At 41.6% G+C, this 144179-nt stretch overlaps 5 protein-coding genes across 11 annotated transcripts; 3 read left to right on the top strand and 2 right to left on the bottom strand.

The window, feature by feature from the left end:
• Positions 1 to 7610: 7610 nt before the first annotated feature.
• Positions 7611 to 10809, bottom strand: LOC101089503 (putative olfactory receptor 2B8). The gene has a single exon (XM_023249594.2). It carries the CDS (start codon positions 8866 to 8868, stop codon positions 7936 to 7938), a length of 933 nt encoding a protein of 310 aa, XP_023105362.2. The 5' UTR covers positions 8869 to 10809; the 3' UTR covers positions 7611 to 7935.
• A 12808-nt stretch (positions 10810 to 23617) lies between these two features.
• Positions 23618 to 31898, bottom strand: LOC123385639 (putative olfactory receptor 2B8). The gene has a single exon (XM_045058465.1). It carries the CDS (start codon positions 25662 to 25664, stop codon positions 24732 to 24734), a length of 933 nt encoding a protein of 310 aa, XP_044914400.1. The 5' UTR covers positions 25665 to 31898; the 3' UTR covers positions 23618 to 24731.
• Positions 31899 to 72651: 40753 nt separating this feature from the next.
• On the top strand, positions 72652 to 73590 carry LOC101092110 (olfactory receptor 1F12). Its single transcript, XM_003985673.4, has one exon. It carries the CDS (start codon positions 72652 to 72654, stop codon positions 73588 to 73590), a length of 939 nt encoding a protein of 312 aa, XP_003985722.2.
• Positions 73591 to 91323: 17733 nt separating this feature from the next.
• ZNF165 (zinc finger protein 165) lies at positions 91324 to 98116 on the top strand. 3 transcript variants are annotated; one of them, XM_006931355.5, is made up of 4 exons: positions 91324 to 91451; positions 94399 to 94878; positions 95164 to 95299; positions 97136 to 98116. In XM_006931355.5, exons 2-4 carry the CDS (start codon positions 94468 to 94470, stop codon positions 98038 to 98040), a joined length of 1452 nt encoding a protein of 483 aa, XP_006931417.2. In that variant the 5' UTR covers positions 91324 to 91451; positions 94399 to 94467; the 3' UTR covers positions 98041 to 98116. The 3 variants fall into 3 exon arrangements, with proteins under 3 accessions (XP_006931417.2, XP_006931416.2, XP_003985709.2); XM_006931354.4 differs by lacking the exon at positions 91324 to 91451 and adding an exon at positions 91735 to 92180; XM_003985660.5 differs by lacking the exon at positions 91324 to 91451 and adding an exon at positions 91735 to 92272.
• Positions 98117 to 100866: 2750 nt separating this feature from the next.
• Positions 100867 to 142778, top strand: ZSCAN16 (zinc finger and SCAN domain containing 16). 5 transcript variants are annotated; one of them, XM_006931350.5, is made up of 6 exons: positions 100867 to 101004; positions 101704 to 101822; positions 114189 to 114643; positions 114772 to 114919; positions 123126 to 124062; positions 140482 to 142778. In XM_006931350.5, the coding sequence occupies exons 3-6, from the start codon at positions 114245 to 114247 to the stop codon at positions 140825 to 140827; spliced, it is 1830 nt and encodes a 609-aa protein (XP_006931412.2). In that variant the 5' UTR covers positions 100867 to 101004; positions 101704 to 101822; positions 114189 to 114244; the 3' UTR covers positions 140828 to 142778. The 5 variants fall into 5 exon arrangements, with proteins under 5 accessions (XP_006931412.2, XP_006931411.1, XP_044914391.1 ...); XM_006931349.3 differs by lacking the exons at positions 100867 to 101004; positions 101704 to 101822; positions 114189 to 114643; positions 114772 to 114919; positions 123126 to 124062 and adding exons at positions 130929 to 131050; positions 131221 to 131852; positions 133104 to 133242 and having other exon boundaries at positions 140307 to 142778; XM_045058456.1 differs by lacking the exons at positions 100867 to 101004; positions 101704 to 101822; positions 114189 to 114643; ... (1 more) ...; positions 123126 to 124062; positions 140482 to 142778 and adding exons at positions 131057 to 131852; positions 133104 to 133242; positions 138115 to 138506.
• Positions 142779 to 144179: the final 1401 nt, after the last annotated feature.

Here is a 144179-nt window from a genome sequence, read left to right as displayed (position 1 = left end):
AAAAGAAACAAACCACAAGAGGCTAAAGGAGAACAAACTAAAGGTTGATGGGGTGGAGGCAGATGGGGGATGGGCATTAAGGAGGGTACTTGTGATGAGCACTGGGTGTTATATGTAAGTAATCAACCACTGGATTCTACTTCTGAAACAGGGGTGCCTGCATGGCACAGTCAGTTAAGTGGCCAACATCCACTCAGCTCATGGTTCCAGGTCCAAATCAGGCTCTCTGCTCTTGGCAAAGAGCCTCCTTCAGATCTTCCATCCCTCTCTCTTTCTGCCTCTCTCTCACGCACACTCTCTCTCTTTCAAAATAAACACTTAAGGGCACATGAATGGCACAGTGGGTTAAGTGACCAACTCTTGATTTCAGCTCAGGTCATGATCTCACAGATCATGAGTTCAAGTCCCACATTGGGCTCCACAGCTCACAGTGCGGAGCCTGCTTGAGACTCTCTCTCTCCCTCTCTATCTGCCTCCTCTATGCATGTTGTTTCTCTCTCTCTCTCTCTCTCTCTCTCTCTCTCTCTCTCTCTCTCTCTCTTTCTCTCTCTCTCTCTCTCTCTCAAAATAAATAAATAAATTTTAAAGAAAAATGAACATTTCAAAACATTCTACTACTGGGGCTTCTGGGTGGCTCGGTCAGTTGAGCGTCCGACTTCGGCTCAGGCCATGATCTCCCAGTCTGTGGGTTCGAGCTCCACGTCAGACTCTGTGCTGACAGCTCAGAGCCAGGAGTCTACTTCCCATTCTGTGTCTCCCCCTCTCCCTGCCCCTCCACCACTTGTGCTCCATCTGTCTCTTAAAAACTAAATAAACATTTAAAAAAATTTTAACAAACAAAATTCTAATGAAATAAATCAAAAATAAATCAAAAATTTAAAAAAATATGGAGGAGCCAAGATTGCAACAGGACAGAAGCCTTTTTTTTTTTTTTTTGCATCTCTCATCCCTGATATGCAGCCAGATAAACACTAATCCATCTTGCACATCTAGAAAACTTATTTGAGGATTAACACAACAGTATGCAAATCCTAAACCACAAACTAAACAGGCACGCAGAGCAGAGAGGTGAACTGGAGGAGAGAGAAGCTACAGAGGGCAGGGAGCTGTTTTTGCTTGTAGGGAAAGGACAGGGGGCAGGGAGAGTACAGGAAAAGCACCCACACACACAATTTGAAGCAGCTGGGCTGGAGAGAAAGTGTAAGTGTGGAAACAGGCATAAGGGACTGAACAAAAAAGGGAAAAAGGAGAAAGAAGAGGGGTTAAATTCCATTAAGAATTTATAAACAAGGGAACGCAGAGTTTGAAACTCCACAGCTCAATACCTGGCTGTGCTCTGGTGGGAAGAGTGACCCCAGGAGCAGAAAGCGAGTCCAAGGGGTCCTCTGGTCACATGGGGAGAGGCGGTTCCCCTGCTGGGAGGACATGGGGTACAGGCTGCATGGCCACCTGACTGCAAAGGTCCCATCGGACCCTGGAGAACAACCACATTTGCTGGTGCTGGAACAAGGTCATTAAGGATGAAGCCTGGCACCAAATGTGTGTTGTGATTTTCCATAATCCCTGAAACGTTGCTGCTACAAGATCATGTAAACTTTTTCTGGGGTGGGTAGGCACCCAGATGGTCTCCAGGCATCAGCAACAGCACGGTCTCACAAACATTCCAGGGAGCCGGCCGGCAATTGCTTGGTGAGACCTTCCCCCAGAGGGTTGGAATAGGTGACAGCTGCAGTCCCTCAAAAGTGAGGGTTTGGGAAACACAGCCACATCCGAGATAAAACTCAGGGGGAGGTGCCACCTGGCAGCCTGACAACTTGGTCATGGACAGTGTAGAAGCAGGGAGTGGGCAGAAGCTGGAGACAAGGAGGAGACTTGATTGCTGGTCAGGGAGAGTACAGATTCTGATACTAAAGACTGGGTAGTTGGGTGACATCATTTTCACCTCTCCTGCGCATAAACCTCCACACCTACAGGCACCAAAGCAATCCACCCAGTAAGCTAAGCAGTGCCATCTAGTGGAGAACAATGTCATTACACTAAACCGTGACCAACTGGGCCAACCTCACTCTTCAGGAACACCACCAATATCTCTACTTGCTTAGTTTATGACCTATAAACTGCTTCATAATTTAATTTATAGGGGAAAGTGGATGTAATTTCAATCGTATTTAATTCTGTTCACTGGTCCATCTATTCCATTTATTTCCTTTTCTTTTCAAATTCTTGAATAAAGGAGAAAAAATTTATTTTTATTTTACATTTTTATTAGAAAGATTTTTCTTTATTTTTTTCTACATTAGTTTTTACTTTGGAAAATTTTTTCGATTCCATTTTACTTTATTTCATTTTATTCTATATCATTGTATTCATTTCTTGAAATTGTCAAACTTTTTTTTTCCTTTTTTTTTCTTTTCCTCTCTTTCCCTGTTTTCACTAATCTATCAAGCTTCTTTCAACACCTGACCAAAACACACTTAGGATATAGCATCTTTTATTTGAATTTATTTTGTGTTTTTTATTTTTATTTTTATTTTTTTACATCATTAATTCCGTTTCTTCCTTCAAAAAGATGAAATGAAGGAATTCACCCCAGAAGAAAGAACAGGAAGAATGACAGCCAGGAACTTAATCAACACAGATACAAGCAAGATGTCTGAACCAGAATTTAGAGGCATGATACAAAGCATACTAGCTGGGGGTGAAAATGGATTAGAATCCCTTTTGTGGAGATAAAAGAAGTAAAACCTAGTCAGGATGAAACAAAACATGATATAAATGAGCTGCACTCTTGAATGGAAGCCATGGCAACAAGCATAGATGAATCAGAGCAGCGAATCGCTGATATAGGGGACAAGCTTATTAAGAAAAATGAAGGAAAAAGAGAGAGAGTCTAAGGCAAAAGAGAACGAAGTAAGATTTAGAGACCCAGTGACTCATTGAAAAGGAATAACATCAGAATAATAGCAGTCCCAGATGATGAAGAGAGAGAAAAAGGGATAGGAAGTTATGTGAGCAAATCATAGAAGAAAACTTTCCCAACCTGGGGAAAGACAAAGACATCAAAATCCAGGAAGCACAGAGAACTCCCATTAGATTCAACAAAAACTGACCATCAACAATGTATATCAATTCAAAAATACAAAATACTCAGGCAAAGAAAGATTCATGAAAGCATAAAGGAAAAAAAGTCATTAACCTACAAGGGAAGACAAATCATGTCATAGCAGACCTATCCACAGAAACTTGGTGGCCAGCAGGAGTGCCAGGATATATTCAACGTGATGAATCAGAAAAATATGCAGCCAAGAAGTTTCCCTGCCAAACAAACAAAGGAGTTTGTGACCACTAAACCAGCCCTGCAAGAAATTTTCAGGGCGACGCTCTAAGAGAAGAAAAGAGCAAACAAACAAACAAAACAAAACAAAAGAAAACAAAACAAAAACCAAGAAGACCAAAGGCAACAAAGACTAAAAGGAACAGAGAACACCACCAGAAACTCCAACTCCACAGGCACCATAATGGCAATAAATTCATAACTTTCAGGACTCACTATAAACGTCACTGGACTAAACATTCCAATCAAAAGACATAGGGTAACAGAATGGATAAGAGAAGAAGATCCATTTATATATATTTACAAAAGACCCATTTTAGACCTAAAGTCACCTTAATATTGAAAGTAAGGGGATGGAGAAGCATCTGTCATACTAATGGTCACAAAAAGAAAGCCAGAGTAGCCATACTTGTATTAGACAATCTAGATTTTAAACTAAAGACTGTAACAAGAGATGAAGAAGGGCATTATGTCATAATTAAGGGATCTATCCACCAAGAAGGTCTCACAACTGTAAGCATTTATGCTCCAAATGTGAAAGCACTCAAATATATAAAGCAATTAATCACAACACAAAAAAACTCATTTTAATAACACCATAATAGTAAGGGACTTCAGCACCCCAATGACAGCAATGCACACATCATCTAGACAGAAAATCAACAAGGAAACAATGGTTATAAATGACACACTACACCGGATGGACTTAACAGATATATTCAGAATATTTCATCCTAACGTACCAGAATACACATTCTTCTCAAGTGCACATGAAACATTCTCCAGAATAGATCACACAACGGGACACAAATCAGCCCTCAAAAACTACAAAAAGATCAAGATGATACCGTGCATGTGTTCAGACCACCACACTATGAAACTCAAATCAACCACAAGAAAAAATGTGGAAACATAACAAACAGTTGGACAGTAAAGAACATTCTACTAAAGAATGAATGGGCTAACCAAGAAGTTAAAGAGGAAGTTGAAAAGCACATGGAAGCCAATGAAAATGATAACACCACAGCCCAGAACCTCTGGGATGCAGCAAAAATATTCATAAGAGGAAACTATATACCAATGCAAACCTTCCCAAAGAAGGAAGAAAGGTCTCAGATACACACCTAACCTGACACCTTAAAGAGCTGGAAAAAGAAGAGCAAATAAAACCAAAAAACAGCAGATAATAGGAAATACTAAAAACAAGAGCACAAATCAATGCTATCAAAAACAAAAAAAAAAAAAACAAAAAAAAATTCAGTAGAATAGATCGATGAAACCAGAAGATGGTTCTTTGACAGAATTAACAAAACTGATAAACCCATATCCAGTTTGATGAAAAAGTAAAGGACCCAAATAAATAAAATCAAGAATCACAGAGGACAGATCACAACCAACACAGCAGAAATACAATCAATAATAAGAGAATATTATGAGCAATTTTACACCAATGAAATCGGCAATCTGGAAGAAAAGGACAAATTCCCAGAAACATATAAACTATCAAAACTGGAAAAGGAAGAAACAGAAAATTTGAACACACCCACAACCAGTAAAGACAACGAATTAGTAATCAAAAGTCTCCCCAAAAAAACAAGAGTCCAGGGCCGGTTGGCTTTAGGGGAATTCTACTAGATATTTAAAGAAGAGTTAACACCTATTCTTTTGAAGCCATACCAAAAATAGAAATGGAAGGAAACCTTACAAACTGATTCTGTGCAGCCAGCATTACCTTGATTCTAAAACCAGACAAAGAGCCCACACAAAAGGAGAATTACAGAACAATTTCCCTGATAAATATGGATGCAAAAGTCCTCCACAAGATACCAGCCAACCAAATCAGACAATGCATTAAATGAATTATTCACCACACCAAGTGGGATTTATACCTGGGATGCAAGGCTGTTTCAACAGCCACAAATCAATCAATGTTATACGTGAAATCAATAAAAGAAAGGACAAGAACCACATGATCGTCTCGAAAGACACAGAGAACCCATTTGACAAAATACGGCACACTTTCTTGATAAAAACCCTCAAGAAAGTAGGGATAGAAAGTTCATACCTCAAGGTTCAAAAAGCCATATATGAAAGACTCACTGCTAATATCTTTCTCAATGGGGAACAAGAAAGACCTTTCCCCCTAAGTTCAGGAACACGACAGGGATGTCCACTCTCACCACTGTTATTCAACATGCCATTGGAAGTTTTGGCCTCAGCAATCAGAAGCCACAAGGGAATAAAACGCATCCAAAATGGCCAGGAGGAAGTCAAACTTTCACTCTTAGCAATGACATAATACTCTATGTGGAAAACACAACATATTCTACTGAAAAACTGCTAGAACTGATCCATGAATTCAGCAAAGTCACAGGATATAAAATCACTGCACAGAAATCGGTTGCATTCCTATACACCGATAATGAAGCAACAGTAAGAGAAATCAGGAATCGATCCCATTGACAAGTGCACAAAAAACGATTAAATACCTAGAAATGCACCTAACCATGAGGTGAAAAAAATATACACTGAAAACTATACAAAGCTTAAGAAATTGAAGAACAAAGAAATGGAACAATATTCCATGCTCCTGGAATGGAAAAACAAAGACTGTTAAAACATCAATACTCCCCAAAGCAATCTACATATGCAAGGAAATCCCTCTCAAAACAACACCAGGATTCTTCACAGAGCTAGAACAAACAATCCTAAAATTTGTATGGAACCAGGAAACACCCCAAATTCCGAAAACAATCTTGAAAAAGAAAACCGAAGCTGGAGGCATCACAATCCAGGATTTCAAAATGGATTACAGCGTAACTGAATGAGCCACCCAGGTGCCTGGGTACAATATGATTTTTGATAAAAGGATTATAATAGAGATCTTCAATGAAGATAACAAAGCTCAGAGAAATTTAGTGAAAACAAGTAGTCAAAGACAAGACAAATGCAGAATTCCAAACTGGCTTAGAATGTGGGATTTGACTCCTCCCTTACCATTTCTCTACGTGCTCCAACATCCTACTTGTTACAAAGCCAAAAGAGCAATCATCCCCTAATTAATGGCACCTGCATCACAGGCTTATTTTGGGGAATGAATAAACCATGCAAAGCATTTCTGGAAAAAAAATAAGATGTATTACAAAACTGTAATCATCAAGATGGTATGGTACTGACACAAAAACAGACATTCAGATCAATGGAACAGAATGGAACCCAGAAAGGGACCCACAATTATATGGCCACCGAACCTTTGACGAAGCAGGAAAAGATATCCAGTGGAATAAAGACAGTCTCTTCAGGAGATGGTGCTGTGACAACTGGACAGCGACATGCAGAAGAATGAACCTGGGCCACTTTCTTACACCATACACAAAAACAAACTCAAAATAGATGAAGGACCTAACTGTAAGACAGGAAGCCATCAAAATCCTAGAGGAGAAAGCAGATAAAAACCTCTTTGATTAGGCAGCAGCAACTTCTCACTCAATACATCTCCAGAGGCAAGGGAAACACAAGCGAAAAAGAACTATCAAGAACTCATCAAAATAAAAATCTTCTGGTATTTATCCAAGGGATACAGGTGTGTTTTTTCGAAGGGATACATGCACCCCCATGTTTATAGCAGCACTATCAACAATAGCCAAAGGATGGAAAGAGCCCAAATGTCCACTGATGGATGAATGGATAAAGAAGATGTGGTGTGTGTATATATATATATATATATATATATATATATATATATATATATACACACACATATATATATATGTGTGTGTGTGTGTGTGTGTGTGTGTGTGTGTGTGATGGAGTATTACTCGGCAATCAAAAAGAATGAAATCTTGCCATTTGCAACTACGTGGATGTAATTGGAGGGTATTATGCTAAGCAAAATCAGTCAGTCAGAGAATGACAATTATCATATGACTTCACTCATATGAGGACTTTAAGAGACAAAACAGATGAACATAAGGGAAAGGAAACAAAAATAATATAAAAACAGGGAGGGAGACATATAAGAAACTCATAAATATGGAGGACAGAGGGTTACTGGAGGGGGTGTGGGAGAGAGAATGGGCTAAATGGTAAGAAATCTACTCCTGAAATCATTGTTGCACTATACGCTAACTAATTTGAATGTGAATTTTAAAAAATAAAAAATAAAATTTAAAAAAGAAATGTATAAAGGTGTTATACATTCAAAATACAAATAATCTAATTAAAAAATGGACAGAATACATGAATAGGTATTCTCCAAAAAGACATCCAGATGGCAAAAAAACACTTCAAAAGATGCTCAACATCACTGATTATCAGTTAAATACAAATCAAAAACACAATGATATATCACTTCATCCATGTCAGAAAGGCTAAAATCAACAACACACGAACAACAGGTGTTGTCAAGGATATATAGAAATGGGAACTCTCTTGCACTGTTGAATCCATGAATTCAGAGTTTGAACACCCAGTTGCTTAAAACAAAGAGGTAAGGTAATTCTCTTGAGAGTCGTCAGGGGATATGTTGGAGGAAATGTGGAGGACACAAACTCTTCAAGCCTCTGACATTCAAGGTCTTCCATGAAGGCTCTTCCCCCCAGTCATATGGAGCCCCTACAGAAAACCTTCTTCATTGCTCCCATCACATCCTTGTTCCGCAGTGTATATATGAAGGGGTTGACCATGGGGGTGACGATGGTGTAGAAGAGAGAAACGAACTTGCCCTGATCCTGGGAGTGGTTGTTGCTGGGCTGCAGGTAAGCATAGATGGCCGTGCCATAGAACAGGGAGACCACCGTGAGGTGAGACCCACATGTCCCAAACACTTTCCTCTGTCCTGCGGCTGACTTTATTCTTAACACTGCCCTGACTATCCGACCATAGGAGAATGTGATTAATGCCACAGGTATGAAAAGAAAGACCATACTGAAAAATAAGATCTCAGACTCATACACAGTGGTGTCAACACAGGCAAGCTTGAGCAATGGGGGAACCTCACAAAAGAAGTGGTCTATTTTATTCTTCCCACAAAGCGGTACAAGAAAAATGAGCACCGTCTCCAATGAGGAGTTGGCAAAACCAGTGAACCACGATGCAGAAGCCATCAGGGCACAGAGACGGGGGTGCATGATCACTGTGTAGTGCAGGGGCCTGCAGACGGCTGCGTAGCGGTCAAATGCCATCACCCCTAACAGAATGCACTCTGTGCCTCCCAACCCTAGAACAACGAATAACTGAGCTACACAGCCACCGAAGGAGATAGACTTGTCTGCTCCCCTGAGATGAACCAGCAGCTGAGGAACAGTGCTGGTCGTGTAACACAGGTCCAGAAAGCTTAGGTTGGACAGGAAAAAGTACATGGGAGTCTGCAGGTGTGGGTCCAGGCGGGACAACGCAATGATGCTTGTGTTTCCCAGCAGGGTGAGCAGATAGAAGATCAGAAGAACCACAAAGAGGACTCGCTCCAGCTGAGGCCGGTCAGAGAAACCCAGCAGGATAAAGCCAGTGAAAGAACTTCCATTTTTCGGGTCCATTCTTTCTTACCACATGCTTCCTGTCAAGACCAAGTATTTAGCAATTTTTAAAAGAAATCTTCAAAAAAAAAAGTAGGCAGGAAGTGGATTTATCATGTTATAAGACAGGACATGACATTTTATAAGTAACTATTTGAATAAATGAGGTACTCATGAAATTGATCAATTAGTTCCAATTTAGTTCCACATTACCACAAAAAGTAAATCATTAACATTTAATGTAAGATAAATCACATAATGGGCCTGTGTCTGCATCAGTCATAGTTACAAAAGGTCTTTTGTAGGCTTAAAGTGCTACAAATATATGTGTGCATTTCAGAGAAAATGGGGATGAGGGAAAAGACGAAGGAAAATCAGAGAGAATAGGAAAGAGATGCAGACAGAGGGAGATTCAGCATCTTTAAAAGTCTTTTTCTGATGTTTATTTATCTTTGAGAGGGAGATAAAGACAGAGTCCAGGCAGAGGAGGAGAAGAGACAAAAGAAGACACAGACTCTGAGGCCGGCTCCAGGTTTCCAGCTGTCATCACAGAGTCAGACATGGAGCTTGAACAGCGAGATCTTGACCAGAGCCGAAGTCAGACCCTTGACCGACTGAGCAACCCAGGTACTCCAGATTCATTATCTTTCATATGTGTCTCATAATTCCACACACCTGGAATGCACACCACACATGTCACAGATTATGATACAACATGATCTCTAAAATAAATTCAGCTATAGGAATCTATGCCCTGGAATTTATTTCTACAAAGAATTCAGTTACATTCAACACCTCGCTACTAGTTCTGCATACAAACATATATCAGGTTTCTTTTTGTGTGTATGGTAGTCAAACAATTAAATACTCAATCAGAGAGAACCTGACAACACCACCATTCAAACAGTTTTTAACTTTTGCAAGATGCTTAAAATTACCATACCAGTTTAACAGGAACTCTGAAAATTCATTGGCTAAGCAGAGTCCTTTGGAATCGGAATTCTAAAATACAGTGGTTAGCACTTTCCTCTTCCTTCTGCCGATTTCTGTTTCACACATTACTCCATTTCGCATTCAAAAAATTCCTGAAAGAGGTAGGATTACTCCTTATCACCATTCTAATCAGAACATTTTAAATCATTATCCAAATGTGTAATCTATGTACAAAGTGTAATGCTTTGCATCATTTCCAATGATAAAATCATTACTTGGGTAAATATATAAAGACAGATACATTCTCAAAGCAATGGCAGCTCAAAGAGCTATAATGCAAAACTTATCATAGTACAAGGAAAGGCATAAAGGAAAGGATATATTGGTATTATACAAACTCTCCGACACCCATGTATATTATATGAAAGATCACCATTCTGGAATCTAGCCTGCAGAGATAGTCACACTAGATCAGACTTAAAGCTATGCCAGCTCTAAGGCTCTAAGGCTCGTCTGATGACCTTTTCCACCCAACTGCGCAGTACTGAATGAGCATAGTAACATACGAACGAAAGGGCATCAGGGCACGAGTATTTCAGTTCTCTCATATTCAGAAGGGTAGGCATCCAGTACATTTCTGACTCTTCCAAGAGTTTTAAAATATGAAGGCAAGTTTCTTTCAAACCAATGTGTGAGAGAAACGGGTACAAAACTGGCATAAAATAAATGGTCATAGAAATGGAATAAAGGATGCGGCAATTCACACTGTTTTATACCTCCTTTGATTTCCTATAAAGATGTGACCAGGGTATCCACAAAACAAAATCTATGTGCCAACAGTTTCTTAATAGAATTAATTACAAAGGTATCGGGGACAGTCTAAATGTGCAACAACAGGGAATATCCCCACACTCACACCTTCTCAGAAGAGCAAATAAAAACAAACCGTGGTTCGTTCTCATGCACACGTGCACAAATATACATACATACATCTGAAACACATTGCTGACAAATTTTTATTTCTTTAATTTTTAAGTATATTTATTATTATTATTTTGTGAGAGAGAGACAGAGAGTGAGAGAGAGAGAGAGAGAGAGAGAGAGAGAGAGAGAGAGAGAGAGAGAACAAGCAGGGGAGGGACAGAGTGAGACGGAGAGGGAGAGATGTAGAGACAGAGAGAGAGAATCCCAAGCCAGCTCCTCACTATCAGCACAGAGCCTGACCTCACACCTCTGAGACCATGACCTGAGCTGAAATCAAGAGTCAGAGGCCTAACAAACTGAACCACCAAGAGCCTCCACTGACACTCTTTAATGTGCCTGATAAAGGAAACACTCACCAAAGTGAAGGAGGGCAAACATAAAATGCTAACTCATCCAAACAAAACACCAATATAGTGTTGCACCATCAGAATAAAAAATGATATATTTTAACACTGTCATTTCGATAAGGACTAGGAAGACAGTTGAGAAAAGATAAAGAGTTGGTGAAATGAACTTGTACAAATTTCTTGCTGCTTTACAGGGGTTAATGTGTGGGTTTTAATATATGTGTGTGTGTGTGTGTGTGTGTGTGTGTGTGTATACACACACATACATATAATATGTATAATTAATATAAACATATGAATGCAGACTGCAGCTGTCATGAAATGATATCATACAGGAAAATCCATTTCTAAAAATTACACATAAATTATTACTTTGCATACAAAAAATAAATACTAGAAAAGGACATGTGTTATGTATAGAAAGAGAAAAAACTATTAGTTAAAAACAGATTCTACAAAACAAAACAAGTGGTATTCTATGTAATAATTACCATCAAAAAAAGTATATGATTGAAATGACACCTCACAAGAACTCAATTTACAATAACAAGAAAACAGGCATCAAATGAAAGACGTTAAATGCTTACTACTGACAGACATAAGGTAATAGAGCAATTACCCTAAGTGTGCAATGCTACATGTAACTCTAAACGTTTCGGTGGAAGAATATATATGTCCACAAAACCAGATGCTCAGTATGCATACTACACAGTTTAAAGACAAAAGACTTCAATATCATATCTCCATTTAAGATATTTCAAATATATAACATTCACTGATATATTTGGCATACACATGCTGCCCTATCTGGTTCCTGAATGAATCCTGAAAAAGTGGGGGCAAGATTTCCGCAGCCTCAGTGCTACGACTGAATCGCTGTTGCTTGCTTGATGCTTCTGTCTCATGGGTCTGAGCTGACCTCAGACATATGAGAACAGGCCCTCGACGATGAGGGAGGATGAGAAAATGAGGGGAATGCAGTCATCACTACATAGGAAATGACAGATGTGATGAACACTGACAGGGCTGTAGGGCAGGTTCTGTGGAAGAAGACAATGAAGTAGGATTTCCAGGGCGTGTTGTTTATTCAGGGAATGCTCTCGGGTTAAACGGGGTGAGGGAAGGAAAACAGCAGAGGATGTTGTTAAGCAAGGATGTGGTCTCCAGTGGAACAGAGCAGGAGCCTGATCCCATGAGAAGCTGGCCAGAACTCTCCAGCAGAACCATCCATCTGTGATGGTAGAAATACTCTGTCCTCACTGTCCAATACTATGCCCATTCTCCACCTGTCATGCCTGAGCATTTAAAATGCTCTAGCTATGAATCTCAGGGCGCCTGGGTAGCTCAGTCAGTTAAGCATCCAACTTAGGCTCAGGTCATGATCTCATGGTTCGTGGGTTCGAGCCCTACATCAGGTTCAGTTCTGATAGCTCAGAGCCTGGAACGCGCTTTGGATTTCATGTCTCCCTCTCTCTCTCTCTGTCCCTCCCCTGCGCGCGCACTCTCTCTCTCTCTCTCTCTCTCTCTCTCTCAAGAATAAACATGACAAACATTTAAATATAAATAAATAAATAAATAAATAAATAAACCCTAGCTAAGAAACTGAACTTTATGTTTTATTTAATTTTAATAAATTTGAATTGAAATAGCTTCCTGTGGAGACTTATTACTGTATTGAACAGAACGGCTCTGTAGCATGGATTGCATCAGATTTAGTCCTGCCTTGGCACCTTCTGTACATCCCATAAGTCTGTCACTAGCTGTGAGCTGCCCCCACCATGTTCTCCAGATCACCTGGCACCATAGCTCCTGTTCAGCTGAGGGCAATTCTGTCACGAAGGGAATGGCTGTGAACCTTGGAGCCCACACTCATACCAACTAGGGTTTGGATTGGAGCCCCAGCAGGTAAAGAGCGTCTGGGCAGGTCACCAACAGCGTTCATACAAGAGTCTGTTCATGATCGTGTGCAAGGATAGAAGGATGGAACCTACTGTACTTTACACATCACCTTAGGGTAATTACACACACACACACACACACACACAAAAAAAAAAAACCACATACACACACACACATACAGACATACACACACACACAACACGCTGTGTCATTTCCCTAATTCATCACTCAAGTAAAACATTCAGGTTTTTCACTACTGTTCTCTTCATCATTTTGCTATTTGTATGCAGTGGAAGGATCGGCTTTCTTGTTAACAATAAAGTCAAAATAAAGATGCATGGACAGAATATACACCAAATGGAACTTCTCTGATGTAATTTTCAACATACCATTTAAAAACTCCATACATATTTTAGATATTTTGGTAACTGGTAAGGGAGAAAACAAATATTTAAGACAATAAATGCTGACAATAATTTTTCAGCATAGAGAGGAAGTATTATCTAATTTCACAGACAACATGGAACAAAGGGAAAGCATGGAGGCATACAGTCTGATACTTTTACACATATGCATTCTCTATCAACCTATTACTGAAGGCAAATGTTATTCCCACTAAACATGCATATTTCATGATTTTCCACATGTGCATGGTGTGGTGTGATGCATGTACTACAAAAGAATCAAATGTCTACGAATGACTAGAGGCATCCGTCATGAACAATTACATTTAGTTCTTAAATTTTGTGAACTTCCACAGTCTGTTGCATTAGACAATTGGCCACATCCAAACCATTTAGCTTTTTGTTTGTTTGTTTCTTTTGAGAACAATTACAACTGGAAATAAACTAACTTGCCGATTCCTAGAGCAACACAGAGACCAACTTATATTTCACTCATCTTTATTCACCTTCCCTGTAGATTCAAAGTTATTTCCTTACCTCCATTCCAAGTCACTGCCTAAATACAACTTTGGGGACAGGAACACGGACATGTAGAATCAGTGTCTGCAGTAGATGCAAAGGTTGACTATACCAACACTAGGTCATCCGTAGCTTTTTCGTAAGGAAAAGGACACCTTCTCCGAATGACTTCATAGGTCTTCATGTGGCACCAGAGATCTACACTTTGCCTTTCGGAGGTAGAAGATGAAGGCAGTCACAGACCCTCCGTATGGTGTCCCAAGGACAATGACCTGCCTGTGTGACAGTAAGACCCTTACAAGCAGGCCAGAGGGTGCCATGACTCTGAGCTGTGGCTGGGCTGGCACAGAGAAACAAATCCCTTCCCCTGTTGATGTCTCTGGGGAATGGATGCCCCACACTCTTAATGAGCCCATGTCACTGAGGTGCCCAGACATGGCAATCCTCAGGGACAATGACTATGGAGGACAATGCCAGAGGAGACCTAATCTTTCTCTTCTATTAGTTCACATGTCTGACAGAGGACAATAACTCCCTAGACCTCCCCAGCTACCTTAGCTCCCACTTGTGAATGACCCAGATGTTTTATAAACCTTTAAGATTTTTTTCCTCACAATTGCCCAATATATTTACATATAAACATGTAAGGAAGAATCCATTCCCTTGCTTAATTTCAAATGTAAATATGTAAATATATTCTTCATTTAATTTCATTTATGACCAATTATACAGAATCACACAGCTAATAATTAGGCACATTCTAATCTTTAACATGAATATAAAGGAAGGCCACCAAATTCTACCTATCTTCTAATGTGGCTAGGGGGAAAAGACTCAAATCCTCTAAAACATTTTACAGTTGATAGCCATTGGATTTAATGGTGTCCTCATAATTTAAAAAATTACCTGTGTTGTTAATATGTATGCATGGTTTATTTAAATTCAGGTAGTCTTGGGCATCCGGGTGGCTCAGTCAGTTAAGCGTCTGACTTCGGTCATGATCTCGCTGTCTGTGAGTTCAAGCCCCGCGTCAGGTTCTGTGCTGACAGCTCAGAGCCTGGAGCCTGTTTCAGATTCTGTGTCTCCCTCTCTCTCTGACACTCCCTCATTCATGCTCTGTCTCTCTCTGTCTCAAAGATAAATAAACGTTTAAAAAAAACTTAAATTCATCTAGTCTTTGGATTTAAGCTCATATTCATTTTGAGTTTATCAGGAGACTTACAAGGAATCAATAAGAAAAATGTAAGAAAATTGATGGGTACTTTGTGGCTATTTCTCAAAGATCCATAATTTCCAGTTTCGTTTATCACGTTCTGCCTAAGGAGATAAACTGCCTCCTGCTAGAAATATTCTTAGACTTGGATTTTCTCAGGTATTCACATACCAGGTAGATGCCCTCCTGATAGTTATATGGAGAACTGACACTCTGGGTGTCCCGAAGAGGGAGGGAATTACAGACCTGCTATTCTGCTTTTCTCCTCAGGCCTCACTCAGGAGGCAAGAAAGGTCTCAAAACACAATCTAACCTTGCCCCTAAAGAAGCTAGAAAATGAAGAACATAGGGGTGCCTGGGTGGCTCAGTCGTTAAGCATCCGCCTTCGGCTCAGGTCATGATCTCGCGGTCCGTGAGTTCGAGCCCTGCTTCGGGCTCTGTGCTGACAGCTCAGAGCCTGGAGCCTGCTTCGGATTCTGTGTCTCCCTCTCTCTCTGACCCTCCCCCGTTCATGCTCTGTCTCTGTCTCAAAAATAAATAAACATTAAAGAAATTTTTAAAAATAAAATGAAGAGCATAAAGCTTTAGGCCAGCAGAAGAAGGGAAATAATAAAGATTAGAGCAGAAATAAATGATATCGAAACAAACAAAACACAATAGACCAGTTCATTGAAACTAAGAGATGGTTCTTTGGAAGAATAAACAAAATTGATAAACCTCAAGCCAGACTTATCAAAAAGAAGACAGAGGAACCAAATAAATAAATCATGAATTAAAGATGAGAGATCACCACCAACATTGTAGAAATACAAACAATTATAAGAGAATGCGATAAAAAATGATATGCCAACAAACTGGCCATCTGGAAGATACTGACAAATTTCTAGAAACTCACAAACTACCAAACAGAAATGGGAACACATAGAAAATTTTAACAGACCATAACCAGCAAAGAAATGGAATTCGTAATCACAAATCTCCCAACAAACTAGAGTCCTGGGTCAGATGGCCTCCCAGGGGAATTCTACCAGACACTTAAGGAACAGTTAATATCTATTCTTCTCAAACTGTTGCAAAAAACAGAAATCGAAGGAGGGCTTCCAATCTCATCCCATGAAGCCAGCATTACCTTGATTCCAAAAGCAGACAAAGAACCCCCTGCCCCCTAAGAAGGAGAGTAACAGGCCAGTATCCCTGATGACCTGGATGCAAAAATTCTCAACCAGAGAGATATAGCAAACTGAATTCAACAGTAAATTAAAGGAATTATTCACCAAGATCAAGTGTGATTTATTCCTGGGCTGCAGGGCTGGTTCACTATTTGCATAGCCATCCACTATGCACATGTCAATCAACATGATATGCTACACTAATCAAAGGAAGGGTAGGAACCATATGATCCTGTCAACCGATGCAGAAAACACATTTGACAAAATACAGCATCCATCTTTTTTTGATGGGGGATGAGGAAAACTATATTTATTTTATTTACTTTTACATGTAAATTTTAATTCCAGTAATTAACATACAGTGTGATATACTTTCAGGTATACAAGATTACTATTCAACAATTCTATATGTTACTCAGTGTTCCTCATGGTAAGTGTACTCAATCCCCTTCACCTATTTCACTCTCCCCCCACCCAACTTCCCTTTGGTAACTATAAGTTTATTCTTAATATTTAAGAGTTGGGTTTCTTTTGATGTGCCTCTTTTTATTTTGTTCTTTTGTTTATTAAATTCCACATATTAGTAAACTCAAATTATATGTCTTTCTCTGACTCTATTTCATTTAGCTTTATACTTCCTACATCCACCCACTTTTTTTTTTAATTTAAATTACAGTCAGTTAACATACAGTGCAATATTGGTTTCAGGAATAGAATTTAGTGATTCATCACTTTCATACAACACCCAGTGCTCATCACAACAAGTGCCCTCCTTAGTACCCATCACCCATCTAGCCCATCTCCCACCCACCTCCCTCCATAGACCCTCAGTCTGTTCTCTTTCGCTAACAGTCTCTTGTGGTTTGTCTCTCTCCCTCTCTGCAACTATTTTTCCCCTTCCCTTCCCCCATGGTCTTCTGTTAAGTTTCTCAGCTTCCACATAGGAGTGAAAACATATGGTATCTGCCTTTCTCTGACTGACTTATTTCACTTAGCGTAATACCCTCTAGTTCCATCCACGTTGCGGCAAATGTCAGGATTTCATTCTTTCTCATTGCCAAGTAGTATTCCATTGTATATATACACCATATCTTCTTTATTCATTCCTCGGTTGATGGACATTTAGGCTCTTTCCATAGTTTACCTATTGTTGAAAGCACCAGCATCCATTCTTAATAAAAACCATCAACCACATAGGAATACATGGGACATACCTCAACATTATGAAGGCCATATATGAAAGACCCACAGCTAATATCATCCTTTATGGGGTAAAACTGAGAGCCTTTCTTCTACAGACAGGAATAAGACAAGGATACTCGGTCCCACCATTACGAGTTAACACAGGACAGGAACTTTTAGCCTCAGCAACATACAACAAAAAGAAATAAAGGGTATACACATCAGCAAGGGAGGAGTCAAACGTTCACTATTTGCAGATGACATGGTATTCTATGTAGAAACCTGAAAAACACTCCAACAAAAGCTAGTGGAACTAATCCTGAATTCAGGAAAGTCACGGCATGGAAAATCAACATACAAGAATCTGTTGCATTTCTACACACCAATAAGGAAGTAGCAGAAAAAGAAATCAAGGAATGGATCCCATTTCCAATTGCACCAAAAACCGTAAGATAACCTAGGAATAAACCTAACTAAAGACGTAAAAGATCTGTACCCTGAAAACTACAGAACACTTACGAAAGAAATGAAAGAAAGACACAAAGAAAGGGAACAACATTTCATGCTCATAGATTGGAAGAACAAATATTGTTAAATATCCACACCACCAAAAGCAACATACACATTTAATGCAACCCCTATAAATATATCACCAGCATTTTTCACAGAGCTAGAACAATCCTAAAATTGCTACGGAACCATAAAGACTCAGATGTGTCAAAGCAATCCTGAGAAAGAAAAGCAAAGCTGGAGGTATCATGATCATAGACTCAAGCTATATTACAAAGTTGTAGTCGTGAGTACAGTATGGTACTGCCATAATGAACAGAAATGTAGATCAATGGAACAAAACAGAAAACCAGAAATGGACCCATAAGTGTATGGCCAACTAATATTTGACGAAGCAGGAATGAATATCCAATGGAAAAAAGACATTCTCTTCAACAAATGGTGTTGGGAAAACTGGACAGTGACATGCAGAAGAATGACCCTGGACCACTTTCTTACACCATGCTAAAAAATAAACTCAAAATGGATGAAACACCAAAATGTAAGACAGGGACCATCAAAATCCTAGAGGGGAACACAAACAGCAACCCCTTTGAACTCAGCTGGAACAACTTCTTACTAGACACGTCTCTGGAGTCAAGGGAAACAAAAGCAAAAATGAACTATTGGGGCCTCATCAAGATAAAACACTTCTGCACAGCGAAGGAAACAATCAACAAAATTAAAAAGCTTCTGAAAACTGGAAGGGATATTTTCACATGACATATCAGATAAAGGGATAGTATACAAAATCTCTAAAGAACTTATCAAACTCAAATAGCAAATAATCCAGGAAAGAAATTGGCAGAAGACCTGAATAGACACCTTTCCAAAGAAGACAATCAGATGACTAATAGACACATGAAAAGATGCTCAACATCTCATCAAGGAAATACAAATCCAAACCACAATGAGATACCACCTCACCCCTGTCAGAATGGCTAGAATGAAAAACTCAGAAAACAACAGTTGTTGACAAGAGTGGGGAGAAAGGGAACCTGTTACACTATTGGTGGGAATACAAACTGGTGCAGCCACTCAAAAACAGTATGTAGTTTCCTCAAAAAAATTAAAAATAGACCTTACACCCCAACCATTGCATTACTAGGTATGTATCCAAAAGATACAAAAATGATGATTCTAAGAGGGCCTATGCACCCCAATGTTTATAGCAGCATTATCAACAATAGCCAAATTATGAAAAGAGCCCTAATGTCCACTGACAGATGAATGGATACAGATGTCATATATTGCTACAATGGAATACTTACTACAAGGTGATGAAAAAGAATGAAATCTTGCCATTTGCAACAACCTGAATGGAACTAAAGTGTATTATGCTAAGCAAAGTAGGTCATGCAGAGAAGGACAAATATCATGTGATTACACTCATGTATGGAATTTAAGAAATGCAACAAATGAAAATAGGGGAAGGAAAGGAAAAATAAAACCAGAGAGAGAGGCAAACTGTAAGAGGCTCTTAAATACAGAGTTAAAACGGAGAGTTATTGGAGGAGAGGAAGGTGGGGGGGTAGGCTCAATGGGTGATGGGCAGAATGAGGGCACTTGTGATGAGCACTGGGTGTCAAATGTAAGTGATGAATTACTGGGTTCTACTCCTGAAATCAATAATACACCAGATGTTAACAAATGTGAATTTAAATAATAAATTTAAAAAAGACGTGGCATACATATCAAATGATTATTATTCAGCCATGAGAAAGAAGGAAATTCTGCCTTTTGCAACAACATGGATGGACCTTGTGTGCATTATGCTAAATGAAAGAAGTCAGAAGAGAAAGACAACGACTATGTGATTTCACATATTTGTGGAACCCAGAAAAGGTGTATAGATTCAGACAGTAGAAAGGTGGTTACAAGGGGTAAAGGGAAAAAAAAGGGGGCTAAGGGATAGGAGAAGTGGGAGATATTGGGCAAAGAGATCAAACTTCCAGTTTGAAGAGGAATACTTCCTGAGCATCTAACGTACAGCATGGTGATTACAGTTAATATTATTATATTCTCAACTTGAAGGTGGCCTAGAGAGTATATCTCAAATGTTCTCACCGTGAAGAAGAAATGGTAATTATGTGATGTGATGCAGATGTTAGCTGACACAATGGTGGCAATAATTTCATTATGTATATTTTCACATTTGTACTTCTTAAGTTTGCTGAATGTTATGCATCTGTCATATCTTAGTATATATAAGAAAAAATAAACACCAGAGATATCATTCTTTTATCATTTCTATATTTCTTTCTTTTAAACTTACTCTCCTAAGTTCACATTTTTATTGCTGCTTAATAAAAAATCTCCCTGCAAAGTTACTAAATAGAGTGTTCTTTCATTATACCAACTACAAACACAACCCTCTCATTGTGATCCATATTTCAATGCAGAGACTGAAAGAAGGCATTTCTAAATGTTTACTTTGTGTGTCTCTCTAATAACATTAAAATAGGGTCTAGTTTGTTCCACGGGGCTGAGTGGGGCAAGATTCCTTCAGGTACTACAACTCTGGATTTTTTTTTTCCTCCTGTTACTCTGTCTTGTCACTTTAATTCCAAACAGCTGGGAGAACCCTGGGGAAAGAAGGGAATGTCTCCTCCCTTAAGCCAGTGTCCTGTCTTTAAGGCCACCTCAGGGACCCCTTCCTCTGAACCCTCTGATCTCCAGTCATTCACCCTCTCCTTTCCACTTTTACACCCAGCCCCTCCTTCCCAGGAAACCACGGGTCCACACACGGTGTTCCCACTCTGCACCATCAGGGCTCAAACATGCCACAACACCACTGCGGTGCAAGAAGGCTCTCACCCATATCACAAAACAAGCATCCAAAAAGCAGTCACCTGTGAAGGGTGGAGTTGGCAGGGGTGTGTGACCTGTTCCTGCCTCCTCCGTGAGCCTGGTCAGAGCAGGACTCTGGCAAACAGTAGCTGCGACATGTGCAGACTAGGAGGTACAGGAGAGTCTCACAGGGGTGACTGCGCTCTGATGACTGATCCAGGAGTGAGTTTAGCAGGATGCAGAGGGCGTGTTCAGAGTGCAGTCACCCTACACTGCACACCCTGCCATTATGCTAACGTGTGACAGTCCTAAGGCCAGGACAGGGTTATGAAGGTAGGGACCCATGAACTGAGGAACCCCATAACTTCTCTGTGCTGACTTGGACCACACAATAGAGCCCCACATATGACAAAACAAAACGTTGTCCATTGCAGTGAGGGGGACCCCAAAGCTATGTCTGGCCGGTCTAGGGCTTCCGGGATACTGCATGAGCCTTCATTATTTTGTATATTTGCTAATTAGTAGTAAATCTTCTGGCTAAGAAGTATATCCCAGGTGCACCCGGTTGGCTCAGTTGGGTAAGCGTCTGACTCGAGATTTTTGGCTCAGGTAACGATCTCATGTCGTGAGATGGAGTCCCATGTGGCCTCTGCCCTGACAGCACATATCCTGCTTGGGATTCTCTCTCTCCCTCTCCCTGTCTCTCTCAAAAATAAATAAACTTTAAAAAAAAAGAATTGTGTTTCATGTCAGTCGGACTGACACTTGGGTCACTTTGGGTACCTGAGCTACGGTGTGTACTGTGTTCCTCAGAGGCAAAAGACCTGGAAGAATCCATGACCTTCTCTAGAGCAAAATGATAGTTCAAAGCTCCAAGCGCCAGAGACAGATGGAATAAAATAATTTAGCCAAATCTTGGGTACAATCCCTGTAGCCATGCCAGAGTTATTGGTGAACGTTTAAAGGAAATGGTTCAGGGGCGCCTGGGTGGCTCAGTCGATTGGGCGGCCGACTTCGGCTCAGGTCATGACTCATGGTTCATGGGTTCAAGCCCCGTGTCGGGCTCTGTGCTGACAGCTCCAAGCCTGAAGCCTGCTTCGGAATCTGTGACTCCCCCCCTCTCTCTGTCCCCTTCCCAGCTCATTCTCTGTCTCTGTCTCTCAAAAAGTAAATGAAAAAAACATCAAAAAAATTTTTTTAATTTAAAAAAATAAAGGAAATGGTTCAAATAATATTGGTGGCAATTTACACAACACAGCAGCCTGTAATATACAAAGCATGGAGACCGTGGGGAGGCACATTCCCAACATTAGAAAAATGTTACAGAACAATATTCGATCTCTTTGGTCTCTTAAGTGATTCCTTCTTCATTTAGCATGGACCCTACGGATCTTTACTATCTGTAATTTATTCCTATGTAACATGAACATTCAAATACTATCAAACATTCACTTAGAGGAAATACATCTGTTTCCACAGGGTTCTGTGTCCTTAATCACTGAGAAGTAGCTGCTCAGCCAGAACATAAGGTTGTGTTGTGTGGTTTCGAGAGACCTTGAGGGTTTTTACACCACACCATGGAAAGTTCCTTTGAGGGATTTTAGAGTGACTGGTAGAACTGTCAGAATGTGGTAGAAACATAATGGATAGAAGGAAATTTGTCACCATTGGGGATAAACATTATTACAAAACTGTTTCTGTACTGGTGTTCATTCAGGATTACCACATATACGGCATCAAAATATATCCCAGGTGTTGATTTCAAACGTGAATACTGTGATGCCTTTAGGGATCCAGACAGAACCATGACCATGTGATAATCTCCACTAAGCTCTCATTTCCAACCTGCCTAATGCTGCCTATGTTGCAAGATTACCGGTCATGAGCATGAGACCCTCAGGGGGTTCAAGACCCAGGATAATGCCGGTTAGCTGCCAGAAGAGGGAACAGTGTGATTGTTATGAATATGTGTCCAAAGACACAAATACATTTTCCTGCATTGAGCTACACACTGGGAAAACCTACCAAGAAAAACATAAACATTTCTTTTACGGTGGCATAGTCAAAACTTCAACCTCCATGAGAAAAGGTACTGCTCATGACAAGAAATATATACAAAAACCCAGATCCATAACACAAAACATATTTATATGCAAACTGAACTTTAGTTAAGATCTAAATTCTACAATGTCACATTCACTTGTTATGAGATGTTGATATTATTCATCATTCAGAATTGTGTTATTTCATAATGTGATGGCTATATGTAAAACTTAGACATATTAAGATTTTTAATACTTAATATACATTTTATTCATTCCTTAAATTTTCTCCTGGTGAATCTAAACAAGCACCATAGAACATGGGATTTCCTGGAAAATGGAAGTCATTTTTCATATTTTTATAATATATCCCTGCATTCAAATTGTATGGAATCTTTGGCAGATGTGAGATACAAAAGCCTTAATCACTTCAGGCCTCTATCAAACAATTTGTAAATTGGTATGAAGAAAGGATCTAAATATATTTTACCCTTGAAACATTTGCTGCATTACTATAGGGGAAAAAAAGAATATAAAATAGGACTTGTGTCATTCAATGTCCTCAAAAGTCATTTTTTTAAATATTTATTCATCTTTGAGAGAGAGAGAGAGAGAGAGAGAGAGAGAGAGAGAGAGAGAGAGAGAGAGAGAGAGAGCAAAAGCAGGGGAGGGGCAGATTGAGAGGAAGACACAGAATCTGAAGCAGGCTATAGGCTCTGAGCTGCCAGAACAAAGCCCAACGCAGGGCTTGAACCCACGAACCATGAGATAATGACCTGAGCTGAAGTCAGACACCCGACCGACTGAGCCACTCAGGTGCCCACTCAAAAGTCATTTTTAATGAATGAGGTGGCTCATCATAAATTCAAGCGAGGTGCACACCTCACATCGCACAACATTACGCACATTACACATAAGCACCGCCTGCTGTATTGCTACCTGATGCTTCCATTGTCCCTGGGATGAGTTCATCATGCCATCGCCCCCTGTGACAGGAAGGCTACATAAAATTACTGTCACACAGGTACGGTCACACTGGGGCCTAATATCTGAATGACTGTGTCAGGATTGGTGTTCCCAGGATTTCCTCTGAGCTAAATTTCATCTATCCCATGGTTGCCCACCAATTCTGTGAAGAAGCTGTGACACAGTCAACTTACAGACCTTCTAACAGAGCCATGATCAAATGCAAGAATAAGTGATATGCCTCCGGAAATTGCTAGAAAGTGCTAAAATGTTAATATTTCTTACACTGTTTTTGTGGTTCCTATTCTTATTTTGTGCACACCTTTATCATATGTACATAAATGTCTTTTTGCAATTAGAATGGTACTCCCAAAAGAGGATGAAATAAGAAAAGGATTTTTTAAATATTAATATGATGGAGATGCACTGGGACACTAAACCAGCGTCTCCGGAGTTTGCAATGAATCCACGAGCTTGGAACATTCATTGCATAAAAGAATGAGGTATAGGGGGAGAACTGGGTTAGCTCAATTGGTTCAGCATCCAACACTTGATTTTGGCTCTGATCATGACCTCATACTTCGTGAGTTTGAGCCCTGCATCAGGTTTACTGCTAACAGTGCAGCGCCTTCTTGGAATTGTTTCTGTCTCTCTCTGCTGATTCTCTCTCTCTCTCACCCTCTCTGTCCCTCTTACTCTTGCTCTCTCTCAATAAACAAACTTTTTTTTTTAAAGTTTTTTTAAAAAATAAAATGTTACTTTAAAAAAATGAACGAGGTAAGGAAATTCCCTTGAGGGTCATCACGAGAATGTTGGACAACACATGAAGGACACAAAATCTTAAAGCCTCTGACATTTGAGCCTCCATCAAAGGCTCTTCCCCCCAGTCATATGGAGCCCCGATGGAACACCTTCTCCACTGCGCTCATCACATCCTTGTTCCGCAAGGTATATATGACAGGGTTGACCATGGGGGTGACGATGGTGTAGAAGAGAGAAATGAACTTGCCCTGATCCTGGGAATGGTTGTTGCTGGGCTGCAGGTAAGCATAGATGGCCGTGCCATAGAACAGGGAGACCACGGTGAGGTGGGACCCACATGTCCCAAACACTTTCCTCTGTCCTGCGGCTGACTTTATTCTTAACACTGCCCTGACTATCCGACCATAGGAGAATGTGATTAATGCCACAGGTATGAAAAGAAAGATCATACTGAAAAATAAGATCTCAGACTCATACACAGTGGTGTCAACACAGGCAAGCTTGAGCAATGGGGGAACCTCACAAAAGAAGTGCTCTATTTTATTTCTCCCACAAAGTGGTATGAGAAAAATGAGCACTGTCTCCAATGAGGAGTTGGCAAAACCAGTGAACCACGATGCAGAAGCCATCAGGGCACAGAGACGGGGGTGCATGATCACTGTGTAGTGCAGGGGCCTGCAGACGGCTGCGTAGCGGTCAAATGCCATCACCCCTAACAGAATGCATTCTGTGCATCCCAACCCTAGAGAGACAAACAGCTGAGCTACACAGCCAGCAAAGGAGATAGACTTGTCTGCTCCCCTGAGATGAACCAGCAGCTGAGGAACAGTGCTGGTCGTGTAACACAGGTCCAGAAAGCTTAGGTTGGACAGGAAAAAGTACATGGGAGTCTGCAAGTGTGGGTCCAGGCGGGACAACACAATGATGGTTGTGTTTCCCAGCAGGGTGAGCAGATAGAAGATCAGAAGAACCACAAAGAGGACTCGCTCCAGCTGAGGCCGGTCAGAGAAACCCAGCAGGATAAAGCCAGTGAAAGAACTTCCATTTTTCGGGTCCATCCTTTCTTACCACGTGTTTCCTGTCAAGACCAAGTATTTAGCAATTTTTAAAGAAATGTTCTAAAAAATAAAAAGGAGGCAGGGGGTGGATTTATCATGTTAAAAGACATAGCCAGAGAATTTTATCACTAACTATTTGAATAAATGGTGTACTCATTGAAATTGCCATAGCTCATACCAATTTAGTTCCACATTATCAAAAAAGTAAATCATTAATATTTCATGGATGAAAAATCAAATAATGAACCTTGTGTTTGTGTCAGTCATAGGTATAAAAGTTCTCTAAATCTGATCATAATAGGACTGAAACTACCATGAAAATGTAGCCACATTTTAGAGAAAATGGGGATCAATGAAAAAGAGAGAGAACAATCAGAAAGAATAGGAAAGAGATGCATACAGAGGGAGATTCATTATTTTAAATATGTATCTCATAATTCCACACAACTAGATTTGCACACACCTCACATGCAGTACTTTATAATACAACATAATGTCCAAATGCGTCCAGATATAGGAATTGATGACCTACAATATACTTATACAAAGAAATTCAACTACATTCAAAATACCAGTACTAGATCTGCATATAAACACACATTGGGGTTTTTTCCCCTATGGCAATAAAATAAATAACCAGAGAGAACCAGAAAATAGCACCATTCAATTACAGTGCTTAACTTTTGTCCTAAAGATGCTTAAAATTACCATACCAATTAATAAAACTCCAAAATTTCAGTGGCTGTACAGAGTCTGTTGGAATCAGAACTCCAAAATCCAGTGCCCAACATTTTCCTCTTCCTTCTTCAGATTTCTGTTTCACACATTACACCAACTAGACTCTGTAAAATTCCTGAAAGATGTAGGATTATTCAGTATCAACATTCTAATCAGAATAAACTTTTAAAAGTTATCCAACCATATAATTTTGACAGACTGTAATGCTTTACATCACTTCCTATGATAAAATAAGTAAATAGATACACACACGGATATAAGGACAGAAACATTCTCAAAAGCAATGACAGATCAAAGCACTATAATGCAACACTTAATGTATACAAGGAAAGGCATAAATGAAACGTTATTTTGGGATTATACACGATCTCAGATGTCCGTCCATATTAGGTTAATTGTCACCTTTCTGGAAGCTACCTTGCAGAATTAGTGACACTGGACCAAATACATTGCCAAATATAAGGCTAGTTGATGACCCTTTTCATCCAATGCTTACCGCCGAAGAAGACGACTAGTTATACGCTGGCCATAAGGAATCAGAAAATGAACATTTCAGTTCTATCATGTTCAAATCATTGGGAATACGGTACATTTTTTATTCTTCGAAGATGTTTTAAGTCCAAAGCATGACCGCGGGGAGGCACACTGATGGGTGAAAGAAATTGGTACAAAACTGGCATAAATGTTCATCATATGTGAAAAAGGATGTGATATTTCACCCTATTTTATACCTCCTTTTCCTATAAAGATGTGATCAGTGTTATCAGTGATATCTGTTTATCAATGATAAACAAAATCTATGCACAAAAAATTTCTTAATAGAATTAATTACACAGGTGTTTGAGACAGTCAAATCTGCAACACAAGAGAATATCACCTGACTCACACCTGCTCAGAAGACCAATAGAAACACACAGTGGTTTAGTGTCATGCAGACACGTACAAATATAGATATAGACATAGACATAGGGAGATATAGATATAGATATAGATAGATGTCTATATAGATATCAATAGATATATTTATGTGATATCAATTACAGACAAAATTTTCAATGTGCCTATTAGTGGAAGCACCCACCAAAGTGAAGGAGGGCAAACATAAAATGCTAACTCATCCAAGTAAAACAACAATATAACAATGCAATATTAGAATAAAATAATGATATATTTTAACGTTATATCAATAAAGACTAAGAAGGCAGTTGAGAAAAAATAAAACTGTGGTGTGATGAACTTGTAAAATGATTTGCTGCTTTATGGGATTATATGTGTGTATGGATTTGTGTGTGTGTGTGTGTGTGTGTGTGTACGTGTGTGTTTAATATATATATATGTATATATATATATACATATACATATACATATATAAACAAATGTGGATGCAACTATCATGATACAATATGAAACAACAATGTCTAGTTATAAAAATCACATCTAAATTTTAACTTCACATACAAAAATTAAATACTTGAAAAAAAGCACACATTATTAGGTGAAAAAAAGATTGTAAAAGAAAAGATAGCTTTATATATAATAATATACATCCAAAAAAGGATATAATGAGAAATGACATCTCACAAGAACACAATTTTACAATAAAAATTAAGAAGATAGGCATATAATGAAAGAGGTTAAATGCTTACCACTGACATACATAAGGAGATAAAGTGATTAATATAAGTGATCAATGCTGACACAAAACTAAAAATTTTAGTGCAAGGATCCATATTTCCACACAAATAGATGCTCGGTATGAACACTACACATTTTAGACACAAAAGATCTCAAGATAATGTCTCTATTTAAGACATTTCAAATATATAACATTCACTGATATATTTGACATACAGACGCTACCCTATCCAGTTTCTGAATGAATCCTGAAAAAGAGCAGGCAAGATTTCCGCAGCCTCAGCACTACGACTGAATCGCTATTGCTATCATGATGCTTCTGTCTCATGGGTCTGAGCTGACCTCAGACATACGAGAACAGGCTGCCAATGACTATGGAGGACGAGCAAATGAGGGGAATGCAGCCATCACTACATAGGAAATGACACATGTGATGAACACTGACAGGGCTGTAGGGCAGGTTCTATGGAAGAAGACAATGAAGTAGGATTTCCACTGCATGTTGTTTATTCAGGGAATGCTCTTGGGATAAATGGGGTGAGGGAAGGAAGACAGCAGAGAATGTTCCTAAGCAAGGATGTGGTCTCCAGTGGAACAGAGCAGGAGCCTGATCCCTTGAGAAGCTGGCCAGAACTCTCCAGCAGAACCATCCATCTGTGATGGTAGAAATACTCTGTCCTCATTGTCCAATATGATAGCTACTATCCACCTATCACTACATGAGCATTTAAAGTGCCCTAGCTAAGAAACCAAATTTTACATTTTATTTAATTTTAAAGAATTTAAATTTAAATAGTTTTCTGTGGGTACATCCTACTGTATTGGGCAGCACAGCTCTGGAGCATGAATTGAATCAGATTCAATCCTGCCTTGGCGTTGGCACCTATTGTACATCCCATAAGTCTGTCACCCCTACCATGCTCTCCAGATCACCTGGCGCCATAGCTCCCTTTCAGCTGAGGGCAATTCTCTCAAGAAGGGAATGGCTGTGAACCTTGGAGCCCACACTCATAACAAATAGGGTTGTGATTGGAGCCCTAGTAGGTAAAGTAAAGAGCGTCTAGCAGGTCACCAACAGCATTCATACAAGAGTCCATTCATGATTGTGTGCAAGGATAGAGGGACAGAACCTAGTGTACTTTACACATGACCTCAGTGCAATCACACACACATGCATACACACACACAACTTGTCATTGGCTTAACTCACCAATTAAGTGAACATTCAGATTTCCTACATTTGTCTTCTTCATATTGGTGTATGTATTCACATGAAAGATCATCACTTCTTGTTAACAATAAAGTTAAAAACAAGATGCACTGACACAATATTCACAAGATGGAACTTCCCTGTTGTAATTTTCAAGATAGCATTTTCAAAACTCCCAACATATTTTAGATATTTTGGCAATAATGGAGAAAATGAGCATTTACGAGTTTCTAATTACACAACAAATATTATGTCATTTCACAGCCAATAAGGAACCAAGGGATAGCATGGAAACATATAGTCTAATAGTTTCACACATATGCATAAAGAGCATATTTTATTACCACTGCACATGCATATTTAAATTAATTCCCACATGTGCCTACAGAGGTGTAATGAATGTACTACATAGAAGGAAATGTCTAGGAACGACGTATTGATGTCTATACTAAATAATTAATTTTAGTTCTTCTCTTTGGTGAATTTTCATAGTCTGTTCCTTTAAACAATTCATCACATATGCAAACCAATACATCCTTTTTATTTCAAGAACAACTGCAACGGAAAATAATTTAACTTCCCAATTCTAAAAGCAACACAGAGCCTTGTTCCTTTTCATTCACCTTATTTGACCTTCTCTGTGGGATCTAAGCTATTTCCCTGCCTCATTTCCAAGTTACTGCCTAAATATACTACTGGAAATTATAATTTGGCCATGTAGAATCAGTGTCTGCAGTAAATGCAAAGGTTGACTATACCAGCACTGGGTCATCCGTATGTTTTTCTTAAGCAAAAGGACACTTTCTCAGGATGACTTCACAGATCCCCATGTGGTACCAGAGATCTGCACTTTGCCTCAAGGAGGTAGAAGATGAAGGCAGTCACAAACTCTCAGTATGGTTTCCCAAATACAATGACCTGCCTGTGTGACACTGAGACTCTTATGAGCAGGTGAGAGGGTGCTGTGAGCCCCTCTGAGCTGGGGCTGGGCTGGCACAGAGAACCAAATCCCTTCCCCCGCTGACATCTCTGAGGAACAGGTGCCCCACACTCTTAATGAGCCCATGTCACTGAGCTGTAGAGAGATGGCAATCCTCAGGGAGAATGACTATGGAAGACAATGTCAGAGGAGACCTAATCTGTGTCTCCTATTAGTTCACATATCTGTCAGAAGACAATAATTCCCTAGACCTTCCCAGCTACCTTAGCTCCCATCTGTGAATGACCTAGATGTTTTGCAAAACACAAGATTTTTCCCTTACAACTATCCAAAATATTTACATATAAAGATGTAAGGAAGATTCCATTCAGTTACTTAATTTGAAATGTTAATATGTGAATGAATTCCTCATTAATTTCATTCATGACCAAGTTATATGGGATCACAGTGCTAATAATTAGGCACATTCTAATCTTGGGGGTTTTTTTGGCACATTCTAATCTTTAGCTTGAATATAAAGGAGAGCAACCTAATTCTACCAAACTTCTAATGTGGCTAAGGGGAAAAAACTCAAATCCTCTAAAACACTGTACAGTTTATATCCATAGGTTTTAATGATGTACTCAATTTAAAAAATTATCTCTCTTCATTAAAATGTACATGGTTTATTTAAATTCAACTAGTCTTTGCATTTAAGTTCCAAATGATTTTGGCTTTACCAGGAGAGTTAAAATAATCATTAAGAAAAATGGAAAGAAGTTGGTGGGTGGTTTGTGGCTCTTTCTCATAGATCTGTACTTTAAGTTTAATTTACCATGTTCAGCCTTAAGAGATACTCTCCCTCCTGCTAAAAAACATTCTTAGATTTCAACTTTCTCAGCTATTCCCATACCAGTTAGATCCCATCCCGAGAGTTATGGGGAAAACTGGCAAAGACACTGTACTCTGGGTGTCCCGAAGATGGAGGGAATTAAAGACCTGCTAATCACACTTTCCTTCCCTGGCCTCACTCACTGCTGCCAGTCTACATGCTCAAATCACTTTGATAATAGTGTGACATTATCTAGAGACACTGACCCACACTGACACTTCCAGATGCCACACATCTAGAGCAATGCTTGGTCACCCATCTGAAGACACACATATAAGAAAGCTCAACTGCACCACTGTTCATATTAACCGAAATCTGCAAACAATCCTAATCCCCATTATCAGCAAACTGGGCAAATAGTGTTAGGAAAAAAGAGTTCTCTAGAACAATATGAATAAAACTACAGCTAAACCTTTCTGGAGGGTGTTAAGATGGTGGGGAAGTAGGGGGACCTGGACCTTCCTCATCCCTCACACAGAGCTGAATTGATGTCTTGGAACACCCAGGAAATCGATCTGCGGAATGGCAGAAGGATCTCCGCAGCCGGAGGGAGACAACTTGGCAGGTGCGGGGCGCATGTATGTGTGTTGGGGGAAATACAATGGTGGAGCTATGAAGGAGAGGGAGCCCTTTCTATGGAGAGACAAAGGGAAAGAAAGGGAGAGGGGTTGTGAAAGTGCAGCATCAAATTAGCACAAGAGGAAAAGCTCTCTGTGCCACAGATTTTTGCAAACTGCCTTTGGAGCTTGAGGCTTTCGAAGTGGCAACTCTTGAGGCACCTGGGTGGCTCAGGTGGATAAGCGACCGACTGAGGCTCAGGTCATGATCTTGCGGTCCGCAGGTTTGAGCCCCACGTCGGGCTCTGTGCTGACAGCTCAGAGCCTGGAGCCTGCTTCGGATTCTGCGTCTCCCTCTCTCTACCCCTCCCCCATTCACACACTGTCTCTCTCTCCCTCAAAATAATAAACATGAAGTGGCAACTTCCTCTGAATTTGAGCGGTGGCATGTGCTCCTGGGGAAGACACAGCTGGCCCCAGAGTGCATAGCATGGTGTAGCTATCTCCATGGTGCACTTCTGGAAGTGGGTTTATTGCTTCCCCAAGGACAAATGACCCTACAAGTGCCATTCTAAGGCCTTTCATCAGCAGGGTGTAGAGGCTCTACTCCGGAGCAGGGAGTAGATACAGGCGGTGCTGGGGGTCCTTTAAGACATCAGGTTTTGAATCCCAGCCAAGAGCCTTGAAGAAGGTACAGGAAGACTGTGGGCAGGCCGACACATGAGGGCTATTCTGTGAGGGCTGCCTGAACAGCAAGGGTTGAGATCCCTGCTCTGGGTAAGAGAGACTAGGGTGACACGATTTTCCCCTCAACACTAGCACAGTAGGACTTCAGAGAGCAGCACAGGGGCCCCGGTGGAGGTGGGACCCTCTTACACCAAACCCCGCACCTCCGTGCCTGGTAACTGCTTATTTACTGGAGCGAGACTGACTGAGCCAATGCAGCCGACCTCTCCTCCAGACCAGCATGGCCCCAGCCCCAGACACCAACACACAACTCTTTTGCTTCTTTTGTTTCCTCCCTCTTCTTTTTTTCTTTTGGGATAAGGCTCGTGGTTTCTGATTTGTTTTTTTGCAATTCTTATCATATATATATTTTTTGAATTAGGCTTTCTTCGTCCATTCTTTTCCATCTTTCTGCTTTCTTCTTGTTTATTTATCTTTCTCTTTCTATGGAGTTAGACTTACAGCTTTTAAATTCTCTGTTTGGTTTTCCTGTCTCCCTTTTACTTTTTCTCTTTTTATGGGATCAAGCTCCACCCTGCCCTTTCTTTGTTCCAGGCTTACTTCAACAAACAAATCGAAGCACACCTAGTTAAAGGTCCCAGCACTCCCCACTGCAGCAAGGAGGAGCTCTGCAGACGACTGGAAAACAGTAGCCAAAATGCAACAAAAGAGTGTACACAACGTACACCAGAAGCACTTCCTGGAATGCTAGGCCCTGGACAGTGCATGACCCTTTTTGATGTAGTAGTACTCTCAGGTGGGGGACACAAAACAAGCTTTTAAAACATGCCAAAGACAGAAACTTAGCCAAAATGACAGAACAGAGGTACTCCCCCACCCAACAACAAAAAAAAAGATCATGAGGAAGCCACAGCAAGAGAACAGCTAGTAACAGATATAAACAATATATCTCAACAAGAATTTAGAATAAGAGTCATAAGACTAACAGCTGGGCTTTAAAAAAAGCATAGACGACACCAGAGAAACTCTTGCTTCAGAGATCAAGATATAAGAACTAGTCAGAATGAATTTTAAAATACTATAACTGAGATGCACAATAAACTAGATACAATGATGGTGAGGATTGAAGGAGCAGAGGAGAGAATAGGCAAAATAGAAGATAAACTCGTGGAAGATAATGAAGCTGAAAAAAGTGGGAAAGGGAATGACTAGACCAGGAGGGGAGAATTAGAGAACAAAGTGATTCCATGAAATGAAACAATATCATTATTATAGAGGTCCCAGAAGAAGACAGCAAGAAAAAGGGGCAGAAGGTTTATTTGAACAAACTGTAGTTGAGAACTTCCCTAATCTTGGGAAGGAAACAGGCATCCAAGTCCAAGAGGCACAGAGAATTCCCTTCAAAATCAACAAAAACAGGTCAAAACCATGACATAGCATAGTAAAACTGGCAAAATACAACAATAAAGAGAGAATTCTGTAAGCAGCTAGGGACAAAAGGTCCTCAACTGACAAGGGTAGACACATAAGGTTAGTAGCAGACCTGTCTATGGAAACGTGGCAGGCCAGATGGGAGTGGCAGAATATATTCAATGTGCTGAATAGGAAAAATATGCAGCTCACAATCCTTTATCCAGCAAGGCTGTCATTCAGAACAGATGGAGAGATGAAGACTTTCCCAGACAAATAAAAACTAAAGGAGTTCGTGACCACCAAACCACCCCTGCAAGAGATTCTAGGGGGTATTCTGTGCATGGAAAGCAGCAAAGACTACAAAGGACCAGAGAACATCACCACAAACATGAAATCTACAGATATCACAATGGCACTAAATTCATATCTTTCAATAATCACTCTGAATGTAAATAAACTAAATGCCCCAATCAAAAGACATAGGGTATCAGAATGGATACAAAAACACAATATCCATCCATATAATCCCTACAAGAGACTAAACTTTAGACCTGAGGACACCTGCAGATTGAAAGTGAGGGGATGAAGAACCAGCTACCATGCTAATGGACATCAAAACAAAGCCAGGGTAGCCATACTTATATCAACAAACTAGATTTCAAAACAAAGACTATAGCAAGACATGAAGTAGGGCATAATATAATTAAGTGGTCTATCCATCAACAAGAGCTAACAATTGTAAATATGCCCCCAACGTGAAACACCAAATGTATAAAGCAATTCATAATAAACATACACAAATTTATTGGTAATAATGCCATAATTGTAGGTGGCTTTAATACTCCACTGACAACAACGGACAGATCATGTAAGCAGAAAACCAACAATGAAACAACCCTGAATGACACACTGGACCAGATGGACTTAACAGATATATCCAGAACATTTCATCCTAAAGCAGAAAAATACACATTCTTCTCGAGTGCACATGGAACATTCTCCAGAATATATCACGTATTGGGTCACAAATCAGACCTCAAAAGGTACAAAAAGATTAAGATGATGCCATGCATATTTTCAGATCACAATGCCATGAAACATGAAATCAACCACAACAAAAACTTTCGAAACCCTCAAATACATGGAGGTTAAAGAACATCTTACTAAAGAATGAATGGGTTAGCTAGGAAATTAAAGAAGAAATTAAAAATCCGTGGAAGCAAATGAAAATGAAAACAAAAGACCAAACCCCTTGGGATGCAGCAAAGGCAGTCCAATGAGGAAAATACATTGCAATTCAAGCTTATCTCAAGAAGCAAGAAAGGTCCCAAATACACAACCTAATATTACATGTAAAGGAGCTAGAAAAGGAGCAGCATATAAAGCTCAAGCCAGCAGAAGAAGGTAAATAATAAAGAGTAGAGCAGAAATAAATGATAAAGAATTCTTTTTAATTTTTTTTAATGTTTATTTTTGAGACAGAGAGAGACAGAGCATGAACGGGGAAGGGTCAGAGAGAGAGGGAGACACAGAATCTGAAACAGGCTCCAGGCTCTGAGCAGTCAGCCCAGAGCCCGACGCGGGGCTCGAACTCACGGGCCGCGAGATCGTGACCTGAGCTGAAGTCGGACGCTTAACCGACTGAGCCACCCAGGCGCCCCTTTCTTTTTGTCTTTTTTTTTTTATTTTTTTTAATGTTTATTTATTTTTGGATAAAGAATTTTTTAAAAAACAGTAGAACAGATCAATAAAACTAAGGGCTCATTTTTTAAAGGATAAACAAAATTAATAAACCCCTAGCCAGACTTCTCAAAAAGAAAAGAAAGGGGACCCAAATAGATAAAATCACAAATGAAAGAGGAGAGATCACACCCAACAGCACAGGAATACAAACGATTTTAGAGAATACTATGAAAAATTATATGACAACAAACTGAACAATCTGGAAGAAATAGACAAATTCCTAGATACACACTACCAAAACTCAAACAGGAATAAATAGTAAATTTGAACAAACCAATAACCAGCAAAGAAATCAAATCAGTTATTCAAAAATCTCCCAACAAATAAGAGTCCTGGGCCAGATGACTTCCCAGGGGAACTCTACCAGACATTTAAAGAAGAGATAATACTATTCTTCTCAAACTATTCCAAAAAAAAAATAGAAATGGAAGGAAAACCTCCAAACTCATTTTATGAAGCCAGCACTACCTTGATTCCAAAACCAGACAAAGACCCCACTAAAAAGGAGAATTGCAGGCCAATATCCCTGAAGAAACAGATGCAAAAATTCTCAACAAGATAGTAGCAAATCTAATCCATTAGTACATTAAAAGAATTATTCACCATGATCAAGCGGGATTGATTCCTCAGCTTCAGGGTTGGTTCAAAATTCACAGATCAATCAACATGATACTCCACATTAATAAAAGAAAGGATAATAACCACATGCTCCTTTCAATAGTTGAAGGAAAAGCATTTGACAAAATACATAATCTTTCTTGACAAAACCCTCAAGAAATTCATGGTACGAGGAACATACCGCAACATCAAAAAAGCCATATATGAAAAGGCCCACAGCTAATATCATCCTCAATGGGGACAAACTGAGAGCTTTCCCCCTAAGGTCAGGAACACCACAGGGATGCCCACTCTCACCACTGTTGTTCAACATAGTACTGGAAGTCCTAGCCTCAGCAATCACACAACAAAAAGAAAAAAAAGTATACAAATTGGCAAAGAATAAGTCAAACTGTCACTCTTCACACATGACATGATACTCTACATGGAGAACCCAAAAGACCCCACCAAAAAACTGCTAGAGCTGTACATGAGTTCAGCAAGTCTCAGGGTATAAAATCAACATACAGAAATCAGCTGCTTTTCTATACACCAATAAGGAAGCAGCAGAAAGGGAAATCAAGGAATTGATTCCATTTACAATTACATCAAAAACCATAAGAAAACAGGAATAAATGTAAACAAAGAGGTAAAATATCTGCATGCTGAAAATTATAGACTGCTTATGAATAAATTGAAGAAGACACAAAGAAATGGGAAAATAGTCTATGCTCATGGGGCACCTAGGTGGCACAGTTGGTTAAGCATCAATTCCAGCCCAGGTCATGATCTCATGGTTCGTGAGTTTGAGCCCCGCATTGGGCTCTGGGCTGACAGCCTGGAGCCTGGAGCCTGCTTCAAATTCTGTGTTTGTCTCTCTCTATGTCCCTGCCCCATTCACACTCTGTCTCTCCTCTCAGAAATAAATAAACACTTTTAAACATTTTTAAGGAAAACATTCTATGCTCATGGATTGAAAGAACAAATATGATTAAAATGTTGATACTACCCAAAGCAATCTACACATTCAGTGCAATCCCTATCAAAATAACACCAGCATTTTCCACAGGGCTAGAACAATCCATTCTAAAAATTGTATGGAATCACAAAAGACCCCAAATAGTCAGTCATGTTGAAAAAGATATCAGGGGGAGGGGCCAAGATGGCGGAACAGCATGGAAACTTTTTGTGTGTCTCGAGTCCATGAAATACAGCCAGACCAACACTAAACCATCCTACACTCCTAGAAAACTGACTGGAGGATTAACACAACAATCTGCACAACCTGAACCACAGAATTCAGCAGGTAGGCGTCACGGAGAAGTGAACTTGGGGAAAAAAAGGAGCAGGAAGGGAGGTGCTTTTGCGAGCAGAGAGAGGATGGAGACTGTGCGGGGTGGGGGCGGAGAATACGGAAAAGCACCCCTCCCCAAAAGCAGCTGGAGAGAAAGTAGAAAATTGGAAACAGCCGCGGGTACTAAACTGAAAAGGGAGAAAGGAGAAAGGAGAGGGCTTAAATTCCATTAAGACTATAAACAAGGGGAGTGCAAAGGCTGCACTTCCGCAGCTCCATACCTGGCAGTGCTCTGGTGGGAAAGGTGAATCCCCAGGAACAGAGTGGCATCCAGGAGGTTCTCGGGCCACGGGGAAAAGCGGTTCTACTGCTGGAAAGACATTTGATACAGACTGTTGAAGCCACCTGGTCCCAGCAGACCCCCGAAGGCAGTCACATTCACTGGTGCCGGGGCAAGGTTGTTGAGGGTGAAGCCTGGTGCCAGATGTGTGTTGTGATTTTCCATAATCCATGAAACACTGATGCTACACTGTCTTGTGATCTTTTTCTGGGGCGGGCTGGCACCTGGCCACAGTCTCGGGGCACCAGCAACAGCAGAGTCCAGCGGGCGTTCCTGGGTGCAGCCGACATTCGGCCATTGCTCATTCGGCCATTGCTCAGTGAGACCCTCCGGCAGAGGGGCGGAACAGGTCAAGGCCGCAGTCCTTCAGACGTAAGGGGCAGAGGAAAACAGCCGCATCTGAGACAAAACTTGGGAGGGGTACTGCCTGGGACCTGGTCACGGAGAGTGAAAACGCAGGGAGCGGATGAGAGCTGAAGACTGAGGACAGGTGCGAGATTGCTGATTCGGGAGAACAGACCGGGTGGCTGGGTAGGGCCAGTTTTCACCGCTCCGCACATGCGCATGAGCACCAACCAGGACTGCAACAATCCACCCCAGTAGGCTGGCAGCGCCATCTAGGGGAGAGCGGAGCTGTTACACCAAGCCCTGCCCAACTGGGCCAACTTCACTCTTCAAGAACACAAACCTCACCGCCAGCTTAATTCATGGACTATAAAGAGCTACATGGACTGACCTTTAGGGGAAACGAAGCAATTTCACTCCTACTTCAATCTGTGAGCAGGTTCATCATTCAATTTTTTTCTCTCTTTTTCCTTTTTCTCTTTTACAATTCTTTTCTTTTTCTTGAATACAGAAAGAAAACACTCGTTTTTATTTTCAAGTTTTATTAAAAATATCTGTCTTTAATTTTTGTTACTATACTTTTTGCTTTTTTGTAAATTTTTTCAAATTCTACTTTACTTCCATCATTTTATTTTAGTCTATTTCAGTGTCCTCACCTTTTCAAATTTTCAACCAATTTCCTTTTTTCTTTCTTTTTCTTTTTTCTTTTTCATTTCTTTACTTTTTTTCTTGAATGCAGAAAGAGAAAAACTTCATTTTCATTTCAATTTATTTTAAAAATATTTTTATTTAATTTTTATTACTATATTTTTTGCTCTTATGTAAATATTTTCCAATTCTATCGTAATCCCATCATACACTGTCTACATACACTGTCTACTACAGTGTATTCACTTTTTCAAATTTTCAAATGATTTATTTTTTTTTCTTTTTTATCTTTTTTCCCTTTTCTTTTTTTTTTAATTTTTTTTTCAACGTTTTTATTTATTTTTGGGACAGAGAGAGACAGAGCATGAACGGGGGAGGGGCAGAGAGAGAGGGAGACACAGAATCGGAAACAGGCTCCAGGCTCCGAGCCATCAGCCCAGAGCCTGACGCGGGGCTCGAACTCCCGGACCGCGAGATCGTGACCTGGCTGAAGCCGGACGCTGAACTGACTGCGCCACCCAGGCGCCCCTCTTTTTTCCCTTTTCATTTCTTTTCCTTTTTCTTACATACAGAAAATGAAAAACTTCATATTTCTCTTAAATTATTATTAAAAATATTTTTCTATACTTTTTTCTACTATATTCTCTACTTTAGTGTCTTCATTTTTTTCAAATTCTCAAACGATTTCCTTCTTTTTTCCTCTCCTACCCATTTTTTGTTTGTTTGTTTGTTTGTTTGTTTCTCTAATCTGTCAAACCACTTCTACACACAGCCCAAAACACACCTAGTGTCTAGAATCATCTATTTGATTTTTTCAGTGGGTGTGTTTTTAATTTTTACTTTTAATATTTTTTTAATTTTAATTTTTTTAATTTCAATTTTTCTACATCATTAGTTCCTTTTCTCCATCCAAAATGACAAAACAAAGGAATTCACCCCAAAAGAAAGAACACAAAGAAATGACAGTCAGGGATCTAACCAACACAAATACAAACAAGAGGTTTGAACCAGAATTTAGAATCACAATAATAAGAATGTGAGCTGTGGTCAAAAATAGACTAGAATCCCTTTTTGCAGAAATAGAAGAAGTAAAAACTAGTCAGAATGAAATGTAAAAACGCTATAACTGAGTTGCAATCATGGATGGATGCTGCGGTGGCAAGGATGGACGAGGCAGGACAGAGAATCAGCGATATAGAGGACAAACTTATAGAGAATAATGAAGCAGATAAAAAGAGGGAGATTAAGGCAAAAGAGCACACTTAAAAATTAGAGAAATCAGTGACTCATTAAAAAAAACAACATCAGAATTATAGGGGTCCCAAGGAGGAAGAGAGAGAAATAAGGGTAGAAGGGTTATGTGAGCAAATCACAGCAGAAAACTTTCCTAAACTGGGGAAAGACACAGACATCAAAATCCAGGGAGCACAGAAAACTCCCATCAGATTCAATAAAAACCGACCATCAACAAGGCATATCATAGTCAAATTCACAAAACACTCAGGCAAGGAGAGAATCATGAAAGCAGCAAGGGGAAAAAAATCCCTAACCTACATGGGAAGACAGATCAGGTTTGTAGCAGACCTAGCCACAGAAACTTGGCAGGCCGGAAAGGAGTGGTGGGATATATTCAGTGTGCTGAATCAGAAAAATATGCAGCCAAGAATTCTTTATCCAGCAAGGCTGTCATTCAGAATAGGAGAGATAAAAAGTTTCCCAGACAAACAAAAATTAAAGGACTTTGTGACCACTAAATCAGCCCTGCAAGAAAATTTAAGGGGGACTCTCTGAGGGGAGAAAAGATGAAAATATATATATATATATATATATATATATATATATATATATATATATATATATATATATATATATATATATACCAAAAGCAACAAAAGATTAGAAAGGACCAGAGAACACCACCAGAAACTCCAACTCTACAAGCATCATAATGACAATAAATCATATCTTTCAAAACTCACTCTAAACATCAATGGACTCAATGCTCCAATCAAAAGACACAGGGTAACAGAATGGATAAGAAAACAAGACCCAGCTATATCCTGCTTACAAGAGACCCACTTTAGACCTAAATACACCTTCAGATTGAAAATAAGGGGATGGAGGGGCGCCTGGGTGGCGCAGTCGGTTAAGCGTCCGACTTCAGCCAGGTCACGATCTCGCGGTCCGTGAGTTCGAGCCCCGCATCAGGCTCTGGGCTGATGGCTCAGAGCCTGGAGCCTGTTTCCAATTCTGTGTCTCCCTCTCTCTCTGCCCCTCCCCCGTTCATGCTCTGTCTCTCTCTGTCCCAAAAATAAATAAACGTTGAAAAAAAAATTTAAAAAAAAAAAAAAAAGAAAATAAGGGGATGGAGAACCATCTATCATGCTAATGGTCAACAAAAGAAAGCCAGAGTAGCCATACTTATATGTGGGGGGCCGGGCCCCGGTGCCAGGTTGAGACCGGGTCAAGCAACGTTCCCTGTTGACTCAAGCCAACCCGGTGGTTCCCCCTCCCATTCCCCCACTTTCAAGGGCATACGAAAGCCTTGTCAAGGCTGAGAAAGTTAATTACTGAACCCTATGGTCTGCAGGTGTTGGCAGTAATGCTACCTCCCTTTTTCTACCCCGAGTCAGATAGAAACAAACATGGGAACTGTGTTTTGCTAGCAATCTATCAACAAGGTCTTGTGACCCGTTCAGAAAGTTCACAAGGTATACAGAACTAAATTTTTTGGCTGGCAGTGGTCATGTGAAACCTGTTTATTCTTAGAATGACCTGATCCATAAGTGTCTTATATTATAAAAGATTGTGTACAGCAACAATAAAGTTGTCACTTGGGCCATCAGCCCAGGGGACCCTCCTGTTCCCAAACTTTCTCTTCTCTCTTTTTTTCTTGCATTCCCCTACCCTCAGGACCCTGACCTCAGTGATTGTCACGCCAGTCACGACACTTATAGCAGACAATCTAGACTTTAAAATAAAGACTGTATCAAGAGATGCAGAAGGGCATTATATCATAATCAAGGGGTCTATCGACCAAGAAGACCTAACAATTGTAAACATTTATGTGCCAAATGTGCAAGCACACAATATATAAATAAATGAATCAGAAACATAAAGAAACTCATTGATAGTAATACCATAATAGTAGACTTCAACACCCCACTCACAGCAATAGACCGATCATCTAATCAAAAAATCAACAAGGAAACAATGGCTTTGAATGACACATTGGACCAGATGGACCTAACAGATATATTCAGCACATTTCATCCTAAAGCAGCAGAGTACACATTCTTCTCCAGTGCACATGGAATGTTCTCCAGAATAGACCATATACTGGGACACAAATCAGCCCTAAGTAAGTACAAAAAGATCAAGATCATACCATGCATATTTTCAGACAAAAATGCTATGAAACTCGAAATCAACCACAAGAAAAAATTTGGAAAGGTAACAAATACTTGGAGACTGAAGAACATCCTATTAAAGAATGAATGGGCTACCTAAGCAGTTAAAGAAGAAATTAAAAAGTACATGGAAGTCAATGAAAATGATAACACCACAACCCAAAACCTCTGGGACGCAGCAAAGGCAGTCAGTCACAAGAGGAAAGATGTAGCAATCCAAGCCTTCCTAAACAAGGAAGAAAGATCTCAGAGACACAACCTAACCTTATGCCTTAAGGAGCTGGAAAAAGTACAGCAAACAAAACCCAAAACCAGCAGAAGACAGGAAATAATAAAGATTGGAGCAGAAATTAATGCTATCGAAACAAACAAACAAAAAAAAAAAAAAAACAGTAGAACAGATCAATGAAACCAGAACCTGGTTCTTTGAAAGAATTAACAAAATTGACAAACCACTAGTCAGTTTGACCAAGAAGAAAAAGGAAAGGACTCAAATAAGTAAAATCAAGAATGAAAGAGGAGAAATCACAACCAACACAGCAGAAATAAAAACAATAATAAGAGAATATTATGAGCAATTATATGCCAATAAAATGGGCAACCTGGAAAAAATGGACAAATCCCTAGAAACATATACACTGAAACTGAAACATATACACCAAAACTGAAACAAGGAGAAATAGAAAATTTGAACAGACCCATAACCAGTAAGGAAATCGAATTAGTAATCAAAAATCTGCCAAAAAGCAAGACTCCAGGGCCAGATGGCTCTCCAGGGGAATTCTATCAAACATTTAAGGAAGAGTTAACACCTATTCTCTTGAAACTGCTCCAAAAAATAAAAATGGAAGGAAAACTTCCAAACTCTTTCTATGAAGCCAGCATTACCCTGATTCTAAAACCAGACAGAGACCCCACTAAAAAGGAGAACTACAGACCAATTTCCCTGATGAACATGGATGCAAAAATCCTCAACAAGATATTAGCCAACCAGATCCAACAATACATTAAAAAAATTATCCACCACGACCAAGTGGGATTCATACCTGGGATGCAGGGCTGGTTCAATATCCTCGAAACAATCAATGTGATTCATCACATCAATAAAAGAAAGGACAAGAACCTCTCAATAGATGCAGAGAAAGCATTTGACAAAATACAACATCCTTTCTTTATAAAAACCCTCAAGGAAGTAGGGATAGAAGGATCATACCTCAAGATCATAAAAGCCATATATGAACGACCCAATGCTAATATCATCCTCAATGGGGAAAAATTGAGAGCTTTCCCTCTAAGGTCAGGAAAAAGACAGCGATGTCCACTCTCACAACTATTATTCAACATAATATTGGGAGTCTTCGCCTCTGCAATCAGACAACACAAAGAAATAAAACGCATTCAAATCAGCCAGGAAGAGGTCAAACTTTCACTCTTCGCAGATGACATGATACTCTATATGGAAAACCCTAAAGATTCCACCAAAACCTGCTAGAATTGATTCATGAATTCAGCAAAGTTGCAGGATATAAAATCAATGCACAGAAATCGGTTGCATTCCTATACACCATCAATGAAGCGACAGAGAAATCAAGGAAGCGATACCATTTACACTTGCACCAAAAACCATAAAATACCTAGGAATAAATCTAACCAAAGAGGTGAAAAATCTATACAGTGAAAAATATAGAAAGCTGATGAAAGAAATTGAAGAAGATACAAAGAAATGGAAAAAGATTCCATGCTCCTGGATAGGAAGAACAAATATCATTAAAATGTCAATACTACCCAAAGCAATCTACATATTCAATGCAATCCCGATCAAAGTAACACAAGCATTCTTCACAGAGATAGAACAAATAATCCTAAAATTTGTATGGAACCAGAAAAGACCCCGAATAGCCAAAGCGATCTTGAAAAAGAAAACCAAAGCTGGACGTATCACAATCCCAGACTTCAAGCTCTACTACAAAGCTGTAATCATCAAGACAGTATGGTACTGCACAAGAACAGACACTCAGATCAATGGAATAGAATAGAGAACCCAGAAATGGACCCACAAACCTATGGGCAAGTAATCTTTGACAAAGCAGGAAAGACTATCCAATGGAATAAAGACAGTCTCTTCAGCAAGTGGTGCTGGGAAAACTGGACAGTGACATGCAGAAGAATGAACCTGGACCACTTTCTTACACCATACACAAAAATAAACTCAAAGTGGATGAAAGACCTCAATGGAAGACAGGAAGCCATCAAAATCCTCGAGGAGAAAGCAGGCAAAAACCTCTTGGATCTTGCCCACAGCAACTTCTTACTCAACAAGTCTCTGGTGGCAAGGGAAAAAAAAGCAAAAATGAACTACTGGGACCTCATCAAAATAAAAAGCTTCTGCACAGCGAAGGAAACATTCAGCAAAACTAAGAGGCAACCGACAGAATGGGAAAAGATATTTGCAAATGACATATCAGAGAAAGGGTTAGTATCCAAAATCTACAAAGAACTTATCAAACTCAACACCCGAAAAACAAATAATCCAGTGAAGAAATGGGCAAAAGGCATGAATAGACACTTCTCCAAAGAAGACATCCAGATGGCCAACCGACACATGAAAAAATGCTCAACATCACTCATCATCAGGGAAATACAAATCAAAGCCACAATGAGATACCACCTTACACCTGTCAGAATGGCTAACATTAAAACTCAGGCAACAACAGATGTTGGCGAGGATGTGGAGAAAGAGGATCTCTTTTGCATTGTTGATGGGAATGCAAGCTGGTGCAGCCACTCTGGAAAACAGTATGGAGGTTCCTCAGAAAACTAAATAGAACTACCCTACGACCCAGCAATTGTACTACTAGGCATTTATCCAAGGGATACAGGTGTGCTGTTTCAAAGGAACACATGCACCCCCATGTTTATGGAAGTATTATCAACAATAGCCAAAGTATGGAAAGAGCCCAAATGTCCATCGATGGATGAATTGATAAAGAAAATGTGGTATATATATACAATGGAGTATTACTCAGCAATCAAAAAGAATGAAATCTTGCCATTTGCAACTACGTGGATGGAACTGGAGGGTATTATGCTAAGTGAAATTACTTAGTCCGAGAAAGACAAAAATCATATGACTTCACTCATATGAAGACTTTAAGAGACAAAACAGATGAACATAAAGGAAATGAAACAAATGAAACAAAAATATAAAAACAGGGAGGGGGACAAAACAGAAGAGACTCATAAATATGGAGAACAAACAGAGGGTTGCTGGAAGGGTTGTGGGAAGGGGGATGAGATACATGGGTAAGGGGCATTAAGGAATTTACTCCTGAAATCATTGCTTCACTATATACTAACTCATTTGGGTGTAAATCTTAAAAAATTAAGAAATAAAGTTAAATTATAAAATATGATATAATTAATATAATATAATATAATATAATATAATATAATATAATATAATATATTTGAAAATATATCCAAAGCTGGAGGCATCACAATTCCAGACTTGAGGTAGTATTACAAAGCTGTAATTATCAAGATAGTATAATACTGGCACAAAACTGACACACAGATCAATGGAACGGAATAGAGAACCCAGAAATGGATCCACAACATATGGCCAAATAATTGTCAACAAAGCAGGAAAGAGTACCCAATGGAAAAAAGACAGTCTCTTTAATGAATGGTGTTGGGAAAATTGGCATACAGAAGTGGCAGGCAGAAGAATGAGATTGGACCACTTTCTTACACCATACACAAAAAAATTCAAGATGGATGAAAGACCTAAATGTGAGACAAGAAACCATCAAAATCCTAGAGGAGAACACAGGCAACAACCTCTTTGACGTAGGCCATAGCAACCCCCTACCAGACATGTCTCCGGGGCAAGGGAAACAAAAGCAAAAATGAGGCTTAAGATAAACAGCCTCTGCACACAAAACTAAAAGGCAGCCTACAGAATGGGAGGAGATGTTTGGAAATGACTTATTAGATAAAAGGCTAGCTTCCAAAATCTAAAAAGAACTTATCAAACTCAACTCCCTAAACATAAATAATCCAGTTAGGAAATGGGCAGAAGACATGAACAGACATTTCTCCAAAAGAGACATCCAGATGACTAACAGACACATGAAAAATATGTTCAACATCACTCATCATCAGCAAAATACAAATCAAAACCACAACGAGATACCACCTCACACATGTGAGAATGGCTAAAAATAACAGCTCAGAAAACAACAGATGCTAGTGAGGATGTGGAGAAAGGGGAACCCTCTAACACTGTTGGTAGGAAAATGAACTGGTATAGCCACTCTGGAGAACAGTATGGAGATTCCTCAAAAATGTAAAAATAGAACTACCCTATGACCCAGCAATTGCACTACTAGTTATTTACCCACAGATTACAAAAATACAGATTTGAAGGGGTACATACACCTCCATGTTTATAAAAGCATTATCAACAATAGCCAAATTATGAAGAGAGCCCTTGTCCATTAACTGATGAGTGGATAAGGAAGATGTGGTATATATACATAATGGAATATTACTCGGCCATCAAAAATAATGGAATTTCCCATTTCCAACCACATGGAAGGAGCTAGAGTGTGCTAAGTGAAATAAGTCAGTCATAGAAAGACAAATATCATATGATTTCACTGATGTGTGGAATTTAAAAATCAAAACAGATGAACATATGGGAGGGGGAAAAGAGAGAGAGGTCAACAAACCATAAGAGACTTAAATATGGAAGACTGAGGGTTGCTGGAGGGGAGATGAGTGAGGGATGAGCTAGACAGGTGATGGGAATTAAAGAGGGCACTTGTGATGAGCACTGGGTGTGTATGTAAGTGAGGAATCACTGAATTCTACTCCTAAAGCCAATATTGCACTGTACGTTAACTAACTAGGATTTAAATTTAAAAATGAGTAGAAAAAAAAAGAAGATATTAGATATATATCTACAATGTTACTCAGCCATCAAAAAGAATGGTGTCTTGCCATTTGCAACCATGTGGATGGAACTAGAGTGTATTATGCTAAGCAAAATAAGTCAGAGAAAGACAAATATCATATGATTACACTCATAAGTGGAATTTAAGAAACAAAAAAGAAGAACATACAGGAGGGTGAAACCAATTAAGAAAAAAGACACATCTGAACTTGTGGGATTCAGGAGAAGATGGTGGTGTAGGAGGACACTGGGCTCACCGCATCCTGCTGATCACTTAGATTCCACCCACATCTGCCTAAATAACCCAGAAAACTGCCAGACGACTAGCGGAAAGGACTCTCAGGAGCCAAGCATAGACAAGAGGCCCACGGAAGAGGGGAGGAAGGGCGGAAAGGCAGTGTGCACTACAGGGATTGGTGGAAGGGAGCTGAGTGGTGGAGGGGCAGCCCGCTGTCAAGGCAGAGCCCCCGAAGTCTGGCTTGCAGAAGTGGAGGGGCTGGACTCAGTGAGTTCTGGCAGCCAGCGGGATTTAACTTGTGGAATGTTAAAGTTGACGGCTCTGCTCTGAGAGGGTGAGGGCGAGAGGACACTGGGAGGGAGAGGTGTTGAGCCCTGGAAGACAGAGCTCAGCTTGGTGGGGAACAAAGGCGCTGGCCAGGGCCATCTCCCTTGCCCATCCCCCAGCCAAAATCCCAAAGGGAACCAGCTCCCATCACGGAACTTGCTTGCACCACTCAAACACCCAATACTGTGCTTCTGTGGATCCATCCCTCTGACGGGTCCACCTCCCGCCCTCCTGGTGCTGCAAGGTCCCTCCCGCAGGGGACCACTGATGGCAAAGCAAGCTGAGCCTACCCCTCCTGCCCCTGTGCACCTTGCGGATCCACCCCGGCTAATACGCCAGATCCATCAAAGCAGCACCACACCACAAGCCTGGCAGTGTGCAAGTAGCCCAGACAGGGACCATACCACTCCACAGTGAGTCCTGCCCCTGGGAGAGGAGAAGATAAGGTACACACAAGTCTGACTGTGGCCCCAGCAATGGGCTGTGGGCAGACATCCAGTCTGACTGTGGCCCTGCCCACCAACACAAGTTACTCCAGACAGCACAGGGGAAGTGATGTGCCACTCCAGGAAATATGAATTTTGAATACAAAATTACAAAGGAAGAATTATCCTCAAAAGAAACTCCAGGAAGTAGCGACAGCTAGAGAATTGATCACACACTATTTAAGTAATATAACAGAACAAGAATTTAGAATAATAGTCATGAAATTAATTGCTGGTCTTGAAAAAAAGTATATAGGACGGCAGAGAATCTATTACTACAGAGATCGAGGGACTAAGAAACAATCAGGAGGAGCTAAAAAATGCTATCAATGAGGTGCAAAATAAAACGGAGGCAACCACAGCTCGGATCGAAGAGGCAGAGGAGAGAATAGGTAAATTAGAAGATAAAATTATGGAAAAAGAGGAAGCTGAGAAAAAGAGACATTAAAAAATCCAGGAGTATGAGGAGAGAATCAGAGAACTAAGTGATGCAATGAAACGGAACAATATCCATATAATAGGAATTCCAGAAGAGGAAGAGAGAGAGAAAGGGGTTAAAGGTATACTTGAACAAATCATAGCGGAGAATTTCCCTGATCTGGGGAAGGAAAAAGGCATTGAAATCCAAGAGACACAGAGAACTCCCTTCAGATATAACTTGAATCGATCTGCATGACACATCATAGTGAAACTGGCAAAATACAAGGATAAAGAGAAAATTCTGAAAGCAGCGAGGGATAAACACACCCTAACATATAAAGGGAGACCGAGAAGACTAGTAACGGATCTCTCTACTGAAACTTGGCAGGCCAGGAAGGAATGACAGGAAATCTTCAATGTGATGAACAGAAAAAATATGCAGCCGAGAATCCTTTATCCAGCAAGTCTGTCATTTAGAATAGGAGAGATAAAGGTCTTCCCAAACAAACAAAAACCGAAGGAATTCATCACCACTAAACCAGCCCTACAACAGATCCTAAGGGGGACTCTGTGAGTGAAATGTTGCAAGGACCACAAAGTATCAGAGACATTACTACAAGCATGAAACCTACAGACATCACAATGACTCTAAACCCATATCTTTCTATAATAACACTGAATGTAAATGGACTAAATGCACCAACCAAAAGACATAGGGTATGAGAATGGATTAAAAAAAAAAATGAGACCCATCTATTTGCTGTCTACAAGAGACTCATTTTAGACCTGAGGACACCTTCAGATTGAAAGTGAGGGGATGCAGAACTATCTATCATGCTACTGGAAGTCAAAAGAAAGCTAGAGTAGCCTTACTTATATCAGACAAACTAGATTTTAAATTAAAGGCTGTAACAAGAGATGAAGAAGGGCATTATATAATAATTGCAGGGCCTATCTATCAGGAAGAGCTAACAATTATAATGTCTATGTGCCGAATACAGGAGCCCCCAAATATATAAAATATTACTCATAAACATAAGCAACCTTATTGATAAGAATGTGGTAATTGCAGGGGACGTTAATACTCCTCTTACAACAATGGATAGATCATCTAGACACAGGATCAATAAAGAAACAAGGGCCCTGAAGGATACATTGGATCAGATGGACTTGACAGATATATTTAGAACTCTGCATCCCAAAGCAACAGAATATACTTTCTTTCCGAGTGCACATGGAACATTCTCCAAGATAGATCACATACTGGGTCACATAACAGCCTTTCATAAGTATACAAGAATTGAGATCATACCATGCATACTTTCAGACCACAATGCAATGAAGCTTGAAACCAACCACAGGAAAAAGTGTGGAAAACCTCCAAAAGCATGGAGGTTAAAGAACACCCTACTAAAGAATGAATGGATCAACCAGGCAATTAGAGAAGAAATTTAAAAATATATGGAAACAAATGAAAATGAAAATACAACATTCCAAACGCTTTGGGATGCAGCGAAGGCAGTCCTGAGAGGAAAATACATTGCAATCCAGGCCTATCTCAGGAATCAAGAAAAATCCCAAATACAAAATCTAACAGCACACCTAAAGGAAATAGAAGCAGAACACCAAAGACACCCCAAATCCAGCAGAAGAAGAGAAATAATAAAGATCAGAGCAGAAATAAACAACATAGAAACTAACAAAAACTGTAGAGCAGATCAATGAAATCAAGAATTGGCTTTTTGAAAAAATAAACAAAATTGATAAACCTCTAGCCAGGCTTCTCAAAAAGAAAAGGGAGAGGACCCTTTTCCCAGACAAAATCATGAATTAAAATGGAATTATTGCATCCAGTAACTCAAAAATACAAGCAATTATCAAGGAATACTATGAAAAATTATATGCTAACAAACTGGACAACCTGGAAGAAATGGACAAATTCCTAAGCACCCACACACTTCCAAAACTCAAATGGGTATAAATAGAAAACTTGAACAGACCCATAACCAGCAAAGAAATTGAATCAGTTATCAAAAATCTCCCCCAAAATAAGAGTCTAGGACCAGATGGCTTCCCTGGGGAATTCTACCAGACATTTAAAGCAGAGATAATACCTATCCTTCTCAAGCTGTTCCAAAAATAGAAAGGGAAGGAAAACTTCCAGACTCATTCTATAAAGCCAGCATTACTTTGATTCCTAAACCAGACAGAGACCCAGCAAAAAAAAAAAAAAAAAGAGAGAGAGAACTACAGGCCAATATCCCTGATGAATATGGATGCAAAATTCTCAATAAGATACTAGCAAATCAAATTCAACATCATATAATAAGAATTATACACCATGATCAAGTGGCATTCATTCCTGGGCTGCAGGGCTGGTTCCACATTCGCAAATCAATCAGTGTGATACATCACATCAATAGAAGAAAAGATAAGAACCATAGGATCCTGTCTATCGATGCAGGAAAAACATTTGACAAAATTCAGCATCCTTTCTTAACAAAAACCCTCGAATGAATATTCCTGGGCTACAGGGCTGGTTCAACATTTGCTAATCAATGTGATACATCACATTAATAAAAGAAAAGATAAGAACAATTTATCCTGTCAATCGATGCAGAAAAAGCATTTGACAAAATTCAGCATCCTTTCTTAATAAAAACACTCGAGACACTTGGGATAGAAGGAACATACTTAAACATCATAAAAGCCATTTATGAAAAGCCCACAGCAAATGTCATCCTCAATGGGGAAAAACAGAGCTTTCCCCCTGGTATCAGGAACACGACAGGGATGTCCACTCTCACCACTGTTGTTTACCATAGTGTTGGAAGTGCTAGCATCAGCAATCAGACAACAAAAGGAAATCAAAGGCATCCAAATTGGCAGTGATGAAGTCAAGCTTTCACTTTTTGCAGATGACATGACACTATACATGGAAAATCCAATAGACTCCATCAAAAGTCTGCTAGAACTGATACATGAATTCAGCAAAGTCTCAGGATACAAAATCAATGCACAGAAATCAGTTGCATTCTTATACACTAATAATGAAGCAACAGAAAGATAAATAAAGAAACTGATCCCATTCACAATTGCACCAAGAATCATAAAGTACCTAGGAATAAACCTGACCAGAGATGTAAAAGATCTGTATGCTGAAAACTATAGAAAGTTTATGAAGGAAATTGAAGAAGATATAAAGAAATGGAAAAACATTCTGCGCTCATGGATTGAAAGAATAAATATTGTTAAAATGTCAATACTACCCAAAGCTTTCTACACATTCAATGCAATCCCAATCAAAATTGCACCAGCATTCTTCTCGAAGCTAGAACAAGCAATCCTAAAATTTGTATGGAACCACAGAAGACCCCGAATAGAAAGTAATTTTAAAGAAGAGGACCAAAGTAGGATCCCAGACTTTAGCCTCGACGACAAAGCTGTAATCATCAAGACAGCATGGTGTTGGCACAAAAACAGACACATAGACCAATGGAATAGAATAGAAACCCCAGAATTAGACCCACAAAAGTATGGCCAACTAATCTTTGACAAAACAGGAAAGAATATCCAATGGAAAAAAGACAGTCTCTTTAACCAATGGTGCTGGGAGAACTGGACAGCAACATGCAGAAGGTTGAAACTAGACCACTTTCTCACACCATTCACAAAAATAAACTCAAAATGGATAAAGGACCTGAATGTGAGACAGAAAACCATCAAAACCTTAGAGAAGAAAGCAGGCAAAGACCTCTCTGACCTCAGCCGTAGCAATCTCTTACTCGACACATGCCCAAAGGCAAGGGAATTAAAAGCAAAAGTGAATTACTGGGACCTTATGAAGATAAAAAGCTTCTGCACAGCAAAGGAAACAACCAACAAAACTAAAAGGCAACCAACGGAATGGGAAAAGATATTTGCAAATGACATACCGGACAAAGGGCTAGTATCCAAAATCTATAAAGAGCTCACCAAACTCCACACCCGAAAAACAAATAACCCAGTGAAGAAATGGGCAGAAAACATGAATAGACACTTCTCTAAAGAAGACATCTGGATGGCCAACAGGCACATGAAAAGATGTTCAGCGTCGCTCCTTATCAGGGAAATACAAATCAAAACCACACTCAGATATCACTTCACGCCAGTCAGAGTGGCCAAAATGAACAAATCAGGAGACTATAGATGCTGGAGAGGATGTGGAAAAACGGGAACCCTCTTGCACTGTTGGTGGGAATGCAAATTGGTGCAGCCGCTCTGGAAAGCAGTGTGGAGGTTCCTCAGAAAATTAAAAATAGACCTACCCTATGACCCAGCAATAGCACTGCTAGGAATTTATCCAAGGGATACAGGAGTACTGATGCATAGGGGCACTTGTACCCCAATGTTTATAGCAGCACTCTCAACAATAGCCAAATTATGGAAAGAGCCTAAATATCCATCAACTGATGAATGGATAAAGAAATTGTGGTTTATATACACAATGGAATACTACGTGGCAAGGAGAAAGAATGAAATATGGCCTTTTGTAGCAACGTGGATGGAACTGGAGAGTGTTATGCCAAGTGAAGTAAATCATTGAGAGAACGACAGATACCATATGTTTTCACTCTTATGTGGATCCTGCGAAATTTAACAGAAGACCATGGGGGAGGGGAAGAAAAAAAAAGAGGTTAGAGGGAGGGAGCCAAAACATAAGAGACTCTTAAAAACTAAGAACGAAACTGAGGGTTGATGGAGGGTGGGAGGGAGGGAGGGTGCGTAATGGGTATTGAGAAGGGCATCTTTTGGGATGAGCACTGGGTGTTGTATAGAAACCAATTTGACAGTAAATTTCATATTTAAAAAATAAAATAAACTGCACTTGTAAAAAAAAAAAAGAAAAATGACAGAGAGAAACAAACCACAAGAGGCTAAAAGACAGAGAACAAAATAAGCATTGATGGAGTGGAAGCAAATGGGGGATGGGCTAGATGGGGGATGGGCATTAAAGAGGGTACTTGTGATGTGCACTGGCTGTTGTATGTAAGTGATGAATCACTGGATTCTACTCCTGAAACTGGGGCACCTGCGTGGCTCGGTCAGTTAAGTGTCCAACATCGGCCCAGGGCATGATCTCACAGCTCATGCTTACAGCCCCAAATCAGGCTCTCTGCTGTCGGCAAAGAGCCTTCCTCAGATCTTCCATCCCCCTCTCTCTCTCTGCCTCTCTCTTGCTCATGTGTGCTCTCTCTCTCTCTCTCTCTCTCTCTCTCTCTCTCTCTCTCAAAGATAAACATTTAAGAGACACCTGAGTGGCTCAGTCAGTTAAACAACCAACTCTTAGTTTGAGCTCTGGTCATGATCTCATGGCTCATGAGTTCAAGCCCCACATTGGGTTCTGCAGCTGGCAGTGCAGAGCCTGCTTGGAATTCTCTCTCTCCCTCTCTCTCTCTGCCTCCTCTAGCTCATGCTGTCTCTATCAAAACAAATAAATAAACTTCAAAGAAAAATGAACATTAAAAAATTCTACTCCTGCAACAAAAAATAAATGTAAAAATTAAATAAAATAAATTGGAATTATTAAGCCAATAGATTTAAATTATCCCAAAGTGTTTGTTGTAGGAGAAATATGACTATCTGACACAGAATACCAACAGGTGGTACTCTAGCTAAGAAACCGGAAGAAACAGAACTCTGGACTAGAATTTTCAACTAAATACCATCAGAAATAGAGGCCCAATAGGCACCCTTAGTTCACTTCTCCACCTCCATCATTAGGTCTAATGAGCTGAGAACTCTGGAAATGATTGTCCTTTTCATTTGCAGGAACTTAGCAAAGGTGCCCACCAGCCCCAGGATTGCCTTCCACCTGTGACAGCACACCTGGGCCAGAGCTGGCTACCCTCATGCATGGAGGCAAGTATCAGACAGCCCAATAGGAGAGCTTTTCAGCCCTTGTTATGGATCTTGTTTACAATGGCACAATATGTGCTTTGAAAAGGAGAGCCTTGCACACTGTATATAACACAGTCATAACAAGACTGTGAAAGAGGAGGAGACAGACAGGCTACAGGCTTCAGGACCTAAAGAACAACACTCTGGTGAGTTCCCTGAGTTTCCATCTTCCCTCTCCTCGAACAAGACTGGGTGCAGGAGAAGCTGGCATCCCCGAAACCAGTGGGCATAGTCCAAAGAAAGGCATCAAGAAAGATGTCCTGGAGCGCCTGGGTGGTTCAGTCGGTTGAGAGTCCGACTTCAGCTCAGGTCATGATCTCACACTCCGTGAGTTTGAGCCCCGCGTCAGGCTCTGTGCTGACAGCTCAGAGCCTGGAGCCTGCTTCAGATTCTGTGTCTCCCCCTCTCTCTGCCCCTTCCCTGCTCATGCTCTGTCTTTCTCTGTCTCAAAAATAAAAATATTTTTAAAAATTTAAAGAAAGATGTCCTCCCCTAGCCAAAGGACAGGAGTGGAGCAGCTTAGAAAAGCAAAAAACTTTTAGACACTAACCACTGTATTCCAGAAAGTCTGTGGCCCCTTTCCCATCCACCCTGCCATGTTCAAGCTGATGTGATTTCATGGCAGCCTGGTAGAGAAGCACAAATGTCATCTGTACCCACGAGTAATGTGGTCACACCTCCCCCCTGCCAGCAGGGAAGGCTCTGTGGGGAGGAGAGGAGGCACCCATGCCCCTCCAAGCCCGTGTGGTATTAGAACCCTGGTGGGTTTACATGCCTGGGTCCCACAGGACTGGAGCAAACAGAAGCAGTTCCCAACTGGCTATCCCCCCAAGGCAGCAAACTGAAACACCTCGTTATTCCCTGAAAGAAACCAATTTTCAGATCTTAATAGCTGCATCCTCTGGTGGGGTGGGGGATAGGATTCTAAATGAACACCCACCTAGGGGCCAACTGCAAGCTGACACGCACCATCTTCGCTGTGCACCACCCCCAGGTCACCTGTGGATCTCTTGAAAGGAGCTTGTGCACACATCTGGAACCCCAGATTTTGTGGCTCCTGCCCAGAGGACACATTCCCTCATAGCCTGGCTCTGGTGGCCAGTGGGGCTTGCGTTACTGGGCTTGTGTCAACAGGATGTAGTAGCAGAGACAATTCTTAAACAGCAACGCAGAGGGAGCAGACGGAAATGCCATCTTCCCAACCTCCCCTGAAAGAGATGTATTTTATTTTTATGTTTTATTATTTATTTTTTGAGAGAGAGAGACAGACAGAGCATGAGCAGGGGAGGGGCAGAAAGAGAGAGAGAGAGGGAGACACAGAATCCAAAGTAGGCTCCAGGCTCTGAGCTGTCAGCACAGAGCCCAATGTGGGCCTCAAACTCACAAACCGCTAGATCATGACCCAAGCCAACATCGGACACTCAACCGACTGAGCCACCCAGGCGCCCCAAAAAAGATGTATTTAACACACTTTAAAAACTCCTGCCTGATGCTTCACCTTCCAATCGGCCTGCATCTAGGTGCTGCCTGACATCTCACTTTGGTCTTCACAAATCAAATACTGGGAGCCACTTAGAACAAAATGGAGCAGAAATGTCCTGCAACTGTTGCCCACCTATGCCACTGCCTGAGAGGGAGGCTGAGAGAGAGATGGAGACAGAGGCAAAGGTGGAGGCAGCGAAATAACCTTCGTTAAGCCACTACATTGTCAGGGTCTTTTGTTTTTGCAGCTTATCCCTGAACGAGGTTTCCACTAACTTCTCTGGATTTTCCTCCCATACATGTTTAGATTCTGACCCTATCACTAAATGTTGAAGTGCCCCACACCTTGGTCTCAGGTGATCTTCTTTCTCTAAAATCTCTCCCCATGAGATCTCCATTATTATGGCTATAAGTGTCTTTGATATGCAATAACTCCAAAATTCCTATTTAAAATCAAGACCATTTTAATAGGCCCCCAGACTCTGTGTCTTAGCAGAGTCTTTCCCAGAAAACAGAACTTAAAACAAAGGTATGTACACAAATCTAGAAAAAATGGACAAGTTCTTAGAAACATGTAAGCTACAAGAACTGAAACAGGAAGAAATAGAAAATTTGAACAGACCCATGTAAAAGAAAAGAACAGACCCAGTAAAGAAATTGAATCGGTAATCAAAACTCTCCCAACAAACAAAAGCCCAGGGCCAAACAGCTTCCCAAGGGAATTCTACAAAACATTTAAAGAAGAGTTAACACCTATTCTTTTGAAGATCTTCCAAAAAAAAAAAAAATAGAAATGGAAGGAAAACTTCCAAACTCATTCTATGAGGCCAGCATTACCTTGATTCCAAAACTAGACAAAGACCCCACTCAAAAGGAAAACTACAGACCAATTTCCCTGAGGAACAGGGACTCAAAACTTTGCAACAAGATATTAGCAAACCAGATCCAACAATACATTTAAAAAAAGTATTCACCATGATTAAGTGGGATTGATTCCTGGGCTGCAGGGCTGGTTCACTATCTGTAAATCAATCAATGTGATACATCATATTAATAAAAGAAAGGATAAGAACCACATGATCCTGCGGTGCTTGGTTGGCTCAGTCAGTTGAGTGCCTGACTCTTGATTTCAGCTCAGGCCATGATCTCACAGTTTCATGAGTCCGAGCCCTGCATCGGGCTCTGCACATTGACTGTGGAAAGCCTGCTTCGGATTCATTCATTCTCTCTGTCTCTGTCTCTCTCCCTCCCCTGCTCATTCTCTCTCTCTCTCTCTCTCTCTCTCTCTCTGTCTCTCTCTCTCTCTCAAAAATAAATAAGTAAACTTAAAATTTTTTTTAAAATAACCACATGATCCTGTCAATAGATGAAGAAAAAGCACTTGCCAAATTATAGCATTGTTTCTTGATAAAAACCCTAAAGAAAGTAGGGATGGGAAGAACATACTTCAACATCACAATGGCCTTATACAAAAGACCCACAGCTAATATCATTTTCTCAAACTGAGAGTTTTCCCCCTAGGATCAAGAACACAACAGAGATGTCTACTCTCACCACTGTTGTTCAACATAGTACTGGAAGCCCTAGCCTAAGCAATCAGACAAAAAGAAATAAAAGGCATTCAAATTGGCAAAGAAGTCAAACATTCACTCTTCACATACAACATGATACTCAATACGGAAAACCCAAAAGACTCCACAAAAAAACTGCTAGATTTGACACATGACTTCAGCAAAATCGCAGGATATAAAATCAACATACAGAAATCAGTTGTATTTCTATACACCAATAAGGAAGCGGCAGAAAGGGAAATCAAGGAATCAATCTCATTTACAATTGCACCAAAAACTATAAGATACCTAGGAATAAACCTAACCAAAGAGGTAAAAGATCTGTATGCTGAAAATCATAGAAAGCTTATGAAGGAAATTGAAGAAAACACAAAGAAATGGAAAAACATTCCATGCTCATGGATTACAAGAACAAATATTGTTAAAATGTCTATACTATCCGAAGCAATCTACACATTCAATGCAATCCCTTTCAAAATAACACCAGCATTAGGGATGCCTGGGTGGTTCAGTCAGTTAAGGGTCTGACTTCAGCTCAGGTCATGATCTCGCAGTCCAAGAGTTTGGGGTCTGCGTCAGGCTCTGTGCTGACAACTCAGACCCTGGAATCTGCTTCAGATTCTATGTCTCCCTCTCTCTCTTCCCCTCCCCCACTCACGCTTTGTCTCGGACTCTGAAAAATGAATAAACCTTAAAATTTTTTAAAAATAAATAACAGCAGCATTTTTCACAGAGTGAGAACAAATAAGTCTAAAATTTGTATGGAACCACAAAAGACCCCAAATAGCCAAAGTAATGTTAAAAAAAGAAAAGCAAAGCTGGGTGCATCACAATTCCAGACTTCATGCCATACTATGAAGCTGAAGTCCTCAAGACAGCATGGTGTTGGCACAAAAACAGACACATCGACCAATGGAACAGAATAGAGAACCCAGAAATGGACCCCATATGTGTGGCCAACTAATCTTAGGCAAACCAGAAAAGAGTATTCAATGGAAAAAAGTCTCTTCAGCAAATGGTGCTGGGAAAACTGGATGGTGACAGGAAGAAGAATGAACCTGGACCACTTTCTTACACCATACACAAAAATAAACTCAAAATGGATGAAAGACCTAAATGTGAGACAGTAAACCATCAAATCCTAGAGGGAAAAACAGGCAATGTCCTCTTTCACGTTGGCCATAGCAACTTCTTACTTGACATGTCTCCAGAGGCAAGGGAAATAACAGCAAACACGAACTATTGGGACTTCATCAAGACAAAAAGCTTCTGAACAGCAAAGTAAATGATCAGCAAAACTAAAAGGCAACTGACAGAATAGGAGAAAATATTTGCAAGTGACATATCAGATAAAGGGTTAGTATTCAAAATCTACAAAGAACTTGCCAAACTCAACACCTGAAAAACTAATAATCCAGTAAAGAAATGGGTAAAGGACACGGATAGACTTTTTTCCAAAGAAGACATCCAAATGGCCAAAAGACACATGAAAAGATGCTCAACATCACTCATCATCAGGGAAATACAAATCAAAGCCACAATGAAATACCACCTTACACCTGTCAGAATGGCTAACATTAAAACTCAGGCAACAACAGATGTTGGCGAGGATGCAGAAAAAGAGGATCTCTTTTGCTTTGTTGGTGGCAATGCAAGCTGGTGCAGCCACTCTGGAAAACAGTCTGTAGGTTCCTCAGAAAACTAAAAATAGAACTACCCTACGACCCAGAAATTGCACTACTAGGCATTTATCCAAGGGATACAGGTGTGCTGTTTCAAAGGGACACATGCACCCCCATGTTTATGGCAGCACTATCAACAATAGCCAAAGTATGGAAAGAGCCCAAATGTCCATCGATGGATGAATGGATAAAGAAGATGTGGTATATCTATACAGTGGAGTATTACTCGGCGATCAAAAAGAATGAAATCTTGCCATTTGCAACTACGTGGATGGAACTGGAGGGTATTACGCTAAGTGAAATTAGTCAGAGAAAGACAAAAATCATATGATTTCACTCATATGAGGACTTCAAGAGACAAAACAGATGAACATAAGGGAAGGGAAAAAATAATATAAAAACAGGGAGGGGGACAAAACAGAAGAGACTCATAAATATGGAGAACAAACTGAGGGTTACTGGATGGGTTGTGGGAAGGAGGAGGGGCTAAATGGGGAAGGGGCACTAAGGAATCTACCTCTGAAATCATTGTTGCACTAGATGCTAACTAACTTGGATGTAAATTTTAAAAAATAAAAAATAAAATTAAAAAAAATAGAACTAGCCTATGACCCAGCAGTTGCACTAGTAAGTATTTATCCAAAGGATACAAAAATGTTTATTCCAAGGGGCGCATGCACCCCAATGTTTACAGCACTGTCAACAATCCCAAATTATGGAAAGAGCCCAAATGTCCATCGACTGATGAATGGATAAAGAAGATGTGGTGTGCGTATATATATATACATATATATATACATATATATATGTGCGTATATATATATATACATATATATGTATATATATATACATATACATATATATATACATATACATATACATATATATATACATATACATATATATATGTATGTATATATGTATGTATGTATATATATATGTATATATATACATATATACATATACATATATATATGTATGTATATATGTATATATATATATGTATATGTATATATATATGTATATGTATATGTATATATATATAATGTTTGTTTTATTTTTGAGAGACAGAGACAGAGTGCAAGCAGGGGAGGGTCAGAGAGAGACACACACACAACACAGAATCCGAAGCAGACTCCAGGCTCTGAGCTGTCAGCACAGAGCCTGATGCGGGGCTCAAACCCACAAGCTGTGAGATCATGACCTGAGCCGAAGTCAGACACTTAACCAACTGAGCCACCCAGGCACTCCTATATACAATGGAAAATTACTCAACCGTCAAAGAGAATGAAATCTTGACATTTTCAACATTGTAGGTGGAACTAGAGAGTATTATACTAAGTGAAATAAGTCACTGGGAGAAAGACAAATTTATGATTTCGCTCATACGTGGAATTTAAGATGAACATAGGGGAAGGAAGGAAAAATAAGATAAAAAGAGAGAGGGGCGCAAACCATAAGAGACTCTTAAATACAGAGAACAAAGTGAGGGTTGCTGGTGGAGGAAGGTGGGTGGGGGGATGGGCTAGATGGGGGATGGGCATTAAGGAGGGGACTTGTTGGGATGAGCACTGGGTGTTGTATGTAAGTGATGAATCACTAAATTCTACTCATGAAAACATTACTACACTGTATGTTAACTAACTTAATTCTAAACAAAATAATCATAGGAGCACCTGTGTGTCTCAGTTGGTTAAGCGTCCGACTTCAGCTCAGGTCAGGATGTCACACTTCGTGAGTTCGAGCCCCGCCTCAGGCTCTGTGCTGGCGGCTCAGAGCCTGCTTCCGATTCTGTGTCTCCTTCCCTCTCTGCCCCTCCCTGCCCTCATTCTGTCTCGCTTGCTCTCTCAAAAATAAATAAACATTAAAAAAATTAAATAAAATAATAAAATAATAAAAATAAAGGTTTATGCATAAGTACTTAGTGCAGAATGTGATACAGATACAGCATCAGTAGTAAAAGAAGGGCAACAGAAAAGGGAAGAAAAGTGGGCTTGTCATAAAGTTTGCCACCAGTGTAACTGGGTGCTCAGCCACGTATCCCCCTAAAGTACACACTAGGAGACATCCCAAGGACAAATATTTACCATCAGCTCCCCTTCCCCATTGGCCAAATTTTCCCTCCCTGGGCACTACCTGCCCCACGATCACTAAGCTGTCTCCTCATCCGCTACCAGTGACTTAGTCGGAGCATCAGAGAAGCTATAGCGCAAGCAGAGCCCAAGCTGAGGGATTGGCAGGTGGCACCGAATACAAACAGAGCTCACAGAACTAACTACTTCAGCCGTGGTTGAAATAAGAAGAACAAGAGGCCCCAGTGGTCTGAGGTGGTGCTCAAGAGATTCCTGGAACGTTAAGATCCCTTTGTGTCCAAGCAAACACAGAGTCCCCTACAGGGTGGCTGATAGCACAATCTCTATAAAATCTCAATACAAGAGATTTAGTGGGGTGCCAGGCTGGCTCGCTCGGTGTAGCATGTGACTCTTGGTCTTGGGGTTGTGGGTTTGAGCCCCATGTTGGGTGTAGAGATTACTTAAAATCTAAACCAAAAAAAAAAAAAAGAGAGAGAGAGAGAGAGATTTAATAAAACTGCTACAATCTCAATGCTGTGAGCTGTTTAGAAGCTTTTGGCCAAAAATAGATCTCCTTTCTCCTCAGCTGCCGATTTAGCTAGCCTGTGTTGTTTGCCTGGAAGGGTGGTCCAGACATTTATCCTTGAGGCATCTGCATCATTACTTGCCTCAGTCTTGTATGGTCAGGGTTGCTGTGATTGCACATTGCCCCCCGCGCACCAGACATACTCCTTCCTTCCCTTATGCTCAGCATCCACATGATCTACATCATCATCTGTGTGATAACCAAGGTCAGTCATCCTCCACCAGTACAATAATCCCTTTCTTTGTTTGCTGGCCCACTGGCATGAGGGGCCCAGAGTGGCCATGAGGTAGTCATAGCTTCGAGTGCACTGAAACCACTCCTGTGTTCCCTGATGGAAACATTCTCTTCCTTAGAATCAAATCTGGCTGACCTACAGGCCCAGGGATGAAAAAGACAAATTCCAAAAGCATATCGTTTGGAGGAATGTTAAAATATATATATATATATATATATATATATATATATATATATATATATATATATAGAGAGAGAGAGAGAGAGAGAGAGAGAGAGAGAGAGAGAGAGATACAGATATATATAGATATAGATATAGTACTTCCACTCTTGGTTGATTGCAAAACTGCCCATAGTTTTGCACTCCTCCCTGAGTGCACTGCCTTTTTGCAGTGTGGCTCTGAAGCTCCTCCACCAAGAGGGAGAGCCTTTCCCCATTCTTTGAAACTATGTTGGTCTCATGGCTTGCACTGGCCAACAGAATGCAGAAGTGACATGGTGCCACTTTAAACCTAGACTTCAGAGGCTTTTCATCGCTCTACTCTCTCCCCCACCCCTCTCTCTGCCTACACCATAGAACAACTCAAGCTATCCTTCTGGGGGATGAGAGATCACATCAAGCACATAGGAGTCATACCAGCTATGGACATTCTAGAACAGTAAGCCCTAAATGAACCCAGTAGCTAACTGCAGGGATTAGAATGAGCCTAACCAAAGCCAGAAGAACGACCCAACTGAGCCTAGCCCAAATTGCTGACCCACATAAGTGTGACACAAATAAGAAAAAGCTAACAGTTACACACCCTTTGGCATCTAGACACATAGGTTGGCACTGGGGACACACTTCCACACGTGGTCATTTTTCCATGCACATACAGCATCCTTGAGTTTAGAATCCCAAAACTTCTGGGTGGTATCCCCAAATTGACATATGAGCTGAGGCTTTAGGAGGCATTTCACTGCTGTATCAGGCTGAACACTTTGTGGGGTTAGGGTACATGACAAAATGACCATGTGCCCATTGTCTCACCTCCTTTGCCAAAAAAAAATGGACCTTCTTATCTCAGGCAACATTGATAAATCAAGCATTTGGAAACCCAGAGGTGGTGTTGTTGACAGAGTAGTACAGTCAGGGAAGACAAATCCTATATTCAGAGAATAAGTCAACTCACGCTAGAAAAGATTATTTGTTATTGGTGTAATGTTTGATATTTGATGTTTGGGGGCCTCTTGGAAGGGGGAGGAGATGCACGTTAGAACCATTCCTGGGAGCCTGTGAACAACTTCCAGATTTTTTAATTCCTTGAATCTCCCTGGAGGATTATCTGCCAGGTACATTATCCCTAGGGTTGCAATTGGGAAACCCACAAAGGGGATAAAGTAATTGTTACTCGAATTGAGAAAGCTTGGCAAGATTGGGTTCCCAGTCATGCAAAGAAGCTATAAACTCCAGTGCTGGGGAGTCCTGAGGTCATTCCAGCCCTCACTACACCAGATACACCTTCCCCAAGAAGCATCCCATCCCTCATCCTTGTACATCCCAGAGGAGGGACAGCATTCCTTTTTTTTTTTTTTTCCTTCATTTTTCCCATTACCTTTTGACTTATAAGCTAAAGTCTCTTCTCAGAAGATTCCTGATGTGAGCATCTGGTAAGTGTTGTGGAAAGTGAGCAGATCTGAGAAAAATGGAGGAAGCGTGTCTTTATTTAGATAAGTAAAACAAGTTCAGGTTCTACTCGAGGTCACCAAGCATTGTCTAACATACAGTAGTGACTAATACTATTTGTGGAATGAATGAATGAATGAATGAATGAATGAATGCCCTCCCTGTGTAGGTGTAAAATCTGAGATTTAGTAGTGGCTTAGTGAAAAGTTGACTAGATTTCAAATCAATTAACTCAGATACTGGCTCTGCTAACACTCAGTGTCTACATAATGAGGATATGTGACCATATTATAGAGGTGTTATGAGGATTAGCAAACTATGAAACATTTTGATAGTAGTAAGCCTTGTCTTCATAGTTTTTCTATTTTAATGAAAATTGTATTATTTTTACAAAATTATAGAATTTACTCAGCTGATTTCATGTACTTTTCATCGTTTTATGATGTTTCCAAGAGTGAAAACATTTGGTCCTATCAAAGCGGGGAGGGATGGGGTCTTCAACATTATCACCACTGCCCCACCTTCATGCATGGATGAAATCAATAAAATCTATGGTTATGCATCCAGAGTATATTTTCACATGCCCATAACTCCTTCTTTATGTCTCCTATATATTGTTGAAAAGCTCTTTCTGCTCCCTCCAGAATATCTATTTTCTGGAATATTCTTTTGTATATTTTCTATAAATGAATGTTTCAATATTCAGATCAGTTCTTTATCAGAATCATACAAAGAGCTTAGGATAACAGTTAACAATAGGCTTGGGTCAAAATGAAAGAATCCTAGGGGCGCCTGGGTGGCGCAGTCGGTTAAGCGTCCGACTTCAGCCAGGTCACGATCTCGCGGTCCGTGAGTTCGAGCCCCGCGTCGGGCTCTGGGCTGATGGCTCAGAGCCTGGAGCCTGTTTCCCATTCTGTGTCTCCCTCTCTCTCTGCCCCTCCCCCATTCATGCTCTGTCTCTCTCTGTACCAAAAATAAATAAAAAAACGTTGAAAAAAAATTTTAAAAAAAATAAAAAAAATTTAAAAAAAATGAAAGAATCCTAAAAAAATATGTACCTGCAAAGGGTTGGATAAATGAGGACCAAAATGCCAATGGGTATGAACTTGGCCCAAGGTAGGAACAAAAAAGCAGGAATCTGTGTCTTCAGAACTGAGTTTAGGAAGAATTGCTAGGTATGGAAGGTGCAAAGGTGAAAGGGAAAATAAATAGGGGACATCCTTTTAGATGGTAAAAGCAATTAAGAAATAAGTCAAAGTTGAAGTAAAGCAAGTACTATGTGACTCTCCCCCTTTTCCTGAAAATCTACTTTATTCTTCCCTCTCTGCAAACAGGTTTCCTTTGTTATTCAGTCCACATAGCATAAAGTAGCAATAGCCCAGTGCTAAATTTTTATATCTCCTATGTCCAAGAACTAAGTCACTTCACCTGGCCATTCCCCCACCACCTCCAAAGCTACTGAAGTGACAGGGCAGAAACTTTGATGGAAGAAGAGAAGAAATTGCAGGAGCCATTTTCTCTTTGGGGTTTCTCTTTAGGTAGAAATGAAAGACCTATACACTAGTAATAACTGTCAAGGCAGAGAGAGAGGCATTCGAAAACTTATGTGCAAAGTGGAGAAAGTCATGGCACTTTGGATCCAGAGAACCCAGGACTCATTCGCATTAGTGTGTAGAATGCCTTTCTCTTCCACTCACTTTCATGCTTCTGTTATTTGGTCACTGGAAAAGTAGTCCAACAGATTTCCTCCATTTTCTTGTTTCTTCCACCAGACTCTCCACCGCTTCAGCTAACATACAGAACAACAGGGCTAGGTGTAGAAGCAAGAATAGAATCCCAGTTGGTATTGTCTTGCATCCTCTAGCATGCAGTTCATCGCGCCTAAAAAATCAGTTTGTGTTCACAGGCAAATATAAATCGTTGTTCATAAAACTGGGTTTCCCTATGCAAAGATGAATAAGATTCATTCTTACCCCATGTTCTCATTAGTCCATGTGCCCTCCAAAATAACTTGTAAGCAAGGAAGAGCCATGAAAGCAAAACAAGAAAAAAATTATAAATATTTGTATCTATCTATGTATGTATTCTTAAATGCTATATGGCCTCAGGGCAATGCAGTAGAGAATGTCTTAAGAGAAGCTTTAGGTATGGTGGTCAGAGTATTTCAAAGTGAGAAAAGCCAGAGAATCATAAAGTTTCCGTTGTGTCAGGAACTTCTAAGGGTGGGAAATTAGTCACAGCAAGAGATAAGACTAGACAGGTAAGAAAGGGGTAATGAACAAACTTGTATGCCATGATAACTGGGAATTTGGGTTAAAGGCAATTGAAACCATTGGAAATTTTTAAAGGAAGGAGGAAATTATTGTTTTAGAGTGATAATTCTTTAATAAGTATGAAGGAGGACTGAAAGGGGGAAAACTGTAGGAAGGAAGACCAATTTGAGGGTTATTGCAAGTATCCACACAAGACATGATGAGGGTCTGACATAGTCATTACAATCAGGAACAAAGAAAAGCAGTATGGGTGTGAGAAAAGTCAGAATCAACAGGGCTTGGTCATGAACTGGATGAGTCAAGGATAACTCTAAAGTTTCTGGCTTTGATTTAAAGCTCCTCAAGGGTAGAGACCATGTCTCTTTTATTCATTGTTCTCAATGCCTAAAACAGTTGCTTTCATGGTGATAAATTTTATTATTTTTTTCATGGTAGATTTTAAGAATCTATTTGTTTAATAATAATATTCTGACTCCAAAAAAATAACATCACTGGGGTTTAATTATTGACTGGATGTGCAGGTAAAGAGGTAAAGGAGAGGGAGTAGTCTGGGCTGACTCCCAAGTTTTCTTTTTTGAACAACTGGATACATTGTGGTGCTGTTCATTGATAAAGGGCACATGGAGGGATGAACGGTCTTTGAGCAGGGAGGAGAATGTGATGGATACAGTTTGGAAAGTAGTAGCATAAGATGTCTGTGACATCCAAGTAGAAACATCCAGACAGCACCAGGAATGAGTCTAGAGAAATAATTTAGGAGAGATTGACATACAGATAGTATGAAAGCCATGGGAGTGAATAGAATCATTCAGGAACATGTGTAGGATGAAAAGAAAAGAAAGCATAAGGAGCACCTGGGTGGCTCAGTTGGTTAAGCTGGGGTCATGACCTCATGGTTTGTGAGTTCAAGCCCCACATCAAGTTGTCTGCTGCCAGCGTGGAGCCTGCTTCAGATCCTCTGTCCCCTTCTCTCTCTGCCCCTCGCCCCCACTAGTGCTCTTCCTCTCAAATAAATAAATAAACATTAAAAGAAAGAAAGCATAAGACAAAACAACAATAAAAACAAACCAAAAAAACAGAGAAATGTCAACATTTAACCGGCTGTCAAAGGAAGTGCATTTTGCAAAGGCAATTGAAAAGGAATGGCCAGACAGATGTGAGGAAATCTGAAAATAAACCCAAGGAAAAGAGTTTCTCAAGGGAATAATTCTAGGAATTCTAAAAACATAAGGACTTAGAAGTGAACATTGGGTTTTTCAAGACTCCAAATAGCAATTCATTGGAGTGGCTGGGGTAACAGCAAATTGGCATGGGGGTGTGAGGAAATGAAGTCTGTGAGGGGTTGGGCAGTGGGGAGAGAATCAGGAGGATGGCCAGAGGTAGACATGTATCTGGAAAGGGAAGCCAAAGGAAGGAGAGACGTCAGCTGAAAGCCAAGATCCAACAGAGCAGGAAAACATTTAAGTTACAGAAAGGAGCAGCTGGTGGTGACTGGCTGGCTCAGTCCAAAGAGCATGCAACTCTTGATCTTGGAGTTGTGGGTCGGAGCCCCACGTTAGTGGTAGAGTTTACCTATTTTAAAAATAAGGAGCAGCTGAGGCTCTGGAGAAGTGGGGCACAACGAAAGGAAAGAAGGAAGGATGAGTGGAGGCACAGGTAAGTTTCTTGCACTGGTAGCAGAAAGTTGGACACATCCATTAAACCCTGGTTCTATTTTCTCTGTGAAAATAGGGGAAGTGATGTGAAGGCACATGCTGGACATTCAAGAAGGGAAAATTTAAAACAGCCACTGTGGAGACTAAGGAAGAAACCTGACCTACCCAGTTCTGGCCTGATCACCAACAGTTTGCATTTATTGAGTAACTGTTACTTGCTGAGAGTTTTGCACACATTAACTCATTTCAGTTTCACAAAACTGTTAAGGCAGGTGCTATTATTTTCGTTCCTTTTTTTGATATATATTATTTTCAAGTTAGCTAACATACAGTGTATACAATGTGCTCTTGGCTTCAGGAGTTAATTCCCACGATTCATCATTTACATAACAGCACCCAGTGCTCATCCCAACAAGTGCCCTCCTCAATGCCCATCACCCATTTTCCCCTCTACCCCACCCCCAATCAAACCTCACTTTGTTCTCTGTATTTAAGAGTCTCTTATAGTTTGCCTCCCTCTCTGTTTGAAACTATTTTTCCCCTTCGCTTCTCCCATGGTCTTCTGTTAAGTTTCTCAAGTTCCACATATGAGTGAAAACATAGGATATCTGTCTTTGACTGACTTATTTCACTTAGCATAATACCCTCCAGTTCCATCAATGTTGTTGCAAATGGCAGGATTTCATTCCTTCTCATTGCTAAGTAGTATTCCATTCTGTATATAAACCACATCTCCTTTATCCATTCATCAGTTGATGGACATTTGGGCTCTTTCCATAATTTGGCTATTGTTGATAGCACTGCTATAAACATTGGGGTACATGTGCCCTTTTGCATCAGTACTCCTGTATCCTTTGGATAAATTCCTAGTAGTGCTCTTGCTAGGTGGTAGGGTAACTTATTTTTAATTTTTTGAGGAACTTCCACACTGTTTCCCAGAGCAGCTGCACCAGTTTGCATTCCCATCAACACTGTGAGAGGGTTCCCATTTCTGCACATCCAGGACAACATTTGTTGTTTCCTGAGTTGTTACTTTTAGCCACTCTGGCCGGTGTGAGGTGGTATCCAAATGTGATTTTGGCTTGTATTTCCCAGATGATGAGCAATATTGAACATCTTTTCATGTGTCTGTTGATCATCTGGATGTCTTCTTTGGAGGAGTGTCTATTCATGTCTTCTGCCCATTTCTTCACTGGATTACTTGTTTTTCAGGTGTTGAGTTTAGTGAGTTTTTATCGAATTTGGATACTAACCCTTTATCTGATATATCATTTACAAATATATTCTCCTATTCCATCGGTTGCCTTTCAGTTTTGTTGATTGTTTCCTTTGCAGTGCAGAAGTTTTTATCTTGATAAGGTCCCAATAATTCATTTCTGCTTTTGTTTCCCTTGCCTTCATAGATGTGTCAGCTGAGGTCAGAGAGTTTTTTGCCTGTTTTCTCCTCTAGGGTTTTGATGGTTTCCTGTCTCACATTTAGGTCTTTCATCCATTTTGAGTTTGTGTGTATGGTGTCAGAAAGCAGTCCAGGTTCATTCTTCTGGATGCTGCTGTCCAGTTCACCTGGCACTGTTTGCTAAAGAGACTTTTTTCCATTGGTTACTCTTTCCTGCTTTGCCAAAGATTAGTTGGCCATATATTTGTGGGTCCAATTCTGTGTTTTCTATTTTATTCCATTGTTCTATTGCTTGTTGTTGTGCCAATACCATACTATCTTGATGATAACAGCTATGTAGTAGAGGCTAAAGTCTGTGATGCCTTCCACTTCGGTTTTCTTTTTCAACATTACTTTGGCTATTCAGGGTCTTTTGTGGTTCCACACAAATTCGGGGATTGTTTGTTCTAGCTCTGAGAAGAATGTCGGTGCAATCTTGATTGGTATTTCATTGAATGTGCAGATTGCTTAGGGTAATATAGACATTTTAACAATATTTGTTCTTCCGATCCATGAGCCTGGAATGTTTTTCCATTTCTTCCTGTCTTCTTCAATTTCCTTCATAAGTTTTGTATGGTTTTTAAGCATACAGACCTTTCACGTGTTTGTTAGGTTTATTACTAGGTAGTTTATGGTTCTTGGTGCATTTGTGAATGGGATCGATTTCTTGATTTCTCTTTCTGTTCCTTCATCATTGGTGTATAGAAATGCAACCGATTTCTGTACATTGATTTTGTATCCTGCAACTTCGCTGAGTTTATGTATCAGTTCTAGCAGTTTTTTGGTGGAGTCTTTCAGGTTTTCCATGTAGAGTATCATGTCATCTGTGAAAAGTGAGTTTGACTTCTTTGCCAGTTTAGATGCCTTTTATTACATTTTGTTGTCTGATTGCTGAGGCTAGGACTTCCAACACTCTGTTAAACAGCAGCGCTGAGAGTGGACATCCCTGTTGTGTTCCTGATCTCAGGGGGAAAGCTCTCAGTTTTTCCCCATTGAAGATGATATATCCTGCGAGCTTTTCATATATGGCTTTTATGATGTTAAGGTATGTTCTTTCTATCCCAACTTTCTTGAGGGTTTTTATTAAGAAAGGATGCTGAATTTTGTCAAATGCTTTTTCTGCATCTATTGACAGGATCATATGGTTCTTATCCTTTCTTATATTAATGTGATGTATCACACCGATTGATTTGCGAACACTGAACCAGCCCTGCAGCCGAGGAATGAATTCCACTTGATCATGGTCAATAATTCTTTTAATGCACTGTTGAATTCGATTTGCTAGTATCTTGTTGATAATTTTTGCATCCATGTTCATCAGGGATATTGACCTGTAATTCTCCTTTTTTGTAGGTTCTTTATCTGGTTTGGGAATAAAGGTAATGCCGGCTTCATAGAATAAGTCCGGAGGCTGTCCTTCTGATTCTATTTTTTGGAACAGCTTGAGAAGAATAGGTATTAACTCTGCTTTAAATGTCTAGTAGAATTCCCCTGGGAAGCCATCTGGTCCGGGACTCTTATTTGTTGGGAGATTTTTGAAAATTGATTCAATTTCTTCACTGATTATGCGTGTGTTCAAAGTTTCTATTTCTTCCCATTTGAGTTTTGATAGTGTGTGGGTGTCTAGGAATTTGTCCATTTCTTCAACGTTGTCCAGTTTATTAGCATAGAATTTTTCATAGTGGTGTTTTCTGTGGTGTTGGCTGTGATCTCTCCTCTTTCATTCATGAATTTATCTATTTGGGTTCTCTCTCTTTTGTTTTTGAGAAGTCTGGCTAGGGGTCTATCAATTTTGTTTATTTTTTCAAAAAAAACAGTTCTTAGAATCATTGATCTGCAGGGTGCCTGGATGGCTCAGTCAGTTAAGCGTCCGACTTTGGCTCAAGTCATGATCTCACGGTTCGTGGGTTTGAGCCCCGCATCAGGCTCTGTGCTGACAGCTCCGAGGCTGGAGCCTGCTTTGAATTCTGTGTCTCCCTCTTTGCCCCTTCCCTGCTCGCATTCTGTCTCTCTCTCTCAAAAATACACATTAAAAAAAATTTTTTAAAGAATCTGATCTGTTCTACGGGGGGGGGGGGGGGGGAGGTGGATTCTATATTGCTTATTTCTGCTCTAATCTTTATTATTTCTCTTCTTCTGCTGGCTTTGGAGTTTCTTTGCTGCTCTGCCTCTAGTTCCTTTAGGTGTGAGGTTAGGTTTTGTATTTGGCATTTATCTTGCTTCTCAAGATAGGCCTGGGTGGCAATATATTTTCCTCTTAGGACTAAGGCAGGTGCTATTATTATACAGGGGAGAACTAAGATTTGCAGTGGCTAAGTGTCCCAGCCTTGAAATGATTGGGTCTGGTTCCAGCTGGGCCAACCAGAGCCCACACACTACAAGACCTTTTCTGTCTCCCAGGGAGCCCCTCCATTTCTGTGCAACTATCTCATCTGTGTATGTGAATGCTGGTCTTCTTATTTATTTATTTATTTATTTATTTATTTATTTATTTATTTATTTAATTTGAAAGAGAGAGCATGTGCACACCTGTGGGGGGTGGGGGAAAGGGCAGAGAGAAAGGGAGAAAGAGATTCCCAAGTGGGACTCTGTGCCATAGCACAGAGCGTGACACAGGGCTCCATCTCACAAACTATGAGATCGTGACCTGAGCCAAAATCAAGAGTTGGATGCTCAACCAACTGAACCATCCAGGAACCCCCCAGTGTTTGTCTTCTTAATTGGTGTCCAGGATAGTATTTTTTGTCCACATCCTGATCCAAGTTTCAGGAATCCTCCCATTACATTGTGTGTTCTACAACTCCAAGACAAACAGGACCCAAAGTAATCATGATACCTTACAAACACGAACCCCTTTTTTTGTAGCTATGGTTAAAATAATACAAACCATTAAAAGGATTCTTTTAAACCTGCCCTGTATTTTGACATAACTTTTTCTCTGTTATCTTTTAGTTTTATCCACCTATATTATGTAGTTATACTACATGTGTTATAGAATTTTTACGTTACTTGTAAATATTTTCCTATGTTGCTCATAGCCTTCATGTAAACTATTTTTAGGAGGCTTAACTTTTTACACTTGTCAACCATGTTACCATATTTTTTCTTTTGAATCTTAAAAAGACAAGATGGTTTATCTTCTTCTTATAAATCCTAAGTGTTTATGCCTGACTAGTTTTCAAGAGGGATGGTTCATAGGGTGTTGGATAAATATCTGGAAAATATGTCTCATTAAATCTCAAAGTTCAACACAGAGTTACTTAGTGTGTCAGACTCACCAATGTTTTCCAACATACAGCAGGCAGCCAGGCAGCACCTGGCAAGGGAGGATAAATAAAAAGTCAACTGATAAAATGGAAGAACATATCCATGATCAGTGAAGCTTGGGGGAGACTACCAGAGAGGAGGTAGGATGGCCTAAAGAGAAAATATTTAGTAAACGGGACTAGGGGAGTAGACAAAAACTAAAAAGGGAAATTTTTTTTGATGTCAAAAATATTTCATCTTCTGGGTCTTCATGCAGAGATACCCAAGCAATGGAACAAGGAAACCAAACCAGTGTCTCCGAATTTCTCCTCTTGGCCTTTTCAAGATGGCCCGAGTCGCAGGCTCTCCTCTTTGCACTTTTCCTGTGCCTCTACTTAACAGGGCTGCTTGGAAACTTGCTCATCTTGCTGGCTATTGTCTCAGACCACCACCTCCACACACCCATGTATTTCTTCCTTGCCAATCTGTCTGCAGTAGACCTCTGCCTGCCTTCATCTACAGTTCCCAAGATGCTGCTGAACATCCAGGCACAGACTCAGACCATCTCCTATCCTGGCTGCCTGGCTCAGATGTATTTCTGTATGATGTTTGCCAACATGGACAATTTCCTTCTCACAGTGATGGCATATGACCGTTTTGTGGCCATCTGTCATCCTTTGCGTTACTCCACCATCATGACCCAGTGCCTTTGTGCCTCTCTGGTGGCTGTGCCATGGATCCTTGCCACTTTGAATCCCCTCTTGCACACCCTCATGCTCGCCCGTCTGCACTTCTGCTCTAACAACATGATCCACCATTTCTTCTGTGATATCAACTCTCTCCTCCCCCTCTCCTGTTCCAACACCAGTCTCAATCAGTTCATAGTTCTGGCTGCAGTGGGGCTTATTTTTGCGGTACCTTCGGGGTGTATCCTGGCATCCTACAGCCTCATCATCTCTGCTGTGATGAAAATCCCTTCCACCCAAGGAAAACTCAAAGCTTTCTCCACCTGTGGATCTCATCTTGCCTTGGTCATTCTTTTCTATGGAACAATCACAGGGGTCTATATGAGTCCCTCATCCAACCATTCAACTGAAAAAGACTCAGCTGCATCAGTGGTCTTCATGATTGTAGTCCCTATGTTGAACCCCTTCATATACAGTCTAAGGAACAATGAGCTAAAGGGGGCATTAAAGAAAGCTGTAAGCCAGACCAAAATCTTCTCCTAGTAATTTGTACTGATTGAAAGGCATTAAACAGGAGGCAAGTCCTCATGAGATCATTGATATTCCAGTCACAGTTACAAAGCTGTTATCAAATACCTAACTAAAGTTGGCAACGACCTAAATTTGTTACCTAATCACAGGATTTATCTATTTGAGCTCCCAAAGGTATTACTGTTGTTGGCAAACATGCGGACAATAAAGTCCCTGAAAATCACAGTCAAAATATGAAATCAACATTCAATTGCATCATTAAGAACTTCCAGATGGCTCAGATCAACACGGAAACATACATGGGGAGTGCAGAATGGAGCACCTCCCCCCAGGCCTGTCTTCGTAGAGTAGGCAGGAGGGATGTAACCACATTGTTGTGCATGAAAAACAGTAGAGAATAAAATTACTGTATAATAAAGGTTTTAAATCATAACTGCAATGAGAGGTTAAAGAGAAAAGATATTGATGAGGGTGTGAGAGGTCAGGTAAAGTTCAAGACAAGCCACACTTGGTCTGGGTCCTAGTTGCAAAGAAATAGAAATCAATTTTATTTTTACATAGAAACAATGAGAATATGCCAAATCCATTAAGGAAGCCTTGTAGGTAAGAAGGAGCATGGTGTGTGTGAGTGAGTAAATGTACTGAATAAACTAATCTGAATGGGTGAAGTGTCCACATGAGGGATTGTGAGGAATGAGGGATGGGTTGTTATTTCTTACCCTAATGTTTTTTATATTTAGTCACATTTTGTAATTGTATCATATGAATTCCCTATAACCTATCTTTATCCCTTGTGTGAAAAGCAGCATTTATATCATCCTTCTGAAATCTATATAAACCTTCATGATGGTCTACAGAGAATTGCCTGGAAGACTATTAACCATTTTTAAACTTAAAGTCTGTGCTGTTATTTAGAGGTGTCTATGGGAGAAGCAACCACACCAGCAATTCAGAGCATATGCCTCTGTGATCTTTGATTTGGAACTCATAGCTTATGTAACAGATTGTTTTCTGTGTCCGTGTTATCACCTAGAGCCCATATGCCATATGTCCCATATATTGTCATACTACCCAAAACATCTCTTTAAAGTTAGTAAGAAAAATAAATAAAATGCTTAATCATTTTTTTCTTTTTTATGTTTATTTTTGAGAGAGAGATAGAGTACAAGGGAGGGGAGGGGCAGAGAGAGAGGGAGACACAGAATCCGAAGCAGGCTCCAGGCTCCGAGCTGTCACCACAGAGTCTGATGCAGGGCTTGAACCCATGAACTCCAAGATCTTGACCTGAGCCAGCTGGACACTTAACCAACTGACTCACCTAGGAGCCTGCACGTCAATTGTTTCAAATCATAACTGTAATGTTTGTTGCAGTTCAAACATTTATTGAAATGTTGCAAGGACCACAAAGTATCAGAGACACCATCACAAGCATGAAACCTACAGATAACACAATGACTCTAAACCCATACCTTTCAACAATAACACTGAATGTAAATGGACTAAATGCTCCAACCAAAAGACATAGGGTATCAGAATGGATTAAAAAAAAAAAAAAAAAACCAAGACCCATGTATTTGCTGTCTATAAGAGACTCATTTTACACCTGAGGACACCTTCAGATTGAAAGTGAGGGGATGGAGAACTATCTATCATGCTACTGAAAGTCAAAAGAAAGCTGGAGTAGCCATACTTATATCAGAAAATTAGATTTGAAACTAACAAGAGATGAAGAAAGGCATTATATCATAATTATGGGGTCTATCCATCAAGAAAAGTTAACAATTATAAATGTTTATGCCCCCAATTTGCATGCACCCAAATATACAAATCAATTAATCACAAACATAAGCAATCTTATTTATAAGAATATGGTAATTTCAGGTGACTTTAATACTTCACTAGAAAAATGGACAGATCATCTAAGCATAAAATCAATAAAGAAACAAAGGCCCTGAATGTTATACTGGACCAGATGGACTTGACAGATATATTCAGAACTTTTCATCCAAAAACAGCAGAATACACATTATTCTCGAGTGCACATGTAATATTCTCCAAGATAGATCACACCCTGGGTCACAAAACAGCCCTCAATAAATATAAAAGAATTGATATCATACCATGCATATTTTCAGAACACAACGCTGTGAAACTTTAAATCAACCACAAGAAAAAAATTGGAAAACATTCAAATGCATGGAGGTTAAAGAACATCCTACTAAAGAATAAATGGGTCAACTAGGCAGTTAAAGAAGAAAATTTAAAATATATGGAAGCAGAGGAATGAATTTTATTGCCAGATAATAGAAAAGATTTGAGTAAATAGAAGCCCCAACATACTCTTTCTTCCTTAGTAAATTTGGTAGATAAAAATGAGAAGTGAAGGGGGAGCCAAGATGGTGGAACAGCATGGAAGTTTTTTTGCGTGTCTCACATCCATGAAGTACAGCCGGACCAACCCTGCACACCTAGAAAACTGACTTGAGGGTTAACACAACAATCTGCACAACCTGAACCACAGAATTCAGCAGGTACACGGCGCGGAGAGGTGAACTTGGGGAGCGAGAAGCCGCAGCAGGCAGGGAGCTGGTTTTGCGGGCAGAGAGAGGATGGGGATGGGACGTGGGGGGGGGGAGGGGCATGGGGGAGAATATGGGAAGGCACCTGGAGAGAAAGTGGAAAATTGGAAACAGCCGCAGGGACTAAACTAAAAAGGGAGAAAGGAAAAGGAAAGGGTTTAAATTCCATCAAGACTTTAAAAACAGGGTGGGGCACAGAGTGTGAAACTCCACGGCTAGATACCTGGCGGTGCTCTGGTGGGAAGGAAGAATCCCCAGGAGCAGAATGGGGTCCAGGAGGTTCTTGGGCCACACGGGGAAAAGTGGTTCCACTGCTGGAAGGACATTTGGTAGAGAATGTTGAGGCCACCTGACCCCAGCAGACCCTGGAAGGTGGCCACATTCGCTGGTGCTGGGGCAAGGTCGTTAAGGATGAAGCCTGGTGCCAGATGTGTGCTGTGATTTTCCATAGTCCCTGAAACGCTGCTGCTACACTATCTCGGGAACTTTTTCTGTGGCGGGCTGGCACCTGGCCACAGTCTCAGGGCACCGGCAACAGCAGAGTCCAGCGGGCGTTCCTGGGTGCAGCCGACATTCAGCCATTGCTCATTCAGCCATTGCTCGATGAGACCCTCCCGCAGAGGGGCGGAACGGGTCAAAGCCGCAGTCCTTCAGAAGTAAGGGGCAGAGGAAAACAGCCGCATCTGAGACAAAACTTGGGAGAGAGGTACTGCCTGGGGCCTGTTTACGTAGAGTGAAAAAGCGGGAGTGGATGAGGGCTGAAGACGGAGGACGGGTGCTCGATTGCTGATCCGGGAGAACAGACCAGGTAGGTGAGTGACGCCATTTTCACCGCTACCGCGCAGGCGTATAGGCACCTACAAGCACCATAGCAATCCACCCCAGTAGGCTAGCAGCGCCATCTAGGGAAGAGTGGAGCTGTTACACTGAGCCCCGCCCAACTGAGCCAACTTCGCTCTTCAAGAACACAAACCTCACCACCCGCTTAATTTATGGACTATAAAGACCTACATGAACTGACTTATAGAGCAAAGCGAAGCAATTTCAGTCCTACCTCAATCTGTTAGCATGTTTATCTACTCAATTTTCTTTTTTTTCTTTTTCTCTTTTACAATTCTTTTCTTTTTCTTGAATAAAGAGAAAAAATTCATTTTTATTAAAAATATTTTTATTTTATTTCCATTACTATATTTTTTACTTTTGTGTAATTTTTTTCAAATTCTACTTTACTTCCATCATTTTATTTTAGTCTACTTCTGTGTATTCACCTTTTCAAATTTTCAAGCAATTTCCTTTTTTTCTTTTTCTTTTTTTTCTTTTTCATTTTTTTTCTTTTTCTTGAATGCAGAAAGAGAAAAACTTCATTTCTACTTTCAATCTCTATTAAATATTTTTATTTAATTTTTATTACTATGTTTTTTGCTTTTATGTAAATTTTTTCAAATTGTATTTTACTTCCATCACTTTATTTTAATCTACTACAGTGTATTCACTTTTTCAAATTTTCAAATGATTTCTATTTTTTCTTTTCTTTTTTCTTTTTTTATCTTTTTTCTATTTTTCATTTCTTTTCTTTTTTCTTAAATACAGGAAAAGAAAAAATTTGTATTTATTTTTAGTTTTTATTAAAAATATATTTCTTTAATTTTTTTCCTTCTAAATTCTTTACTTTTGTATATATTTTTTCAAATTCTATTTTACCCTCATCATCTCATTTTAGTCTACTTCAGTGTATTCATTTTTTCAAATTCTCAAATGATTTCCTTTTTCTGTCTTCCCCCCCCTCTTTATTTTCTCTAATCTCTCAAACCACTTTCAACACCCAGATGAAAACACACCTAGGATCTACCATCATCTATTCGATTTGTGTGTGTGTGCGTGTTTTAATTTTTAATTTTAACACTTTTTTAATTTTCTTTTTTTATTTCAATTTTTCTACCTCATTAATTCCTTTTCTCCCTTCAAAATGACAAAACGAAATAATTCACCCCAAAAGCAAGAGCACAAAGAAACTACAGCCAGGGATTTAACCAACACAGAGACAAGCAAGATGTCTGAACCAGAATTTAGAATCACGATAATAAGAATACTAGCTGGAGTTGAAAATAGATTAGAATCTCTTTCTGCAGAGATAAAAGAAGTAAAAAATAGCAGGAATGAAATTTAAAATGCTATAACTGAGCTGCAATCACGGATGGATGCAGCAGTGGCAAGGATGGACAAGGCAGATCAGAGAATCAGAGATATAGAGGACAAACTTATAGAGAATAATGAAGCAGAAAAAAAGAGGGAGATTAAGGCAAAATAGGATGATTTTAGAATTAGAAAAATATATAAAATAAATTAAAAAATAAAAATAAAAACAAACAAACAAATAAATAAATAAATAATAAAGAATTAGAGAAATCAGTGACTCATAAAAAAGAAACAGCAGAATCATAGGGGTCCCAGAAAAGGAAGAGATAGAAACAGGGGTAGAAGGGTTATGTGAGCAAATCATAGCATAAAACTTTCCTAACCTGGGAAAAGACACAGACATCAAAATCCAGGAAGCACAGAGGACTCCCATCAGATTCAACAAAAACCAATCATCAACAAGGCATATCATAGTCAAATTCACAAAACACTCAGGCAAGGAGAGAATCGTGAAAGCAGCAAGGGGAAAAAAGTCCCTAACCTACAAGGGAAGACAGATCAGGTTTGCAGCAGACCTATCTACAGAAACTTGGCAGGCCAGAAAGGAGTGGTGGGATATATTCAGTGTGCTGAATCAGAAAAATATGCAGCCAAGAATTCTTTATCCAGCAAGGCTGTCATTCAAAGTAGAAGGAGAGATAAAAAGTTTCACAGGCAAATAAAAATTAAAGGAGTTTGTGACCACTAAACCAACCCTGCAAGAAATTTTAAGGGAGACTCCCTGAGGGGAGAAAAGACAGGAAAAAAAAAGCAACAAAGACTAGAAAAGACCAGAGAACACCCCCAGAAACTCAAACACTACAGGCAACACCATGGCAATAAATTTATATCTTTCAGTACTCACTCTAAACGTCAATGGACTAAGCTCTCTAATCAAAAGACATAGGGTAACAGAATGGATAAGAAAACAAGATCCATTGATATCTGTTTATAAGAAACAGATTTTAGACCTAAAGGCACCTTCAGATTGAAAGTAAGGGGGTGGAGAACCATCTATCATGCTAATGGTCACCAACAGAAAGCCGGAGTAGCCATACTTTTATAGCAGACAACCTAGATTTTAAAATAAAGACTGTAACAAGAGATCAAGAAGGGCATTATATCATAAAGGGTCTGTCCACAAAGAAGATGTAACAATTGTAAACATTTATGGTCCAAACATGATAGCACCCAAATATAAATCAATTAATCACACACACAAAGAAACTCATTGATAATAATACCATAATAGTAAGGGATTTCACCCACAATTACAGCAAAGCACATATCATCTAAACAGAAAATCAACAAGGAAACAATGGCTTTGAATGACACACTGGACCAGATAGACTTAACAGATATACTCAGAACATTTCATCCTAAAGTAGTAGAATACACATTCTTCTCCAGTGCACATGGAACGTTCTCCAGAATAGATCACATACCAGGACACAAATCAGCCCTCAACAAGTACAAAAAGATCGAGATCATACCGTGCATATTTTCAGACCACAACACTATGAAACTTGAAATCAACCACAAGAAAAAAAAATGGAAAGATAATAAATACTTCCAGACTAAAGAACATCCTACCAAATAATGAATGGGCTAACCAAGAAGTTAAAGAGGAAATTAAAAAGTACATGGAAGCCCATGAAAATGATAACACCACAGCCCAAAACCTCTGGGACGCAGCAAAGGTGGTCATAAGAAGGAAGTACATAGCAATCCAGGCCTTCCTAAGAAGGAAGGTCTCAGATACACAACCTAACCATACACCTTAAAGAGATGGAAAAAAACAGCAAATAAAATCCAAAACCAGCAGAAGGCAGAAAATAATAAAGATTAGAGCAGAAATTAATGCTACCAAAACCAAAAAAAAAAAAAAAAAAAAAGAGAACAGATCAATGAAACCAAGAGCTGATTCTTTGAAAGAATTAACAAAATTGATAAACCACTAGCCAGTTTGATCAAAAAGAAAAAGGAAAGAACCCAAATAAATAAAATCAAGAACGAAAGAAGAGAGATCACAACCAACACAGCAGAAATAAAAACAGATAAGAGAATATTATGAGAAATTATACGCTGATAAAGTGGGCAATCTGGAAGACATGGACAAATTCTTAGAAACATAAACTACCAAAACTGAAACAGGAAGAAATAGAAAATTTGAACAGACCCATAACCAGCAAAGAAATTGAATTAGTAATAAAAAAATCTCCCAAAAAATAAGAGCCCAGTGCCAGATCGCTTTCCAGGGGAATTCTACCAAATGTTTAAAGAGTTAACACCAATTCTTTTGAAGCTGTTCAAAAAATAGAAATGGAATGAAAACTTCCAAACTCATTCTACAAGGCCAGCATTACCTCGATCCCAAAACCAGAAAAACCCCATTAAGAAGGGGAACTACAGACCAATTTCCCTGATGAACATGGATGCAAAAATCCTCAACAAGATACTAGCCAACCAGATCCAACAATACATTAAAAGAATTATTCACCATGACCAAGTGAGATTTACACCTGGGATGCAGAGCTGGTTCAATATCCACAAATCAATCAATGTGATACATCACATCAATAAAAGAAAGGAAAAGAACCACATGATTCTCTCAATAGTTGCAGAGAAAGCATTTGACAAAATACAGCATCGTTTTCTGATAAAAACCCTCAAGAATGTAGGGACAGAAGGATCATACCTTGAGATCAAAAAAGTCATATATGAAAGACCCAACGCTAATACAATCCTCAGTGGGGAAAAACTGAGAGGGAAGGAACATGACAGGTATGTCCACTCTCGCCACTGTTATTCAACATAGTATTGCAAGGCTTAGTTAGCCTCAACAATCAGACAACACAAAGGAATAAAAGGCATCCAAATCGGCCAGGAGGAAGTCAAACTTTCACTCTTCACAGATGACATGACACTCTATATGGAAACCCAAAAGATTCTACCAAAAAACTTCAAGAACTGATCCATGAATTCAGCAAAGTCACAGGATATAAAATCAATGCAGGCAAAGTGGTTGCATTCCTATGCACCAATAGTGAAGGAACAGAAAGAGAAATCAAGGAATTGATCCCATTTACAACTGCACCAAAACCATAAAATACCTAGGAATAAACCTAACCAAAGAGGTGAATAATCTATATGCTTAAAATTATAGAAAGCTTATGAAAGAAATTCAAGAAGACACCAAAAAAATGGAAAAATATTCCATCCTCCTGGATTCGAAGAAGAAACACTGTTAAAATGTCAATACTACACAAAGCAATCTACATATTCAATGCAATCTCTATCAAAATAGCACCAGCATTCTTCACAGAGCCAGGACAAACAATCCTAAAATTTGTATGGAACCAGAAAAGACCCCAAAGAGCCAAAGCAATCTTAAAAAAGAAAACCAAAGCTGGAGGCATCACAATACCAGACTTCAAGAAGTATTACAAAGCTGTAATCATTGAGACAGTATGGTACTGGCACAAGAACAGACCCTCAGATCAGTGGAACAGAATAAAGAACCCAGAAATCGACCCACAAACGTATGGCCAACTAATCTTTCACAAAGCAGGAAAGACTATCCAATGGAATAAAGACCGTCTCTTCAGCAAGTGGTGCTGGGAAAACTGGACATGCAGCGACATGCAGAAGAATGAACCTGGACCACTTTCTTACACCATACATAAAAATAAACTCAAAATGGAGGAAAGACCTCAGTGGAAGACAGGAAGCCATCAAAATCCTCGAGGAGAAAGCAGGCAAAAACCTCTTGGATCTTGCCCACAGCAAATTCTTACTCAACACGTCTCCAGAGGCAAGGGAAACAAAAGCAAAAAGGAACTACTGGGACCTCATCAAAATAAAAAGCTTCTGCACAGCGAAGGAAACAATTAGCAAAACTAAAAGGCAACTGACAGAATGGGAGGAGATATTTGCAAATGGCATACCAGATAAAGTTTTAGTATACTAAATCTATAAAGAACTCATCAAACTCAACACCCAAAGAACAAATAATCCAGTGAAGAAAAGGGCAAAAGACATGAATACACGCTTCTCCAAAGAAGACATCCAGTGGCTAACAGACACATGAAAAAAATGTTCAACATCACTCATCATCAGGGAAATACAAATCAAAGCCACAATGAGATACCACCTCACACCTGTCAGAATGGCTAACATTAACAACTCAGGCAACAACAGATGTTGGCGAGGATGTGGAGAAAGAATATCTTTTGCACTGTTGATCGGATTGCAAACTGGTGCAGCCACTCTGGAAAACAGTATAGAGGTTACTCAAAATATTTAAAATAGAACTACCCTAAGACCCAGCAATTGCACTACCAGGTATTTATCCAAGGGATACAGGTGTGCTGTTCAAAGGGGCACATGCACCCCAATGTTTACAGCAGCACTATCAACAATAGCCAAAGTATGGAAAAAGCTAAATGTCCGTCAGTGGACGAATGGATAAAGAAGTGGCAAATATATACTATGGAGCATTCCTTGGCAATCAAAAAGAATGAAATCTTGCCATGTGCAACTACATGGATGGAACTGAAGGGTATGATGCTAAGCGAAATTAGTAAAAGAAAGACAAATATCATGACTTCACTCATATGAGGAATTTAAGATACAAAACAGATGAACATAAGGGAAGGGAAGCAAAAATAATATAAAAACAGGGAGGGGACAAAACATGAGACTCTTAAATAGAATGAAAACAGGGTTGATGGAGGGGTTGTGGGAGGGGTGTGGGGTTACTGGGTAAGGGGCATTAAGGAACCTACTCCTGAAATCATTTTTGCACTATATGCTAACTAACTTGGATGTAAATTTAAAAATAAATTAATTAAAATAAAATTTAAATTTAAAAATTAAAAAAGGGAGTCACTCCACAGTAGTTCACTGTATGGACTGTCTCTTACCAGTTCCTTACTGATGGACTTTTGGGTTGTTTCCATTTTTTGTCATAAATGCTGCAATGAATTATCTTATACATGCAATATGTTTAAGATGTTCAAATATATCTGCAGGAATTTCCCCCAAATGTAATTGCTGGGTCAATGCACAAATTGAATATATATTATCAAATAGCACTCCACAAAACTATACCAATTTATTCATACTAATCACTTTCATGGCCTTTTCCATAGGAACTCTCACTAATGATGGTTGTTAATTTGAAATCTGGGGGACAGATTGCTGATAATTGTCCTTCCTATGATTTAGCTGTTTCTGAATAAGGACATTTCATAGTCCTTGACTTTTCCAAACTTGAATCTTTGTTACAGTTTCTATGAGAATCTTCCTGATATCACTGACATGGGATTTTATTTATTCATAGAATTCCTGTTTAAGTAATGATGAATAATCCCCAGGCTTAAAATTTGAGATGGCAATGGAAAATATAAACCTCCAATGTCTTGAGATAAATAAAATTGCTTTAAGAAAAAAGGAATATTAAAACAAAGAGCACATTTTTTATTTAACTTTTTTATTTCAGAATAGTTTTAGATTTACAGAAGAATTACAAAGACTTCCTGTATATCAGATTCCCTTATTACTAGCATCTTACAGAGTATGGTACATTTGTTGTAGTTGATGAATCAATGCTAACACATTATTATTAAATAAAGTCTATACTTGACTCAGGGTCCCTGAGTTTTTGTATAACATTTTTTATTGTTTCAGGACCCCATCCAGGATACCACATTAGGCTCTTCAGGCTCCTCTTGGTTGTGACAGTTTCTCAGACTTTCCTTGTTTTTACAGTTTTGAGGAGTACTACGCAGGTGTTTTGTAGAATGTCCATCTACTGGGATTTATATCATGTGGGTTTTTTTTTTTTTTTTTGGTTTTTTTTATGATTAGAATGGAGCTATGGTGTTTTGGAAGGCAGACCACAGAGGTAAAGTGCCATCCTCACCACATTCTTTCAAGGGCACATAGTATCAACATGACATATCACGGTTGATATTAACTCTGATCAGATGGCTTAAGTAGTGTTTGTCAAGTTTCTCCACTGTCAAGGTACTCTTCCTCCCTTTTCCTACTGTGCTTATGGGCAGGAAGTCTTTACACACAACCACATTTAAAGAGGGCAGAGTATCTGCATAAATTCATTATTCTTCACAAGACATTTGCTTATCTTCTGCCATTTGTTTATTTATCCAATCATTTGTTTGTATCAGTATGTGCTCATGGATATTTATCTTTTGACTTATAATCCAAAACCACTTAGCTTTTTGCTCATATTATGCAGGTTTTGCCATTGGAAGTTCACTTGGCTCCTGAGTAACTTTGATGTAACTCATCATTTTGGTTTTAACTGTTTGTTTTGTGTTTGTTTTTGAACTACTTATTTCTGAAACCATAAGATGCTCTGGACTCATCTATTTCCTCTCAACCCTAGAATAAGCCATTTATCAATTACAGAATCATGTTAGAAAACAAGATCTGGGCACAAGGTGTGCTGGTTGCTACTGAAGTGTAATTGCTTCTAGGCCATCTCATCTGACAGAGCAAGAAAATACGTGTATACTAACCTCTGCACACATACTTATCTATCTCTATTACCATGTGTATCTATATTAGGATAATCATAACTTTATATTGACTCTACCTTTTTATCCTGGCCTGTCACCTCCTACTCCAACAGTGAGATACCTACCTCCCACCATCTGCCATCCATTTATTTAATCATTCAAATCTACCATACATATGTAATGGTTTCGGAACTGTTAAGCCAGACTCCCATGAGAAACAACTTTATCAACTAGAGTACTGTTAAGTACAGTTCCTTTTGTATTTATCATTACAGACTCTACTAATTTCCAATGTTATTTACATCAGTATCTTTCAGCTGTATCCCTACAGGGAGGTTGTTCTATGCATTTATAATATGGTTACGTAATTTGTCACATTCTGCATTCCATCTTGGGATCCTTCAACCTCCTAATAAGTGTTTTTAATTTGCATACATCAAGATTCATTTTTTTTTTTTTGGATCTTCTAATGTTCAGTGGGGTTTGACAAATAGTGTCATGTATTCACCAGTACAGTAGCATACAGAATAATTTTACTGCCATAAAAAATCCCCTGTGCTTCACTTCCTTAGCCTTCCTTGACCCCAGAACCCTAGCAACTACTGATCTGCTTACTATCTTTGTTCTGTCTTTTCCAGAGTGTCATATAAATGGAATCATACAGTTTGTATCCTTTTGAGAATGGCTTCTTTAACTTGGCAATATGTATTTGATTCATCCATGTTTTCATGTGGTTTGATAGTTCATTATTGCTGAATAATATTTCGGTGTATGGGTGTATTACAATTTGTTAATTTATTTACCAATTGAAGGACACCTGAGTTGCTTACACTTTTTGGCAATTAATAAAAAGCTGCTAGAAATATTCACCTGCAGGTTTTTGTTTAGTAAATATATATTTTCAAATTTGGGTAAATATCTAAGAGTGTGATTGCTGGATTGTATGGTAAGACTATGTCTAGCTTTGTAAAGAACTGCCAAACCATCTTCCAAAGTGCCTGTACCCTTTTGCATTCCCATCAGCAATCAATGAGAGTTCCTGTTGGTCTGCATCCTCACCAACAATTGGTATTGTCAATTTGGGGGGGATTTTATTGAGGTATAATTGACATATAACATATTAGTTTCAAGTGTGCAACATAACGATTTTATATTTGTATATAATGCAAAATGATCACTCAATAAATCTAGTTAACACCCATCACCAGACATAGGTGCAAATCCTCTTTTCTTATGAGAAGTTTTAAGATCCACTCTCTTAGCAACTTTCAAATAAACATGCTATTGTCAACTTTGAAAATTTTAGTCACTGATACGTATGTATGAATGTAGTGGTATTTCCTTGTGTTGATTTGCATTTTCCTACTGCCAAACGATGTTGAATATCTTTGCATGTTTTTCAATCCATAGACATGGATTTTCCATCTGCAAATCTTCTTTGATGAAGTATCTGTTCATATACTTAGGCCATTTTTTAAATTAAATTGTTAGTTTTCTTATTGTTGAATCTTAAAAGTTACTTGCATATTTTGGATATGTCTTTTTGTAGAAATGTGTTTGAATATATTTTCTTCCAATCTGTGGCTTATGTTTTCATTCTTGTGTATTTCATAGAGAAAATATTTCTATATTTAATAAATTACAATTTATTTTTTTCACGGATCACAGTTTGGGTTGTTGTGTCTACAATATAACCACCAAACTCAAGGTCATGTAGAATTCCTCCATGGTTTCTTCTAGAACTTTTATAATTTTGGATTTTACATTTAGGTCTATGAGCCATTTTGAGTTAAGTCTGTGAAAGGTACATGATTTTCTTGCATATAAACATCTCATTGTTCCAACACCATTTGCTGAAAGACTTATCCTTTCTCCATTCAATTGCCTTTACACCTTTGTCAAATTATCAGCTGACTGTATTTGTTTGAGTTGATTTCTGGCCTCTATTCTGTTCCACTGATCTATGTGTCTATTGTTTTTCCAATTCCATGCCATCTTGACTACTAAAGTTGTATAGCAAATCTTGAAATTATAGTGTGAATCCCCCAACTTTGTCCTTTTCTCAGTATTGTATTGGTTATTCTAGGTTTTTCCCTTCCCATATGAATATTAGAATTAGTTTGTATCTACAAAATAGCTTGCTGTGATTTTTGATTCATTTATGTTGAATCAACAGATCAAGGTGGGAAGAACTGACATCTTAACAATATGGAGGCTTCCAATACATTAACACAGAGTCTCTCCATATGTTTGGGTCTTTGAATTATTTCATCAATGTTTTATAATTTTCTGCATACAAATCCTATACCTATTTTGTCAAGTTTATACTTAAGTGTTGTTTTGTTGTTTTGTTTGGTTTGGTGCCATTATAAAAGATAATTTCTTTTAAGGAGCCTGGGTGGCTCATTTGGTTAAGCATCTGACTCTTGATTTCAGCTCAAATCATGAACTCCCAGTTCATGGGATCGAGCACTGCATTGAATTCCCCTGCTCGGCATTCTCTCTCCCTCTTTCTGCCCCTCACCCACCTACTCATGATCTCTCTCAAAATAAGTATACAAACTTAAAAAATAAAAGGTAATTTGTTCTAATTTCAAATTTCAATTTCTCATTCCTGGTATCCAGGAAAGCAACTGACTTTCAGATATTGATCTTGTATCCTGCAACACTACTGTAATTGCATGCTCCAGGCGACTTTTGTTTTGTTTTTTAGAGTCTTTGGGGTTTTCTACATAGAAAGTTTATGTTATACATGAATAGACCTATTCTTTTCCTTTCTGTACACCTTTTATTTTTTTTTTTATCTTACTGTCTTAGTTAGGACTTCCACTGTGGTGTGGAAAAGGAGTAGTGAGAGAGGACAGCTTTGTCCATTTCTAATCTTAAGAGGAAAAGATTCAGCTTCTCATTCAGAAGTATGGAATTAGCTGTGGTTTGCTGGGTGGGGTGTGGGGGATATTTTTTGTAGATGTTCTTTATCAAGTAGAGAAGTTCCCATCTACTACTAGTTTATTGAGAGTTTGTATCACAAATGGGTGAATTCTATGAAGTGCTTTCTCTGCATCAAAATGATCATGATTTTGCTTCTTTAGCCTGTTTATTATATTGATTGATTTTCAAATGTTGAATCACTCTTGTATGTCTGGAATAAATCCCACTTGGTTGTTGTATAGAATTCTTGTTATATACTATTGGATTTGTTAATATTTTGTTGAGGACTTTTGCAACTATGTTCATGAGAAATCTTAGCCTGTGGGTTTTTTTTTTTTTTTTCTTCTTATAATGTCTTTATCTGGTTTTGGTATTAGGGTATTAGGTATAACAGAAAGTTAGGAAGTGTTCCCTCTGCTATTTTCAATAGATGGTGATGAAATGGTATTATTTAGTCTTTAACTCCTTGATAGAATTTACTAGTGAAACTATTTAGTGGCTTGATTCTTTTTCAGAAAGTTATCAATGAGGAAGAGCAAAGAAGTTCACCAGAGATGACAGAGCATAATGAGCAAGGGAGAGAGTAATAGATTTGAGTATAGGTCACATGGGGTCTTATAGGCCATTTTAAGTACTTTGGGTTTTGTCTTGACTGAAATGGGGAGCTATTAAAAAGTTTTCAGCTGAGGGCTAGTTTAGGGGTTGAAAAATAATTTTCCCTCTACCATTCTAAGTTCTTAGTTGAAGCCCCTGTAATAAAAGACAATTTAAAAAGAAAAATAAATAGAAGTTCATTAACATGAGTATATAGGAAATACCAAGAGAAAAAGGAGGAACCGAGAAAGCAACATTAGAATTTTCATCTTAACAGGGAAAGGGGATGGAATATGTAAGCTTTTCAGGGGAGAGTAAATGACTTTTAGGAAAGATGAATGGAGCCCTTAGAATAGATGGGAAGTATGAGCATTTGTGACAAGTTTGTCAGGGTGAGGTATCAACTTCTTTCTGACCATACGAGTCAATCTTCCCTGGTTGATGAAACTCCCAGGGCGGTTGTTTATGACAATGAAGTCTGTTCTGGAGGATCTGTCCGTAGGCAGATAAGGGAAATCTGGAGAAAACTTCTTTCCGAATTTGCTGTTTTTTAAGAGCCTACAGCTCAAACTAATCAATATACCAAAGGGGCATATTTGAAATCAATGTACCAAAGGCGAGGTGTGTTCTGCTACCCTTCAGTAGCTAGAACTTGTGCTACAATAGTATCACTATGACTGCTCTATTAAGAACAGACTATGAGTAGGGCACCTGGGTGGCTCAGCCGGTTAAGCATCTGACTTCTGCTCAGGTAATTATCTCACGGTTCATGAGTTCCAGTCCTGCGTTGGGCTCTCTGCTGTCAGCACAGAACCTGATTCGGATCCCCTGTTCCCCTGTCTCTACCCCTCCCCAACTTGCGCACAAGCACGAGTGCACTCTCTCTCTCTCAAAAATAAATAAAACGTTTAAAAAAGAAAAGGAATAGGGGCACCTTGGTGGCTCAATGGCTGAGTGTCCTACTTCAGCTCAGGTCATGATCTCACGGTTCATGGGTTTGAGCCCCATGTCGGGCTCTGTGCTGACAGCTCAGCAAATCCTGCTTTGGATTCTGTGTCTCCCTCTCTCTCAAAAACAAACATTTAAAAAAAAAAAAAAAAAGGTAATAGACTGTGGGAACACAGGTAGAAGCAGAAGGAACACTTAAGAGGTTTACTGCCATAACCCAGAAGAGAGGGAATAGTATATCAGCCCATTTTTAGGAGAATGGATGCAATGCTATATTCACAACTGGATTGCTATACAGTAATGAAAATGAATTTTAACTCAACAACAGGGATCAACTTTAGTAACCTACTGTGGAGTGAAAAAAGCAAATACCATAAGATTATCTGATGACATGATGCCTTTTAGATTTAAAAAAAAAACAACGAGGGGCGCCTGGGTGGCGCAGTCGGTTAAGCGTCCGACTTCAGCCAGGTCACGATCTCACGGTCCGTGAGTTGGAGCCCCGCATCAGGCTCTGGGCTGATGGCTCAGAGCCTGGAGCCTGTTTCCGATTCTGTGTCTCCCTCTCTCTCTGACCCTCCCCCGTTCATGCTCTGTCTCTCTCTGTCCCAAAAATAAAATAAACGTTGAAAAAAAAATTTTTTTTTAAAAAAACAACGAAAATTAAACCAGTTTGGCCATGCATACTCATCTAACAGAACTACCTTTTCAAAAAGAAAGAGAATAAATACAAAATGTATTAAAAAGAAAACCACAGGCCCAAGATGGAGTTAATTGTCTCCAGGACAGCAAACCAGGACTACATTACAATTGCAATCTCTCTAGAAGTGAAATTTTAGGCAAATCAATCAAGAATTTTCTGGTCAGCACTAATAAAATAATCTGTCACATAGGCTCTCTCCATTCCCTTCCCCCACCCCAAAGAAGATGAGGTAACCTGCAAGATTAGACCCCTGCTCATCCCCCACCTCCCAAGTGAAGGTGATCTTGCCTTGAGATAATGCTTTTTCTTTTGCTAATAACTTCCTTGCCCCGCCCTCCTTCCGACAAAAACCTTCTATTTTTCTATCACTGGTCAAGGCTCCTCTCTGCTTACAATGGCTTCATAAAGATGATTAGATCTTCAAACCTACTCGATTGAATTTTTGTTAACACCACAGATGAGAAGAGATACAAGAGAAACAGCAGCAGTAAATGTAAGTTACCATCAAAGTTCTAGTTCTCACACTTTGGCCCAGGGATTCAAGAAAGTTCACATTTTTGGGGCACCTGGGTGGCTCAGTTAAGCGTCAGAATCGGCTCAGGTCATAATCTCATGGTTCAGGTCATTATCTCACAGTTCGTGGGTTCGAGCCCCACAACCAGCTGTGCTGACAATGCAGAGCCTCTTTGGGATTCTCTCTCTCTTTCTGCCCCTCCCCCATGCTCTCAAAATAAATAAACTTTAAAAATAAAAAAGAAAGTTCACATTTCTTGGGCACCTAGGTGGCTCAGTCAGTTGGGCATCCAACTCTTGATTTCCGCTCAAGTCGTGCATGATCTTATGGTTCCTGAGTTCGAGCTCCACCTCGCGCTCTGCGCTATCAGCGTGGGGCCTACTTGGGATTCTGTCTCCCTCTCTGCCCCTCCCCCACTCGCACTCTGTCTCAAAATAATTTTTTTTCTTTAAGTTCACATTTCAGGGCATGCACACCCCGCGTGAGCCAGGGTTATCATCAGCCACCGTTTGTAAACCTGCACTCCTGAAGCCCAGGGAGGCTTCGCGAGCGTGAAGTCTGGGCGGCGCCCCTGGTGCGTGGGCTTCGGTTCCACTTCCCCCGACTTAAGTCCGCGCGAGGCCAGCGGGAGCAGCAGGGCCGCGTTTCCCGCTACAAACGGGTGCAAGGACCCCACCCCGGAGCTCTGAGAACTCGAGGACCTCCGCCAGGCCGCAAGGGAAACGGACTCAGCGCGGAGGAGACGCCGGGGCTTCTGGGAGTCGCAGTCCAAAGCCAGGCCGCCTTCTGCGCAGACTCACCTTCCCGAGGACGGAAGCTTTGAGAGACGGCGCAGCGCCGTCCTCCCACCGGAAGTGTCCGATCGGAACCATCCTGTAGGAGAGGTGAGTCCGGCTTTGAGGACCCGAGGGTCTGACCCTTTGCCCCCTGCAAGCACCCGGTCGCTACCACTGTCCCTTCGGGATTGCAGCAGTCCCGCGGCGACCTGGAGCCGGGACCGCGGAGGAATCCCGAGGAGAGGTGGAACCAGGGTCGGCGTCCGGAGGACATTGCGCCCGCCTGCCTCCCGAGGGGAGGTGGTTTCCATGGTTACCCGCGCCGCGCGTGACGTCACCGCCGCGGGCGGGGCTGGGTCAATGGCTGGAATGACCAGCGCGGCAGCGGCCTCAGGATGGCAGCTTTCCGCCGGGAAGAGCTGCCCGTGAGCCCGCCCCGACATCTCGCGGGAGGAAGAGCGGGGACGGCCCCGCGTCCTAGTGAAGTGTATCCATACTGTGGATGTTTGTTGTTTCCCGTGTGCCCGGCAAGCAGAGGGGACCGTCAGAGGCCGTCCCGTAGGACCTCCGGGGCAGGGCAGCCGCCAGCATCCGGGCGAGAATCCCTCCCCGCCCTGCTCCCGCGGCCCCTGCTGGTCCCCCTCGTCCTCCAGCCTAGCTCCAACGCCCTCCAGCCGAGCCCCCCCTCCACGCCCCGTCCTCCAGCCGAGTGCCCAGGTCCTGCTCCTGCACACGCAGGCGTCTGCTACTCGCCGAGCTCCGACTTTCCTGGCAGTTACTCCTTCTCTCTTCTGAGACCGTCTAGAGGCTTCTCAGGCTTTTCCTCCATCGACAAATGTGAGAACTTAGAAAATAGCGCGTGGTCCTTAACCTCCTGGAGTTCCAGCCAGTTGATGAAGAGAAACAGCCAAAGCTAAAAATGATACCAGGTGATGAGTGCTGTATTCACAGGTGTTCCGTGTTAGGAACTGTAGGGGCTCAGAGCAGGGATGACAAATTGTTTATTAGAGGGTGCAGAGTTCTTAGTCACTCCAAATATTAGAGTGAGCTGGGATCGCCATCAATCTGCTGTTCATTCCCACTTCCGAAACTTTTCTCCTGCCCCTTCCTTTTGAATTTTTTCATCTTTTATTGTCCAGTTTAAGCCCCACCAGCTCTAGGAAATATTTGCTACCCTTTGCACATAAACACACACATGGGCTCCCTGCCTCAAAACCGTTAGGATATTTGATGCCTCTCCCATACAACTTGTTTAGTACTTCAGTTTTCAACATCTTTCATCATTTCAGTGTGTGTCATGTAAAACACATCTAGTTATGTAAATGTTTTTAACCCACGTGTGTTTATTGTCATTTATTTCCAATTGTTTTGCAAACTCACACACCATTTAATTCCTTATGGCTGTACATCAGAATACAGGTTTTCCAGGTATACCCATACTAACCCAGACAGCATCCCAGGATCTGTTTCTAACAAAGTTCCCACATAACGATTAGGCAATGAGCTCAGCTGGGAACTAACTCAGACTTTCTTGGAAATCATTGCTGTACAACTTCCAGCCCAGAGCTTTGCTTGTGTTCAGATTCTTGATAAAGTACATGTCAATGCAACAATCAGCAGTCAACTTGGTGAAACATTTAGTGGAGGATCTGAAAGATTGATATTTGCATTCTGCTCTCGTAGTCTATTGCTTCACAGCTAAATTCCTGTTACTCAGTTTTTCAGTTCAGAAACCAGTCCCAGTTCAGAGACCATTCCCGTGTGCTGACTTGAGGAACTGGTATTTAATAACAAGACTCATGGAAGATGGATAAGCAAGTCATGATGCAGGCTTATTATATTTAATTTTATTGTCCAAGATATGGACAGAGCCAGGAACTAGGAAGGTAGAGAAGGAACTGTTGGGATAAAACAAACCTATTTGAGACCTTTGGGGAAGGAAATAGTTAACATTGATTGAAACAGCCTGTTGACTAACTTGGATTTAAAGAAAATATAATAAAATAAAAAATAATAACGAACATAAATTTAAAAAATAAAAGACATGGTTACCTCTGGCTCTCAAGACAAGTTGCCCTGGGGTGCCCAGCTGGCTCAGTCGATGGAGCATGCAACTCTTGGTCTCAGGTTTGTGAGTTCAAGCCCTGCATTCAGTGCAGAGGTTACTTAAAATCTTTAAAAAAAGAAAGAAAAGAAAGAAAAATTTGCCCTTATTATTTAACAGATTTATAAGTAATCCTAGTTCCAGATTTTGAATTGATAATTATCATTCCAAGCTTGTATTTTCCTTACACTTGTATGAGCACAAGTGTGGCCTCTGTTTCTCTTTCCATATTGCAGTCTATCCCAGAAATGAACAACGTATTAATTAATCTCCATAAACAGTATTTCAGAAGCCTCCCTTAGCTCCCCAGTGTCTAAAAAGTAAATTCTGAATTCCGGATCTTGACATTTGAGGGTTTCTACAGGAGGGCCTTTGCCTCTGTGATATCCTTATACAAACTTGCTGAACTTTTTGCTTTCCCACTTCCGTGATCCTACCATTAGCCACTTGTTCAGGCCATTTCCTTGCTTGTAATTTCCTATTTTTCTCTCTCCCACATCCTTTCAAAATCCTTTCCATTCTTTGGAAGTTAGTTTCTGAATTAAGCTTTCCCATCCATTACAAACGACTAGGCTCTCTTGAATCTCCCAACTTCATGAAGCACTTTGTCATTGTACTGTGCTGATCCTTTTTTGTCTTTCTGACTTACATATAATCTAATTGCATGTGGCATGTTAACATGTAGCATCAGCTTAAAGTTATAAGTTTTATGTTTATTGTTTCTACTTTAAAGTATTTTGTTTTTAAATTTAAATTTTGGCTACTGTGAGGTAGAAAAATCATGGGACTGTTGTACTCCACAGAGCAGGTATTTCAGTGGTTGTACATATGCTAAATGCCCAGTACACTTCTGTATAATGGGAAATGACAATTTCTGCGATGTGATCTTTAATCTTCATAGACGGTAATAGCTATTTTATAAATAAAAAGATACTTTTGTTTTTATTTTAGAAGAGCTCTCGAAACTAAGACGCCGCACAAAGCAGAAGTGGATTTTCTGGGAATACATTTCATCCCAGGATGACGACAGAATCAAAGAAAACTACAGCTCAGAACCTTCAGGAGAATGCAGGACTTCTGATAGTGAAGATAGAAGAGGAAGATTTCGTCTGGAGGCAGGACACTTGCTTCCAGAGAAGTGATGCCCTCAGGCAGGAGCTCTGCCGACAGCTTTTCAGGCAGTTCTGCTACCAGGATTCCCCTGGACCCCGTGAGGCCCTGAGCCGGCTCCGGGAGCTCTGCCATCAGTGGCTGCGGCCCGAGACGCACAGCAAGGAGCAGATCCTGGAGCTGCTGGTGCTGGAGCAGTTCCTGACCATCCTGCCCGCCGAGCTCCAGGCCTGGGTGAGGGAGCACCGCCCGGAGAGTGGGGAGGAGGCGGTGACAGTACTGGAAGATCTGGAGAGAGGCGCTGATGACTCAGTAGTCCAGGTACGCAGGGGACAGGAGATCTAAGGCCTCCAGAGAGCTGGATCACACAGTGGGAGGAAAGGGTCTGAGATTGAACACCCCAATGAGACCTGCAGGGGCTCTTCCTTCAGCATTTATGTCTCCTTTCCACTCCAGCTGGTGCTGTGCCACATTTCACAGTTGAGTCGTACTTAATCCATCCTTCTGCAGTTTTGTATTCCTGTGGGAGGTTCTCTTTGTGTTTGGAAGACGTTCAGTTCCAACAGACATTCTCTCACAAGCCCAAATATACTTTATTTTTCTCAGGTTCCAGTCCTTGCACATGGGCAAGAAATATTCAGGGGAAAGGTGGTGCCTACTGGACCGGCACTCAGTGCCCAGTTTCAGCCAGTGGACCCCAAGTCCCTTCATGATTCTTCAGCATCCCTTGTGCTGGACTATGGTAAGGAGCAGTATTACACACATTTCATGTCACTGAAGGAGTGGGGCTGTGAATTTGCCTTCTCAGAATAGTCTCAGTCACTATAGGTGGTCTTTTCCTTTATTACCCCATGAGAAGTACAGAACTCTTTCCCTGTATGCCATTGGCCACACACACACACACACACACACACACACACACACCACCCAGAATTTGGTTCCTTATCAAGCATATTAACATTCTCCTATTTGTACTTTATCCAGAATATTTCCAAAACACAGGATACTTTTATGAGTAAATTAAAGAAAAAAATGAATGAGAAAATGTCAGAGAATGAGTAAAGAAACAAAAGAATAAGAGGAAGAAATGCATCAAGAGAAATAAAACATGTTAGTAGAGAAGCATATATAATGATAGAGAAGCAGATACATAATGATATACTCAGAAATGGAATATAATTCAGATGCATACAAGATCCACACTCTTATCTTTTTTATTGTACTTTTGGTCTTACAAAGCTTTCACGTTTTTATAGGAAGTGGGCCATATTTCTGGTGACCACCTCCATGGAATACTCATCACTGTTCTAAAACTCCTCTGTTTAAAAATTTTTTTAAGTTTATTTTTATTTATTTTTGAGATAAAGAGAGCAAGTGGGGGGAGAGGTAGAGAGAGAGGGAGACAGAATCCCAGGCAGGCTCCGCACTGTCAGGGCAGAGTCTGACATGGGACTTGAACTCACAAACTGTGAAATCATGACTTGAGCCGAGATCAACAGTCTGATGCTTAACTGACCGAGCCACCCAGGCACTCCTAAAACTCATCTGTTTAAGAAGTTCATGGATTCAGTATCACTTTAGGTATGAGTGGTCTCAAAAATAAAGAGTAAATTACAGTCCATTTTTTAAAAAATACCTAAATTCTGCTTTCACGTTTGTTCTGGAAACATTTCCATCCATCCTATCCAAAATCACAACATTTCCCCCATGCTAAGACCAGCACTGCCTAACCACCTTTCCTATCATAGCATATTCTAGACAAAACAAACCCAACAACAAAAAGACAAGATGCATAATAGAGAGTCATAAGCACAGTATAAATTTGTGAGCCACAGGCAGGAATTGTGAGGACTAGATCATAAATGGATTCTGGAAACCAGGCGGAAGAATTCATTTAAGTTGTGGAGGAAAGAGGGTGAAAGTTTCTGAGTAAGGTATAGGAGGTGACAGGGTTTTAAGGACAGCTAATCTGGTGAAGACATTCAAAGTGATTAGCTAAGAGTCAAAACAGCAGGAGGCTGTGACAATCCCCTAGATAAAAAGTAGTGATAAGGAACATGGTAGCAGAAATGTAAAGAAGGGGATGTATTCAGGAGATATGTAGCAGAAAGTGGTTACAGAATTTGGTTAGCCATGGCAGATGAAGAAATGGGTGGATGGATAGATGGATGGAGGTTTTCCCCTCTGCATGCAATCTGCCTTCTTTTACCAGTTTTTCTCCCTTGTGCCCTTCAACCCTTTCATTTGAAAGGCTACATCTGAATTTTTAATTTTTTTAAGTTTATTTATTTTGAGAGAGAGACCACACACACACACGAGTGAGGGAAGGGCAGAGAGAGAGAATCCCAAGTAGGCTCTGCGCTGTCAGCACAGAGCCCGATGGAGGGCTCAAACTCACCAACCATGAGATCATGACCTGAGCCAAAACCAAGAGTCAGATGTTCAACCGACTGAACCACCCAGGCCCCCCTGAAAAGTCACACTTTTAGAGTAACCAAGTGAAGTACCAATATGTAATAGAGTATTTCTTCCAACTCAGCAAATAGATGTTTACCACTTTCTCTTTGCGTTATTTTAGATAATGAGAGTGAAAACAATGGATCCATGCCAAAGTTGGACATTTATGAAAAAATGGAATCACAGAGAATTCTATCAGGAAGAATTTCAGAATTCGTGTCAGAAGGATCTGCTGAGCCTCAAGACATCTGCAAGTCTACAGACAGGCTAAAGAGGCAATGGGAAAAAGAATCAGGGGGGTCTCAGAGACCATCATCTGCTCAGGATGGAAGTTTTAGTAAAATCCTTACCCACAAAAATACACTTACAGGTGAAATAAGCCATGATGGATGTGACAGAAGCTTAAACCTGAATTCAAGTGAATTTACACACCAGAAATCTCATAAACATAGTACCTATGACCAAAGTTTCAAATGGAATTCAGATTTTATTAAGCATCAAAGAATTTATGCTGGAGAAAAAATTCACCAATATGGAAAATCTCTCAAGAGCCCAAACCTTATTAAACATGCAGCAATTTTTAGTGGGGAGAAAACTCACCAGTGTAATGAATGTGGGAAAGCTTTCAGACACAGCTCAAAGCTTATTAGGCATCAGAGAATCCACACTGGAGAGAGGCCCTATGAATGTAATGAGTGTGGGAAAGGCTTTGGGGGCAGCTCAGATCTTATTAGGCACCAGAGAATTCACACTGGGGAAAGACCCTTCGAATGCAAAGAATGTGGACGAGCATTCAGCCTGAACTCACATCTCATCCTGCATCAGAGAATTCACACCAGAGAGAAACCCTATGAATGTAGTGAATGTGGGAAAACCTTCAGAGTGAGCTCACACCTCATTCGACACCTGAGAATCCACACTGGAGAGAAACCCTATGAATGCAGTGAGTGTGGGAGAGCCTTCAGTCAGAGTTCACACCTTCGTCAACACCAAAGAATTCACAAGAGGGAAAACCTGATAATGTAAAGAACTTAAATTTTTATGGAAGTGCTAAAGAAAGAGCAAAACATGAAAAACGTTGAATAAAAAATATTGAGTGAGACAAATGACTGAAAGACCGTGTCTCTTTTCTCTCGTTCTCTGATTTGCTCTCCTGCATATGATCTTCACTGTGTGTGTGCTTTCTGTGAAACAGGATTTGCCTCTTCCCCCACTGACTGCTAAAGTCAAACCAGAAGGGCAGAATTTGGAGGCTGATAAGTAGGTTAGTCTATGGCAGTGGGGGTGGAGGAAAAAGGGACTGTGTTGGGAAGTAACCGTGATTACTGCGTGGAGGGGAGAAGATTCAGGTAAAGAGGCTGATCATCAACACTAGTTAATGATCCGCCACAAGAGGAGGTGGGCTAAGCCCTGAAGTGGAAATAGCCTGAGCAATACACAACAACGCTTTCGGAACATTCCTTTAAATAAAGGCACAACAAAACTGAATTAGTCACGCCAGGGGCACCTGGGTGGGTCAGCTGGTTAGGAGACAGTCTTCGTTTTGGCTTGGGTCATCATCTCAGTTTGTGAGTTCAAGCCCCACGGCGGGCTCTGTGATGGCAGTGTGGAGCCTGCTTGGTATTCTCTCTCTCCCTCTTTGCCCCTGCCCCACTTGTGCTTTTCTCTCTCAAAATAAAAAATAAACAATAAAAAGAAAGGAAAGAAAGTCATGCCAAACAAGAGGACCTACACAATGGTAGCATTACAATCTGTAGACCAAAATCTGTGTCCAGAGGTCTTGCCAGGAGGTAAACCAGGAGAGCCTCCAAGGCAAGAGGCCAGAATCCAGAGATTCAAACAAGACAGGAGAGGAGAAATAAATTGGGCAGGAGCTGGGGTAGGGAAAGGTGGTCAAATTGAACTGAAACGAGTTTGGAGCAGACAGTAACATACCTAGGATCTTCCTGCCCTATATGCGGGGGGGTGTCGGGGCATCTCCCTGGGGTGAACGCACCAAGACTGCAGTTCTGGGCAGCTCTCTTGACATAAGGAGGGTCTCCGGCTACTGACAATTGTGGAAGAGGGCTGAGGGAATCCGCACTGGCTGCTCTTCTCTCCAGAAAAGACCGGGTAGAGAGAGTTGGCATCAGTGGAGACTGGAATCCAACAAGTAGGAACTCCACCACTGATTTCAGGACACAAAGGCAAATCTGGCTAGACTTCTTTTACCTGCTTGACGAGGCACATTTTCCCTAATGGGATAAAAACGATAAAAGGCTTTAACATCCCACTGCATGCATAAGGTCTTTATGTGAAAACTCTAGCAAACCACGTCCTTTGTAGAATTATGATAATCTAATGTACAAAATCTTCAACGAATAAATAGGCTTCATAACAAATGACTTAGCATTTGTTTCTCAATTACCTTGAATTAGAAATGTCCTGATGGGATCTCAGTAACCCAATACCTGTACTGGGGGTGTTTTGTTTTGACTACTGAACGCAGAGTTTCTTTTCTGCAGGTGCTGTGTAGCGCAGCCCACGGCGTGACAAGCGCTGTACCTCTCCCACGCTCCGGGCTGGAGGAAACCGAGCCGGGGAGCGTCCTGCCCCAAAGCTCCCGGCGTGCGGGAACCGGGGCGCAAACACGCGCGCCGTTGCGGGGCTCGGTCTCAGCCCCTAACCTTGATCACGTGACTGACAGTATCACCACGGGACGGGGCACCCGAAGCTTTAAAGTAGGGGACAGGGGCGCGAGCATCTTCAACCTTCCAGAAGGACAACGACCACAAGCCCCTCAAATTCGGGGCCGCGCGAGGCCACCACCGAGAGGAACGCGTCCCAGAGAGGCCGAGAGGGGGGCTGCGACCCTCGGGGCCGCGCGAGGTTTTCTCCGGCCGCGCGAAGCCACCACCGAGAGGAGCGTCTCCCAGAGAGGCCGGAAGCCGGCGGCTTCCGCCCTCGGTGGCTACGCCGCTTCCGGCCGGGTGGTGTGGTGGCGGTGAGGCCGGTGCGCTCCCCGAGGGCCGGCCCGGCGGCCCCGGCTGATGTCCGCAGCGCCCGGGTCTCACGTCTCTCCGGCTGCTGCCGAGGTTTAGGAACGGAGTTCCGAGATGAAGGCGGCGGCGCCGGGAAGACGCCGGTTTGGGAGCAGCAGGTGCGCCGCCCCGGCAGGCCCGGGAGGGAGCGAGGACGCCCTCTGCCGGTGTCGCCTCCCCTCTGGCGCCGGCTGTGCGAGGCTGCGGCTCCCGGGGCGGCCCTGGAGCGTGTCCTCACGGGCACTCGGACCCGCGCTCGGTGTGGTCGTTTTCTGGTCGTGACCTGAAGTCTCACCCGCGCATTTGCTTGAACTGGAAGAGCCCAGCGTGCTCGGTTTGCTATTTTCATTTCAGTCCGTCTGTCGTCAAGCTTCACGTTCTCTCCGCATTACAGGTTTGACGTCAGAATTCACCGGCATCGCCCGTTTTCCTTCGGAATTCGTATTTCCGTGCTTTACTCGGTGGGTTTCCAGATGATGGGTCAGCTTTAACCCCAGTAAAGCCTTCAGCAGCCTTTCGCATTTGTGTACGTTAATGACTCGTCTTGCCTCAGGAGTAGCCCGAAAAACACCCCCAAAGCCAGTCTCCCACCTACTCCAGCCTGTGCCGTAATACGTGTTGCCTCGGTGACAGCCCGTAGTGGCTGCAGCCTTGGCTCCCGACCCTGAAAGAGCAGGACCGCGCTTGGAGCCAAGAATGTGTGCTGTGCCGGAAGAACCCCCAACAACCGGGACGTAGCCACTGCTGCCCCTGACTTTGGGCGTTTCTGTTACCTGGGGACGCCTGCACCCTGGGAGGCCTCCGCCCCAACTCTAGGACCTCTGGCGGCAGTGGCGGATGTCCCGCCGAGGAGCAGATCCTGACCATCCTGCCCGCGGAGCTCCAGGCCCGGGTGTTAGAGCATCAGCCAGAGAGCAGGGAGGAGGCGGCGATCCCGTGGGGGCTTTGCAGAGAGAGCTCCACGAAACAGGTCGGCAGGCGTGATTAAATAAATGAATAGCCAGCCAGGGAGACAAGCGTCCGTACAGCCATGGGAGCAGGGTTGCGGAGCTTCAGGCCCCCTCGACCAGGCTACATGTACTGGTGCCTGCGTTACTTACCTTGATTCTTTTTCTTTCTTTCTTTCTTTCTTTCTTTCTTTCTTTCTTTCTTTCTTTCTTTCTTTCTTTCTTTCTTTCTTTCTTTCTTTCTTTCTTTCTTTTCTTTCTTTCTTTCTTTCTTTCTGGTTTCTTTCTTTCCTTCTTTCCTTTTTTCTTTTCTTTCTTCCTTTCTTTCTTTATTTCTCCCTTCCTTTCTTTCTCCCTTCCTTCCTTCCTTTCTTTCTTTCCACGTTTATTCATTTTTTTTGAGACAGCCCGAGTGGGTAGGGCGTGGGGACACAGAATCCGAAGCAGGCTCCAGGCTGGTCAGCACAGAGCTCCACAAGAGGACGCAAATGCACGAACCAGGGAGATCATGACCTGAGCCGAAGTTGGACTCTTAACCAACTGAGCCACCCAGGCCCCTGATCTTTTCTGGCTTCTTCCTGAAGGTGGAACAGACTGTGTGTGCATTTTTCTCTATTTTGTGCCTAGAGAGTTGTTCCCTGAGGTGTCTTTATAATCAGGTATTAATTCTGGTTCACTCATTGAGTCTTTCACAAACCCAACCATATCTTAATTGTTTCCAGGTTGTAGCCAGGACAGGTGGAGTAGGAGTGTGTTCAGAATTTCCTCACCAGGCAGCACAGAAGCCACCAGCTATTCTAGGCCAAGAAACATGTAGACTTCCAGGCCATTCATGAACAAGGTAAGCGTCAGGATCCATCTTGAGAGAGGGTGGCTGAAAGCTGTGCCAGCTATCTAGATTGAAAAGCAATTCGGAACACCTGAGACAGAAACACGGTGCTGAATCCAACTGAATATCTGTCCTCTCAAGTACAGCATTCCAGCTTGGGCAGCACTAGCAGAGGACGTGATACGGAATAACATAACGCTGTCGTCCCTATTACCTGACTCGTGAGGAAGCTGTACAGCATTCCTAACCTCATTGAACAACCTTTTCAGACTGCTCGCATAAAGTTTATCTTTACTTAAAGCTATTTATGTTTTCATCATATGTAATCATAGCCTAACCTCTACTGTACATTTAGTACTTGCTCTGTAAAGCAGAACTCACTCTTTTGTATTGAAATGACCTTTTCTGAATTTCCCACATCCTTTGAAGCCATTTTGTACCTCTTTTCTGTTTCCTGTGATGGCAGCTACATCATCTGCCTCATCTTTCAGACTCATCAAACCCTGTTTGTTTGGTTTTTCCCTTGGTCCCTGCTGTCTTTAGTTAAAAAAGATTCTAAAATATCTTAGATTTCTCTTTTTAGTATTATCTCCTTATTGGCCCTGTTCCCTCTAGTACATTTGAATTTATCCTGACCATCAATTAAAAACAAATTTTTCAGGGCACCTAGGTGGCTCAGTTGGTAAAGTGTCCAAATTCGGCTCAGGTCATGATCTCACAGTTTGTGAGTTCAAGCCCTGCATTGGGCTCTGCACAGTCAGTGAGGGGATTCTCTGTCACTTTCTCTCTGCCCCTCCGCTGCTTGTGTGCACCTGCTCCCCCCACCCTGCCAATAAGTAAATAAACTTTAAAGAAAAAAAGAAAATAAATTATTTTTCTTTGTCACTTTCAACTGCGATCCCTAAACTTACTGCTTATTTTCATCATCATCTACTTTTGACACCCATTGTTACTCTCATTATTCAATCCAACTCTCTTTGATTGTCGCTCTATTTGTCTCTTTCCTTGCCCACTTCGTCCCATAATTCTGTACCTACAGAATGGGAGAAAATATTAAAACGCAGATGGGGTGCCTGGCTGACTCAGTTGGTAGAGCATGTGACTGTTGATCTCAGGGTCTTAAGTTCAAGCCCCACATTGGGCACAGAGCCTACCTTAAAAAATAAAACACAGGCAGAGGAGGCAAACATACATTTTTCCAAAGAAGACATACAGATGACCAAGAGATACAAATTATCAGAGAATTGCAAGTCAAAATCACAATGGGATATTACCTCATGCCAGTGAGAATGACTGGTGTCAAAAGGACAAGAAAAAAAAAAAGACAAGAAATAATAAGTGTTGGTGAGGATGTGGAGAAAAGAGAATCCTCATGCACTGTTGGAGGGAATGTAAATTGGCGCAGTCACTCTGGAAAACAGTATGGAAGTTCCTCAAAAAATTAAAAATAGAACTACCCAGCAATTGCACTACTAGTTATTTATCTCCATACAAGGGTCTGACATTGGGAAAAATTGCCATGTCAAGAGGAAAAGACCTTGAAGCTTTTCTCATGCTTCTTTCCATAGCGTCCTTTTCCAAACATATCATCTGTTGAAAGAGACCTGAATTCTTAATGAAATTGCCTGAATATATAGCCCATTATTAGAGCTTCTTATGCACAGGGGTAGTCTGAGACGTTACCAGAGCTGAACTCACCTGAAAAGCTTTCCCACATTTATTACATTCATAGGGTTTCTCTAATACTGAATACGGCCAGTGCTTGCACTGGAAGCTTTCTCACATTCTTTACATTTCTTTTTAACATTATTATTTTTTTTTTTTTTTTGAGAGACAGAGCATGAGTGGGGGAGGGGCAGAGAGAGAGAAGGAGACACAGAATCTGAAGCAGGCTCCAGGCTCTGAGCTGTCAGTACTGAGACCAACGTGGGGCTCAAATTCATGAACTGCGAGATGATGACCTGAGCTGAAACCAACTGAACTACCCAGGCACCCGTCTTTACGTTTCTTTTTAAGTTTATTTATTTTTGAGAGAGAGAGAGAGTGATCGGGGAGGGGCAAAGAGAGGGAAAGAGAGAGAATCCCAAGCAGGCTCCACGCTGTCAGCACAAAGCCCAACACAGGGCTCAAACTCACAAACCTTGAGATCATGACCTAAGCCAAAATCCAGAGTTGAATGCTGAACGGACTGAGCCACCCACATGCCCTACATTTTTTATGTTTATAGGGCTTCACTCTAGGATGGATTTTCAAGTGACCAGCAAGATGAAAGCATTGAATAAAGGTTTTCTCCCACTTACTGCAGTGATACAGTTTCTTCCCCAAGTGGGTTCTCTGATGTTCAGAAAGGGGGGAAAGCTGAATAAAGGCTTTCTCACACTCAGCACAGTTACAAGGTTTTTGTCCTGTGTTCCAGGAGAAATTTCTCCTACATTTATCACCTGTATGTTGGAAGACTTCTTCACAACTGCCTTCCCTGTAAGTCTCCCCATGGAGTCTCCTAGATATGCAGTGCTTGCTTCAAAGGTGTGATACCTATGCAGTCACACAGGGCCCTAGCACTTAGAAGGGTCCTACTTCCGGAAAGTCCTTAGCTTGGTTTAAATATGCTATGTTGTCACAGTCTTGAGATTCTAAATTTTATCTTTGAACACATGTTCTATAAGTAAAGCAGAACAATAATGCATACACCTACGCAGAGCGTATGTCTTGCCTTCCCATTCAGGTGTAGCGTTTGTAATCCCCCAAGAACACAAAATTCCAGTGGACCCATGATTCATGGGAGTTAGTGAGATTCAAAGTAACTACGAAGGAGGCAGAATAGGCTGCCCCAAAGTGCGCCACTTGGCATGTGGATTTTTTTGAGCCAAAGGCAATCAAGACCCAGAAGACCAGGAAAATCATTTACCTCTCCATTAACTACCTAAGATAATTTAGAAAGGGGGCCTGTACCAGAAAAGGAGCTATTACCAGACATAACTTTTTCATCTGAAAGACTTAACTGCATGCCACGGCAAACGTCTGATTACCAACATCTGCTCTCAGTGCCCTGTGAATTACCCTCCTACCCTTTGAAGTCCCAGGTCCCTGGCCCATTCCTTGACTCGGGATGGCACGTAAACCTCAATCACCCAGGGGTCTCATCTTTGGGATTCCTACATGCACATAATTTTTTCTCCTGTTTGTCTATCTTATGTCAATTTAATTATTAGACTAGCCAAAGAACGTCTGTAGAAGGAGGGAAACTTTGCCCCTACATTTACAAAGTAAGCTGTTACATGTGCAGCTGAGTAGCTGGGGTGCTGACGGACAGGTGAGACCATACTTTCTTGCTGGAACCATAATTTGTTTATAATACAGAATGCTGGCAAATGGCAGGGTCTAAGAAACAGGAACAAGAAACCCCACCACGTTCTTATTTGTGTTCCTTCCCTGGGCTAGGCAGCCGCTTACTAGAAATGATGGCAGGAAGCAAAAGGGAAGAGAGCAACCCGATGACCCTTTCTTTTTCTTCCTCCTTACTCATCAAAAGCTAAAGGTAGAGGGATCCCTGGGGGGATCAGTCAGTTAAGCCTCCAACTTCAGCTCAGGTCATAATCTCACGGTTTGTGAGTTTGAACCCCACACTGGGCTCTTTGCTGACAGCTCAGAGCCTGGAACCTGCTTCAGATTCTGTGCCTCCTCTCTCTGCCCCTCCCCCACTCACACTCTGTGTCTCTCAAAAATAAACAAACAAACAAACAAAGCTAAAGGTAGAGTTCTGGTAGAATGTGTACCTGTAAGGAAGCGAGGAGTCACCTTTGTACGGTGTTACTACAGATCTGAAATACATATGCACATAGGAGCTACAAGATATTAATTGTGTGTGGTTTGATAATTCCAGATGCTTTTATACTTGCATTTAAAACTGGCATTGTACTGGGGTGGGGGGTGGAGGGGCCTGGCTGGCTCTGTTGGTAGAGCACGGGACTTTTTTTTAAGTAATCTCTACCCCCAATGTGGGGCTCGAACCCACGACCCTGAGATCAAGAGTCACATGCTCTACTGACTGAACCAGCTAGGTGCCCCACTTCTCTTAATCTTGGGGTCATTGAGTTTAAGCCCCATGTTGGCCATGGAGCCAAAATGAAATGAGATGAAATGAAATGAAAATTTAAAAACTAAATAAAACTGACATTGTACAATATTAAGGTGAACAGCAAAACTCAAAATTTTAATTTTTATTTACTTAAAATAACATTAAATTTAAAAAAACACAACTGGTGAGTTACAAGACAGCAGATGGTGAAAGACAAAAAGGTTTTATTTTTAATATCTTTAACAATATGTTTTTCCTGCTTTTTGAACAAGGGGCCTCACATTTTAATTTTGCACTAGCCCTGCAGATTATTTAGCTGGTACTGCCTATGTGGATGTATTTCTCTAAATATTTGCTTCTTTAGAGCAAACTTCTTATTGGTACTATTTCTGTCACCTAAAGTAAAAAGATTGCACAGATAGAACTTATTATCTGAGAGAGACACCTAAGGGGAAGAGCAAAGGATGATTTAATCATGTCTCAGACTGGGTACCATGGGTTAACCTAAATCAAGCACAGGTAACCGGGTCAGTTTATGGGAGATAACACACAGCAGAGATCCAGGACACAGATGAGAACAACAGATTTTTGGCAGTAATGACAGTAAAATTATGAGAGCATTAAAGAGTTTTACCATATATAAAGCACTTTTGAAAGATATCTTCATTTCACCTCATAATTCATTCCTCTAAGGTAGATCTTATTTCCGTCCCTCATTTAGAGGTGAAGAAACAGAAGTTCATAGAGGTTAAGAGACTCACCTGCAGTGATTTAGAATATAACCACAAATTCTTTGGCACAACTCCATCTAAAAGATGGAGCCTGATTTCTCTCCCCTTGAGTCTTGACTGAATCTAGTGACATACGTCCAAAAAATCAGAATATGGTGGAAGTGGCGGTATGAAACTAGATCATAGGAGGCACGGCAGCCTCCTTGGTCTTTCTCTTAGATCACTCATTTTGGGAGAAACTAGCTGCCATACTGTGAGGACACTCGGGCAACCCCATGGAGAGGTCCACATGTTAAAGAACTGAGACATCCTGCCAATAGTCATGTGAGGGAAGCAGCTTTAAAGCAAATCCTTAGATTTCTTCAGATAACTGCAGCCCAGCCAACATCTTGACTGCTACCTCTTTTTTTTTTTTTTTTAATGTTTATTTATTTTTGAGAGAAAAGGTGAGTGGGTAAGAGAGAGGGAGACAGAGGATCCCAGGATCCAAAGCGGGCTCCATGCTGACAGCAGTGAGCCCCATGCAGGGCTTAGACTCACGAACCATGAGATCACGACCTGAGCCAAAGTCAGACGCTCAACCAACTGAGCCATCTAGGCACCTTTTGAGAATACCCTTTGAGAATCCTCACCTCTTGAGAACACCCTGAACCAGAACATTCTGCTAAGCCCCTTCAAATTCCTGACCCACAGAAATCAGGGGTTTGTGTTAAGATGGTACATTTTGGGGTAATTTGTTACATAGCAATAAACGTGGAGAGGAAATGACCACACTAGGAATCTTTACAGAAAGAATAAAGAGCATTGTCTGCTGGTGCATTGTCCCTAAAATGTCTGCTAAGTCACAGACCCCAGTACCAGATATTCTGACCCCAAATCCTATTTCTTTACTAGATTATTCTACCCATTATAAGGATGAGAAAAGAATGAGAAGAGAATCAAAGGAAAATGTGGAACTGGAAGTTGAATGAACACAAATAGGAGAGAATTAACGAGAGCTATGAAGTGTTAGAGTAAATCCATCACCAAGAATCAGTGAAACATTATTAGAGGGACTGAGGAGGGAGAGACCATGAACTGGAAAAAGTGGGGACAACAGCCATTGATAATAACATGCTCCAATAGGGTCACCTAGGTGGCTCGGTTGGTTAAGCATCTGGCTCTTGGTTTCGGCCCAGGTCGTGATCTCAAGGTTCATGAGTTCAAAAGCCACATTGGGCTCCACACTGACAGTGTAGAGCCTGCTAGGGATTCTGTCTCCCTCTCTGTCCCTCCCTTACTCATGCTAGCGCACACATGTGCTCGCTCTCTCTCTCTCTCTCTCTCAAAATAAATAAACTTTAAAGAACTTACCAAACTCAACACCCAAAAAACCTAGTCCAGTGAGGAAATGGGCAGAAGACATGAATAGACAATTTCCCAAAGAAGACATCCAGATGGCCAACTGACACATGAAAAAATGCTCAACATCACCCATCATCAGGGAAATACAAATCAAAACCAAAATGAGATATCACCTCACACCCATCAGAATGGCTAAAATTAACAACTCAGGAAACAATAGGTGTTGGTGAGGATATGGAGTAAGGGGAACCCTTTTGCACTATTGGTGGGAATGCAAACTGGTGCAGCCACCCTGGAAAACGAATGGAGGTTCCTCAAAAGATTAAAACTAGAACTACCCTACGACCCAGCAGTTGTACTATAGTTATTTATCCAAAGGATACAGGAGTGCTGGTTCAGAGGGAAACATGCACCCCAATGTTTATAGCAGCATTATCAACAATAGCCAAATTATGGAAAGAGCCCAAATGCCCATCAACTGATGAATGGATAAAGAAAATGTGGTGTATATATATATACACAATGGAATACTACCAGGCGATGAAAAAGAATGAAGTCTTGCATTTGCAACAACGTGGATGGAGCTAGAGGGTATTCTACGCGAAATAAGAGAAAGACAAACATCATGATTTCACTCATGGAATCTGAGAAACACAACAGATGAACATAGGAGAAGGGAAGGAAAAATAAGATAAAAACAGAAGGAGGCAAACCATAAGAGACTCTTAAATACAGAGAACAAACAGGATTGCTGGAGGAAGAGGGTTGGGGGATGGGTTAAATGGGTGATGGGCATTAAGGAGGGCATTTTTGGGGTGAGCATTGGGTGTCATATGTAAGAGATGAATCACTGACTTCTATTCCTGAAGGCAAGACTACACTGTATGTTAACTAACTTGAATTTAAATTTTAAAAAATCAATAAATAAATTTTTAAAATAATAATACGCTCCAATAGAAATCTGAGAAAAGAAGAATGAACAGTTAAATAAAAACCAGGGGAAAGTTTCATTCAGTACTGAAGATGGTGCCGAAATAAGCCATGGTCAGAGTTGTTCCTAAGGGGGATAGAACCAGATCTACAGTGATTTGGGAATGTACTAAATACAGGAGATCCTCAACATTTCAAGTCAGCACAAGGGACTTCAAGCATCCATGTCTCCATTTCTCATTTAACAGAGTCACAAATACCTTAACACTGGAGTGTGAGAAGTTATTAAGCCAGTGAGAGAGTCCAGTTTCCACATCTCAATAAGCTATTACTATTCTCTGCTGATTCAATAAGTCTCATTAAGGCTGAGGAGTTTACTGAAGTGTTTCAGTTACATTTTAGTAAGTTTTATGGAGGATATACACGGATCACTCAATTTTCTAAGTTCTTGCTCCCTAGATGATTCTCCTTCCCTGTTCTAAGGCCCACTCACTGTCCATTTAAAGTTCAATGACTCCCATGAAACCTTCACTGACCATCCCAGGCCAGAATAAAAGTATCCATTGTTTTACTTCCTGACTACACCTTTGACAAATAAAAAATGGGTGTCAGAAGTACTCTGGAGAGATGCTCTGGCCAAAGGTGAATTCTGCTCTTATCCCTTTCGGGTAGCGCACTGAATCTCTGAGATTCGTGCATAGTTGGCTTTCCATAAGCCAGAGTTGGAAACTCTAAGACTTGTGGCCCACTATTCTCTTTAAAAGACATTTCATGTCTAAGGCAATAAGGTAGGACCTGGAGAAAACTGGATCCAGTTGAGCTTGTGAGGGAACCACACTGGGAATTGGAAATAGAACTTCAGAAAATACATCACAAGTAGTGTAACCAAGGGACACAGAACAGCAGACCCAGGAACCTGAAGCCCAAGTACAGGAAAGCAGATAGCAAAGAGTAAGAGACAGACTTGGAACCACAGAGGTTTTAGCTCAGTAATGATCTACTCATTCCAGTTTTGCACCCTTGTTCCCTCACCACCATCTTCAACTGTCCTACCCAGATTATAGCTCTTTTCTTATCCAGTGACTAGAACGTCAAACTCCTTCCCTAAAACTTCCTAGTACACCCATTTCCTCCACATTGTGGATGCTTCTTGTGCACACAGGCTTGGAGCTCTTTGGACAGGATGGTCAAGAACTACTTAAGCAGCAGCACCTTTAGAATCTGCTCCTTAATGTGTATCTTGAACCACAGCCACTAACAGCAAAGTTCCTGGAGTTGACTCAGGGGCCCAGGCATTCATTTCCCACTAACATTACTACCTAGCGCACTGGCAAAAGTTCTGGTCAATAGACTTACTCCATTGTTCTCCATTGTTGCCAGGATTCTTGCACCCTAGTCTGGCCCCCTTCTTTTATTAATAGGGGTTAGTTGGCTTTTGGAGACTGTATCTTAGGGGTCAAGGTTACTAACCCCTTTAACTCCTTAGCCATCATGATCTTGAATGGATCTGTGGTTCGGAAATATTCTTCTGAATCTTTTGGGAGAATTCCTAATGGAGAGAAAACTCAACATTTCCCAGATACAATTGTCACATACCCTAGTTTTGTATAAGACTTCATTACAACACCACAAAATAAAATCTTGTTCTGAGGCTTAGGTAATGCTTTTGTAAAGCTATACAGATAGCTTTTCCTACCTTTTCCCTCCACAATGTCCTCAAATTTTTCAGGCTTTAATTATCAACCAACCAACTAAAAACCTATTTGTTAAGCATTTGCATACAAACTCAGCAGATAATAAAAAGGAAGATTAAGATATATCCCTGTCATCTAGATGCTGATAATCTTCCAGAAATAATACTTCTGCCCCAGGAAGAGAAAGTCTTCGGTGAGAACAGACTGGGTACCGGGTAAGAAAGAGAACAGAATTTAAAAGGAAGAAAGCAAAATCAAAGAAAAGCAATCGAATCCCAGCTAACGGTTCTCTGTCTTGCAGCAACTGGCTCAGGATTTAGGATTTAGAATTGCTGAGAAAGAAAGCCAGAGGAGATGTGCTTTCCTTCTCTAACCTCTTTCCCCACCAGGGCAGGTGCTCATTCTCACACATCTCAAGCTCTGGAATACCCTCAACACCAGCCCCCCTGTTAATGCCATCAGTCTTCAGTTCAGTCACAACCATGTTTTCAATATATCTCAGTTCTTACAAGGGCGACTGCTTTGTCACAGATCATCTATGTTTGCCTGCTCAACACTGAAGTCCTATTCATTTGTTGCCTTTTAGGCAGGTTCTCTGCTAGTCCTTTAGCAAAAGCACCTAGGTGCTTCTCTGCCTCCCACTCCACCCACCAACTTAACCTCCAAAGTGGAAGCTTTTTGTATTAGCTGCAGCCCAACATCTGTTAAATTTTTCCAGCACCCTGTTTTCTGCCTGGGATTCCGATTTTCTTAACCCTTTTGTAGTGTCTGTGTCATTCATGCTCTGTACCAGTCACCCAGGGGTTAAAACCCCTGGAACAAATGAACTCCCCTTCTGCAGAAGCTCAGTAACACAAAAATGAGCATAGCCTCAAGGAGCTCACTGCCTAGAACAGGGCAGTAAGGATTCTTACCTAGAGGTAAGAAATTCAGTTCCTAAGCGATTTTTACTGCAGTCCGTATAAAAACGTCAAGTTACTACGAGTTGTAATAGCAATGCGGTATGAGGTACTATCACCTCCAGTTTGTAGAGGCAGTGAGTTTAGTTTAACTAACAGTCGGAGAACTCAAGATTCCGACCCCCTACCAGAAGCTGTTGAGCACTGGGCCGACCAAGCTTAGGCCGAGAGCCCTCGTGTAACCCTGTTTTCCTGGCACGTAACTGGTACTGAGCAGCTCGCGGCAACACTACACCGTCTGGGCATTCAGTTCTACCCAACACACTTCAAAGGGCCCTGTAGCGGTTTTATCTTGAAATGTCAGTACGTACAGTAAGTCCAGAAATCACGTCTCTTTAACGCGAGCACAGGGGTCTCCGGCTGTGCGGCACCGAGCGCGGCCACACGGTAGGGAACCCAGCGCGGAGCGGAGTCCCTCGCGTGCAGGCCACACCGGGCGGCTCGAGCAGGTCTCCCCACGCCGCGAGCAAGACGCACGACAGCGCTCCGCACGCTGAGGAAGCCCCTCAGCTTCCCCTCCGACGGCCGTCCTGCTGCTGAGCCAAGTGTCTGCCTGGGAGGTGTGGCAACGTTCACAGCACTCGGCTCGGAGAGCAGAGGACGCGGCCGGGGAGGCAGGCTCCTGGGAGGGCGAGGCGGCGGCGCTCGATCCCCTTAACACCGGGAGGGTCACGAAGCAAATTCCCACAGGCCCCAACCTCCCGGGCGGGCTGCCGGCTCCCCGCCCCTGCAAGTGCCTGAGGGCCGCGCCCTGCCTCCAGGATCCACTCCATCACCTCCCGGCGCCCCGCCCCTTCACGCACCGGCACCTCACGTCCCGCCCCCTCGCGCCCCTCACGTCCCGGCGCCCCGCCCCTCATGCCCTGAAGCCCCGCCCCCTCACGTCCCGGCCCCGCAACCTCCCGGCTCGCCTGCTCCCCGCCTCAGCGTCGGGAGTGGTCGCCGCCGCCGCAGGCGTGCGCTGACGGTCGGGGGCCGCCGGAAGCGACGCCGGCCGGGTGGGATTCGCGGGCGCACATCTGCCGGCGGCACGGCCGCCTTCCCCCGGCCCGGTTAAGACTCGCGTCCGGAGAGCGCCGTACCGCGACCGGGGACTCCCAGGTCGGCAAGGGTGGGTAGGGAAGAGTCCCCCTGCCCGGCAGGGTCTGTGAGGACCACCCTGGCCTGAGGGGACCGCTGCGGTTGCTCGTGGACGCGGGGCCGGCGGGGCCGGGCGGCCGGGTGACGGGAAAGGTGTTTGCGGTCCGGCTGCTCAGCTCCCCGCGGGATCTTCCTCTTCGGAAGGTGTCAACTCCTAGAAGTCCCTGTGTCCTTTATTCTGACTGATCCCTACAACGGAGAACCCCCCAAAATCCATCGTTAGGGCGGGGGAGGTGGGAAGGGTGTAAAGGATGCCCAGTGGGGCAGGTGTTCGGCAGGCGACAGACGGCCTCCTTGTGGGCCTGAGCCCTGTGCCCAGAGAGCGGGGCGGGGCTGCGCGGGGCGGGGCTCCCGAGAGAGGACCCGCTCTCCGCCCGGACTGCGGCCCTCACCGAGGACTCACCGGGGGCCAGGCTCCGAGTTACTGCCGGCCGTACGCGCTCCAAACCCCCCTACCCACGTTGTCCTGTTGTTACCGGGCCGTGGTTGTGTAAGATGTTAACTAGGGGAAGCTGGGTGAAGGTGCAGGGACTTTTCTGTTCCATTTTGGGAAATTTTCTTTAAAGGTATTCCAAAATAATACGTTAAAAAAAAAAGGTAAGATATGTTTACAGAGGGCGAAATACAGGTTTAGAGAGATTAAGCCATACGCATAAGAGAACACGACAGGATTCAAGCCCAGGTCCTTCACCACTGCCCACCGTGCCCGTGAATTAGTCCACGTTCGCTTAAACGCACAGGCCCTGCCACCACGTGGAAAACAAACCATCTGCACCCACACAGCCTACTGCCTGCATTAAGGTGATTTTACTATTCATTTGTCTTCACTAGATGTGACACTTTTCATTCCACTGTCTTTATCAACATGACATTACTATTCCAGGAAATTCTTGCCCTATAAGATAAAGTCGCAAGTAATAGTATTTACTTCAAGAAATGACCCCTCAAAAAATCCACTTAAATGAGTATCAGACTCTCAGCTTTCAATGGAAAAGATCCAGACTTTTTGAAACCCTCAACTCAAAACTTTCACCTTGTTGTATCCACCTCTAAACTGTCGTGTCATGATCCTTGACCAATCTTTATCCTGCCTCAAGAGATGTGCCTTACACTCCCAAAACCTCATAAAAATCCTGACTTTGCCTTCCTCCCTGGGAGATTTACTAAGACTCTGCCAAGGTAGTGCTAGCACTCATAGCAATAAATTCAATTTGGTATTATCAATTATTTTGGCGTTATTTTTGGAAAGCAGAGATCCAACAATATTCTCAGTATTATCAAAAATACTGTTTGACAAACATTCCTTATGTTTGGAAAAAGGTTTGAATTATTTTAAACATATTTTTTCAATTCTCTTTAATTTTGGGTGGAGCCTTCTTTCTCTTCTGAACAGAAACTTTAGACTTAGTGAGTCATGTGTTTAATCAATGAGCGTGTGTGTGTGTGTGTGCATGTGTGTCTATGTGTGTCTATCTTCTTAACAGTGGTTTTTGTAACCTCAGGAGTGTGTCCTGAAAGGTAACACACTTGTTGCCCGCCCCCGACCATTGGAGCTAGAATGGCTGGAGTACTCCTTCCACGGCCTCCTGAAGAGTCAGAGGGACTCTTCGGAGTAAACAACAAAAAATGGCCTGCCAAGGTTCAGGCGACTGGCCCACAGTGGAGCAGCCCAAACCACCAGGAGGTGTTCCGCCAGCGCTTCCGACAGTTCTGCTACAAGGAGACCCCTGGGCCCCGTGAGGCCTTGAGCCAGCTCTGGGTGTTCTGCTGTGAGTGGTTAAGGCCTGAGATACGCACCAAGGAGCAGATGTTGGACTTGGTGGTGCTGGAGCAGTTCCTGACCATCCTGCCCGAGGAGCTCCAGGCCTGGGTGCAGGAGCATCACCCGGAGAGCGGGGAGCAGGCCGTGGCTGTGCTGGAGGATCTGGAGAAGGAACTGGATGAACCAGGCCAGCAGGTAGAAAAAGGGCCTGTGCTCAGTGCGGGGATGGTTGGGCGCGGGCATCAGGCTGATCCTTTGTGGGCTCTTGGGATCATGTACACTGTGGGCCCTTCAGATGCCCAGACGAGCCTGCTTGTTCTCAGGTTTCAACCCAGACCTGTGCACAGGAAGTGCTTTCTGAGACATCGGTGCCTCTGGATCCAGCTAAGGAAGCAACATATCTCCAGCCTCAACCCATGGAGATCCAGCTTAAGGGTGAATCTCAGGACCCTCAACACCAACAGGACTGTGGTTAGTGTTGACACTTGGGGCATATGGCTCCCCCGGAGACCTTAGAATCATTCATCATTCAATAAATACATGTCGAATACTTATTACGTGCTGGGCACCATGCAAGGCGGTAGGTATAGTGAACAAAGCAGACGTGATTCTGGCTTTCACGGATCTTACAATAGTCTGGTGACAGAGGCATTAAATAAACACACAAATGAATGTACCATAACAGACTGCATATGGGGGAAGAAGGTAGAGAAAGCCTTTTTGAGGAAGTAATATGGGAGCTAAATCCTAAAAGTAGAAACTAGCCATAGACGGAAAAGCAAGGCAGGCCTAACAGCATGTGCAAAACCAAGTGGGAAAGAAATGGGTTTGAAAGAAGGCCAGAGTGACTGGAACATGAAGAGACAGAAGAGCAGAGAGAAGGCCGTCAGGGGCCAGAACACAGGGCTGTGTGGGACCAGGTAAGGAGTCCATACATCTTTAACTTTACTGTGTGTAAGACCCACCTCTGGGTCCTGCAAGAATCCCAGCCCTAGGAAATGCTCAGTAAAGGTGAGCGATGAAGTCCAAGCAGAGGGATAACACAGGATCAGAGATCCGCTCCTTGGCTGAGAGGAGCAGTGCCAACAAGGTGGTCAGAACAAAGTGAGAGCCTGAGAAATTGTATATTCCTCGCCCGCTTGCTCTCTTTTTTGGTTTTTGATTAGGAACTAACAGGTGCTGCGTAAGCTGGACATTAGCCAGATTGGAGAAGGAGAAGAAAGACCACTTTGAAGACTTGCTGTAGCTTGAGTCAACATTGTGAGGGCCAAAAGTAGGGCAGTTTTCAATGGTGATGGAAGGAAGGGAGGGATGAAGAGAGGTCACTTGTCCTAAAGCCCTGGGAGGTGCTGGAAAGACAGTAGAGTTGCTCTCACTCCTCTCCTGGCTGGAACAAGGAATCCAGGGTTCAGAGTTGGAGCATTCGTACATCTGATGGGTGGAAGTGACGCCCGCTCTTCCCAAGGGAAAATGGAGTGTCATTGTTAGAAAGAGTGTCTACACAACATGAGTTACGCTTTCTCTGTTGTTGTCTTCTTTGTTATGCTGAGGGAAGACTTTTAAAGGATGCAGGGTACTTCTTACATATAGGTAGGAGTGTATGAAATTCATGTTTTCCAAATTAAGGTGTTTGACATAGGGTTTTCCTAAAGAACTGAAGCTTGCTGTGTGAAGGTCAAAACTTTATTGTATTAGCCAATTAATGAGCATCTTACCCATATGTGTAACAAATTCTTGTAAACTGAACAGAGCCTGTCCTTTTCTTGAAGATATAAGCTGATCATTACGATTAATGATTCAGGCCTGCAGATCACTGCTTCTCTTGGAGACTTTTGGGTAGGAAGGGCCAGCAGCTTGTATCCTAAAATGACACCAGACTATCATGCCAGTAAATGGCAGATGTGTGATTTAAATATAGTCTCTCTCCAGGACCCGTGTTCTTAATTCCTGAGTACTGTTGGGGTATAAAAATGAGGAAGATGGAAAGTTATAGGAAATGAAACTGAAAAGGTAGGCAGAGACATTTTTAACCTTCACTGTGCATCTGGATGACTTTAAAAATATATAAGTGCCTGGGCCCCACCCTCAGAAATTGGCTTTCAGTTGGACTGCGGTGAGGCCCGAGCATGGACTTTTTTTTTTTTTTCCAACCCTCCAGGTGATTTGCATGTGTAGCCAGCTAAAGTCAAGAACCCAGTGGATCACGAAGGGCTTATACACTCAACAGATGAGTTTAGGTTTTATTCTGTGGGGAAATTAAAGTTCGATATTCAGAACTTTTAAGTCCTTGGGCAGTTTCAAAATTTGGTAATTTAAACTCTAAGTGTGGTACGTACAATCTACAAATGGCATGTGAAGTCACAATAATTTTTAAAACAATACAAAACTGCACACTTCAGTACAGCCACTGTAGATGTTGGGATAGTGTGGGCCGTCTGATCACACAGCTCCTGGAAAGTAAATGGCTGTAGTCACCTGAATTCTAAGTTCTGCTAAGGAGCACAGTTTCTTGAATAAACCATGTCTTTAAGTCTCTGTAAAGAAGTCTGATAGCAACAAAGTATCGGTGTACATCCCTTAGACCACTTTGGAAAACCTCCCATGGGATTAATTATACATTGAGAGCACGTGGCTTGTTTTTAGTGTTTGCTTATTGATTTTGAGAGAAAGAGAGAGCGTGGGGGAGGGGCAGAGACTGAGAGAATCTCCAGCAGGCTCCACACTGTCAGTGCCGACCCTGACACAGGGCTTGAACTCATGAACCGTGAGATCATGACCTGAGCCGAAATGAAGTCGGACATTTAACCGACTGAGCCACCCAGGCACCCCAAAACCAGTGTCGTTTTGAAATGTGAAATCAGGGGCACCTGGGTGGCTCAGTCGGTTAAACGGCCAAATCTTGATTTGGACTCGGGTCATCATCTCACGGCTCCTGAGTTCCAGCCCCACATCAAGCCTGCTTGGGAGTCTGCCTCCCTCTCTCTCTGCCCCTCCCGCCACTCACCCTCTATCTCCAAAATAAACAAAAGTCAACTTTAAAAATAAAATGCGAAATCAGTTTTTTTCATAGGAAGTTTATGAGATTTCCTGACATATCAGTTATCGAGGCAACATTCTCTCGTATACCTTTCCTGTGGGTTCGGTCTTCCTGAAGTTCGTTCTTTAATAACTACTTCAGGCGCTTTGTGTGTAGACTTAGTCTTTGCTTATCTGAAAACACCCTAATTTTGCCCTCCCTTTCTAATCCCAGTTTAGCTAGAGTAAAATTCGGAATGACAGGTTTTTTCCTCAGGTTTTGAAGGTACTGCTGGTCCTGCCGCTTCTAGCAGCTACTCTTCTAACTGCTGTAATTTGCTAGTGAAAGGCTCCTGTCAGTCTCAATGTTTTTGTAACATTTTTAGGAATTCCGTCTTTTCTTATTAGTAGTGTTTACATTTACTCTTAACCTGTGTAAGATGAAGTGTCACTAAAAAGTGTGTCCTGTTAGGGTTTTATTTTTACTCATCTTCCTTTGCCCATAAATGCCCTGTTGCTCTACGGACCCTTGTTTTTCTTCAGTTCTAGAAAATTCTCCGCTATCAGTTCTTTAAATAATGTGGGTTTTTGGTTTTGTTTTATTCCTTACGTATTTTCTTCTGGAACTCCCAGAACACACTGGTTAGGACCTATTTACCATGTTCATTTTGCTTAACTGCTGTTTCACATATATTATGTCTTTGTCTCTGTGGTACATCCCAGGGGAGTCCTGTTATGTTCCAGTTTATTCTCTCGGACTCTGGTTTATCCACTTTTAAAATCTCTATCCAGTTTTTATACTATCTACTCTTGTCCCATTTTTGCTGATTTTATTTCCTAACTCTGTGTTTATGTGATGTGGATACTATGACATCAGTTATCTGTTTTAGGGATCTTTAATCTTTTCAGGATTTTTGATGAGAATAATTTCATCTGGGTTGAATTCATGTTCCAAGTGGTGACTTTGTTAATCATCTTTCCTAGCATTCCATTCACGTTTTGAAATGTTCATGTCTGGGTCCATTTTGAGTTCCTTCCGATCTGCTTCACGCTCTCCCCTTCCTTAGCAATTCTCTCATTACCTGTGCCCCACTCCCACCCCAGAACCGGGGCTCCAGTGTCATGCGGGGAAACACAGACCATCAGTGTCATCACAGGTGTCCCCACAGGGTTGTTGGCCGCCGTGCTGTCCACGTGCTTGTGTGTGTGTCTGTGTCCCACCCAGACTCTGGCATGAGCTGTGAGCTAGAACCTGGCCCGTGGCTTCAACTGTAGCTACCATTCTGTGGGTTTGTTCCCTTTCTGGTCCACGGAGATGTTTGTCTTGTCTTTTTAGCACAGACTTGTTTTAGAGTAATTTTTATTTTTATCACTCCATGTATGTGAAGCTGAAGTGTGAAGTCGCTGTGTTGTCCTGACTAAAAAGCACACCATTTTCCCCAACCTTTTTTAGTGGGTTAGAAATTATGTTTCTGTACTATGCTTTTTCTTTTCCTTCTTGTTTTGTTTTGGCGTTTATTCATTTTTGAGAGACAGAAAGAGCACGTAAGCAGGGGTGGGGCAGAGAGAGAGGGAGACACAGAATCCAAAGCAGGTTCCAGGCTCTGAGCTGTCAGCACAGAGCCCGATGCAGGACTCAAACTCATGAACTGTGAGATCATGACCTGAGCTGAAATTAGATGCTTAACCGACTGAGCCACTCAGGTGCCCCACCTATGCTATGCTTTTTAATAATAATCCATAAGTTTTCTTCTCATGCTGATATGAATTTTAGTTCTATTATATGTGCAGTGATGTTTTGGATCTCATCTAGAGTACATTTTATATTTGCTTATGGCTTTAAAAGACCATGTTCTTGCATAAATGTGTACTTTGTGTAATTTTCCTTTGAATTCTGCACACAGATGTATCTAAGGTAGATGTAACATAAGGTTTTAAAGTGCCCCAAAACTTTACGATAACCACATATAACCAGTGACATGAGATTTTTGTTTTGTCACCCGTGTGGCAGGGTGGTCTGGTGAGTAATGATCGCAGGCCCTGGTCCTAAAAGGAGGCCCGGGAAAAGGCTCCTATCACTCTGGGCAGCTTGCTTCTCTGCTCCACCTCATCTCTGGGTTTTTGCCCTTCATACGTGGATGCCCTGACCCCCATGACGGCTGTCACCCTCCTCAGCAGGGGGCCAGTGAGAGATCTCACATCTACTGTTAGACCTTGGCTCCTTCCCACCCTGCTCCCAGAGTCTCCTTAGCTGACCCATTTGGGCACATTTGGCCAGTGCCTCTGCCTAGGGTTAGGTTTGCCCTTCACTCTGGGTCCTAAAATGGGGTTACTTTCACAGAGAATCCGCCTTGAGTGGGACAGTCTCACTGTTTTCCAGAAACTGTCAACCACTGAGGAAGTGGCCACATCTCCCACCCTGGAGGAGTGTGGTCATTGGGATGCTGCTCGAGGCACGTCTGTAGGAGACACAGGCAGGGCAGTTATGGGAGCATGCCTTCCCTGGGTCAGGACGGTGCGAGAGTCTAGGTCTGTTACAAGACCCTTCTCTGTGTTGGTGACTATTTACCTGGGGCGTCTCAAATGACCCACAGAGCGGAGCTTCAGGATCGACAGACTCCCAGGTTTTTGGGTTTTCTTTTTGTTTTGTTTTTTTTAATTTAACTTCATTTTTTATTTTTTTAAAATTTACATCCAAATTAGTTAGTATATAGTGAAGCAATGATTTCAGTAGGTTCCTTAATGCCCCTTACCCATTTAGCCCATCCCCCCTCCCACAACCCATATTCTCCATATTTATGAGTCTCTTTTGTTTTGTCCCCCTCCCTGTTTTTATATTACTTTTATTTCCCTTCCCTTATGTTCATCTGATTTGTCTCTTAAAGTCCTCATATGAGTAAAGTCATATGATTTTTGTCTTTCTCTGACTGACTAATTTCACTTAGCATAATACCCTCCAGTTCCATCCACGTAGTCGCAAATGGCAAGATTTCATTCTTTTTGATTGCCAAGTAATACTCCACTGTATATACATACCACATTTTCTTTATCCATTCATCCATCGAAGGACATTTGGGCACTTTCCATACTTTGGCTATTGTTATTGTTGATAGTGCTGCTGTAAACATTGGAATGCATGTGTTCCTTTGAAACAGCACACCTGTATCCCTTGGATGAATACCTAGTAGTGCAATTGCTGGGTCTTAGGGTAGTTCTATTTTAAATATTTTGAGTAACCTCTATACTGTTTTCCAGAGTGGCTGCACCAGTTTGCAATCTGATCAACAGTGCAAAAGATATTCTTTCTCCACATCCTCGCCAACATCTGTTGTTGCCTGATTTGTTAATGTTAGCCGTTCTGACAGGTGTAAGGTGGTATCTCATTGTGGTTTTGATTTGTATTTCCCTGAGGATGAGTGATGTTGAGCATTTTTTCATGTGTCGGTTGGCCATCTGGATGTCTTCTTTGGAAAAGCGGCTATTCATGTCTTTTGCCCTTTTCTTCACTGGATTATTTGTTCTTTGGGTGTTGAGTTTGATGAGTTCTTTATAGATTTTGTATACTAACTCTTTATCTGGTATGTCATTTCCAAATATCTTCTCCCATTCTGTCGGTTGCCTTTTAGTTTTGCTGATTGTTTCCTTTGCTGTGCAGAAGCTTTTTATTTTGATGAGGTCCCAATAGTTCATTTTTGCTTTTGTTTCCCTTGCCTCCGGAGACATGTTGAGTAAGAATTTGCTGTGGCCAAGATCCAAGAGGTTTTTGCCTGCTTTCTCCTCGAGGATTTTGATGGCTTCCTGTCTTCCATTGAGGTCTTTCCTCCATTTTGAGTTTATTTTTGTGTCTGGTGTAAGAAAGTGGTCCAGATTCATTCTTCTGCATGTCGCTGTCCAGTTTTCCCAGCACCACTTGCTGAAGAGACTGTCTTTATTCCATTGGATAGTCTTTCCTGCTTTGTCAAAGATGAGTTGGCCATACGTTTGTGGGTCCATTTCTGGGTTCTCCATTCTGTTCCATTGAGCTGAGTGTCTGTTCTTGTGCCAGTATCATACTGTCTCAATGATTACAGCTTTGTAATACTTCTTGAAGTCTGGTATTGTGATGCCTCCAGCTTTGGTTTTCTTTTTCAAGATCGCTTTGGCTATTCGGGGTCTTTTCTGGTTCCATACAAATTTTAGGATTATTTGTTCTAGCTCTGTGAAGAATGCTGGTGTTATTTTGATAGGGATTGCATTGCATATGTAGATTGCTTTGGGTAGTATCGACATTTTAACAATATTTGTTCTTCCTATCCAGGAGCATGGAATCTTTTTCCATTTCCTTGTGTCTTCTTCAATTTCTTTCATCAGCTTTCTATAGTTTTCAGTGTATAGATTTTTCACCTCTTTGGTTAGATTTATTCTTAGGTATTTTATGGTTTTTGGTGCAACTGTAAATGGGATCGATTCCTTGATTTCTCTTTTTGTCATTTCATTGTTGATGTATAGGAATGCAACCGATTTCTGTGCATTGATTTTATATTCTGCAACTTTGCTGAATTCATGAATCAGTTCTTGAAGTTTTTTGGTGGAATCTTTTGGGTTTTCCATACAGAGTATCATGTCATCTGCGAAGAGTGAAAGTTTGACCTCCTCCTGGCCGATTTGGATGCGTTTTATTTCTTTGTGTTGTCTGATTGCAGAGGCGAAGACTCCCAATACTATGTTGAATAACAGTGGCAAGAGTGGACATCCCTGTCTTGTTCCTGACCTTAGGGGAGAGCTCTCAGTTTTTCCCCATTTGGATGATATTAACGTTGGGTCCTTCATATATGGCTTTTATGATCTCGAGGTATGATGCTTCTATCCCTACTTTCTTGAGGGTTTTTATCCAGAAAGGATGCTGTGTTTTGTCAAATGCTTTCTCTGCATGTATTGAGAGGACCATATGGTTCTTGTCATTTCTTTTATTGATGTGACGAGTCACGTTAATTGTTTTGAGGATATTGAACCAGCCCCGCATCCCAGGTATAAATCCCGCTTGGTCATGGTGAATACTTTTTTTAATGTATTGTTGGATCCGGTTGGCTAATATCTTGTGAGGATTTTTGAATCCATGTTCATCAGGGCAGACTCCCAGGTTTTTCTTTGCAAGAAGAGTAGTCATGTCTTTGGGGCCACATCAGTTTCTGTCTGTCCCCACATGATAATATCCTATTGTGCCCCATATGTCCAGACATGCTTGTTCTGTGTATTTGGAAATAGGATACTTTTCTGTGCTCTGACCCCTCATTTTTCAGTACTCTAAGGGCCTTCAGGGCCCCCTGCATGGAGCTGCTTCTCAGCTCCACATCAGCACCGGCCCCCTGGCAGCTTCCCTCCTCTCACAGCCCTGTGCCTTCATCCATCTCAACCCCACTTTGGCCTTCCCTCGGAACCCCCTGTCCTCTCAGATCCTCTTCTGTTGTTGACTTACGCCCCACTGACCATCTCCGTCTGCACAAGCCATGCCTGGCCAGTGCAGCCACTGCTGGTCCCTCTTCCTTTGCCTTCCCCCACTTTCTTCCTCACATGGTGTGGAACAATTGTGTTGGTAGAGTTAAGCTGTGTACTTGTAGTAGATGTGTTTAATTTTACTTCCTGTATGTTTCAGTGATGTTTGAAATCTCTCCTTTTGTTTCAGATGACGTAATCGGAATTGAGAAAGGAGAATCGATTCAAAAGCAGGAGCTTACCGTAGATACAGAGTCTCCAAAAAAGTCACCTGGCCAAATCAACGGAAAAGTCCCTCATTGTGAAGAAACCCAAGAACATGAAGGACAGACAAAGAGATATCAGAGAAATTCTTCAACCGAGAGAAGATATAAGTGTGACGAGTGTGGGAGAAGATTCACTCAAAACTCAAGCCTCATTAGACATAAGAGAATCCACACTGGAGACAGACCCTATTCATGTAACGTGTGCGGCAAAACCTTCATCCAGAGTTCCCAACTTATTGACCATCAGAGAATACATAACCGATTAAAACCGTATCAGTGTGATGAGTGTGGAAAAGCCTTTTATTACAGTTCACACCTTGTTCAGCATCAAAGGACCCACACTGGAGAAAAACCTTTCCAGTGCGGTGAGTGTGGGAAAGCCTTTCACTACAGCTCCGGCCTCGTTCGGCACCAGAGGACCCACACGGGAGAGAAGCCCTACCAGTGTCACGTCTGTGGAAAGGCTTTCTGTCTGAGCTCGCACCTGATTCAGCACCAGCGCGTGCACACTGGGGAGAAGCCGTACCAGTGCAGTGAGTGTGGGAAAAGCTTCAGCCAGAGCTCAGGCCTCTTCCATCACCACAGGATCCACAGTGGGGAGAAGCCCTATGAATGTGATGAGTGTGGAAAGGCCTTCAGTCACAGCTCAGCCCTGGTGGGGCACCAGCGAATCCACAGTGGAGAGAGGCCCTATGAGTGTGACGTGTGCGGGAAGGCGTTCAGTTATAGCTCCCATCTTCTGGGACATCGAAGGATCCACACTGGGGAGAAGCCCTATGAGTGTGACGTGTGCGGGAAAGCTTTCCGGCGGAGCTCGCACCTCCTGGTACATCAGCGAATCCACATTGTAGAGAAGCCCTGGTGATGTCAGCAATGGTGCAGAATTATCCATCCGCACTTTCCTGCAGAACGTCAGACAGGGACGTCTCCGTGATGGAGAAGTAGGGAATTCTGTGATCACCATTGCGGTTTCCGCTGTCATTTGAAAATACTTCTGGAGGCTGAAAGAGGCAATCACCTGACAGCTTGCCAAACAAGCATGTCGTCTGATGACCTGGGACCTTGGAGGGGCTCGTTCCACATCCTCAGACTTTCCTCCTCGAAGCAGGGGCTCAGGAGATCTCTGTAATCCGTTAGCTATGTCCCCAGGGTGGTAGAGATGCTGCTATTCCCTCCCCTGCCTCCTTTCCTCCCTATTTTCTTTGGAGTTGGCGTGATGATCTTGTCTGAAGTGTGAGTTGAGAGTTACTTGATTTACATTTTTAAAAATCCTGAATTTTTGGTTAGCTTGATAAAAGACCTCAGCCTATCGGTTGTCTACACTAAAAACATAAATACAAAAACCACTTTGTAATTTGGGATAAACGTTTGGGTGGGTAGGAAGGTTCCATGGGATGGAGCAGGAGGGTTGATCACACACATCCGGTGACCTTTCATATCTTCCACCAGAGATGTCAAACGGGCCAGGGCGCTGTATTTGGCCTGCATGTGCATTTTTCCCACATAGTATGTTTTGTGATAACATGAAATTATTTCAACTTTTAAAAATCTGGAGATTTCACATCGAATCTGACTTTCCAGATTCTCTTACAAAAACGCATGATGTGGCAATACTAGATGCCACCTTCCCACGAGGCAGGAGTTGACTGGAGCAGATTATCACCCACTGCGGATGGACACAGTCCACTACCACACAGCGACCTGTGCTCCCTGACCACCCCCTGCTCCCCCTACCTGTGTGAGCCCTGCCCTGCTCTCCGGGCTTCTCAGGACCACCTTGCCACCAAAACACTGCACTTTAGCTTTAGGCGCTGGCCCCCAAGAAGATTTTCTCTGAAGAAAAGGCTTTCTGCTAACAAAAGCTTGAAGATTTACTATAAAAGATTTAAGGAGCACCAGGGTGGCTTAGTCAGTTAGACATCTGACTCCTGATCTCCGCTCAGGTCTTGATCTCAGGGTAGGGAGTTCAAGCCCCTTCTTGGGCACTGTGCTGGGCATGAAGCCTACTTAAGTAAATAAATTTAAAAATGTATACTTGAGCACCTGAAGGTAGAGGAAAGCCACGGTAAAATTTTCCTTAGACAGAATGTACAGGTACTTATTGAAAGACAACTGTGATGGCTTCTAGCCAGACCTGTGGAGACTAGTTCTTCCTGTGAGATGAAAACAGCATGCTGATGGGAGTCAACACTAATGTTGGAGTGAACAGGCTCAGGGCCCAAAGCAGAGGTGCAGCTGAGGGAGAGAAGCTCAAGATCTGAAGCCACAGGGGCGGCAAGGCCGTGGAATGAGGCCCAAATGGGAGAGTGGGGAGAAAAAGCTACGAATAAGGGAGGGTCAGGGATGAACAGGGAAAGAGAAAGGTCAGAGACACAAGAAAAACCAACCGCAAACAGGAAGTGGAAGCAAAGGCAGTGAAAACGTGGAAGACCTGGAGGCTGAAGCCCTCAGTATTAATCCACCCTTCATTTCTATGCCTTGGAGGTCAGATCCCTGATAATGAAAGACCCGCACCCAATCTCAGCTCACTGCGGTTTGTACCGCGACCCGGGCCCTGTGTGGGCCTCTGGGTGATGGGACACAGGACACCTGTGTCCTATGGAAAAGCCATGTTCTACGGCTTCTTAGCAAAGCCAGCCAAGCAGAAGGACTCTCCCCAGGAGAAGGAAGACATTCTTGGCCTCTCTGGAAAGCGGGTGATTTGCCCATTCCTCCTAAAAAGGAAAAAGTGCGTTGTGAGATAGCAGTACCCATTTTATACTAAATGAATGATGCAGCAAAATGAAAAGTCCTTTGCAAACTGACAATCATGGCTGTTATTTGTTGGAACACCAGTTGTGTCCAGCATCTTGCATCTCATGTCAGCATCCCAACTGTTCTGTAAGGTACAATTTATTGTCTTAAACAGTATGTAGATATGATTTATTCTTACGAAGGGCTTATAATAAAATGAAAAGTTTTTATTATGTTTAAATGTTAAACAGCTTATACAAGTATTTTTAAAATATAATATGTAAAACAGTCTTAAAATATTAAAAATTGGAAATAACAAAATATTAACAGTGTATTTAGGTCATGAAAAGGGAGTGATTCTCACCTTTCTACTCTGTATATTCCAGGTGAAAACATTAGAATTCATCATACACATGTGGTAAATACTTTTAAAAAATTAAAATATTTACAGAATTGAGCCTTTCTGGAGATGATTCTTTGGTAGCTTTTTCAATTATTTCCTTTAGGATTGGTTTATTTAGGTTTTTCTACTTTTTTTTTTTTTTTTAAGTAATCCCTACACCCACCGTGGGGCTCAAAACTGCATCGCTGAGATCAAGAGTCATATGCTCCACTGACTGAGCCAACAAGGTGCTCCTAGATTTTTCCACTACTTTTTTTTTTTAAGTTTATTTATTTTGAGAGAGAGAGAGAGCCGTGCACATGAGTGGGGGGGGGGGGGGGGGGAGAGAGACTGAGAATGCCAAGCAGGCTCCACACTGTCAGCACAGAGCCTGATTCAGGGCTTGAACTCAAGAACTGTGAGATCATGACCTGAGTCGAAATCAAGAGTCGGATGCTTAACTAGCAGCTACCCAGGCACCCTGATTTTTCTTCTTGAATAAATTTTGGAACTAAAGGTTCTTTCCCAGAAAATCCCCATCATTAAGATTTTTAAATTTTTGATAGCATACTTTCTTCTTCATCTGCTATTTGTCATTTACAATTTTTAAATTTTTTCTCTCAATTGGATTTACTATAGGTTTTTTGTTTTTAATGGACTTGCTTACAAATAGTTCATTTTTGGATCTATTAATGTCACTTTTTCTATTTTCTAATTATTTTTATTTTTCTAAACTTTTACTTGGGGGTTTCTTTTTCTAATTCCTTGAATGCTCAGTGATGTGAGGAACAAAGGCAAAAAAGGAAATGTAGATAAAATTAAATTTCCTTATAGCCTGCAGCCATTGACAAATACTTGAGGCAGGCAGGGTGTAACATTTCTCCAGGAACTCCCTACTGTTTCAATGTTAATGCCTCTCACTAGAGGGAAAAACTTGACCTGCTGGATCCTTTGACTCTTCTTTAACATATGAAAATCCCTTTGGAAACTTCCTTTGTCTTTATCTCCCCGAACTCCCTAGTAGATAATCAATCTGTCTTCACAATCCCCGGGTGGCTCTTCCTGCCCACAGGTCCAGTCTCCGTGCTATAATAAAACCACCTGTTTGTGCAGAAGATGTCTCAAGAATTCTTTCTTTACCACATCATTTTGTTCATTTATTTTCTCCCTTTTTAAATAATGAAAACAAGTGAAAATATACACCCATAAAATACTGCATTTGTGGGGCACCTGGGTGGCTCAGTTGTTAAGCATCCAACTTTGTCTCAGGTCATGATCTCACCGTTCGTGGGTTCGAGCCCTCCATTGGGCTCTCTCCCGTCAGCTCAGAGCCAGCTTCGGATCCTCTGTCTCCCTGCCCCTCCCTGCACGCTTTCTCTGTTTCTCTCAAAGCTAAATAAAAACATTTAATTAAATAATAAAATATTTTTTAAAAAACCATCTACTAGTGTTTTTGTGAGGTGTTTTTTTTTCAGGGGACAGGGGAGGTGCGGTGGTAAATTTGGAAGATAGAAGTTTAAAAAAAAAAAGTTCAGGACCTGAAGCAGGGTTTGTGTTTGGAACCCAGTGAGAGAATTTGATACATTAGATAAGGAGGGAGAAACTCACTGAAGAGGGCAGCAGGGGATAGTGGAGCTTCCTCTGTAGTTTGAATTTGCTCATTTCTGCATCTCCTAAATGTCCCTTCCTAGTGTATTTCATCACTTGTATCTGCCTTCAAAGCAAAGGGAAATTGGCTCTGTTCTTCATCTTAAAGGAATTACACCCTTTTACCAGATGACCTGCCAGCCAAAGAATTTCATAGAGAAAAGGGATATCGGTGACATTCCCCAAACAGGAAAGTTGTAGGTTGTGAAGAACGAATGATGTTTTAAAATAATTCTTTCCTGGTTACGCCAGCAGTAGTAAGTTTGTGTAGAAAGTTACAGTTTACAGGGATGCCTGCCTGGCTTTGTTGGTGGAGCTACAACTCTTGATCTCAGGGTCATGAGTTCAAGCCCCATGTTGGGTGTAGACATTACTTAAAAAATAAAATCTTTTGTTAAAATGTTACATTTTGGGGCACCTGGGTGGCTCAGTCAGTTAAGCCTCTGACTTCAGCTCAGGTCATGATCTCCCAGTTCATGAATTCAAGTCCTGTGCTGACAGCTCAGAGCCTGGACCCTGCTTCGGATTCTGTGTCTCCCTCTCTCTCTACCCCTCCCTTGCTCACGCTGTCTCTCTCATTCTCTCAAAAATAAATAAACATTAAAAAAATGTTTAATAAAATACAATTTAAATTTTTTTTTAATAAAAAAGTTACGTTTTACAGAAACATATAATGTATAAAATCAGGTTCCCTATAAGTTTACCTGAAGTGATAATCACTGAGAACACAATTATTCTGTAAAAATAGTATTATATACTGTTTTGTAACTTACTTTTTTTACTCATTATGCCTTTGGTATCTTTGAGTTTTTAGCCTTTAAAAAGATTGGGCATATAAAAATTTAAATTCCCAAATGTGGACATTTGGGTTTCCCACTTCAAATAAACAATGTTTCTTAGTGTATATTTGAACATTTGTGTAAATATTTCTACATGAATAATTCCAAGAAACTCAGTTGCTGCATCAGGAGGTATGGACGTAGTAATTTTAAAAAGTCTTGCTTTCCAAAAATATACAAAGTAAGAACGCCTATATTTTCACATACTTTCCAATACTGAATATGACTAATCTTTCTGTCTTTAGTAATTTGAACAATTTAAGAAAAGTTTGTTATTGTTTTAATTTAAATTCTTTGTGAACTTGAGCTCCTTTTCATATTATTGTCTATTAATATTTCTGTTCTATAAATGTCTACTTAAGTTTGCCAATTTTTCTATTGGCTTGTTGATATTTTTCTTTGTGTGTGTGTGTAAGAGGTCTGTGTGTTTTAGGAAAATCAGTCCTGTGTCTTTTAGATGGCTGGCATATGTTACTCTGGCTTAGTTTTTATTTTCTTCATTTGAAATTGCAAATTTTAACATCACCAGTTACATTCGTCTTTTCCTTTATGAGTTTTCAGTTATATGTCTTTAGGGTTTTATGCCATGCTCAGAACCCTCCCCACTCCAAGGTAGTAATAGCTTTTGAACGGATCTCCCTGCTTCTGCCCTCGTCCAATCCCCTTCACTTACAAGTTTATTTTTAACACGGTAGTCTTTTCAGTAACTGTATCTGAACATGTTACTCCTCTTCTCAGAAATTCTGAATGGCTTCCCAAGAGTAAAAAGCAAGATCCTTGAACTCACCCAAGACCCTCATTTCTCTCCCTCTCTCTACTCCCAACACCCTCTTCTTCCCTTAGTTTTGGACACATAAGCCTCCTCCCTGTGCCTAGAATATTTCAAACACACTCCACTCCAGCCTGAGCATTTGCTATCCTCTCCCTGAAACAAATTTACCCTGATGACACACTCACCCATCTCCCTCAATCTTTGCTTAAATGCCAATGTACTAGTGAGGTCCTCCATGTCCACCCTACTTAAAATTGCATTACTTGTTTCTCCCTCCAAACTTCATATTTCCTTTATTTTCTGCTTGGCAGTAACATCCACCATCTAATACACTATACGTTTTTCTCATTTTTTTTTTATTGCCTGCCTCCCTACCTCATATGTACAAGCACACACACACTAAATTATAAAATCCATGAAGGCAAGGGCCTTATCTTCTGTTATAGTTACAGCTTCCAGAACAGTGCCAGGCATAGTAGGTGAATAATCAGGGTTTGTATAAGAAAGGGAAAGAGGGGGAAAAAAAAAAAAACAAAACCAACAACGATGCATTTCTAACCCAAGAGATTAGCAAACATCGAAATATTTTACAAGATTATATGGCCAAATATAGGTAAACCAGAACATCTCTAGTAGGTTTCATGACTGGTAATGTTACCAGTTACAAAAGTACGAATACCCTTCCTCTATACTCCACTGATTCTACTTCTAGGAATATATACTATGGAAATAACCTTACACATGAGACAGAAGTATGTTTACAGTAACTTATTGCAGCAGCGTTTGTAAAAGATTGGAAACAACCTACATGACTATCAATGGGGTAATTATTAATAAACGACGGCACATAAGACCAATTGAGTACAATGCAATTGCTTAGAGGAGGAAAAGAAAAAAGAAAAGAAAAAGAAAAAGAAAAGAAAAGAAAAGAAAAGAAAAGAAAAGAAAAGAAAAGAAAAGAAAAGAAAAGAAAAGAAAAGAAAAAAAAAGAAAAAAAAAGAAAAAGAAAGGAAAGGAAAGGAAAAGAAAAAAGCAAGCCGGAGGCTGCAGGAAGCCCTTTATGAACAATCTCCAGTATTAGTTGGTAGGAGGAGACAAGCGAGGGGAACATGCACCTGCCGGATGCGTCTACCCACCCGTGCGCGTGTCCCGAAAAACAGTGTCAAACTAAATGCTGGAGAACACTGTTCTTAAATACTGAACGATGTGAATGCATTGTTTTTTCATACCACGTGTTTAATAAGTGAACCTAAAAAGCACTGGCAGGACGCGCCGCAGGCCCCGCCCAGGGCCCGCTGGTCCGCCAGGTCCTCCCCGGAAGGCGGGCAGGGAGGTGCGGCCGCCGCCACAGAGGCAAGGCAGCCTAGAGCGGCCGGAAGTGCCCGTGGCCGACGCCATTGGCCGGCCGGTTTCCAGCCTTTGTTCCGGGCCACCGGGAGATCGCGGTGGTGGTCCCTGTGCGTGTGCGCGGGCGAGGTGAGTCCGCCCTGGCTCCTGGGTCCTGTGCGGGGAAGGGGCCGGGGGCGGGCGGGTCCCCACAGCCGCGGAGCCCCGAGCGGCGTGTGTTTCGCGGCGGCCTGTGCAGCCGCCGTGCGTGTCCCGGGTAACCTGTACGCAACCCGGTGAGCAGCGCGACCTTCGTGCAGGTGAGCACCTGTGGCTCCGGGCTGCGTAAGCAGCGTCCGCTGCCCCGGAGCCCCGGAGAGAGGACAGCCCCGCTCGGTGCGCGTCCGCGCAGCCTTCGAGGGCGCCGGCCGCCCGGGGTAGCGTGGCTTTGCGCTCGCTGCACCTTCCGTCGTTTCTCCGCCTCCAACTTTCTCTCCGAAACAAGCTTCCCAGAGACCGGCCTTGAATCCGCCCCAGAGACGATTATCCTCCAGCACAGCCCAGAATGGCCGCAGCCCTGGAACCCGAGGCACAAAGAGGACTTGGGGTAGTGAAGGCGGAAGACCGTTACCGGGGACGGGACCCCGGCCCACAAAACTACAGCCCCCGCAAGAGGGAAGTGTTCCGGCAGCACTTCAGGAGGCTCTGCTATCGGGATGCACCCGGGCCCAGGGAGGCTCTCACCCGGCTGTGGGAGCTGTGCCGCCGGTGGCTGAGGCCGGAGTGCCACACCAAGGAGCAGATTTTAGACCTGCTGGTGCTGGAGCAGTTCCTGAGCATTCTTCCCAGGGACCTGCAGCAGTGGGTGCAGGCGCACCATCCAAACACTGGGGAGGAGGCGGTGAGCGTGCTGGAGGACCTGGAGAGAGAGCTGGATGAGCCTCAGAAGCAGGTGGGAAGGGGACAGTGTCCAGGCTGTGAGAGATGAGGGTGTATGCACCGAGCCAAAGCAGAAAAGGCATGGGAAAGGACACCTGAAGGTATTGCATATGTTATCCTAGAGGAGAACAAGGCTTAGGAAGGGACCTGGCTGCCGATGTCGAATAACTCAAGTGTAGTTCAGTAAAGACGCTGGGGACGGATTCCGAATCAGTTTGAAAGGCAAATAGGTATCAGAGGTAAAGAAGTCTCCAAAATTCACAGCTAACTATTAAGAAATGGGCTACCTGGTAATAAAATTTTTTAAAAAATGAGAAAACCCTCCCTTTTCATAGGAAAATACTTAAGGTGGGTTCAAGTAGATGTCAAGAGTGTTACAGAACAGCACTGCCCAATAGAATTATACTGTGAGCCACATGTGTAGTTAAAGTTTTCTAGTAGCTACATTTTAAAAAATGAAACCAAATGAAATTAAATATATTTAACCCAAAGCGGGACGCCGGGTAGCTCAGTCAGTTAAGCATCCGACTTTGGCTCAGGTCATAATAACCTGGTTGGTGACTTAGAGCATCGGAGCCTGCTTCAGATTCTGTCTCCGTCTCTCTGCCCCTCCCCGGCTCACACTCTGTCTCTTTCTCAAAAATAAATACTAAAAAACCGTGTATATATATATATATATGTGTGTGTGTATACATGTATATGTATATGTGTGTGTGTGTATATATATATGTATATACACACACATATATATATACACTTTTATATATATGTAATCTTATATTTAATAATATACATACTTATCCCAAAGTAATCATGTAGATACTATAAAAAATGAGCTATTTTACATTCTTTTTTGTATTACTTTCAAAATTCATTGTGTATTTTACCCTTTGCATATCTCAGTTCCTGCTAACTACATTTCAAGTGCTCAGTAAGCACGTTGTGCTTGTGGCTATCATATTGGACAAAGGAGTTAGAGAAGTGCCCCTGTTTGGTGGAAGTTGGGCTAGATAATTTTTAAGATTCTTTCCAAATCCCAAGATCGTGATCCTGTACTTCTGCGGGTCCTTGTGAGAATTTCCCTCTCCAGTGGCCTGAAGTACAGAGATTAGTCATTTGTTGCCCTTTGCAATTGAATGAGAATTTTTCCCTTTTGTGTTCCTGTCCCTGGCAAATGCTTCTTTTGATCTTTTCTCTAAAGGTCTTTAAGTTCTTTCACAAAATCTGCCTTTTACCGGCCCAGTCAATGTTTCATTGTCTCCAGGTCCCAGCCAATTCAGAAAGACAGGACACGCTCTTGGACAAGTTGGCCCCTTTGGGAAGGCCCCATGAGTCACTGACTGTCCGGCTCCATCCCAAGAAGATCCATGAGGAGCAGGAATCTGGGGATCCCCAGAGGAATGGTAAGGAGCAAGACTTTATGTGTGTGAGGGAATATGTGGTTCCTTGTGTTGGACAGGAACTTTCTCACTCTGATCATCTCCTTTTCGAGTTTTCCTGTTTATCCTCCACCTCACTCTGGAAGATTTTACCTCCCTTCCTAGTGTTGCCTTATCATGGAAAGAACTATGAAAATTTACTTTTTCATTAGACTTAAAAGCTGCTACTTGGCCCAGTGGATGGGGGATGGAATTTAAATACTCATTCAAGTTAATAACACCTTACATTTCTGGGGCACCTGGGTGGCTAGGTCAGTTAAGCATCCAACTCTTGATTTTAGCTCAGGTCATGATCTCATAGTTCATGGGATCAAGCACTGCTCAGGGCTCAGAGCCTGTTTGGGATTCTCTCTCTCTGCCCCTGTCCCCTGCTCATGCTCGCTCGCACGCTCTCTCTCTCTCTCTTAAAATAAACAAACACTTTAATAATTAATGTTATCTTAAATATCTATCTGTTATTATTCTAGTTCTGAATTCTCTTAAATTTACATTTTGAGCAGGAGAATTTGTATGACACTCTGTATTAGTCTAGTAGGGCTCCTGAAACAGAATACCACCATTTCTGTGTGACTTAAACACAGAAACTTATTTTCTCACCGTTCTGGAAGTCCAAGATCAAGGTGTCAGCAGGCCTGGTTTCTGGTGAGGCCTCCCTCCTTGACTCACAGACTTGCTGTGTCTTTACGTGGCCTTTTCTGTGTACATGTGTACTATTGGCATCTCTTCCTCCTATGTTTATTTTTAATGTTTTTATTTATTTTTGACAGAGACAGAGCATGAGTGGGGGAGGGGCTGAGAGAGAGGCAGACACAGAATTCGAGGCAGGCTCCAGGCTCCGAGCCGTCAGCACAGAGCCCGACGCGGGGCTCGAACTCACGGACCGCGAGATCATGACCTGAGCCAAAGTCAGACGCTCAACCGACTGGGCCACCCAGGTGCCCCTTAATCACTTTTTTTTTTTTAAGTTTATTTATTCATTTTGAGAGAGGGAGCATGAGCAAGTGGGGGAGGAGCAGAGAGAGAAGGAGACAGAATCCCAAGCAGGATCTGCACTGTCAGCATGGAGCCCAATGTGCGGCTCAGACCCAGGGACTGTGAGATCATGATCTGAGCTGAAATCAAGAGTCAGATGCTCGGGGTGCCTGGGTGGCTCAGTCGGTTAAGTGTCCGACTTCAGCTCAGGTCGTGATCTCCCGGTCCATGAGTTCAAGCCCCACGTCAGGCTCTGTGCTGACAGCTTAGAGCCTGAAGCCTGTTTCAGATTCTGTGTCTCCCTCTCTCTCTGCCCCTCCCCCCGTTCATGCTCTGTCTCTCTTTGTGTCTAAAATAAATAAACGTTAAAAAAAATTTTTAAATTAAAAAAAAAAGACGCTCAACCGACTGAGCCTCCCTGGCACCCAAAAGTAAACAAACTTTAAATCCCAGTTTTGCCCAAACACTGGAGTTGTTTTTTTTTGTTTTTTTGTTTTTTTCCTCAATGCTCTCTGTCCTTTCTCAAGAGGCTCTTCCCACCTGGCGCAGTATTTATACTCCAGTCTGTTATGGATTCATTCTCACTGCTGTAAATTTTACCAGTATGGTTTTTTCATTCTCTAGGCTCCCTGCCAGGTGATTTGTCTAATCTGAAAAATGATTTTAAGTGAAGATCTTTCTAGCTGATACCTGGAAAGATGGCATTCAATTATGTATAACTTAAAAGAGTCTCTTAGTGCTTTCGAGTGTAGTGTTGGATATTTGTTAGCTTTGAAGGTGAGACCGAGACTTCCTCTTCTGTTCATTCTTCTTTTATAAACGTTGTTGAGCAGCTGCGATATGCTAGGGGCCATGCTAGATGTTAGGAATACAAGGGTGAGACTCCTCTTCAAGAAACAGAGAAGTGAGCAATTATGCTATAACCTGCCCAAAACAGGACAGCTGTCCCTGTGGTTGGCCTGCAGGAGTATCAGAGTGGGTTTGCTTGAGCTGAGATGGTCACATGGGTGGGAAGGGAAGCATCCCAGGCAGAGAGAACAGTGTGGGGGGTGGGGAAGCAGCATGAAAGCATTCTAAGAACAACAGTTGCTGTGAGGTGTTTTTGATTTTGATGAAGAGAATTTTGTAGAAGGGAAAAATGCAAGGCCAATGGTGAAAGTTCCTGGATACCATGCTGAGGAACAGAACTTCATCCTATCAGAGATGGAGGTCTGTTACATTAAATAGAGAAGTGGGTGACACAGATTTGAGGTTTTTTTTATTTATTTATTTATTTATTTATTTATTTATTTATTTTTAATTTTTTTTACATTTATTTATTTTTTGAGAGACCTAGAGAGACAGAGCACCAGTTGGGGAGGGGCAGAGAGAGGAGACACAGAATCCGAGGCAGGCTCCAGGCTCCAAGCTATCAGCACAGAGCCTGACGCGGGGCTCAGACTCACAAACCGTGAGATCATGACCTGAGCTGAAGTCGGATGCTTAACCAACTGAGCCACCCAGGCGCCCCAGATTTGAGTTTTTAAAAATCACTATCAGTGATTCTACTTTTTTTTAAAGTTACAAAGGAAAACATTGGAATGATACCTCCAAATGTAGTCAAAGATTATTTGAAGCTAATGAAATCACAAGTGACATATTCTTCTCTATTTTCCAAAGCCTGTAAGTGAATGAGCGCACAACTATAGTAAGGAGAAAAGATATAAACACAGGGCAGGGTGAGGGGAGACCACTTTCAGATATAGAGCATGGTAGACTAAGGCTGGAGAGAGGTAGGAGGAAATTCAAGAGATCCATATTATTCATTGATTAGTGAACATATCTGACTGGATATTGGCGGTGAGGGACTGTTGTAATAAAACCAAAGTTTGCGACTTGGGCAGCTGGCAGATAATGGTGTCAGTGAGTGAGCGAAAAATCAGAAGGTGGATGTATCTATGTGTGAAGATTTAGAGTAGGTTCGGTTTTTATACATACGAATTTGCTGTCTCTGAAACATCCAAATACAATTCTGTAGGCAGTACAATTTAAAATATGATTCTAGGTACAGGAGGAAGATGTGGGAGGAGAAAAGAGATTTGGGAATTGCCCCTGAGTAGATGATAGAAGACATGGCTGTAGATGAAATTGACCAAGAAGAACGTACCAAGTGAAGAGAAGAGAGGCACATGTAAATTTTTGAGGCATGCCACCGTGTGAATTTGGGGGGGGAGGAAGAGGATTCTGTAAAGGAGACAGATCAGGGACTGTCAGAAAAGGAAGAGACACGGAAGCGGAAGAGGGTGGCCTCACTGGACACCAGGAGCTTCAGCCAGCTGTGGCCGGTGCTGAGACACAAGATACGAACTGGTAAGAGGGCACCTGGGTGGCTCTGTGGGCTAAGCTCCTGACTCTGGATTTCATCTCAGGTCATGCTTTCACAGTTCGTGGGATCGAGGCCCGAGTCAGGCTCTGAACTGACAGCATGGATCATGCTTGGGATTCCCTCTCTCTCTCCCCCTAAATAAATAAATAAATTAGGGGAAAAAAAAAAAAAAAAGAACTGGTGTGCCTGGGTGGCTCAGTCAGTTAAGCATCCAACTTCAGCTCAGGTCAGGATCTCATGGTGAGATTGAGCCCCGCGTTGGGCTCTGCACTGACAGCAAGGAGCCTGCTTGGGATTCTCTCCTTCTCTCTCTGCCCCTCCCCCACTCCTCCCTCCCTCTCTCTCTCTCAAAATAAATTAAAAAACATTTTTTAAAATCTTCAAAACAAATTTGATAGGTCACAAGAATATTTTAACATGTCAACATGCTAAATTCTCAGTATAGAACACAGAATTATTGCTTATGATGGATAGTCTGCAAAACTTTAAGTTCTAGATGGTCGGTCTTTCTTTGTTTTTTTAATGATATCTCTGGACTACTTTCACTCTACGTGTTATAAATTCAGAAAAATACAGTTCCTAACCCTAAAATTGTAGAGGCTTACATACGTGCTACTATCAAAATAACTTGTCAAGGGAAAATAGAAATTGTCTTCCCTTAATATAATCTACTGAAAGGCGCTTTATGAAATCTAGCTATTCTATGAGGTCTGAGAATTCTTACAGAATCCTGTTTGTCTGCACTGAACAGTGTAAGTAGGACTTTTTTTCTAAGATACAGCACCAAGGGCCATATACAGTTTTTATCTGTGTCCCCACCACCACACTCCCCAAAACTGAGAAGCAAAAAACTAACAAAACCCACCAAAACAAAACAAAAAAAACCCTGCAGAAATCATAATACATTTTAAGACATGTCTTTCAACTTTATTAAAAGCATGTAACATCTGGTCCAAATCCTCATTTTACTGGTGAAGAAATACACCACAGTGGTTGTGACTTGTCTGAGTCTCCAGAGTTATAGGCAGAGCTGAGATTATAGTCAGACGCTGGGCCTCCTGCCTGCTGGTCCAGAATGGTTGTTAAAAGTCATCACAATAACATACCCAAAAGCCACTATCTTTTAAAAATAATTTATTGTTAAACAGAGAGACTTTTTTTTAATGTTTATTTATTTTTGAGAGAAACAGAGCATGAGCAGGAGAGGGGTCGACAGAGAGGGAGGCACAGAATCCAAAGCAGGCTCCAGGCTCCAAGCTGTCAGCACAGAGCCCCATGCAGGGCTCGAACCCATGAACTGTGAGATCGTGACCTGAGCTGAAGTGGGGCACTTAACCGACTGAGCCACCCAGGTGCCCCTCTTTGTGTAACACATTTTTAAAGTATTTCATTTTGAAGTACTGGGCATGCTATTAACTTACAGCACTGACTCTCCATTAGCAAGAAATGACAGTTTGTTCCAGTTTCACTCAGCATTTAACCTTGTTCTTTCTCCCCAGACTGTCAAGCAAGCTGTATGCATGGTGATCAAATGAGCTTTGTGGACATCTCCTCTCAGTGACCAGCAGGGCTGGGTGAATCTCAAATTGTAACTGATAGGGACTCTAGGTATTACACATGCCAAAATAACATTGGAAGGACAGCCCTGGCAGATGTCAGAACCCAGTATTTTTCATTTTGTCCGTTCTGAAAAAAGGTCTCTTGGAATCGTATTAGCCTGAGACTAGCACTTAGAAGACATACATAAACAAGACCCTGAATTCCAGCTGACCAAGAAGTAGACTGAGGTCCATGAGATGAAAAAGCTCACATTTGACAATGTCCATACGATATTCTTTATATTGTTCAGTTGCAGATCTAAGGGAGAGGATTATAATTTCAGTTGCTGACCTTGTATTAAAAAAAAAAAACAAAAAAACCTTTGAAGTCCTGATGAGATTTTTCTCTGGATTTCTCCCAAAGCTGTGGGGGAGAGACTTATCCTGAGGACTGGTAGATTACACTGAAGATGGTGAACTGACCATTTAGGGCAAACTCTGTGTCTTTTGTTGTTGTTGTTGTTGTTGTTAATATTCATCAGTAAGCCCCAGGAAAGCCAGCCCCTGGTGACAGCTATATGTAAAGAAGCTGTTGAGGCTAATGCTGATGTTTCAGAATACTTCTTTTCATGGTAGGAGGTGTCTCTGATTTCCATGATTTGCTTGATCACTCTTACCCTGCTAACCTAGCAATACTTCTGTCACACGTTATACTTTTACAAATGCTTTATCCTATCTTCCCTCACCTGATCAAACAATGGGTAAAGAAGGCAAGAGGTGAGAAGGAAACCAAAATAGTTATCACCTGCCAGAATTTAAACATTGATCAGTCCAGGACTGGAATCTTGATCTTCTGGCTCTAATTTAGTCCTTATAATTTCTAGCCAAGGATAACATGGCATTTACATTCCAAAACAGTATCATCTTTGAGCAAATATCCAAACTTTGAGAAAGTCTACTGCCTGGTTTTAAAAACTGATTTTTCAGGAGGAACAGATCTGAGGACAATTGGGAGCAAGGGGGACACGGTGAGGACGGTGAAGAGTGGGCTTTGTGGCTTGGCATCAGTGAACCACGTGAGCCAGAGTTTCCAGCCCAACCCAGGCACTGAGATGCCCTGGGAGCTCTTGCTGCTGCTTCCTTCAGGCCAAGTGAGCCCCTGAGGACTAACTAAATGACAGCTGCACTGTTAGGATTCCTAGGTTCATTGAGATGGTAGTCACAGCATGACTGAATAGGTGACGCTTTCTACGCCCTCCAAATCATCAAAACAGCTATTTTCTTACAAAGTTCAACTCAAATATTTACTGAGTACTTGCTATTGTGTGTTATTGTATGCAAAGCATGAGGTTGAGGACTTAGTGATCAGGAAGAGGGAAAAGAGCCAATTTGGGAGATTTAGGGAAGACTTCCTGGAGGAGAGAGTATTTGAGTTGGACCTTGAAAAATACCTACCCCGTTGGTTCTCAAGATGTGGTCCCTGAATCCGTAGTATCTCTCCCACCAGGAAACTTGTTAGAAATGCAAATTTTTGAGCTCTACTCCAGCTTTATCAAAGCTGAGTGGGAAGCCTAGTATTCTGGTTTAAGAAGCCATCCATGTGATTCTGATGCAAATCACGTTTCAGGATGGACACACACCAGACCATCCATTGTCACTTCCTCTATCCTGCCCTGCATGCTCTCAACCTGCTTTTAACTGATTATTATCCTTCATACGGTTCCTACTCACTACATTCAGTTCAGATCCCTAATCCCACTATCTTCTCCCACTTAACCACCTATGTTTCAGGCCCTGACGTGTTTCTCCCAAACTCTCAGCTCCCTCCCCGTCTGTTCTCTGACCCCCTGTCTGTCCATCTTCGTTATCCCCAGCATATCCGTAGTCCTCATTTACCGCTCAGCACTCTGCCTGTGCACGAGATTGCCAGGTGACCCTTCAATCCGCATCACTGCCTTCCCTCTTCTTAATCTCTTCCCAAATAACCCTGCCACCGGCTTCCCCGCTCGCCTCTTAATTTCTTCCTTATATCGTCGGTATGATTTGATGGTGCCAAATCTCTGGTTTGTGCATTGTGACTTTTATAACACATTTAGAGCGTTCATGTGTTCTTTCTCAAACTTAGATTAGGACACCTTTGTGTTTGGTTACAGGTGATGAAACCAGCACTAAGAATGAAGTGTTGTCCCAGAAGGAAGATACGTCCAAGGACACACAGTTCCTTGGCAAGGTAAATGACAGACTTAACAAAGACATTCCTCTGCCTCCTGAACCCAGAGATGCTACTGAAAGCAAGGGCAGAGTGGAGTGGCCGCAGAGGGAAAGAAGGCGCTACACGTGCGAGGACTGCGGGAAGAGTTTCAGTCACAGCTCAGACCTCAGCAAACACAGGAGGACTCACACTGGAGAGAAACCCTACAAGTGCGACGAATGCGGGAAGGCCTTCATTCAGCGCTCCCATCTCCTCGGACATCACAGAGTACACACTGGAGTGAAACCTTATAAATGTGAAGAGTGTGGGAAAGATTTTAGTGGGCGCACAGGTCTTATTCAGCACCAGAGAATCCACACGGGTGAAAAACCCTATGAATGTGAGGAGTGCGGGAGGCCCTTCCGCGTGAGTTCGGCCCTTATCAGACATCAGAGAATTCATACAGCCAATAAGCTCTACTAAGATGGTGAAGGAACCGTTCTTAGCTCCTCAGGCCTCATTAGTTCCCAGAGAATCCGCCTTAGACACTGAGTAACCTGAGTGCAGGCAAAGCTTCAGTCATTAAACATTTCTCCGGCACCAGAGAATCTACCTGAGAAAGTTTCCTTTTATTTCTAAATTAGTTCAGTTTCTTGGGAAGAGTTAAAAGTTATTTCAGAAAGCCTTGTCTGTTGACATACTGCTGACTTGCAGCCCAAAATAGCCATTTTCTTGGTGGAAAGGCAGCGAATGCTACTTCTCAGCTCTCCCTGTTACTTGACCGCTCAGTGTACAACTTTGGGCAAACATTCACTTTCTTTTTAAGTTTATTTATTTACTTTGAGAGAAACAGAGATCCCAAGCAGGCGCACACAAGTGTGAAGGGGCAGAGAGAGAGACTCCCAAGCAGGTTCTGTGCTGTCAGTGCAGAGCCCGACATAGGAGTCGAACTCACGAACCATGAGATCACGACCTGAGCCGAAATCAAGAATCACACACTCAACCAACTGAGCCTCTTGTGTGCCCCTAAACATTCACATTTTTCTCTGCCTTCGTTTCCCATTCCGTAGCATGCAGATGACACAGCAGAAACCTACCAGATACATTGTGTTAAGTTAAAGCTGCTTTTGAAATTAATAACTAAAACAATACTATTTGTTTTCCACCACTACTGCTAGAATGGCCTAAATATTAATCTCATTTTTATCTTAAAGTAGGGAGTACAATCATTTTGTGGAATTTGTTTGCCATTGCTGAAAAAGAGGAAACCATCAGGAAAGATAGCAGGCTAAGGAAGACATTCCAGTGGAAAGGAAAGCAGTTAAGTGATGAATAGGAGCTATTGGGAAGGAGGGGGATGATGGTGTATTAGGGATCTATAATGTGGATAAATCACTCCTGAGTCTCCCGTCACTGTAAACTGAAGGACATGGGAGGGATCGGTCTAGAACTGTATTGTCCAGTATAGTAGCCAGTCACCCACACATGGCTGTATAAACTTAAATTAACTGAAATAAAATAGAAAATTCTGTTGTTAGTGACATTTTAAGTACTCAACAGCCACATGTGGCTAGTAGCACCTGGATTGGACAACACAGATATAGACCATTTTTATCTGCAGAAAGTTCTAAAGGACATTGCTGTCCTAATCAATCACTGGTAAGGTATCTTCCAGCTTTGACGTCCTGTGATTCTGAGTTCAGGAAGGTAGTAAAAGCGATACCTGAGGAGGCTGCAATAGCAACAGATAAAATGCAAACACCCTAAGAAAGTAATTTAGTAATAACTTTATAGCACCTTTTCAGCCTTAGCAAAAGAGTATATTATAATTGGAGGATTGAAGACTATTAAATACAGTAACCTAATCTAAATTAAAAGGCTAAATCATAATCAATTTTTTTCTTTCTGGCTTGGAAATATATTAGCAGTTCATGTACTTGGAACAGTTTTACATCCCTAACTTGAGAATTTTAATGACATGGCAAATTGTGGCCAGAGGCCCAGTGCATTGTTACACCATTCAACTGCCATGCCCACTGGGTTTAGGAATAGCCTTCCCAGAACAACCAGGCACTGACCGAATCTCTTCCTGAAGACAATAGTCAGACATCCTTGCTTTTGTATTGTGCTCGACTAGTTAAACCACCACAGTCAGTTTTGGGTCTCTACTCCCACTGGGAGATGAATCTTAGGTCATTCCTTGTAGCTCCATAAAGATAAACTGGGCTTTTATGTCTTTTGAACATACTTGGTAGAAAATTTTAAGGCCTCAAGCTTCACACTCCTACTTGTTTTTATAATAATCATCTGGGCAATATTTTAGGCATTTGAAACAAAAGATTTTTTAATGGTCCTAAGAGAAAAGTAAAGCATTAAATCTCTAGTATTAAAAATGTCTTATTTTGAAAATAAAGCTAAATGCTTACTGAGTGAAGCTTCCCCCCCTTTACCTTTTGTCTCGCTGAGACACGTGCCCGGGAGTTGTCGGCAGATCCTGACCTTGAATTTAGAGAGGCTTCTGCAGTGGGAAGAAAGATGATCCTGGCTGCCACAACATTAGGGCTCTTAAAATTGGTAAAGACATGACAGACTGGTTTTCCTTTATCCTCTATGTTAGAGCATTCTACTCAGATAGTTGTGAATACCTGTTAGTACCAAGAATTGTCCTAGTCTTAGAGTTGGATACCTTTAAAGGGTGAGTGAAGACTAGTTTGGAGCACTGAAGCCATGCTACCCTTTTCTAGGTTTGGTGTTGATTCCAAATTGCCACTGCAGTGTCCACCACCTGACACTGACAGAGGGACCATAAGAGTCCAGGAGAGACAAATGTAAGGGGCCAGAGACAGCCTAGAGTGCTGCAGCAAGAGAAGAAATGCCAGCAGACCCTGGGATAACCCAGGCATAAGGCACAGGAGCGTGAGGTTAGAGGAGATCTGAGTTGCTGGTACCGTGAAGAGACGCATTGTCCCAGTAAGTGTGCAGAAGCCTGAAGAGAAAGATGGTGAGGGTGCAACCAGTTGGAAGAAGAGCTGTGTTCAAGCCCAAAGTTAGCAGAAGAGAAGTTATCTGCTAGACACTAATCAGAACCACTGGGTCCCTGTGGAGCCACCCGCCACCCTCCGAGCACAGCACCTGATCGAGAGGAGGCCAGGTTCTCGGTTACCTCAGAAGCATGTGCGTTGCTCCTCCCATCTTTTTCGAGAGGGAATGATTGTATTTTATTTTGTTTATGGGTTTTGGTTTTTTTGAAAGTGGTGAGGATTGTAGTCTGAAGCTTTTGTGAACTGACAAGACAGCTGTGATTGTCCAAGGCCCCTAAACGGAGGTGGGGGGGGGGGCAGCTCTCTCAGCCACAGATGGGGGTGGTGGTGAACTGGGGATTTTGAATGAGGAGCCAGCAGCTTTGAGGGGAGGAAATGGACAAGTGCAGGGGAGGTGGGGTTCCAGGAGGAATGGATGGGCATCAGTGAAAAGGGAGAAATAAGATCAGGGAGAGGGATGGAAGGAAGAGAATAAAAAGAAGCAAGGGTGTAGGGAAAAGAACAAATATCAAATAGGAGATGGTGATAGGAACAAGAGAGCAGCGAGTAATCTAATACTGGCATCGGTCACATTTGAGCCTGGGTGGTTCGATACAAGCCATACAAAAGTACATTGAGTCTTAGGAGCACAGTGCATACCATTTATCGACCAGGTCTCCATTCTCTTCCTGAGCATGAAATTATCTATAATCAGAAAGTCCAATAATGAAAACACAACTAGAAAGTTTGAAATACTTGCACAAAACAAGCTGCTCTCCCATTACTGATCCCACAAGAGAGTTGCTTATACTAAG

This window comes from Felis catus, chromosome B2 (assembly GCF_018350175.1).
Source record: "Felis catus isolate Fca126 chromosome B2, F.catus_Fca126_mat1.0, whole genome shotgun sequence".
Taxonomy (NCBI): domain Eukaryota; kingdom Metazoa; phylum Chordata; class Mammalia; order Carnivora; family Felidae; genus Felis; species Felis catus.
This window is presented reverse-complemented; position numbering and strand designations above follow the sequence as displayed.

Bases quoted from the DNA above. Each gene is read 5' to 3' on its own strand.
- LOC101089503 (XM_023249594.2), bottom strand. From the start codon at position 8,868: ATGGACCCGAAAAATGGAAGTTCTTTCACTGGCTTTATCCTGCTGGGT.
- LOC123385639 (XM_045058465.1), bottom strand. From the start codon at position 25,664: ATGGACCCGAAAAATGGAAGTTCTTTCACTGGCTTTATCCTGCTGGGT.
- LOC101092110 (XM_003985673.4), top strand. From the start codon at position 72,652: ATGGAACAAGGAAACCAAACCAGTGTCTCCGAATTTCTCCTCTTGGCC.
- ZNF165 (XM_006931355.5), top strand. From the start codon at position 94,468: ATGACGACAGAATCAAAGAAAACTACAGCTCAGAACCTTCAGGAGAAT. The intron at 94,879-95,163 runs GTACGCAGGGGA...TATTTTTCTCAG, and splicing joins CTGATGACTCAGTAGTCCAG to GTTCCAGTCCTTGCACATGG. The intron at 95,300-97,135 runs GTAAGGAGCAGT...GCGTTATTTTAG, and splicing joins ATCCCTTGTGCTGGACTATG to ATAATGAGAGTGAAAACAAT.
- ZSCAN16 (XM_006931350.5), top strand. From the start codon at position 114,245: ATGGCTGGAGTACTCCTTCCACGGCCTCCTGAAGAGTCAGAGGGACTC. The intron at 114,644-114,771 runs GTAGAAAAAGGG...GCTTGTTCTCAG, and splicing joins TGGATGAACCAGGCCAGCAG to GTTTCAACCCAGACCTGTGC. The intron at 124,063-140,481 runs GTGATGTCAGCA...GAGGGAAAGAAG, and splicing joins CACATTGTAGAGAAGCCCTG to GCGCTACACGTGCGAGGACT.